Source organism: Nerophis ophidion, linkage group LG06, assembly GCF_033978795.1.
Source record: "Nerophis ophidion isolate RoL-2023_Sa linkage group LG06, RoL_Noph_v1.0, whole genome shotgun sequence".
Taxonomy (NCBI): Eukaryota; Metazoa; Chordata; class Actinopteri; order Syngnathiformes; family Syngnathidae; genus Nerophis; species Nerophis ophidion.
In genome coordinates, this window is record NC_084616.1 from 56,259,502 (window position 1) to 56,403,680 (window position 144,179).

Consider the following 144,179-nt stretch of genomic DNA (forward strand, 5'->3'; position numbering starts at 1 on the left):
TTAACCCGTAATAGGGCAGTCACTTTTACATTCTAAGAAAGATTATACAAAATAATGATACAATTATTGAAGCACATTTCTATTTTGAATGTTTTTTTATTAACAAAAATATGGTATTGTAAATTATATATCATTAGAACATAATTTGTTTTTTATTATATGTCATTGAATTGTTTTTGATGATTGCGTTTTTCTTTGATTGGATATAATGATATTATGCGGTTCATTTGCCTCACACTTAAATTCCCAATTATTCCATAAAAAGAGTTAAATACAATTCGGGGATGATTCAATCAATCAATCAATGTTTATTTATATAGCCCCAAATCACAAATGTCTCAAAGGACTGCACAAATCATTACGACTACAACATCCTCGGAAGAACCCACAAAAGGGCAAGGAAAACTCACACCCAGTGGGCAGGGAGAATTCACATTCAGTGGGACGCCAGCGACAATGCTGACTATGAGAAACCTTGGAGAGGACCTCAGATGTGGGCAACCCCCCCCCTCTAGGGGACCGAAAGCAATGGATGTCGAGCGGGTCCAACATGATACTGTGAAAGTTCAATCCATAGTGGCTCCAAGACAGCAGCGAGAATCCCGTCCACAGGAAACCATCTGAAGCGGATCAGCAGCGTAGAGATGTCCCCAACCGATACAGGCGAGCGGTCCATCCTGGGTCCCGACGAGCGGTCCATCCTGGGTCTCGACTCTGGACAGTCAGTACTTCATCCATGGTCATCGGACCGGACCCCCTCCACAAGGGAGGGGGGGACATAGGAGAAAGAAAAGAAGCGGCAGATCAACTGGTCTAAAAAGGAGGTCTATTTAAAGGCTAGAGTATACAAATGAGTTTTAAGATGAGACTTAAATGCTTCTACTGAGGTAGCATCTCGAACTGTTACGGGAGGGCATTCCAGAGTACTGGAGCCCGAACGGAAAACGCTCTATAGCCCGCAGACTTTTTTTGAGCTCTAGGAATCACTAATAAGCCGGAGTCTTTTGAACGCAGATTTCTTGCCGGGACATACGGTACAATACAATCGGCAAGATAGGCTGGAGCTAGACCGTGTAGTATTTTATACGTAAGTAGTAAAACCTTAAAGTCACATCTTAAGTGCACAGGAAGCCAGTGCAGGTGAGCCAGTACAGGCGTAATATGATCAAACTTTCTTGTTCTTGTCAAAAGTCTAGCAGCCGCATTTTGTACCAACTGTAATCTTTTAATGCTAGACATGGGGAGACCCGAAAATAATACGTTACAGTAATCGAGACGAGACGTAACAAACGCATGGATAATGATCTCGGTGTCTTTAGTGGACAAAATGGAGCGAATTTTAGCGATATTACGGAGATTAATGTGTATTTCCACAAGAACGGCTGCATTGGTGGTTAATATGTCTTGTTGCCTGACTGTATCTTTACTATGCACTCCCAAAATCCACTTATCTAATGCCTGTGTAACCAAACCAGATCCTGGTTAGGAGGTTGTCTAGGGCATGACTCAATGAGGTTTGTTCACATTCAGGATCTGAAGTCCTAAGCCTTCTGGAATCCGACTCATGGATTGCAGTAACCACTTAGAGTGGAACCACGATTAACATACTTAATTGGCTCTTGAACATGAACAGTTCTAGCCTCGACAAAAGTCCCTATTCTAGCAAAAAAAACCTGCACACTTTGAAGACACTATTTTATATATATATATATAACATTTGTTTTAAACAGATTATCACACTCTTTAACTGTTTTTGATCAATCATGTTTAATCACAGGTTATAATTTGTTTGCATTGATACAATTTGCTTCCAAAAAAAACCAACTCAATATTTGGATACAAATGCAGTTTTGAGGTCAGGATGTTGTACAGGAACGTTTTTCAAATGTCTTACTGAACGGCAAGTCATTGATTTGCTCAACATTTGGTGACAGTAAGTATTGCAATTTTTAACTGCACATTTTCAAAGTCTTTGTAATAATCTTGCAAACAAGGTACAGTCAGTAATCAATAATGTCGGAAACACGCTCAAAAACAACTTAATCTGGTGCATTATTTAAATCTATATTTACTCTTCTTTACCTAAACCATTTGTTCAAATACATAAGCTTATTTTTCAGATGAAACAAGGTATAAGCAAATCCAATGAAATGTTTTTTAGTGCTATTTTTAATGCAATTTAAAAAGAAAATGTAATCTCCTAACGCAGTGGTCCCCAACCTTTTTGTATCCGCGGACCGGTCAACGCTTAATAATTTGTCCTTTTTTTTATCTTTTCTTCTTTGTCATGAAAAAGGGAGTTTTTTGTGGTTGGTGCACTATTTGTAAGTGTATATATTGTGTTTTTTATGTTGATTTAATAAAAAAATTTAAAAATATATTTTTTATTTTTATTTTTTTTATAAAAAACATTTCTGCGGCCCGGTACCAATCGGGCCACGGCCCGGTGGTTGGGGACCACTGTCCTAACGCATACGGTTATTACAGTCAAGTTTACAATTGCCTGTACAAACACAATTGTAAACTTTGGACAATGAAAATCTTGAATAGTTGAACAATTAACTGTTACTGTATAGTGAGTTAGAATTGCCTCGCAAAGACTGTTTCATCTGCAAAATTATTTGTATTTATTAATTTTTCTGTAGCGGGAGCAGGAGCTGAAAGTTGTCTTGGCAACAACAGAAGTGGCTTTGTTGATCAGGCCCAAAAAATTGTGGCATTTGTGACTTGTGATTAGCTAATAGCATGGGTGAATTCATTGCATTGATGCCCATTGAGCAAAGTTTCGAAAGTGTTTTTGCACATGCTGCAGAATGCCTCTATGTTTACTACTGACGGGCTTTAATCAAGTTTTGAACATTTTGCCAGCCAGCCACTTTTGCTGAAATTTTCAGTTTCCCATTCTCTTTGCATGTGTTTATGTGCTCGCTCTCGCCACAGCATGAACATGTTTGCAAAAAGTAGCATTAAGAGGCATCCGGTGTTCTGACTTTATGCACCAACTGTAGACAATAACCAATTAACATGTTAATCATCACACTGTGATTTCAATCAAAATTATTAAAAAAGAACGTTGCACTTAAGCCCCTTAAAAAAACAACATCTGATTATGAATTAGTAAATCAATATAATGTACACCAAAGTCGTTTTTTCAAAAGTGTCACTTTAAAACATGCTGTAAAAATACATAACCTCTGAAAATATGCCTTAGTAGCCACAAACTGGAGGATACGTTTTTTTTAATCAGGATACAATATTAAAAAATAGTTGAAAGTTTTTATGGAATAATAAATGGATATCATACTCGGAATTTAACTGATGCATGTGTTTGAAAATGGATGATTGATTTATACATTTAAAAAAAAAAAAATGTAATGAAATGCTATTTGGAAAAACGCCAAAAAGAACTTTACACGCATTGAAAACAGGCTGTGTCAATTTAACATCTTGAATAGGTTGTATTTTACACCCTCTGACTTGTTTAACATGGATAGGTTCGATAGCAAGTTAAGTATAAAGTGTCAGCAAGCTGAAGTAACTATTTTTCATTTATTGTGGGAATGTCAGAAAACAAGAGTTGTGGTCTGTTGTGAGAGTTGCCTTGGTTGTCCATCCTAGGTGTCTGCCTCAAGGGAGTTGCCAATGTTAGCTCGTGTGATGTTGAAATGGAGACAACTGAAAAAAAAAAATAGTGAATGAAACATCATGATGTCAGAGTTAAGCATTACATGCTAACAGTGACAAAAGAATGGCAAAGTTTAGGCCGCCAGAGCTGTTCGATTTTGCCGTCCAGCAGAGTGGCTGCCATGGAGGCAACTCTTTCGAACACTTACCAGACCTCTTGTATCCAGTTTGAAAGCCAGAGACGAAAAAAAGAAACACACAGACAGACAGCAAATTTACTTAACGTGATTAGGTTTAGTCTAATTTGATCTTTTGATTGATTGACGTATTGACGGTCCAGTCCTACAATCCCTCTGTTCAGACCAGGTAACAATGCATGCATTTTCCAGGTTAATACTTAACCTGGATGAGATTAATCTTCATTCACATATGATAACGCGGTAATTAAAAAATAATAATTACATGCTTTAATGCGTTAATGTGCACAGCGCTAATATATGGACCCGACTCTTGAATTGTCAAACCACTTCCATAACGTAAATGACCGCCATAACCACAAAACCACAGGGAGCTCCACAAACCACGTTAAACCCAGATCCTGATCTAACAAATGTCTTAACTCAATCTCCTTCTATGCCACATCAATGTGGAATGCACTCCCAACAGTTGTAAAAGAAAGTGCATTTCTATCCTCCTTCAAAAGTGCACTAAAAGAACACCTCCAGGCAACTTCAACCCTTTACTAACACTCTCCTCCATTCACATCCAATCTACCCGGATTGTAAATAATCAAATGTATTTCTAATGTATATACTTGTTCTTATGCTATCTGAACTCACTATGTTCTCTGCTCGCTGTACATATCCTACTAAGTCAGACCTACACTGTTTCACTGTCCATTTCTCTGATGATGCAATTGGTGATGACTAAAGTACTGATTTCAACCAAACTTAACACCCCCCCCCACACACACACACACACACCTCATCCCACCCCCCGGATTGTAAATAATGTAAATAATTCAATGTGTATACTCTGATGATTAACTTGTGTAATGACTGTATTATGCTGATAGTAAATATTTATACCATGAATTGATTAACGTGAACTCCGACTTAAACAAGTTGAAAAACTTATTCAGGTGTTACCATTTAGTGGTCGATTGTACGGAATATGTACTGTATTGTGCAATCTACTAATAAAAGTTTTAATCAATCAAACATTTCTATCAAGCTACTGACTCTGCTGCTCATCATCAAGTACTGACTTCAAGCCTGCAGGAATCAATCATTTAAAAGGGTCATATTATGATTTTTTTTTCTATGTTTAAAACACTTCCTTGTAGTAATGAAATGGTGGTTAATTGGCTAAAATTGTGCATGGACCGTTTTCAGGTGGCTTTCTGACCGTCTCTTAAGGATGCACCGTTTTGTGGGCGGTCTTGTGTCCCCACTTTGACTTCGTTTTCTCTCCATCACCCATGGTTGTAGTTTTTAGCACTTCCATATGCAGTCTACTGACAGATATAAGTTAGATCTATATTGTCACAGTTATTTGGTGTCGAACCCCTATATGCAGAGAAGGAGGCAGGCATTTGGTAAGTAAACATGATTTAATTAAATACTAAGACAAAAACAAAATCAAAGGCTACAATCAAAAAGCATGCACGTGGGCGGATATACCAAACTAAGGGCTATGAACAAACAAATCGGAAGCAGGGAACAAAAAACAGTAAGCTACAAACATCTACCAAATATAGCTTACCGCTACGCTGCAATCACACGACCAGTAGGAATGACAAGTAGAAAATGACATTGACACGACAACAATCCAGCCCTGACTGGAGGAGAAAACAGGTCTAAATAGTGGCTGGCCGATTGATTCCAGGTGTGGCCAGGTGCCAATCAGCCACAGCTGAGGGTTACACAGCACTTCGGGAGACAAACAGGAAACAGAACCAAAATAAGAGTGCTGACAGGAACTAAAGACAAATGCAGAGGAAAAACTAAGACATAGACCAAAACTGTCAGGGACAAGCCTGACATATATGCTACTTTTTATTAGTTATGGCAACAGCGGTAGGATTCATGTGCATGTATAAGCCAGTCTGCTCCACAACATGAAAAAGGAGCTTATTGACTACAGCTTGAGACTACATTGGCAGACTTGCACAAAGCACTTTGGGTGAATGTTTACCCTCCTGACGTCACAATTGGGATTTATTAGTTTTGCCTGCTACAGGCTAAGTTTACCATTGCCAGCTTGTACAAAGTTTGTATGATCACTCTCAATTGCTGATCGCCGGCATCTTGTTTGTTTTCTTTGCCTTTGTTTTCACCCTGCGGCAGCTATCTTGTTACCCAGCATCCAGTAATCCATCTATAATTTCTAGTTTTCTAACTCCAAATGTGACTTTTTACTGCAGTAAATAATTTTGGATTTAAAAAAAAAAAGAATAAATTGGGTGGATTTGGAGCTTGTAATTGTCTGACGTGAAGCTACATGTGGCTAGTGTGCCCGTCTGTTAACAGCAGTACTCTGCTCTCCTGTTGTCATTATAATAATTATGTATTTTCAACAAAACCCCAGTTGTGTGTTGAAGTTCTTTAATTAACAGGAACATTTAGGGCCTGATCTACCAAAAGTTTGCGTGTATTGAAACATGAGCACATTTGATAGCGAGCACAGAGAATTGCGTCTCTTAAATGAGCAAAATTGAAAGTGCAATCCAATACCGATTTTGTCTTAATGTAAATGCAGGATATATGTTGATTATTGGAACGCCCAAAATACTGGGAGGATAAGATGCAAATATATTCATTTAGCACTCACAATGTGATTGATCAAAACTACAACTATTTGCAGCCGCTGTTTTTGCATCTCCATGTAGCACATTTGAAACACAGTATATGCGCAAACTGGTAAATTTACGCACAAAAGGATTGTGCTGCAAAGACAGATAATGTGTGTGTCAACATTATGGAGAGGGCGTGGCCCACGCATCTCCTGCGGGCAGGTCGTGTGCAGGAGCAGGCTATGTAGCAGCTGACAGGTGAGTTGATGTCCCAGCTGGAACGGGTTATCTAATCACCTTTCTCCTTTATTATCAGCACCCGAGACCACGAGGAGGAGAGCGAGCGAGAGAGAGACCAAGGAGAAACTCAGAGCGAGAGAACCCACAAAAACGACCACGAAAATAAAAATTCATGGACTCTGACCCTGAGGCGTGATCCTTCCCGTCCCCCAATGATACCCGACGCACAACAAGCGTTACAAACATATTTGGACTGTAAGAAATAAAAAAATATCACATTGTGGATGTGTTAGCCACTAAAGTAGAATAAAGTAAAAAAGTTACATTTAGAGTCAGAGTGCCAGAAAGGAGGCAGATAACTGTAGCGATTTTCCGCCAAACTGAGGCAGAGTCACCATATTTTCCAGACAACTAAAAGCCACACCGGTACATAAGTCGCACTAAGTTCACTTAAAAAAATAAAACTTTTTTTTATTTTCATTTAATAGCCGCACTGGACTATAAGCCACTGATGTATACAATTTGTTGTGAAGTGACATATTTACAAAATAATATTTCATAATTATTTATTTAAATATCTTAATTTTCTCCAAACAGTGCCTGTAACACGACAGTAAAACATTTGATCAAACCAAACAGAAAAGTAATTTATGTCTTTTTTCATCCTTAAAGTGATGAATACAACTTTCTCCTTTTTAATCAATGTAATATGTTTTTTCTTGATTCTTCTTCATTGTACTCTGTAAACACTTTGAACAGTTTCTTAAAGTGGATCACTTTCATACATTGTTTGATTTCTTTGCTTAATCCATTCCATAATTTAGCCATTACCTAAGTAAAAATCATAGATTAGCCACACTTTTGTCGCAGGGAGCAAAGCGTTGGAAAACCATATGGGCTAATAGTCTACAAAATACGGTGAATCTAATGCAAAGAGAATAAATAAAGATGCCAGAAAAGTCAATGAGTTTGATAAGTGAGCATTGATTGGCTTAAATTCTATTGAATTACAGGAAACTGTAATTAACCAACAGGTTTCGGTGAGAAAACTGTGGTAAAAAGTCGCTTCTTACCGGAGATCACCTGAGCTTGTGCCACCCATAAAGCTGCCGTCGACTTCCCTGAGACACTGCGCGTCAACACACCCGTGGACACACACCTCCGACTATCAGGTACTGCTAAACTCACTAAAACACTAGCAACACAATAGAAAGATAAGAGATTTCCCAGAATTATCCTAGTAAATGTGTCTAAAAACATATGAATCCGTCCCAATGCAATCGCGTTTTTTTTTTCTAGTCCGTCCCTGTCAATATCCTCAAACACAAATCTTTTGTCCTCACTCTAATTAATGGGGAAATTGTCGTTTTCTCTGTCCGAATAACACTTGTTGTTGGAGGTTCTCATTAAAAACAACGTGAATATGTGAGGAGCCATCAACATGTGATGTCATCGTCTGCGACTTCCGGTAGAGGCAGGACTTTTCTGTTAGCAAGCAAAAGTTGCGAACTTTATCGTGGATGTTCTCTACTAAATCCTTTCAGCAAAAATATGGCAATATCGCGAAATGATCAAGTATGACACATAGAATGGACCTGCTAACCCCGTTTAAATAAGAAAATCTCATTTCAGTAGGCCTTTAATATTCTTCTCAGTTGAGTCTGGTAAACACATTTAGTCTCTTTGCACTCATTAGGCTGCATGCCTCTTAAAAGAAAATGGATTAAAATGGACCCTAACGGTGCCCACCACAACCAGCGCCACCATTATCTACATAATCATTATCACCTCATAATTAGTGTTCTGGATTTCATGAGTGAAAAAACAGAAAGTGTAAAGTGTGTGCCAGGGCAAGAGTTTTCCAAGCAGTTAAACTTGCAGAAAACTACAGCAGAGATGGAATTTATTGTCGGTCTCATAAAGACGATGAAAAGCAGAACTCTAAAACAGCACAAATGGGCTTCAGTGAGGAAGAAAGACAGGAGACACTTTGAAGAAGCACTGTCCTCTCCCCTGAAAAATGAATAACGGATACCTTGTTGGCCAACACCGCTGTCTTTTATTTGCCTTTTTTATTTGTGCAGGATCAGGCTGCACATAATGACTATTTTAAGAGTTGACTAGTCAGCAATTATTTTTCGATAGTCGACAATTCAAACGATCATTGATTTGCTTTACATGTTTGAGTCCACAACCTGACTTTAATTAATTTTACTAATCTGGTTGACATTCAGTTGGGATCCATGTCCGCTGTGATCCATAGTAAAGTTTCACCTCTGGGAATTTTAAACAAGGAATCACCGTGTGTTTGTGTGGCTAAAGGCTAAAGCTTCCCAACTCCATCTTTCTACTCGGACTCCTTCAATATTAATTGAACAAATTGCAAAAGATTCAGCAACACAGATCTCCAAAATACTGTGTAATTATGCGGTTAAAGCAGACGACTTTTAGCTGTGTGTGTGTGCGCAGCGCTCATATTCCTAACAGTCCGTGACGTCAAGCGTACATGTTATCATTACGCGACGTTTTCAAGAAAAAACTCCCGGGAAATTTAAAATTGCAATTTAGTAAACTAAAAAGGCCGTATTGGCATGTGTTGCAATGTTAATATTTCATCATTGATATATAAACTATCAGTAGGCCTTTAATGTTTAAATTTCTGTATTGGATTATTGTTTATATTAAAAAAAACAAAACTATTATGGTTTTGTGATGTAGCCATACACAAGCAAAGCACCACATTAGAGTATTAATCACACAACAATGAGATGATTGTGGTGATGATGGCTTTGTGGAAGAAAATTAACGAGCCTAAGGCTATGTCTACACTAAGTCGTTTAACCCCTTAAACAAATAATTTTTGTGGCCTAAGCCACGCTAAACCAGCTTTTAAGGTTCCCCTCCTCGGACAAATTTTTACATGGCTAAGTGCGGCGTGTATTTCTTGAATTTCCGGCACTGAGCTTTGTATGGACTAAATGATCGTTTACAAACTGAGTTTGGTGAGGAAGTGACGCCAGAAAGACAGCGCCCCACACAGGAAGTGACGCCAGAGAGAACGCTCCACAGCCAGCTTCATAATAAAGAGGTTTCGTAACTCGGACCTAACCACTGGAAATATGACGGCAAGTCATCCAGATATGCCCGTGTTTCTCCTTCTTCTACATGTACAGACGCTTGTGGAAATCACACACGAATACCTTAAGAGAAAGCAATTGTAGCTCTTTTGGAGACAACACTTCTCAGACGGCAAAAGAACTTTCGAATGTCAGCTGTGGTTCTACTTACAGAAAAACTTTGTCCATTTGTCGAAGGAGAGACAAGGAGAATGCGAGTTCCCGTGGATGTGTTAATAAAAAAGGTAGCGTGTGCTTTGTATTACCTGGCCGTCAAGGGAAGACTGCGGAAAACAGCGAATGCATTTGGACGGGCAAAGCAGACTGTATCAGTTATTGTCCGCCATGTTTGTCACGGACTCAACCTCTAGGTCCAGAGTATATAAAGTCACCAAAAACAAATGGACAATGAAGGTGAAGGCAACAGAGTGAGGAGTGTCCTGAGCAGATATCTAGATCCATAGTATGATTGATGTAAAATGTTCTTCATCACATTGTTAAAAGATTTGATTAATTTATGATGGCTCAGGTGTGATTCAGTACAATAGGGCCCCACAGCACACTGGACACCAGTTAATTAAAATACCACAACACTGGATGTTGTTTAGATAAATAAAATTTAAGAACTTTCACACAAAGCAACACTGGAGATGACTATGACGTGTGCATTTTACGCACATGCTTACTAGGTCGAGTTGCGACGGCAGACAGAGGGGGAGGGGTTCTTAAACTGTGGCATTGTTGTGTGTGGACAAGGATTAGATTAGGTGGGATTTACCCTGGATAAGTGTAAATGGGGCCTCACGTTACACAGATGAGTATGTGTGAGGTCGTTCCTGCGCATATTGTTTTCTGCTTTGATAGTACTTGCATGTGTTAGTGGCCTGGCAGCATCAGCACGTGAGCGGCAAAAGAGGAATTGAGGAAATGCAAAGGAACGGAGTCCGACATGGTTGCTGTGAATTGAATAATATAGTGACACTGAGCTGCTTGTTGTGGTCTGTTGGCCGCTGGAGACTCGTAAGACATCTGCTAATGATTTTGCAGATGTGTGTTGGGAACAGAGAAGGTTATGTTCTATTGTAGCAACAGAAGCTGCTTTGTGCTTTCTCTAATTTATATCCATTTGTTTCCAAAGAAGTGTTCAGAGACCGAGAATGAATTCCCATGTATGCTAATACTGTATCAACACTTAGCCTTGTGCAATGCTGGAAAAGGGATTTTATGCATGGGTGGACATGCAAACACAAATTTAATCCTGCTAACAGTGTTAGCCATAATGCCTTTGTAATGTCCTGTGGAAATAGGAGCTTGCTGTCACATACTAATCTTGGAAAGAGTCAAAAGTCAGCGTTTGACTGAAACACTTATCCCTAAGTGAGAAAACTCAGAAATACAGTGTGCAATAGTGTTTTTTCAGTCCTCAACCCAAAATATACTGTGTATAATAATATCATATTTTTTAAATATTTTGAAGACATGGTTTAGTCTTGACAGGTTCCTAACTGTCAGTATTCATAAAGGAACATTTTTATAGAGTTTTAGGGTGTTTTCTTTTTTGTTGTTGTTGTTAACATTTGTCATGAACATAGTTGGCAAGATTAAATCTGGCAAATTAAGATCTGTCAGGATCTCATTCTGCAGCCATTTTGACTTTGAGAACATCCGTGGGTATGATTCCATTACAATGCACTCTGGAATGACCAGCGTCTAAAGTTGACAAGTCACCCACCCAATGCTTTTCCATCAAAAATATACGGACCGTTACAAATATGGGAGAAACTAAGATTTAAACTGAAGTTCGAGGACAAAGGACAATGTCTAGTTTAAGTTATTCAGACATGGAGAGACAGAGAACATGCGGAAAATAAACGTTTTTAATAAATGGTCACGCAGAGCGTCTAAATAATAATAATCAAATAAAAAAAACACAAACAAATATAGTAAGAGTGGAGCAGTGGCTCAAAAGGAAGCTCACCTTCCCTAAAGAGGTGGTCGTATATGTACTTTTGCGTTTTCATTGACTAAATATGCACTAGCATGCATTTGACTTTTGTTCAAAATCAGCTACTTTAGCAACAGCTGACACACATTTTTTTTCATTCATTGTGGTCATGTCACAGTGCATTAAAAAGTGTTGAATTGGAGCCTCCAATGACTTCAATGAGGGAGCATAAAGTGGGTTCTTCCATTGCAGCTTATCTAGACTTTGTACCGCCCATCAGATGCTGATCGGTCTCTGAAAGTGTATGGAAAGTGGACTTGGCCTTAGCTGGCTTGGACGCTGAGGTTCCGCGGGATGATTGGATGAACTGTCTGAGGCTAAACCCCTTTTAGATTGACAGCAAAAGGAGTAATATGGAATATAAACCAATATTTTTAAACTATCATTAAGTTGTTCCAATTTGATATGGAGAATTTTACAATCCTCAAAGAACACTTTTCCACTTTGCATCAGTCCATCTTAGATGATCTTGGGCCCAGAGAAGCCGGCGGCGTTTCTGAATGTTTTTGATAAATGGCTTTCGCTTTGCATAGTAGAGCTTTAATTTGTACTTACAGATGTAGCGACAAACTGCATTTAGTGACAGTGGTTTTCTGAAGTGTTCCTGACCCCATGTGGTGATATCCTTTAGAGATTGATGTCGGTTTTTGATACAGTGCCGTCTGAGGGATCAAAGGTCAAGGTAATTAAATGTTGGTTTCCGGCCATGCCGCTTACGTGGAGTGATTTCTCCAGATTCTCTGAACCTTTTGGTGATAATAGATGTTGAAATCCCTAAATTTCTAGCAATTGCACTTTGAGAAACGCTGTTCTCAAACTGTTTGACTATTTACTCACGCAGTTGTGGACAAAGGGGTGTACCTCGCCCCATCCTTTCTTGTGAAAGACTGAGCATTTTTTGGGAAGCTGTTTTTATACCCAATCATGGCACCCACCTGTTCCCAATTAGCCTGCACACCTGTGGGATGTTCCAAATAAGTGTTTGATGAGCATTTCTCAACTTTATCAGTATTTATTGCCACCTTTCCCAACTTCTTTGTCACGTGTTGCTGGCATCAAATCTAAAGTTAATGATTATTTGCAAAAAAAAAAGTTTATCAGGTTGAACATCAAATATGTTGTCTTTGTAGAATATTCAACTGAATATGGGTTGAAAATGATTTGCAAATCATTGTATTTCATTTATATTCACATCTAACACAATTTCCCAACTCATATGGAAACAGGGTTTGTAAATGTAGGTAAGGCAACACCAAGCGTGTGACGGACTTCCTGCCGTCCTCGTGTAGGTTGTGGTGCCATCCAACACATGACGCATCATAACAGGTTTGACTCTGATTTATTGTTTCCAACATCATATCATGCTCTTGCCTTTTTGTCATGGCACTTTGCAGTGCGCGGGCGTTTCCTGCTTCTGTTCTCGGTTCACCTTGCGGTGTCTGGGGTTTGCGTCTGTGGCGGGGGCGCATCGTCTCTCAGGTCTGATCGTTGTTCGTTGCTCGTGGTCGGTCTTCTCCAGTGGGTTCCTTCTCCTACTCTTCCCTGAAATGTTCCTCCTTCCCCCTTTTTATGCTGCAGCAGAAGGTAATGAGATTGAGCGCAGCTGTGTGGTGTACGCACCTTGCGCTGATTGCTGTTGTCGTGCCACCCTGCGGGCGTCACGCCTCTCCTCTCTGCTGCATGCCCCTCCTCCTGACCTCCATTTTTGTCAGGACGATCATGTTTCTTAGCCCGCTGTCGGCCCGTCGGCTGCGTCTCTCCACAAAGTGAAACTAGGATAACAGAAAAACTAAAACCAGAAAAAATATGGAAAAACTGAGGACTAACAAAATGTATACTCGCACCTGAAGAAAGGCGTTCACAATCGGGGGATAACCAGTTTGCAGTAGGCATACACATGAACGTTAACGTCACTCCCTGACCCCTCAGGAACCGCACAAGTAAGTTATCTTGGAAGCTGGAACTTTATCCTACTGGCTTAACTCTAAATCAGAGGGGTTGAGTGGTCAAGGGTCCAAGCCTGAGTGTGTACAGGCCTAGACCATGTGAAATCACACCTGTGTGGAAACATGACTAATCCAGATGGCAAAAATTGGGCCCAATACTTGTGGACTATAACAGCAAGGAGTGAAAACAGATTCCAAAATATGCACCACAGTATAACTCATTTTGTTTCACTCATGCTCCACCATCAACGATTTAGCAGTGTTTTTAAATTCAGCCTCAACCCTATTTGTCCGAGCAAGTTATTAAACGCTGTTTGCAAAATTTTTGTATTCTTTGCAAAATGTGTTGAATTGTTAAATGAGGGGCTTTTTTTCCACACAAAAGAAGCCAAGCCAAGCTGCATACATTATTTGTGGCCAGTAAAACCAAGTCAAACCCTAAACAGAGGAAGTATTTGTGAATGGCATTCCAATATCAGCGAAGTGAAAACTGACCCTGTCTTTCCTGCATGATCCAGAAAGAAAGCAAAAGCATGAATGGCAGAGGTATAGAAAGGGATGCAAGGAGAGTGGTGGAAATTGAAGGAATGTCACAGATGGTTGTGGAAGGAAACAACTTTAGTTAGCAATGGAGTGGTTTTAAACTGATAACTTAATATGCTTCAGTTGTTTTAGTCGTACTTTCTCCTTGCCTTTCAGAGACACTTTTCCACTAGGAAAGTTGAGGGTTCTATAATAGAGCATTTTTTTGCTATTTAATCAAATACCAGTGGGAAAAAAACACGTTAGAAAGAATGTACCACAGCATTTTATTCTTTTTACACACATTGAGAAATGTGTTCTGTTGTCATTAGAGCGGATTTATTATGCACAACCAACTGTTCTTACCTATTGGTACCATTTCTTTTGTTTATTTAGAATCTGCACAAATCTAATACATTTGAAATCAAACCATGGAGGTATTGATATTGGATATTTTTAAAACAATCTTGCCTTCCTTCATACTTCTTTAAAACGATTTGTTTGGAATTTGCCCGATTTATGACACTTTCCCAAGTTTCACATCGGCGGATCATCTACATATGGAAGAAATGTACCCGTAGTGCTTTACACGAGTCCGCCATTGTATTCAGACGCTCTGGTCAATAAGCTCCTTCTTGTACTCTATCCTCTTGTTGTGGGGCAGACTGGCTCGTACATGCACATGTATTTTCCGCCGTTGCCATTTAAAGTTAAAATGTTCAAGATCCAATGATTGTCATACACACACACTAGGTGTGGTGAAATTTGTCCTCTGCATTCGACCCATCCCCTTGTTCACCCCCTGGGAGGTGGGGGGAGCAGTGATCTGCAGCGGTGCCACGCCCGGTAATCTTTTTTAGTGATTTAACCCTTAATTCCAAACCCTTGATGCTGAGTGCCAAGCAGGGAGGCAATGGGTCTCATTTTTATAGTCTTTGGTATGACTCGGCCGGGGTCATTCTAACCACAAGGCCACTATGTAGTGGCCTAGTGGTTAGAATGCAGTGGCCTAATTCAAAGTAGCATATAGTTTTAAATTATAGCCGTCAGTTGACTCGCTGCGGAAGCGTTAAAAACTACAACATGGATGACAGGGAGAAGACAAGTAAATAAGATCGCTCATAAAATGGCACATCCTAAAGAGATGGTCAGAAAGCAGCGTGAAAACAGTCTGTAAAAAATAATCGATGCGAAAGTTTGACTAAGGAACCAACCACCATTACATGTTATGTAGACCACTAGCAAGGTTTTTAAATGTACAACATTTTTTTTATAATATGATCCTTTTCAACTCTGAAAAAATGTGATTTCGCACAAATTGTAGGTGTCAGCAAGACCGAGTTATATTCTGTCACATGTGTTAACGTTTGAAGAATAAGCATAATGACTTCCTTTAAAAAATGAGGAAGAATTTCTGTTTATAGCCATACGGACTGGTGCAATGCTTTTATGTTTATTGGCACAGGTGTGGGCTGCGGCAAACTGCGCGACTTTGAAGACGCCAGATCAGGAAGTCAAGAAAAGTGGGAAGAATTTTGATGAAAGAAAAGCAGTGGACCAGCGAAAAGGGAACGTTTTTTCTGCTCCAGATGGCGTCGACATGGTAATTTGAAATTTGTAGTTAAGCTTTGAATCCTACTTATTCTGACAGTAAACTTTCAGCCATTAAAGTGAGACTGAATGAACATTATTCTAAACCGTAAGCCTGACTTGTGTCCTGTTGTAACCGCAGTAATTGTTCAGTCAAATGACCAACTCCTGACTTGTGGTTAGATTGTAAGAGGAATCAAATACAGCAATTAAACTAAATTTTTGCTTTGTGTTGTAAACAAGTAGAGGGATTTAAGGCCAAAGCACGACTACATAGCAAATCAGAGATGCTAAAAATCCCAATTGAATAATTGTATTCCCCACAAAGCAAAAAGTCTGTGTAAGATTCCTAATGGATTGTCTTCCAAGGAACTGTATCAATTTTTGTTATATGACTCAAGACAATCAAAATCTATGAGGTCAAAAGAGCTCACCTTCCTTTCTATGTCCTCCTACAGACTTTGAGGGATACTAAACTAAAGAATCCCATCATAATATCAAAGTTGCTGTGTCAGATAACAGCAGTGGCTAAGTCTGTGAAGACTTTGGGAGCTGGTGTAAATCTCCCTGCAGATGAAAAGTACATTTCAAATAGTCTTTGAAGAGATGCCCGCCTGATTCCTGACCACTGTGGAGGCCCCCTCTTTACCTCTCCCCTAACCTTGCCTGCCTGGGTAGGGTCTGGGTATCTGTGTGGTGGAATACATGTAACACAATCCATCAACTAATCCATCCATTCATCATTTTATATACTGTGATGGACACTTGGAGCATTACTCAGCTCAAACCAAGATACAAATGTCTTCAATAGTCTGTTTCTATCTTAAAGACTTGTGGAGAATGAGGGCCTAAATCTATTTATCTTTGTGAGAAGGACTTTAAAAGTGCTTTAAATGTCATGTGTTTCAGTTGTAAACAATATGACATTGTTCTATATGTCATGTCAAAAGCAACACAAAGGCTTGCTGGTATAATTATTTGAAGATTAACAGTGACATGTTTATAGAACTGACCTAGGATAATTTATACAGTAAAATGAAAGTCTATTTTGAACAACAAACTGTATCAGATTGCAAATCATTGCATCAAATCAGAACACATCCTTCCAAATCAAATCTTGACATTTCCAAATACATTGTTTCTGAATCGTAATGATCTCCATGTCTCTAGATACCTACCAAATCGTCTCACATTGGAGAGATGCACACTTCGAGTAATGCTTCTTTCGGAGATTGTTGAATGACTTCCTCACCACGACTTAACCACACAAGGATTAACATTTTTGACCAGGGTTATATTCCTGTGTACACACAGGCAAATAGATATCCAGTTGACACAACTAAATTGTGTGGCACCATAAGAACCCATACAAGAACCAGTGGGCAGCATAGGACGGAGTCCTTTATCTTGGTTGCTTTGTTGGGTCTGTTCTGTGCGCAATATATATTATTTAGTGTTCATTTTTTGTTTTTTCGTTGTTTTACTTTTCTCGTTGTCTGTAGAAATGGCGCCGCTGAAGTGGCAGCTGCTTAAATTAGCTTGTTGCTTGCTAATTTGCCCAATCTGGGATAAAGTCTATCCTATCCTCATGTTCTCGAGATTCAGGTAACTGCGGTCACTTTGGTAGGTTTGTCATCCATCCATTTTCAACCGCTTGACCCAGATCGCGGGGGTGTACTGGAGCCTAACCCGACGGTTGTAAGCACTGGTTTTTGTATAAGGACTACACATTATTTGTTGTGTTAATCAAAGCAAACTGGGGATCAAAGGAATTTTGTTAAACCTTAAATGCTTGTTTGAACTAAGCCACATATTTTACATGAAAGCAATGATGTCATCACCCTGACTCCTAAACTTTGAGTTCAGTTGTTTTTCCCCTCTAGAATCTCTTAATCAAGGATCCCCACGCAACGACAGTTTATCATGGCTACAGTTGCTGGCACCATCTAGTGCAGCCTCTGATGGGTTTTCTGGTTTTCTTTGGGATCCAACTGCGTGTGACAAACCGTGCCAGTTGCCATAGCATGGAGAGAGAGAACGAGGCATCCTGCTTTCCAAAATTTATGTGGTGCTGAGAAACATTTGGCCTCACTTATAGAAAAGTCTTTTTACTAGACCTGGCCCACAGGCAACTGAGAGTGAGCGGACCAAGTGCCAATCCAGGCTGTGGCAACACGTGTGAGCCATTACGTTTGAGATATTGCAGTCAGGTGGGTGTAGTAGTAGCAGGTTGCTGGTTTTTGGGAGGAGTAATGTCTGTTTTTTGGAGCACTGCCACACACACTAAAAATAACTCTTAATTAAGTGAAAAGCCAAACAAATAGTATAGGATCGAGTAACCAAAACCAGTCACAATGTTTGGTTCGTGTACAGCTCATCAAAAATGAATTCAAAATATGGAATACACATTTTTATATAGTAGTATTTGTTCGGTATATTCCTTTTATATACACTAAATGGACAAATGTAAGTGTAATATATCCATCCATTTTTTACCGCTTATTCCCATCGGGGTTGCGGGGGGCGCTGGTGCCTATCTCAGCTACAATCAGGCGGAAGGCGGCGTACACCCTGGACAAGTTGCCACCTCATCGCAGGGCCAGTGTAATATATCTATTTTAATGTATTTCCTTGATAATGTGCTCTAAAATACACCATGCACAAATAAAGACAAGGCCTATTTGAAAAAAAATAATTTTTCTTGGTTTGGCCCACTTTAAAACAGAGGCGGCTGCTGGTCTTTCAATGAGGACAACCTCATTTTCGCCCTAAAACGCTCCACTAGACACTTTCAACATCTTTGCATTTCAGCTTAATGGAAAGTATCGGTGCCTTTTTAAATCTTAATTGAATTGAACTATTTTACATAATTGGTTGGTAGTGTGTGAATGTTGTCTATCTATCTGTGTTGGCCCTGTGATGAGGTGGCGACATGTCCTGGATGTACGCCGCCTTCTGCCCGAGTGCAGATAGGACAGGCTCCAGCACCCCCCGTGAACCTGAGAGGGACAAGCAGTAGAAAATGGATGGAAGGTAAATAATGTTGCAAACTAAAATATAGTCTATGATAACAAATGATGAGTACCTTTCACATTTAAACATTTAAAATCCGGGGCCATTTCACCTTGAAATCGATACCTGTACTCAACAGTACCCATTTTTAGTACTTTTGTGTATGTTCATGTGTTATTAAATGTTAATCGTTTGATGGAAAAATCTTTTTGTCAAATTTAACATTCGACAATGAGCTGTTTTGTTTTATCTTGATTTCTTACACTTCTGACTCTCATTTGCAAGTATTACATAGTCGACTTTGCATGCAGTTACCATTCCAACACGTTACGTGGCAGTTACGTGGCCAATAAGTAGTCTAGATAGTGTTTTGTTTTAGTTTGAGACTCCCTTAGTTCTGTCTCAGCACCCCTGGGTTTGTTTACTGGTTGCCATGGGTGCTGATTACGTTCGCTTGCCTCTCGTTAGTGGCCGGGGTGCTCACCTGCTCCCGGTCACTAATCAGAGAACTATTTATTCCTGCCTCTCGCCACACTCGGTCTAGCTGTTTTGTTTGCTTCTCGCAACAAGTTACGTTGGATAACTTTTGATTCTTGTTCCTGTGCTAAGCTTCACCAAAGCTTCCCATGCTATTCTCACACTTTTCCGTTTTTTTCTGTTACGGTTGCAGATGGACATCCGGAAGCAGTGTGCAGGTAGGAAAAATTAATTATTTTCATAGATCAGGCAAAAATACAAATAAACAGAAAAGCGTGACAAAAGCATGGACATCTTAATTTCCCCTCTGTGATTAATAACGTATTTGTTATTCTGATTCTGATTCTTAACATAATTATAACCCATGGCAACCAAGAACACAAACCCAGGGGTGCTGAAACAGAACTAAGAGAGTCTTAAACTAAAACAAAACATGATCCAGGCAACGGATCATCACACAGTGTTTTATACAGTAAGTTATTTATTTATTACACGCCACCTGTTAGTTGTAGTTTTCATTACCAAATTTAGAGGTGTTGAAATTGCCATGTAAAATGGCAACTATATAACATGTAATTTATTTTCTGGACTATAAGCTGCTGCTTTTCACCAACGCTTTGAACCCTGTGGCATATAAAAGAGTGCAGTTTATTTATGGATGTTTCTTTGCTAAACATCGTAATGTTTTGTATTCAACAAATAGTTTTCATTTTACACAGACATACACACAAAATGTGTGTTATCGTTTATGCTATGGCGCCATCTTTCAGACAATTTCGCTGCGCGTTGAAGATATACTTCCTGTTTGGTGCCTTGAACCGGCGGTATAACTGTCCAAAAGCATTATTGCTCCGAAGGAACTTTTTCATCACTCCACGTATGGTCTGCAAGTTTTACAATATAACTAAAGCAATTCATATTTACTATTGCATGTGTGATGACTGAGTGAGTATTTTCATGCATATTCGAACGTGCCATCGTAATGTGATCAAGCTAGTGTTGTTTGCATTAGTGAATATGCTAACACATTAATTATTAACTTACTATGGCATTAATTTTGTGTTGTTTCAGTTTCTTAAATTCACCAAAACGTCACTGTGGAGTATTGAGTCTACTTAGTTGAGGTAGAGCTAGCTACCACAGCTGTTGAGTCCATTTTACTGCTGGGTTACATATTTTGGTTTGTACCTTTTAAAACTACTGAATTCTGTAATTTTTTTTTACATTTATTAGAAAATAACACACACTGCCAATATCGGGGCCAAACAAGTTCAAATAGTTCAGTTTCTTTCAAATTTTACCACAAAATAGTTTGGATTTTTTTTTTATTGAAATAATTTCAGGATTTTTTAATCCTGGATGGTAATCTTATGTATGATTAGTTAAAGGTTGAATGCAAGCCCCACTTTGTGAAAGCGCAGACAACAATCTCCAAGCTGATTCCACTTAACTAGAAGTACATTATATAGGGGAATACTCACAGCCCACACAAATCCTCATTTTGTACGAGAAGTAGCAACAATCCAACTGCATTGAGCTAGTGGATTGTAAAATCACTACTGCTTGTCGCATTCTTAGTCAGGTTTTCGGTGCCTTACTCAAAAATATTATGACATTGCCATAGGAGGAAAAACGACTGGTTCTACCCTTCTTGCTCCATAAAACGTTTGTGGGGGACAACTCACCTGCACTAACCATTGATAAACTAACCATGGTTTTGCTAGGCATTAAATGGAATACTTTTTTTTTATATATGACCTTGAGATGCACATGAGGAAGCACCAGCACAACAAGGAGGTATCATAAAATAGTCCCTTAAGTTACAAAGCATATTATATCCAGCAGTGCATATTATAGCCAGCCTTGAATCGAGACTTTTTATTGCATTTGGCCTGCTTTCCTATTGTCTCCTGAGAAAGAATACTTGACACAGAAACCCAGCAACACCGAAAAGACACAATATTGTGTGCAAATGACACAAGAATCTGATGTTTGACTTGGACTTTTGTCATCTTATCGTCTTACTCCTCTCATGTTTGCGGCCCAGCCGGTTCACGCCCGGAGGGTTTTGACAATGCAGCCCAGATGAGCCTGGATTTGTGTCCCACCGAGTGCCGCTCACAGGAAATTGGGGAATAAAAATCTGGGTTTAAACTGAAAGTCAAAACTGAAGAGTCTAAATGGAAGGTCACTATAATGTATATGAACTGGGACTGTGTTTCCAGTTCAAGAAGGGAAAAAACAACAGGTGGCTCATTTTACATTGTAGTTTGATATGAAGATTTGTGGAATTCACAACAGTCATATTTTTCTCCCATGAATTTTTGGAAAGTCATAAATGTCACATGAACCTCACGCAGTCTTAAAAGCTATGAAATAACATGGTGAAAATCATTTTTATGTCCTTTTTTAGTGTCTGAGTTCCTGGCTTCTATGGCTACTTATCAGAATATGTGTGACTGCATAAGAATCAAGCAATTTAAGTTAGTATTTAGTGAGCGTATTTGGCCGTTCCACATGCAGCATGAAGAAAGATCTGTGCAGGACATTTTCTCTGTTGATGTGACTGAAGTTGGCAAGAGTTTGAATTCCATCACAGAGTGATTTACCACTGGCGCTCTTCACGACTGCCTTTTGGAACGCAAAAGTATTTTATTTTTTTACTTTGCTTCCTTTCAATGAATCACATGGGGAATTAAGGTGTTGTTTTTCGTATTTATTTAAAGCTCTCTGAGAATATAACTTTGATTTAGGTATTGTTCAAATAAATCAGCCTGACGTGGCTTAAATCATGTGGACTGGAGCGTCAGAAGACGGCCAAAGCAAAAAATTCCCACAGCAATCAATCATCCTTCTGACCAAATTTTTGTCAGAACTTTTGTTTCTTTTTTATGTTGAGTGCATATAAACTGCATGGGCCTGACCCACTAAGATGCATATACCTTGCGCTAAATAGCGGATGTAAACTATAAAATCGTCCATCCATCCATCCATTCATCTTCTTCCGCTTATCCGAGGTCGGGTCGCGGGGGCAGCAGCCTAAGCAGGGAAGCCCAGACTTCCCTCTCCCCAGCCACTTCGTCTAGCTCTTCCCGGGGGATCCCGAGGCGTTCCCAGGCCAGCCGGGTGACATAGTCTTCCCAACGTGTCCTGGGTCTTCCCCGTGGCCTCCTACCGGTTGGACGTGCCCTAAACACCTCCCTCGGGAGGCGTTCGGGTGGCATCCTGACCAGATGCCCGAACCACCTCATCTGGCTCTTCTCGATGTGGAGGAGCAGCGGCTTTACTTTGAGTTCCTCCCGGATGACAGTGCTTCTCACCCTATCTCTAAGGGAGAGCCCCGCCACACGGCGGAGGAAACTCATTTCGGCCGCTTGTACCCGTGATCTTATCCTTTCGGTCATGACCCAAAGCTCATGACCATAGGTTGTGTGTACTATTAATGGTTGTGTTGCATGTGGTATACTAAGACTGCATTTGTATTTGATAACAAGTGCAAAAGTGGTGCAGTCCGCCTTATTTAAATGAAGACACTCATTTACTGCACATTCATGTTATCCTACCTGTGGCATTTTGCTATGTTTTGAAACATGCAGCAGACAACTATTACAACACAGTATCTCCAGGGCGCGTCCTGGGAGATACTGGCATTAACTGTTGTGTTGCAGATGCAAGAACATGCTTATTTCAAGTAGTGTTGTACATGTTTATGGAAAAAAATTAACGTAATTGAAAAGAGCATTGGCAGACACACAGACATCAATCGCATTTGTTTTAATCAGCCCCTTAAAGGGGAACTGCACTTATTGGGAATATTTTGTCCGTCATTCACAATCCTTGTCAAGCACCTTTTTTTTTTTGCATTCTAGCTCGTAAATAAACACTAGCAAGAGTCAGCTAACAAAGGAGGTAATGGGATTCTCCCTATTCTCCCACTCTAAAACATCCAAAAACATTGATCAACAATTTATATACACGCTGTAAATATATATGTAACGTAATGTAGTAACAGATACATTCATAATTACATGTAATATTGACGTATGTTGCTCATTTTAAGCCCCTCCTGGTTCTGCTCACTAGAAAGACACAATCCTAACCCTGCACACACATTTAGTAGATCAGGTTTCCGTGTGCTATCAAGTTTGCACATGTTTTAGTACATGCAAACTTTCAGTAGTCTTTAGTCTTGATGAATTACACTGTGTGATAAATAATTCTATTTGCATTTACTCTTTCTAGATTGACAACCCCCAGCTAAAACTAACCGGAAGATTACAATTCCCCCTTCAATAAAAGAGTTGGGTAAAAAATGTCGATTTTTTTCAAACATGATCTCCTCTGAGGACGTTTGTCGTGTCGGCTTCAAATAACCACAGGAGAGAGATTGAACCCTTCTGATTAAAAGTTGATGAAATAGTTGATAACAAATCTAAAAGACTGATGTTTAATACATGTGTATACAACTTTTTCTCTGTGTAATAATGCATCCATCCATCTCCTACCGCTTATCCGGGCTTGGGTCGCGGGTGCAGCAGCCCAATCAGGGAAGCCCAGACTTCCCTCTCCTCAGCCACATCCACCAGCTCTTCCCGGGGGATACCGAGGCGCTCCCAGGCCTCGGTCCTGGGTCCTGGGTCTTCCTCGTGGTCTCCTACCGGTGGTACATGTCTTGAACACCTCAACAGCAAGGAGTCCTTATAAAATGCCGAAGCCACTTTACAACTGTAATTACTATGAGACTGATGTATAACACATGTGTATACAACATTTCTCTATGTAATAATCCTTCCATCCATTTTCAACCGCTTATCCGGGCTTGGGTCGCGGGGGCAGCAGCCCAATCGGTCCCGTCCATCGCTGCTTGCAGCTTTAATTATATTTGCATTTACTTATTCTAGTATTGTGTGTGTGCTCTAATATTCTACATATATATGAAGACAGACACGCTGAATGGACTGTGCTCTCTATTTTGATCATTTGAGAGATGCTAATCCTGTCATGGCCTTGGCGCATTCCAGTGCACATTCATCTGTGCGCTGCACTGAGCGCACCTCCAAGCGCGCTCCACTCCCGCTGCAGCCAGCGGCTGCTATCAATCAGTAATCTGCACACCTGTCGCTGATGAGCTCCCTGGGCTTCTTAAGCCAGTTCAAACCTGCACTCCAGGCCAAAACGTAGTTACCTGTTCAGTACAGTAAGCCGTAACATCTAAATCCTTGTGTATTCTCTCTCTCCGTGTTTCCCCACCTCTGTGCTTATTGTGTGTTGTCCTGTGTTGGGTTCCAGCAGCATTCCTCCATTTCCGCATCACAAGCTGTGAGTATCGTCTCCCTAATATTCCCTCTGGTTCCCTGGCTGCCTCTTTGGATCCCGACCTCCCGCCCAAAAGCTAATCGCTACACAGAGTTGCACACCACACACATTTGGAGTAGTTTCACACGCCATACTTGTGTATTATATATAAATAAATACAGCTAAGTGAAGTGAAGTGAATTATGTTTATATAGCGCTTTTTCTCTAGTGACTCAAAGCGCTTTACATAGTGAAACCCAATACCTAATTTTTACATATAAACCAGTGTGGGTGGCACTGGGAGCAGATGGGTAAAGTGTCTTGCCCAAGGACACAACAGCAGTGACTAGGATGGCGGAAGCGGGAATCGAACCTGCAACCCTCAAGTTCCTGGCACTCTACCGCCCCCAAAACTACGTACTGCATTTTGTGCTGTCTTATTCCCCCCTTACCGTAACAAATCCTTTGCATATACTAAAGCAGTGGTCCCCAACCACCGGGCCGTGGCCCTATTGGTACCGGGCGCAGAATAATTTTTTATTAATTTTTATTAAAAAAAAAAAATAAAATATATATATATTTTTAATTTATTTGTTTTTTTTATTAAATCAACATAAAAAACACAATATACACATACAATTAGTGCACTAACCACAAAATCCTCCCTTTTTCATGACAAAAACGTCCCTTTTTCATGACAAAGAAAAAAAATAAAAAACAAAAAAAAAACTTGACAATAAAGAGAATATATCAATCAATCAATCAATGTTTATTTATATAGCCCTAAATCACTAGTGTCTCAAAGGGCTGCACAAACCACGACACAAACCACAACGTCATCCTCGGTATAGGGCTAGGAAAACTCACCCCAGTGGGACGTCGGTGACAGTGACAATGATAACTATGAGAAACCTTGGAGAGGACCGCATATGTGGGCAACCCCCAGCACACACCCCCCTCCTCCCCCCCAAAGCCCCCTAGAAGGAGAAGAATGCAAGGAGCTTTTGTGGGGCATCTTTGTGCTGAAGAACACTGATCAGTGAAACTATTTTGGAGCGTTTTTACTCTTTAAACTATATGCAGTTTATTGTTTATTATTTTTACAAACTTCATTTCGATACGCGAAGCTACCAGAAGTGGACAGACTCTATTAAACATATTTACGGAGGAGTTTGAAGCCGTACTTGAAGCGGTGACCACAGCTGCTTAATTAATACTCTGACTTACTTGGATAAATGTGGGGGGAAAAGGAGGCAATACATGAGTGGAACAAAGTTAATAAAATATTACCTGTTTACTTTATTACATGTTGTAAAAGTAGTCAGTGACACTTCATTTGTGTAGTTATTAGCCTCAACTCGAGTAAACAGAATGCTAATGCTAACAGGTTAATGCTAAAGTCGATATGCTCGTGTTGTCGATGTAAGAAACACTAACATTTATTATTAATTTATTGTTATTTACAGCTGAAATGGACCAAAATGAATCACCGGACTTTCATGAATTCTTCAGTCAGACTTTCTGACTGTTGGACATTGCGGACAAATGCCAGACTTTTTAATGAATAATTCGGTTACACTTAATTTTATTTACCATATTGTTTTGTATATTATTGCGTTGTATTTCGATTACTTACATTTTAGCAAGAAAAAGTGTGACCTAATATTGTCTGTTTATTTACATGGTCTCTGTCAGAGTTAGTTTGTGACAAACCCCAAGGTGCAGAGAAGGCGGCAGGCATTTTGCAGGTAAACATGATTTAATTAAACACTAAAACAAGAACAAACCAAAAGGGTACCAACAAAAGGCGCGCACGAGGCGGATAACAAACTTGGCTAAGAACAAAAACACTTACTGTGACACGACAGAACTATGGCATGAACAGAGTGAACAGAAGTAGACAAAGCCACAAGCGACAAGACAGGTAGTGGTGACATCGACACGACACGGCACGACACGACAATAATCCTGCACTGACTGGAGGACAAAGCAGGTAAAAATAGGAACAGGCTGATTGACACCAGGTGTGGCCAGGTGCCAATCAGCCGCAGCTGAGGGAAAACATCGCTCAGGGAGAAAGACAGGAAACAGACAAAATAAGAGCGCTGACTGGAAACAAAGACAGGAAAAACTAAAACATGGCCACAATGTCAGGGACAAGCCTGACAGTCTCAGTGTAGAACTGTAGTAAACCACTCCTCCATACGTCGTCAGCTTGATTTGTATAAATTACCCTGAAATAAAGTGAAAACACAAAAGGACCCATTGAAGGAAAAAGAGAAAAACTTGGTTTGTTCTTTTTATGACACGTAAAATTCCAAGTGGAAGATTATCAATACGTCAGTCTTGACGAAGACAATGTGGTTCCCTAAATTGATATTGTATACATATGTTGTGGAGTTAAGCAAAACTGGAATCATTTTGGGATGAAGTACACTCATCTAAGTCTAAAGTGCTGTATCCCAATGACATGTGTTCCTATTTAAACAGGACATTGTACACATAGTGTCAGTTTTTCAGAGAGAATATTGTTATATGGCTAAGGTGCTTTTTACAGCTTCTAAAAAAGCCATCACAAGATGCTGTTATAAACGCAAACCTCCTCCTGTTTCTCGACATTAAGATGGAAATGTGGACAATGGAGAAAATGACTGATAAATTACATCTGAGGAAAGACGTGTAAAAAAAAAATGGATAGTTGAAGTGGTTAATTCTTTAAGAATTAACCACTACGTGTGGTATAAAGAACCTTTTTATGATAAGTAGCCTACTGGAAGGGTGACCAAGTGTATTTCTTTGTCTTTGTATGTTTGAACTGAAATGGTTTGGTACATGTAACACTACTGGTAGGTGGGTTCCATCTAACGTTACGCCAAAGAATCACTTGAGTACTGAGTTTTATTTTCCTATATTCAAACACAGTGTTACTGTTCAAACTTTCTGTAATGTTACAGAGGCCAAAAATATTAAATATACTTGTTAAATGAAACCTCTGCCTTGTTTTAATGAATACTTCGGCCTACTACGCTGCTGTATTTTAATATTTGTTATTTTGGCGATACTTGGAGAGCCAAGTATTTTCTGAGGTGGTACTAGGTAAAAAATGTTTGAGAAAGCATACCCCTGGGGGTACTTGGAGAGATTTTTTTAAAATATTCGAAAAATAGCAACAATTCAAAAATCCTTAAAAAATATATTTATTGAATAATACTTCAACAAAATATGAATGCAAGTACGTGAATTGTGAAAAAAAAATACAACAATGTAATATTCAGTGTTAACAACTAGAATTTTTGTGGACATGTTCCATAATTATTGATGTTAAAGATTTCTTTTTTTGTAAAGAAATGTTTAGAATTAAGTTCATGAATCCAGATGGATCTCTATTACAATCCCCAAAGAGGGCAATTTAAGTTGATGATTACTTCTATGTGTAGAGATCTTTGTTCATAATTGAATCACTTTTCACTTTTTCAATAAGTTTTTAGTTATTTTTAAATCTTTTTTTTCCCGAATAGTTCAAGAAAGACCACTGCAAATGAGCAATATTTTGCACTGTTATACAATTTAATAAATCAGAAACTGATGACATAGTGCTGTATTTTACTTCTTTATCTCTTTTTTGTAACGAAAAATGCATTGCTCTGATTAGGGGGTACTTGGATTAAAAAAATGTTCACAGGGGATACATCGCTGAAAAAAGGTTGAGAACCACTTGACTTAGAGCATATCCTCATCTGTGTGCTTGAAAGTGTTGAAAATTGTAAATAAACAGTTGGTCTTGTTGAATTGGTCATAACAAAGACATCAAGTTGAAATGAATGAGACTTGAAGTAATTGCCGGGCAGCGTTGAGTTGTTTTGTACGGACTTGCCAAAAAGTTTTACTGTTTGCGGATCAAAGGGAAGTTAGCGCCAGTCATTGATGCTGTGATACTGTGGACCTCCTATTGGAAGATAAAGAAGGGATTTGGCTCATACTCAAGTTTCTTCTTTTTCTTTGCAGAAAGTGGTGACTGTGGCCGTTAACACATGGTGGAATTAGCAAAGAAAGTGTGCCAAGTTGCTACCCAGGTCGACCTCTTCTATTACATTCTTTCATGATGGAAGAGTGATGAAAGAGGAAACGGAACGATTACTGTCATCATCAACAAAGCAATAAGAAATGAGGCTGCACCTCTTGGAAGATGAGTGACTTTTAAAGAGAGGCAATAACGTGGTTAGTATCATGACATTTTCTTTTTACCGTTGACCTCATGTGAACCATTAACGACCTCCCAGTGTGTGTGGGAAAAACATACGTTGACGATGGCACAAATAAGGACACAGTTGTAAGCGTGATGGAGCAGCTCCCTTTGTGTGCGGCACAGTGACAGGAAGGAAAACAAACACAAGCACACAAGGCTGCTATTGTGTGGTGCAACTTTAGCGACAGATAAGATAAAGACAACATGGGCAGCAATCTAGGAAGTCTCTGCATTTGATTGACTGATTTCCGTTTCTACTGAAATAAACAAAGGAGAGCGCATAAGAGACATCTCCGTAGGCAGGTGTGAACATTCAGAAAAAAAATCATGCAATTTCCAAGTGATCTCCCATCATTTCCATCAAGCCACGTGAACAATCTTTAAACCTGTTGACCCCTGAGCAGGCCAAATACTGTGGACCCCCACTTCATGTCAATCCAAATAACAATAATCCTTCATCATGTGTGTCTTTCTGCTGTTGCTGGATAGGTTCCATGGAGAAAAAAAAGGTCAGACCACTTATATCACATATGGAGCCACTTATGCTCGTTCACACAATCTGTGAATACTAATCGACTTCATTTATACAAGATCATACAAAGAATAGCAAATCGTAGATTTTTTGCTTTCATTAAATATTTTTAAATGGCAATGCTTGGAATGATCACACTGCTCAGTTTGTTATGATTTTTTTTGCCTCTGCCAAGGAAGGTAGTGTTTTTGGCCGTATAGTTAGGCAAAAATATAACTACTTAAAGCATTTCCACAAAACGTACAGATTTTCATCATTGCTAACAGTCTGTCCTTGGCTGTATACCTGTGTGATATACAATATACACAAAAGTAATTATACAACTCTCATTTGAGCAACCATACTTGTTACGGCAAATATTTTCAAAGGAAAAAAACAATAGAAATAAAACCTAAACACTTTAATAGTAGACTAGAGTAGTCAGTGTACATCTTTTATAGTATCCCTAAAATTGAACTTAAAGCACCCGATCGTCCAGATGAATTTGAAAATCAATCAATTATATTACACTCAAATTGATCAGCAACATTAATTTAGGAGCACAATATACAAAACAATTGATCCTACAAAACAAAAATGAATAAAACAAAACATTCAATTTTTTTCTTTTAAAACCCATCCCTTTTCCATCCATTTCCTACCGCTTGTTCCCTTTCGGGGTCGCGGGGGGTGCTGGCGCCTATCTCAGCTACAATCGGGCGGAAGGCGGGGTACACCCTGGACAAGTCGCCACCTCATTGCAGGGCCAACACAGATAGACAGACAACATTCACACTCACATTCACACACTAGGGCCAATTTAGTGTTGCCAATCAACCTATCCCCAGGTGCATGTCTTTGGAGGAGGGAGGAAGCCGGAGTACCCGGAGGGAACCCACGCATTCACGGGGAGAACATGCAAACTCCACACAGAAAGATCCCGAGCCTGGATTTGAACCCAGGACTGCAGGACCTTCGTATTGTGAGGCAGACGCACTAACCCCTCTGCCACCGTGAAGCCCAATCAAAATGCGGAAATCAGAAACATGATTAATGGCTACAATGACCTTGTATTCATATCCCGCTTCGAAAAGCGGGGTATGAAGCATGATACTCCATGACACTAATAAAACATGTGCCCCATTGGCACACCCGCTATTATTGACTAACAACACCCAAAGCTAACGCATGTGTTCTGTATGTACATAGTGATGTCATTACGTCCTAAAAAGCTTGAAAAGGGCGGGATATACTGTGTAAAATACATTGGAAAGTTAGCGGCCTTTCGACATCTGTGTAAATGTTGCAAGCAGCCTCTTAAAAGAATTGAAGTCTAAGTCATTATTAGATAGAAACATTTATTGAAGGAAAGTCAATCAGTCAATCAAAGCTTACTTATATAGCCCTAAATCACAAATGTCTCAAAGGGCTACACAAGCCACAACAACATCCTTGGCTCAGATATACATCAGGGCAAGAAAACCTCAACCCAATGGGAACAACGACAAACCTTGGAATGGACCGCAGATGTGGGTCCCCACCCCGGGGTGACCTGTGCAATGGATGCTGAGTGGATACGGTTAATGTGGGAGTCCAGTCCATGGTGGGGGTAGCAAGGGATCTTCTTGTATATTGAAACATCGGGGCGCAGAGACATCACCGACTGATGCATAATGAGTGGTCACCCCGGGTCCCGACTTCATGTGCAAGTCCAGTCCATTGGGAGACCAGCAGGGGATCATCTTGAATGGAGACAAGTCAGAAGCGCAGAGGCGTCACCAACTGATGCATAGAGGACTGGTGCTTTCTGGGTCCCAACTTGAGACAGCTAGATCGTCCTCCGTGGAGACTGATCCGGGGTCACCTGATAACTTATTCGTGCAATAGAGGGGGGCAGAGCAGAAAAGAGAGACAGCAAATCAACTGGTCCAAAAAGGGGCCTATTTAAGGCGAGAGTATGCAAAGGAGTTTTAAGATGCGTCTACTGAGGTAGACTCCTTGTTGCAGAGTACTGGAGCAAGAATAGAAAGAGCTCTATTGCCCGCAGACTTATTTTGGGCTCTGGGAATCACTAATAAGCCGGAGTTCTTTGAACGCAGATTTCTGACCGGGACATATGGTACAATTCAATCAGCAAGATAGGATAGAGGTAGACCGTTTAGTATTTTATACGTAAGTAGTAAAACCTTAAAGTCACATCTTAAGTGCACAGGAGGCCAGTGCAGGTGAGCCAGTATAGGCGTAATATGATCAAACTTTCTTGTTCTTGTCAAAAGTCTATTTTGTACCAACTGTAATCTTTTAATGCTAGACAAAGGGAGACCCGAAAATAATATGTTACAGTAGTCAAGACGAAGCATATCGAACGCATGAATAATGATCTCAGCGTCGGTTGTTTGGCAAAATGAGACAAATTTTAGAGATGAAAGAAGGCTGCTTTAGTTACAATCTTAATGTGTGACTCAAATAACGGTTGGGTCAAAGATAATTGCAAGTCAGTTTGTGTAATATTTTTGTTGTCTAATGTTAAAGTGGCATTATTGAATAGGTGCCGGTGTCTAGCAGGACCGATAATCAGCATTTCCGTTTTCTTAGCGTTAAGATGCAAAAAGTTGCTGGACATCCAATGTTTGATTTCATTTCGACACATCTAAAGGTTACTACAGTCTGGCGTGTTTTATTCAACATGTGTCGTGATATATTCAGATGCATCTAAAAGTAGTAATAAAATAGGAGTTTCAACACTCATTCCACAAATTCCATGATGATTGGTTGATGTTCGTATGATGAGTCACAATTGTCTCAAGTTAGGGTGAAACATTACGGACTGGCCAATCAAAGGCAAGATAAGGTGGGTTGTCGTAACCAGGAAGAAAAACATTATGTTTAGACTTAACATTTAGCGCTCACATTTTGATTATATTTAATATTTAGGTTAAAACCTAACTTTTAGTGCTCACATTGTGATTTCGATTTAAGATTTCGATTCAAGACTTTATTTTAAGATTTGGGTTTAGATTTAACATTTAACAATCACATTTGGATTTAGATTTAAGATTTAGGTTTAGATTTGACATTGAAAATTAGATTTAACAATGAGATTTAGATTTAGATTCAGCATTTAGATTTAACATGTATATCTAACATTTAGATTTAGAGTTGAAATTTCGATTTCGATTTTATAATTTCGTTTTAACATTTAGGTTTCGATTATACATTTAGATTTAGTTAAGTGAGTGTGAAGGACAGTGCTGAGAAGTAGGAGTGGATGATAATAAATCAATCAAAGAAATAAATTATCAAGACATGACAGAGCATGTCGTCAACACGGTGAAACAATTGCTTATCTTCACCATACTGAAACAGGCCGAGTCTAACGTCTGCCAAGAATGTATCCATGAAAATATGGAAACACTGTTGATGGTGTGCTTGACAGAGAAGCAGCGGAAAAGATATACCGTAGAAGTCCGCTCTACAAGATAAATCCTGCACATTATCATTACATTACTTCAGTGGTTCTCAACCTTTTTTCAATGACGTACCCCCTGTGAACATTTTTTTTAATTCAAGTACCCCCTAATCAGAGCAAAGCATTTTTGTTTGGAAAAAAGAGATAAAGAAGTAAAATACAGCACTATGTTATCAGTTTCTGATTTATTAAATTGTACGACAGTGCAAAATATTGCTCATTTGTACTGGTCTTTCTTGAACCATTCAGAAAAAAATATATAAAAATAACAAAAAACTTGTTGAAAAACAAACAAGTGATTCAATTATAAATAAAGATTTCTACACATAGAAGTAATCGTCACTTTCAAGTGCCCTCTTTGGGGATTGTAATAGAGATCCATCTGGATTCATGAACTTAATTCTAAACATTTCTTCACAAAAAAAGAAATCTTTAACATCAATATTTATGGAACATGTCCACAAAATATCTAGCTGTCAACACTGAATATTGCATTGTTGCATTTCTTTTTACAGTTTATGAACTTACATTTATATTGTGTTGAAAGTATTATTCATTAAATATATTTACAAAGGAATTTGGAATAGTTTCTATTTTTAGAATATTTTTTAAAAATCTCACGTACCCCTTTGCATACCTTCAAGTACCCCCAGGGGTATGCGTACCCCTATTTGAGAACCACTGCATTACTTCATAAAACTACTGCCGTTGTTCATAGTACATTCTATTGTGTTGTTTTTATACAATATTTCTGATTAAAAGTTTTTTTGTTTTGTTTTTAAAAGGCATGTCCCATATTATAATTTTGGTGTTTTGGGACTGCCAAGAACCAAGTAAATCAATTTCAAATATTTTCAAAGGGAAACGTAAGTTGATTGGCAACACTAAATTGGCCCTAGTGTGTGAATGTGAGAGTGAATGTTGTCTTGTCTATCTATGTTGGCCCTGTGATGAGGTATCGACTTGTCAAGGGTGTACCCCGCCTTCCGCGCGAATGCAGCTGAGATAGAGCCCAGCATCCCTCGCGACCCCGAAAGGGACAAGCGGTAGAAAAATGGATGGATGAATGGGAAATGTTGATTTGAGGTACAAACTTTGAGGGCAGACATATGTAACTGTGTTGTGCATCATGGTCTGGGGTTGATAGTTTTTTAGCAAAACATGAGTTCAAACAAGTACTGTGGCATTCTAAAAGTATGTTGGGTATCTTGGGAACATAGAAGCTGGTATGGCAGCTCCTGATGCATGAAGCATAAAGGAAAGACAAACCTAACCTCTTATTACATAGGGTCCCCTTCATCATTGCTGTCTGTAAACACTAAAATTTAATGAAGTTGCTTTGTTCAGCAACTAAATCAAATTTAGTGGCACAGGCGGGTCTACTAAATGAGGTGGATAAATCAACCATTAGGCTCAGAGAGAGAGAGAGTGGCACTGTGAAGGAAGCTGCTTTCCTCGCTGAGAGATTTCAGTATGTCGCCTGCAGCTCTTCATCTCCCTGTGGCTGTTTACTGGTCTTCCATTCCTCCCTGCAACATTTCCAACTGATTGGCTGTCAAAAGTGTTCTGCATGTCTCATGAACAATGGCCTTCTACTGTCTGTTACGCTTACTGACTGGCTGAATGTGGTGTTTCCTGCAATAATGTCAGAGTAGATGGCGGCTCTTATTTAGCTTGCATATATAGCTACAGTAATGGAGAAAGTTGATGTTTATGCTTGGGTGCTCACTTCATAAAGTAATGCCGTGTTACAAAACCTCCCACATTGGGTCATGGTTTATGAGGCACTGACTTTAATTTAGTTCAAAAAATAACTTGACATTCTTACGCACTAGTCAATGTTAAAGGCCTATTGAAACCCACTACTACCGACCACGCAGTCTGATAGTTTATATATCCATCCATCCATCATCTTCTGCTTATCCGAGGTCGGGTCGCGCGGGCAGCAGCCTAAGCAGGTGAGCCCAGACTTCCCTCTCCCCAGCCACTTCGTCTAGCTCTTCCCGGGGGATCAATGATGAAATATTAACATTGCAACACATGCCAATACGGCCTTTTTAGTTTACTGAATTGCAATTTAAAATTTCCCGCGAAGTGTCGTGTTGAAAATGTCGCTGTATGTTGACGCGTGCAATGACGCGTGCGTTTAAAGTTAAAGTTAAAGTACCAATGATTGTCACACACACACTAGGTGTGGTGAAATTTGTCCTCTGCATTTGACCCATCTCCTTGATCACCCCCTGGGAACTGAGGGGAGCAGAGGGCAGCAGTGGTGCCGCGCCCGGCAATTATTTATGGTGATTTAACCCCCAATTCAAACCCTTGATGTTGAGTGCCAAGCAGGGAGGCAATGGGTCCCATTTTTTATAGTCTTTGGTATGACTCGGCCGGGATTTGAACTCACAACCTACCGATCTCAGGGCGGACACTCTAACCACTAGGCCACTGAGTAGGTTCGACTTCACCGGTTGTAGTGGACATTATTTTCCAGCCCGATCCAAGCTATAAGTAGTCTGCTTTAACCGCATAATTAAACAGTATTATGGACATCTGTGTTGCTGAATCTTTTGCAACTTGTTCAATTAATAATGGAGAAGTCAAAGTAGAAAGATGGAGGTGGGAAGGTTTTAGCCTTTAGCCACACAAACACACGGTGTTTCCTTGTTTAAAATTCCCAGAGGTGAAGCTTTACTATGCATCAGAGCGGTCAAGCGAACATGGATTCCGACTACTTGTCAACCGGCAGTTTTTGGTGAGAAAATTGTGGTAATAAGTCGGCTCTGACCGGAGATCAGCGGAGCTTCAGTCCTGCTGCAGCTGCCGTGACTTCCCTCAGAGACTCTGGCATCAACACACCCGTGGCCACACCCCTCCGACCTTCAGGTACTATTTAACTCACTAAAACACTAGCAATACAATAGGCAGATAAGGGATTTCCCAGAATTATCCTTGTAAATGTGTCTAAAAACATCTGAATCGCTCCCACTGCAATTGCCTTTTTTGTCAATGTTTTTTTACTTTTTTTTTTTCTAGTCCTTCACTCTAAATTTCCTCATCCACAAATCTTTCATCCTCGCTCAAATTAATGGGGAAATTGTCGCTTTCTCGGTTCGAATAGCTCTAGCTGCTGCTGGCTATGATTGTAAACAATGTGAGGATGTCAGGAGCTCCACAACCCGTGACGTCACGCGCACATCGTCTGCTACTTCCGGTATAGGCAAAGCTTTTTTATTAGCGACCAAAAGTTGCGAACTTTGTTGTCGATGTTCTCTATTAAATCCTTTCAGCAAAAATATGGCAATATCGCGAAATGATCAAGTATGACAGATAGAATGGACCTGCTATCCCCGTTTAAATAAGAAAATCTAATTTCAGTAGGCCTTTAAAATACCAGTATAATGCAAAAACAAGTTGACTTTATATCAGAACTGGGCAAATTAAGGCCCGGGGGCCACATGCGGCCCGTTGAGCTTCTCAATCTGGCCCGCCGGACAATCCCAAATAATTTTTTTAGATCTTTAAGATGGAAACTGTAGCTGCCATTATGATGTACAGTGATGTTTTCTAATGACCGTAAGTCTTCAACGATACAAAGTATTTCAAAGCTTGGAATCTGCACTTATGGATGATATACCAGTTACTATGGTAATCTAATTAGTTACTATAGTAATCTAATTAGTTACTATGGTCATCTAATTAGTTACTATGGTAATTTAAGTCACAGCAGCTCAGACGAGGCACCAAGCAGTGTGAGTGGGGAGAGTTTCCACAGACGTGGAAGGAGATTTTCACAACAAAGTTCTAAAGCTTAGTGATGTATCAGATGTATCAGATTTTAGGTGGGTTTATTTTGTACCCTTCGCGTTCATATTTCACATTTTGTTGCGTTTCACATTATTGTAAAATGTGTCGATCGAAATGGGGTGTGACGTTCATATTTTGTCAATATTCAGAGTTTTTATCCTTCATAGAAAAATGTAAAATTACATTAGGTTTTTTTAAGGCGCTCTGTCATAATATTTTTAGCATTCAATCAGATATTATTGTGAGGTTTGTATTAGTGTTCACAAAAATAGATATACCGGCCCCCAGACTCATTTTTTTCTCTAAAAGTGACCCCCCGAGTCAAAATAATTGCCCAAGCCTGCTTTATATGCTGAATTGTGTTTCATTGTATCCGTTAAACCATAACTAATTGTACAGTAGTTCCAATCTGCAAAGTATGATCAAAATGAATCAATCAATCAATCACAGATTATTTATACAATATAGCCCTAAATCACGAGTGTCTCAAAGGGCTGCACAAGCCACGATCATCTCCTCAGCTCAGATCCCACATCATGGCAAGAAAAAAACTCAACCCAGTGGGATTACAATGACAAACCTTGGAGGGGACCACCCCACCCACACACACACACACACACACACACACACACACACACACACACACACACACACACACACACACACACACACACACACACACGCGCGCGCACACACACACCACACACCCTGGGCGACCGGTGAAATGGACGTCGAGTGGATCTAGTTAATAGTGTGAGAGTCCAGTCCATAGTGGGGCCAGCCGGAGAACGTCTTGGGTGGGGACAAGTCACCAGTGCAGGGTCTCGACTTTGAACAGCTAGCAATTCATCTGTGGTCACCTAATCTGTGCCCCAACCCCTTCCCCCTCTCCACAAAAAGGGGGAAAGGGGCATAAAAGAGACAGCAAATCAACTGGTTTTAAAGGGGGCCTATTTAAAGGCTGGAGTATACAAATTAGTTGGGATTTTAAATGTTTCCCTCGAGCTAGCCACCCAAAACCCACCAACAATACTCTACTTACATGTCCTGACTTAAGTAAATAAATAAATATGAATAAATGGGTTGTACTTGTATAGCGCTTTTCTACCTTCAAGGTACTCAAAGTACTTTGACACTACTTCCACATTTACCCATTCACACACACATTTACACACTGATGGAGGGAGCTGCCATGCAAGGCACTAACCAGCACCCATCAGGAGCAAGGGTGAAGTGTCTTGCTCAGGACACAACGGACGTGACGAGGTTGTTACTAGGTGGGGATTGAACCAGGGACCCTCGGGTTGCGCACGGCCACTCTCCCACTGCGCCACGCCGTCCCCCAAGTACTAACCAAATATTAATATTATTTTTATGATAAGTGCTATTGCAGGCAAACTATTCTTCAGCACCGCATTTATAACAAGCCCTAAAAAGCCCTCTAAAGTTGATGATTACTTGCACAAAAACATTTTTTAATCAGTTTGAACATCAAATATGTTGTCTTTGTCGCCTATTCAACTGAATATGGGTTGAAATTGATTTGCAAATCATTGTACAAGTAAGCAGCCATCCATTTTCTACCGCTTTTCCCTTTTGGGGTCACGGGGGGTGCTGGAGCTTATCTCAGCTGCATTCGGGCGGAAGGCGCCCTGGACAAGTTGCCACCTCATCGCAGGGCCAACACAGATAGACAGACAACATTCACACTCACATTCACACACTAGGGCCAATTTAGTGTTGCCAATCAACCTATCCCCAGGTGCAGGTTGTTGGCGGTGCGAGGAAGCCAGAGTACCCGGAGGGAACCCATGCAGTCACGGGGAGAACATGCAAACTTCATACAGAAAGATCCCGATCCAAGGATCGAACTCAGGACCTTCTTATTGTGAGGCACATGTTCAATGACCAAATATTAACAATTAAGTAGATCCAGCTTCGCCAGTAAGTCCACTCAAAAACTCACTAGTGAAATTTGAGCAGAACAATCTCATCTTGTGTCATACAGCATTCAAAAGGTATACTATTCTTGTGTAATGACAGTATAATACTTTTTTTTCTCATTTTAAATAAAATAAATCTGTCTGCACACGTCTCCACAAAAGTTGCCAAAAAAGTGTGTCTTTTTTCCTCTCTCGGCGATAGCACGCCTGTGTTTCTGCTTGCTGGTGTTGTAAGGCTGCAGATCACAGTGATGCGCAAACCTGCAGCATTGCGTCACTGGCAGAGAGCTGCTGGCCAGTAAACTTGCCTTTAATTGCTTCGCAACAGAAAACACATTGCAGACGAAACAAGGCCTCATTGTGAGCGTGTTTTCATCTCAGCACACCTCATATTTTCTACAGGCCGCTGCCTGCAGCAGATTTTCAGCATTACAATAAAACGTTAAACAAGCAATTAAACTAAGTGTTTTCATGCAATCTCCCTATACAGAGGAACTTGACCACACTTCAATAGGCCTTTAAATCCAAACACCAGGTTAAGATAACTGAGAAGTCAAACTGCTGCTGCTCAAAGTACAACACAGGGCTTCTGTGTTTCCCTCCGCAAGAGCGATACATGATGAGGTATCAAAAAAGAGTAAAAGTGTGTGTATCGTGACAGATCTACTTGGGGTGCTGCTGCTGAGATGTAAACCAGATGTGGAGTGGATGCAGTACCCACTTGAGGGAGAAGGATGCCTGTGCACGCGTGCTGAGAACTACCCTTGATTACGGCTCCAATGTAAATTTATGTCACAGCAACCCCACTTGGCAGAGCGTGGATACGTTGGAGTAAGCTCATGCTTCTTATGACCCATAAATCATACAGGCCACATAAAGACACTGCTGTTGGAATGTTCCAAGGTTGGAGAATAGCGCTGTTATGTTGTTATGTAGTTAGGTCAACTCTCCTAATACATGGTGACTCTGAATGTATGTATTGAATTTCCATAGATATAGAGATTAAGCTGCAGAAATGATGATGAGGTCGATTCCAAACCAAAGTCATACTGTTATAACGAGTCTAAAAAAAATGTATAAGTAATTTAATAACAAGACAGCCTGTCCCTATATTTGGCTGGACCTTTACTTTTGCAAATTTAATCAACCTCACCATGTGCCTTGTCCAGAGGACACTGAGTGTGTGTGCGCGTGCGTGTGCGAGTGCGTGTGTGTGTATGTGTATGTGCGTGCGTGTGCGCTTGTAGCAAGTAATCCGTCCATCTATTATGCTGCATATCACCCTGCCCTTGTATTTTTACACTGTAAAAAATGTTCTTAGTAAATTCACATCAAATCACAGACTAATAATGGTATTACTGTCAGGGTAACATTAACAGTTATACACAGGGAAATATCTCAACAATAATTTACTGTAACTGCAAAGCTGAAAATTTACAACAAAGTTACAACTAAATGCTGTAATGCCACAGTTGTAATATTAGTGTTAATTACTCCCGTTTTTACTTATGTACAAGAGTGTACAACATAGTCTACAGCAGTGGTTCTCAAATGGGGGTACTTGAAGGTATGCCAAGGGGTACGTGAGATTTTAAAAAAATATTCTAAAAATGGCAACATTTCAAAAATCCTTTATAAAAATATTAATTGAATAATACTTCAACAAAATATGAATGTAAGTTCATAAACTGTGAACAAGAATACAACAATGCAATATTTAGTGTTGACAGCTAGATTTTTGTGGACATGTTCCATAAATATTGATGTTAAAAATTTCTTTTTTTTGTGAAGAAATTTTTAGAATTAAGTTCATGAATCCAGATGGCTCTCTATTACAATCCCCAAAGAGGGCACTTTAAGTTGATGATTACTTCTATGTGTAGAAATCTTTATTCATAATGGAATGACTTTTTTATTTATCAATGAGTTTTTAGTTATTTTTATATCTTGAAAAATGCTTTGCTTTGATTAGGGGGTACTTGAATTAAAAAAATGTTCACAGGGGGTGCATCACTGAAAAAAGGTTGAGAACCACTGGTCTACAGAACTCCTTAAGAGACACATTAGTTTGAATTTACATTATTTGTTGTAATATTACACAGGACTTTGATTACTGTATTTTACTGTGAAACACCAGTTAAGTGCTGTGAAATCCTGGTACATTTTTACAGTGTAAGTTTTTCTATTGTGCCTGTTTGGTTTATTGGGTGTGCTCAGAAGATATCAGTAAAGTTAAAGTACCACTGATAGTCACACATACACACACACCAGGTATGGTGAAATTAACCTCTGCATTTTACTCATCCCCTTGTTCCACCCCCTGGGAGGTGAGGGGAGCAGTGAGCAGCAGCGGTGGCCGCGTTCGGGAATCAAGTATTGCTTGGTCATGAAACTAGCTAAGTTAGCTAAGAAATTAAAACAATTTATTTGTGTCCATGGAGAGTAATGACAAGCTATCTCATTTTGGATTTCTAAATGTTAAGAAGTTGATGGATTGTTTCCATCTCACGCAGCAGTTGTTCTGGAAGCCAAGATGTTGCGAAACACTGAGCGAGATATCTCTTTGTCGTTGTTGTCTGGTCACCTGCGTACGCTTGTTTTTGAAGAGCAGCAGACACAATAAACACTGGCATGTACCTGACAACAACATGGAGGTCTTGTGTGAACAAATACAGACGTAAAGTGGCTGTGTGTGTGTGTGTGTGTGTGTGTGTGTGTGTGTGTGTGTGTGTGTGTGTGTGTGTGTGTGTGTGTGTGTGTGTGTGTGCACTCAAATGCCATTCCATTTCCACATCTAAATCTTTATGAGTTCATATCCTCCTAGTCCCATTGTGGAAAAGAGAAGTAGTTTCCATGACAGAACGGCACATTTGACCTCTGAAAATCCTGTCTTTTTCTTTAATTTCAGACCGTCAAGCTTCTCAATCTGCAAAAATTTACTTTCATGGGATTTTTTTTTTATATGCCAACACAAATCCTCTCCCTCTTTTAAAGTTAGCACTGCCAGTCTTTAAAGGGGACTTATGATTATTTGTATCTATACTCCAAACACTTCCTTGTAGTCTTGTACTTCTTTGTAGTCTTGTGTGTATATTGGATATGTTTTGGTTTACATTTTTCTCCACAGCCACATTTTTGCCCCTATTCTCAGTCTGCAAATTGTTTGTTTGTGAAGGTGTTCCTAGATTGCAGATAAAACCATGCTCAAAAGTATCATAGTGTATATTTGTTGTACTGTTTGAATACATAATTTCTGTTCCAACATAAGTGCTATTTTTTTTCAGTCAAGAAAGTAATTTTAGCGGCTTGTACCCATGATCTTGTCCTTTCTGCCATAACCCAAAGCTCATGACCCTAAGTGAGAATGGGAACGTAGATCGACCGGTAAATTGAGAGCTTTGCCTTCCGGCTCAGCTATTTTTTAACACAACAGATCGATACAGTGTCCGCATTACCTCAGAAGCCACACCGATCTGCCTGTCGATCTCACGATCCACTCTTCCCTTACATGTGAACAAGCCTCCTTCACTTGGAGAAAGATCTCTTACCCAACCTGGAGATGGCACGCGACCATTTTCAATGCGAGAACCATTGACTCGGACTTGGAGATGTTGATTCCTCATCCCAGTCGTTTCACACTCAACTGTGAAGTGATCCAGTGAGAGCTAAAGATCCCAGCCAGATTAAGCCATCGGGACCAAATCATCTGCTAAAAGCAGAGAACTAATCCTGCAGCCACCAAACCGGATCCCCTCAATGCCATGACTTTGCCAATAATTTTTGTCCATAAAAGATATGTACAGAATCGGTGACAAAGGGCAGACCTGGCGGAGTCCGACCCTCACTGAAAACAGGTCCAACTTACTGTTGGCGATGCGGACCAAGCTCTGTCACTGATCATACAGGGAGCAGATCGCCACAATCAGACGCACCGATACCCCATACTCTCTGAGCACTCTCCACAGGACTTCCCGAGTGACACGGTTGAATGCCTTCTCCAAGTCGTAGACTGGTTGGGCCAACTCTCATGCACCCTCAAGGACCGTATCAAGAATACTGAGCTGGACCACAGTTCCACGACCAGGACAAAAAACACACTGCTCCTCTTGAATACAAGGTTCCACTATCCGGCATAGCCTCCTCTTCAGTACACCTGAATTGATCTTACTCGGAAGGCTGAGGAGTGTGATCCCATGACAGTTGGAACACAACCTCTGGTGCCCCTTCTTAAAGAGAGGAACCACAACCCCGGTCTTCCAATCCAGAAGCACCGCCCTTGTTGTCCACAAAATGTTGCAGAGTCATGTCAACCAAGACAGCCCCACAGCATTCAGAGCCTTAAGGAACTTCAGGTGGATCTCATCAAACCCTCGGGGCCTTAACACCAAGGAGCTTTTTAATTACCTCGGCAACCTCAGCCCCAGAAATAGGAGAGCCCACCACAGATTTCCCAGGCACTACTTCCTCATAGGAAGACGTGCCTGGCGATTAAGGAGGTCTTCGAAGTATTCCCTACACCGATCGACAACATCCTGGGTTGAGGTCAGCAGCACACCATCCCCACCATACACAGTGTTGACAGTGAACTGCTTCCCCCTCCTCGGATGGCGGATGTTGGTCCAGAATCGCTTCGAGGCGGTCTGGAAGTCATTTTCCATGGCTTCCCCACACTCCTCCCTTGTCCGAGTTTTTGCCTTTGCAACTCCCAGAGCTGCACACTGGTTGGCTGTTGGTACCTATCCGCTGCCTCCGGTTCCCATTAGCCAAAAGGACCTGATAGGAATCTTTTTTCAGCTTTACTTCAGCTTGATGGCATCCCTCACTGCTGGTGTCCACAGGCGAGTTCTGGAATTACCGCCACGACAGGCACCAACAACTTTACGGCCACAGCTCCGATCGACTGCCTCGACAATACAGGTACTGAACATTGTCCACTCGAACTCAATGTCCAATGCTTCCCTTGTGACATGATCAAAGTTCTTCCGGAGGTAGGAATTTAAACTCAGTACTTCCCAGTAGACCCTCACAATGCGTTCGGCCCTGCCAGGTCGGTCCAGTACCCACCCCCACCATTGGAGTAAACTCACCACCAGGTGGTGATCGGAAGAAAGCTTCACCCCTCTCTTCACCCAAGAATCTAAAACAGGAGACCGCAAATCCGATGACATAACCACAAAGTCGATCACATAACTGCGGCCTAAGGTGTACTGGTGCCAAGTGCACATATGAACACCCTTTTGTTTGAACATGGTGTTTGTTATGGACAATATGTGATGAAAAAGAAAAGTCCAAAACACCACTCTGGTTCAGTTCAGGGCAGCCTTTTCTCCCTATCACGCCTCTCCAGGTTTCACTGTCGTTGCCAATGTGAGCGTTGAAGTCACCCAGCAGAACAAGAAAATCAACTGAGGGAGCCCTCTCCAATATTCTGTCAAAAGAATCCAAAAAGGGTGGTTACTCTGAGCTGCTGTTGGTGCATGAGCATAAACAACAGTCAGGACCTGTGTTTCCACCCGAAGGCAAAGGGAAGCTACCTTCTGGTCTACTGGGTCAATCGCCAACGTGCAGGCTTTGAGTCGGGGGAAAAAGGAATTGCAACCCCAGCCCATCGCCTCTCCTTGTGTGTAATGCCACTGTGGAAGAGAGTCCAGCCCCTCTCAATAGGAATGGTTCCGGAGCCCTTGCTGTACATCGAAGTGAGTCCGACTATATGCAGCCGGAACTTCTCCACCTCGTGCACAAGCTCAGAAACCCCCCCCCCCCAGCAAGGTGACGTTCAACGTCCCAAAAGCGAGCTTCCTTAGCCGAGAATCGGACCACCATGGACCCTGCCTTCGACTGCCGCATAGCTCACACTGCACCCGGCCTTCTATGCCCCCTCCTATGAGTGGTAGCGCATTGCAGGGGCCCGCGTTGCGTCTTCGGGCTGTGCACGGCCGCCAGGCGTTCACCATCGAGCCCCATCTCTGGATCTGGCTCCAGAGGGGTGACCCGCATCCGGGCGAGGTAAATCTCATATAGCCCTAAATCACAAATGTCTCAAAGGACTGTACACACCATTACGACTACGACATCCTGGGAAGAACCCACATAAGGGCAAGGAAAACTCACACTCAGTGGGCAGGGAGAATTCACACCCAGTGGGACGCCAGTGACAATGATGACTATGAGAAACCTTGGAGAGGACCTCAAAAGTGGGCAACCCCCCCCCCCCCCCCCCCCCTCCCCTCTAGGGGACCGAAAGCAAAAAGCAATGGATGTCGAGCGGGTCTAACATGAAGGTTCTCATAGTCATCATTGTCACCGACGTCCCACTGGGTGTGAGTTTTCCTTGCCCTTATGTGGGCCTACTGAGGATGTCGTAGTGGTTTGTGCAGCCCTTTGAGACACTAGTGATTTAGGGCTATATAAGTAAACATTGATTGATTGATTGATTGATACTGTGAAAGTTCAATCCATAGTGGCTCCAACACAGCCGCCAGAGTTCAGTTCAAAGCGGATCCAAGACAGCAGCGAGAATCCCGTCCACAGGAAACCATCTCAAGCGGAGGCGGATCAGCAGCGTAGAGATGTCCCCAACCAATACACAGGCGAGCGGTCCATCCTGGGTCCCGACGAGCGGTCCATCCTGGGTCTCGACTCTGGACAGCCAGTACTTCATCCATGGTCATCGGACCGGACCCCCTCCACAGATTTGAGCTGCTCTTTGTTGGGTCCCTCACAAGAAGGGTCCCTAGAAGCCAACATAGCTCCTAGGATCAAACTCCTCTACCACGATAAGGTTGCAGCTTAGAAAGGAAGATTAAATTGAACAACATTAGGCACTAATATCTACTTTTTTGGGGGGGGGATTTGATTAAAATGTTTATGTTGGCACCGGTGCCATTGAGACACCGAGTTTTGGTACCCATCAATAGTCACATGACCTTGATATTTACACACCAGGTGGTTACTTGGAAGTGACTAAAAAACTTTGTCTAGAGCTTTGTATTAACCTGATAAAGCCACCTTCCACTGTAAGGTCAACATGTGTCTCACAATCACGGTTACATGTGTTGTCCTGCACCTAAATTCCAACAGTAGTGTCATGTCTAAAAATCCCACAGATGACTCCGAACACAATGAAGGGTCATGGAGGGGTTAGGTCAATAATTCATGTACTCTTCACACACTAGGTTGTAAGAAAAAAAAAGGGCCAACTTTGGCTCCTTTCATTCATTCATTTCAGATGATGGCAACATTTTAGGGTCTAGATAAAAGACACTTTCGACATACAAACAAACATTTGCAAAGACCAAGCTTTGAATTAAACCCAGGTGCACCTGGCTGTGAGGTCGACTGCTAACCACATGCTCCACATGTAAGGAATTCATCAAGAGGAAGTGATGAAGGTAGTTTTCTACAACATGCTCGTATTGGCAAAAAGATTAGATTGTAGGTCTTTAATAAACCATTCAAAATACAATCCTGTTCAATTGCTTGTTCACTGATAGAATCAATATGGCTATACAGTTGCTTCCCATCTGGACAGCATCTGGACAGCAGACTGTGAAATACATACTGTAAATTTCAAAGTTACATGCCGCTCATTTCCATAATAAAATGCTGAAACACATCTGCTTTCCACAATTGACACAACTTTAGAAATAGTGCATAGTGCTCTGCAAACTTGTGGTCTGCAACGTCAGAATGCATTCAAGACATAGATATCCATCTCGGCTGAACGCCAGGCATGCGAGCTTGAATTAATGCGGGGAAAATATGAAGAAATGAATGGCATCAGATTAAAGGTAATCCAGTAATTTTTGACATACGTGGATTTAGATGAAACGGATGTAGGGTTGCTAACTCCCTGAAAAAAGGGGACACCTTATAGGGCTGGTCAACCTGATTGTTTTGCCTTTTTTATTTGTGTGAGAGGAGTTCATATTATCCACAAAACCTGAATGTAGGCAGCTGTACTACAATTTAAAAGAGTCCTTTTGCATCAATTAAATTTTTTTGGGATTACTGGTAGATGACCATGTGGAGAGGCGGAGCCGACGGGCCAACAGCAGGGTAGGACAAACCGTGGTCCTACTCAAGATGGCGGCCAGGAGGCGGAGAGTGCGGCGGAGCGGAGAGGCGGGGCGCGCCTTGAGCGACGCTGCAGCAATCGGAGCCAGGTGCGTAAAACACATACCTGTTCTCAATCTGTGCATCTTCTCCTGCTGTATAAAAGGGGAGAAGGAGGAGCAATCGGGGCAGAGCTAGAAGGAGAGAGACGAACAACCAGACGAAAGACAAGACAAGCGATCAGACAAGCGAGAACCACGGAGAGCCACGGAGCGACAAAGACCAACACAGCAAGATGGGCGACTGAAAAGGAGACCGACGCGAGCAGAGAAGGAGGCACTGAAAGACCGACCGACTGACACTGCGAGCGACTTTGTTTGCAAAAATAAAGAGTCAAACCTTTGCAAAGCGATGTCCTCCATCAATGATCCATGCAACCCACACGATGGCGGCAGGAAGCCGTTCACAGACCAGATGACTGATAATCCATACACAAACGTGTTTGTAATCTTTTACTTCAACCAGATTTTGATAAGATATGCAGGTTTAGGTCTTTTTTTCCCTTCTTTTTAAATTTTTTTTAACAGGAACATCACATTTTTGATGTGGATGCCCATATCTTCTGTACATAATTGCTTTACAAATGAGAATTGTGGGATACTTTTATTGTGTTGTATTTGACTTTATGAAATGGATACATTTATGTTTGGCTCTGACGGACCGGAGTAGGAGGAGATATAAAAAAGATTAACAAAGAAGATTAAAAAAAAAAGTCAGAGGGCGAAATTGTGGACACAAGGGGGATAAGACGGAGTGAGACAACAATAAAAGAAACAACAACAGCAGAACAACAGCAGTAAATATGATATGTACAAATATGATACCAAAAATTATAACAAAGAACCAGTTAATGAAGTAGATAGTAATAACACATAAATGATAATGAGTGGCGCAACAAAAATACCAATAGAAATAAAACCGACTATAATGAAAATTGATAAGAAATACCTCTATTATCAACAATACAATCTCTTCAAATGCAACAATACCTAAATGTAATTAATACTTGAAGGAAAAGCAGTTAAAAAGGGGTGAGAAAGAGGAGCAGATTATATTATTGACCTTATAGATTGTTAAAATAAAAATGGTTAAGCTTTAGCCGTTTGCCGTGTTTCTACCCACTTCCCCCCAGAGGTGTGGAACGACGTTACTGTAATATGTTTGATAAATGTAAATATGAGATGATTCAGGCAAACTGTTGATCTTTATAAGTATACAGATTGTCTCGGTTGTGTTTTATATATAAATCATTTCTTGGTATGGTTCCCCCTCATTGGTGTTCTTTTATGTGTAGAGAGTCCAGTCGCTATAGCTTTAAGGTCAAAAGACATACTGTGCATGTTTTTTCCTAGAGCCAACAAAAATCTTGGAAAAAAAAGCTTTCAGGTATGTTGCTCTGTGGTCATGGAATAACTTACAAAATGATCTGATGTTACCTGAGCTGATCACTTTGGGGGAATTTCGGGCCATTTTAAAGGACTGAGGAACTGTTTCAATTGGGCATTGTACTTTAAAGGGGAACATTATCACCAGACCTATGTAAGCGTCAATGTATACCTTGATGTTGCAGAAAGAAGACCATATATTTTTTCAACCGATATCCGAACTCTAAATGGGTGAATTTTGGCCGATTGAACGCCTTTCTGTTTAGCTCTCTTGAAGCGATGACGTCAGAACGTGACGTTGCCTAGGTAAGAAAGCCGCCATTTTCATTTTTTCAAACACATTACAAACACAGGGTCTCAGCTCTGTTAGTTTCCATTTTTTTGACTATTTTTTTGGAACCTTGGAGACATCATGCCTCGTCGGTGTGTTGTCGGAGGGTGTAACAACACTAACAGGGAGGGATTCAAGTTGCACCACTGGCCCAAAGATGCGAAAGTGGCAAGAAATCTGCCGCCAGACCCAATCGAATGTGCTGGAGTGTCTGTACATTTTACCGGCGATGCTAAGACAGACATGGCACAGAGATGCATGGATAACCTGCAGATGCATTTGCAACGGTGAAGTCAACAAAATCACAAAGGTGAATTTTGTTAATGTTGTTGACTTATGTGCTAATCAGACATATTTGGTCGCGGCAAGACTCCCAGCTAATCGACGCTAACATGCTATTTAGGCTATAGCTGTATGTACATTTGAAACTATATTACGTTTCCTTCCACCCACATTTAATGCGAAAAAAACACTTACCAATCGACGGATTTAAGTTGCTCCAGTGTCACAAGATGCGAAAGTCCTGATCGTTTGGTCTGCACATTTTACCGGCGATGCTAACGCAGCTATTCGGCCATGCTATGGCTATGAATAGCGTCAATAGCTATTCGCTCAATAGCTTCAGTTTCTTCTTCAATACTTTCATAATCCAACCATCCGTTTCAATACATGCGTAATCTGTTGAATCGCTTAAACCGCTGAAATCCGAGTCTGAATCCAAGCTAATGTCGCTATATCTTGCTGTGCTATTCGCCATTGTTTGTTTACATTGGCAGCACTGTGTGACGTCACAGGAAAATGAACAGTGGCTTCGAGAGAGCGAAAATAGGGCACTTTAAAGCTTTTTTTAGGGATATTCCGGGACCGGTAAAATTAAAAAAAAACTTCAAAAAATACAACAAGCCACTTGGAACTGATTTTTATTGTTTTTAACCCTTTTGAAATTGTGATAATGTTCCCTTTAAGTTCCATCCATCCATCCATCCATTTTCCACCGCTTATTCCCTTTGGGGTTGCGGGGGGCACTGGTGCCTATCGCAGCTACAATCGGGCGGAAGGTGGAGTACACCCTGGACAAGTCGCCATCTCATCGCAAGGCCAACACAGATAGAGAGACAACATTCACGCTCACATTCACACACTAGGGCCAATTTAGTGTTGCCAATCAACCTATCCCCAGGTGCATGTCTTTGGAGGTGGGAGAAAGCTGGAGTACCCGGAGGGAACCCACGCATTCACGGGGAGAACATGCAAACTCCACACAGAAAGATCCCGAGCCCGGAATTGAACCCAGGACAACTCAGGACCTTCGTATTGTGAGGCAGGCACACTAACCCCTCTCCCACCATGCTGCCTGTACTTTAAGTTGTTTTACTGAAACATTGTTTTGACGTTTCATGTTTTTATGTTAAAACTGTATATGTAAGTCATTTATTTTTTAATTGTGGTGTGTGAGTGCTGCTGTTTTTGTTCTTTTTATATGTACTATATTTCTGTAACTTGGTCTTGCTGCGCTCTTGGCCAGGTCACGCTTGGAAAATATTTTAATCTCAGTGAGTTTTTACTTGGTCAAATAAACGTTATTGATTAATTGCGTTTTTCAAAGAATGATTGACAACCCTAATCAGATTTTTTTTTAATACTTGAAATATATATTTTCTTAGATCACTTCACAAGAGAGGATATTGTAAAGTTTTCAAGGGTATTTTGGATTTTCCAGAGCAAGGCAGCTTTTGAAAGCTTCCCCACTTACGTCCTTTGATGCTGTGTTTTTCTTTCCCACTGACCAGTAAATGGAGGGTAAATAGAGCAGGTTACACTGAGTGCAGTCCACACACAGGTGGGAAAGACCCAGCAAACCAACTGTTCAAACAAATAAGCCATTTCAGACACAAGGTTGTCACTCTTTCAGAGTTTTTTGTTTGTTTGTTTGTTTACTTCAAGCAAAGCTATTGAACAATGTATTCTTACTGTCTTCCTTTTGTTCTGCATAACTCTATACCATTTTTACAATATTCTATCCTTAAACACGTTTTAGAACGTGGACAGCCTCTTTTGCCACTGTGCACAAAAGACGCCAGATATCCTGGCAAAAGACTCAGGCCATAATGAGGCAGTGACGTCAATTGGAACCAGAGTCTTCTCAGTAGTGATTGAGGCACTCAGCCGTAGGATAAAGCTCCAGTACGGGCCAATGAAATGTGGGGAAGATACACTTATGGTCACAATTAACGAGGGACATATGCAGAAATACTGCATTTGAATTGAAACATCACAACTGCGGCTGGTAAAGACCTTACTTCATTGTAACTCATCCTTCATTTTCCAGTTAAAAATATTTCAGGAGACCTTCTGTCTGCATGAAAGCTGCCTTCCCCACAAGAAGATATGTTGCTTTTTAACAGTACGTGTGTATTTTAAAGGGGAACATTATCACCAGACCTATGTAAGCGTCAATATATACCTTGATGTTGCAGCAAAGTGAAGTGAAGTGAATTATATTTATATAGCGCTTTTCTCAAGTGACTCAAAGCGCTTTACACAGTGACACCCAATATCTAAATTACATTTAAACCAGTGTGGGTGGCACTGGGAGCAGGTGGGTAAAGTGTCTTGCCCAAGGACACAACGGCAATGACTAGGATGGCACAAGCGGGAATCGGACCTGCGACCCTCAAGTTGCTGGCACGGCCACTCTACCAACCGTGCAAATGTTTTTTACCCAGTCATTGTCATTGTTTTCTGTACCAATAGTACCCACAAAGGTGCCCCCTCTGGTGGCCACTTTTTAATCTGTATTTGTATCTGACCATATAATTTTTTAACCGATTTCCGAACTCTAAATGGATGAATTTTGGCGAATTAAACGCCTTTCTATTATTTGCTCTCGGAGCGATGACGTCAAAACGTGACGTCACCTAGGTAGTCAACGCCATTTTCTCAAACGCATTACACGCAGCAAGTCAAATCAGCTCTGTTATTTTCCGTTTTTTCGACTGTTTTCCGGTACCTTGGAGACATAATGCCTCGTCGGTGTATTGTCGGAGGGTGTAACAACATGATCAGGGACTGATTCAAGTTGATTTATGTAGAATGTGCATCGATTAGCACGACATGCTAATCGATGCTAACATGCTATTTAGGCTTGCCGTATGTACATATTGCATCGTTATGCCTCATTTGTAGCTATATTTGCATCCAGCCTTTCCCTCCATCCAAATTTAATGCCAAACAAACACTTACCAATCGACGGATTTAAGTTGCTTCAGTGTCAAGAGATGCGAAAGTCCTTTGTTTGGTCCGCACATTTTACCGGCGATGCTACGACAGACATGGCACAGAGATTAATGGATATCCTGAGACACTCAAGGCTGTCAACCACATGAAAATGTTTACTTCAAGGCATGATGGGACATACAAACGTATATATAAATAATGTAACTCCAAGCTACGAACTCTCAGCAATTATAGCCCTTATTTTAGGCCATCCATCCATCCATTTTCTACCGCTTGTCCCTTTTTGGGGTTACGGGGGGTGCTGGAGCCTATCTCAGCTGCATTCGGGCGGAGTCGCCACCTCATCACAGGGCCAACACAGATAGACGGACAACATTCACACTCACATTCACACACTAGGGCCAATTTAGTGTTGAGAATCAACCTATTCCCAGGTGCATGTCTTTGGAGGTGGGAGGAAGCCAGAGTACCCGAAGGGAACCCACGCAGTCACGGGGAGAACATGCAAACTCCACACAGAAAGACCCCGAGCCCGGAATTGAACTCCTTCGTTTTACACCAGCTACCAAATAATTACAACAGGCTTAAACCAATCTATAGCCATTGTTCGTTCAATATTTGAATATTTAATATTTTACCACTCCCCCGCTCCATATTAAATGTGTGTTAAAATCATTTTTATGTAATATAGTGGTTTAATATAGAAATACCGATTGAAAGGAGCTAAAAAAACGGATGAATAATTTTCAGTACAGACTAGGTCATACTAGTAAAGCTAATAGGCGTTAAATAATACCATTTCGACATGTTTTTATGTTTTTTTAATTAAAGATTGTCCTGTTTACACATAGAGAGCTATAAAATTAAATAATCAAAAGATTTCAGGCCATGCAGTCGTTTACCAGAGGCAGGGACTTGAATTCGGGACGGCGTGGCGCAGTGGGAGAGTGGCCGTGCGCAACCCGAGGGTCCCTGGTTCAAATCCCACCTAGTACCAACCTCGTCATGTCCGTTGTGTCCTGAGCAAGATACTTCACCCTTGCTCCTGATGGTTGCTGGTTGGCGCCTTGCATGGCAGCTCCCTCCATCAGTGTGTGAATGTGTGTGTGAATGGGTAAATGTGGAAGTAGTGTCAAAGCGCTTTGAGTACATTGAAGGTAGAAAAGTGCTATACAAGTACAACCCATTTATTTATTTATTTAATTGTCAAAACTGTGAGGCAAGCAGGAGGTCCATTGTGTTCTTCACTGTGTTCCTCTGCAGCCCTGCACATGGCGGTGTGCACTCGGACTTGGCAAAAGTGACAGCAGTAGATGGGCATAAGTCAAAGAGAAGGTAAACAAATATAATTTGTGAATTAAACTCACAGTGCAGGACAAACAGCATCATTTGTCCCCCTTTTGCTACAGGCTGGACTTGGGGGTTGGATATGTAAATCGAGTCTGTCTGCCTTCCCCCTTCAGACACTGCTTGCACCCCCTACACACACACACACACACACACACACACACACACACACACACACACACGCACACACACTGGCACACATTCTCATTCATGCAGTGCAGTGCAGAAGAGGGTTGAACCTAGACAGCTGGTCCCCCCCCCCCCCCCCCCCCCCCCCCCCCAAACACACACACACACACACACACGTGTGTGGAACTGATGTATTTTTTGGAGGCACCCTCACTATCTCTCTCCTTCAGCACACCTTTTGTGTTGTTCTTCTGCCCCCTCCCTCTCGAGCCGAGTCTCCCCTAAGTCCTACAGTATGTGTGCAGAGTGTGGTTAGTGTGCGAGCTGAAGGCGACCCGTGCGAGATGCTGCTGATGCTACAGCTGTTTGGACTCCATGTCTCCTTCAGGGCCCTCTGAAGAAGACAAGACTGCACTCGTTGTGAAGAACTTCAGCACGGCACCCTGAGGAGCCCACAGCTTCCACTCACCAGTCCTCATTTCCTCTGCAGCCAGCATCATTTTCCTCATCTGTGGGATTAATTTTAAAGCAAGAAAAACAATGACAGCCCAGCTGCACCGGGCGCTTGCGCCATTCTTTTTCTTGGGAGTGTTGCTGTCTGCAGTGGAAAGCAAAGGAACTTTCTATGGAGGCCATGTCAACCCTTTCTATGGACACAGATACAACATGTACAAAGCTGGAATCAACCCCCAGTATGCCCCAAACAAGCCTATGACTCGCCACAAGTAAGTGCTCTCCTTTGGATCTCCTTCATTTTCATCCACTATTCTACATATCTTGAGTTGCCAAATGGACCCCGGCTCCAACAGGTGACTTTGACATGCTTTTAGTTAGGGCATCAGCTTTGTAATAGACCCTTGTTTCTGACCCTTTTTTGAGGGTCATACCTTAAACCAGTGGTTCTCAAATGGGGGTACTTGAAGGTATGCAAAGGGGTACGTGAGATTTTTTTTAAATATTCTAAGAAATAGCAAAAATCCTTTATAAATGTATTTATTGAATAATACTTCAACAAAATATAAATTTGAGTTCATAAACTGTGAAAAGAAATACAACAATGCAATATTCAGTGTTGACAGCTAGATTTTTTGTGGACATGTTCCATAAATATTGATGTTAAAGATTTATTTTTGTGTGAAGAAATGTTTAGAATTAAGTTCATGAATCCAGATGGATCTCTATTACAATCCCCAAAGAGGGCACTTTGAGTTGATTATTACTTCTATGTGTAGAAATATTTATTCATAATTTAATCGCTTGTTTATTTTTGAAAAAGTTTTTAGTTATTTTTATATCTTTTTTCCCAAATAGTTTAAGAAAGATCACTACAAATGAGCAATATTTTGCACTGTTATACAATTTAATAAATCAGAAACTGATGACGTAGTGCTGTAATTTACTTCTTTATCTCTTTTTTTTAACCAAAAATGCTTTGCTCTGATTAGGAGGTACTTGAATTAAGACAATGTTCACAGGGGGGACATCACTGAAAAAAGGTTGAGAACCACTGAGTTAGGGTATCAGCTTTGTAATTGACCCTTGTTTCTGACCCTTTTTTTAGGGTCATACCTTAAACCAGTGGTTCCCAAATGGGGGTACGTGTACCCTTGGGGGTACTTGAAGGTATGCCAAGGGGTACGTGAGATTTTTTTAAATATTCTAAAAATAGCAACAATTCAAAAATCCTTTTAAATAACTTTATTGAATAATACTTCAACAAAATATGAATGTAAGTTCATAAACTGTGAATAGAAATGCAACAATGCAACATTCAGTGTTGACAGCTAGATTTTTTGTGGACATGTTCCATAAATATTCATGTTAAAGATTTCTTTTTTTGTGAAGAAATTTTTAGAATTAAGTTCATGAATCCAGATGGATCTCTATTACAATCCCCAAAGAGGGCACTTTAAGTTGATGTTTACTTATATGTGTAGAAATCATTTTTTTTATAATTGAATCACTTGTTTATTTTTCAACAAGTTTTTAGTTATTTGTATGTCTTTTTTTTCAAATAGTTCAAGAAAGACCACTACAAATGAGCGATATTTTTGCACTGTTACACAATTTAATAAATCAGAAACTGATGACATAGTGCCGTATTTTACTTCTTTATTTCTTGTTTTCAACCAAATATGCTTTGCTCTGATTAGGGGGTACTAGAATTTAAAAAAAAATCACAGGGGGTACATCACTGAAAAAAGGTTGAGAACCACTGCCTTAAACCATCTGTAGTTTAGGTTCGATATTTTTACAAAAGAAGAATGACATAATGGGCTCTGAAAAGAAAAGCTTGGTTTGCTCTTTTTGGTGCATGATGTGATGGCAAGAGTATTGATTGTTTGTGCAGTGGAAAAAGGAGCTCCATTAGAAGACTTAGCGGAACAGCTGGGCGCCCATTGCCAGAAGGGACTGGTGATCGCCAATCAATAACATCTTTTGACCTGCCTTACATCTCTTGCATCAATAAAATGAAGCAAAGGATGTTCTGTTTCTGATCAGAGATGTGTCATAAATGTAACATTCCGGCCTGATGTGTTGTTGGCGGTCACAGCACATGAGCAGAAAGGAATAACAAACCCTCGTTTTTGAAAGTCATGAAGCTGTGATCTGAAACAGAACCGTGATATATGTTATTTCTGGATAGAGATAGCTGATGTTTGGCCTGCAGGGCTTTCATTTTTTTTCCTCCCCTTTCCTGTCTCTTTTGCTTGACTTCCCCTGGGAGCTGTTATGGCTTTGGACAGCTCCCTAGCTACCTGCTGCTTCACTCAAACTGTCACAAAATACTGCCCGAGTCTGCCATTTCCACTCACCTCTTACAAAATAAGATTCCCCAACATCCCACACCCACAAGAGAGCACAGTTGATTTAGTCCCAACTTTCTTTAGTCTATTCTGCATTTATTTCTGGAATGGGCATATTACGTAAAAAAAAAATCAACAACAACAAGTAATCCAACAAACAAGGGTGAAGTGTCTTGCTCAGGACACAATGGACATGACAAGGTTGGTACTAGGTGGAGATTGAACCAGGGACCCTTGGGTTGCGCACGTAAAGTGGTGTTTACACATTGGATGATGGTAAATGGCGGTGAGACAATTTGCCGTGCTACGAAAACCAAACACAAACCCTGGTCATCTGTCACTTATCCAAAAAGAACCCCTTAAACCGTGTGGACCAGGTATAAATTAGACATGTTCAATTTTTAGTGCTTTCAGTAATGCGGACGCTGTATTGATCCGTTGAGGTGAAGAAGGAGCTGAGCCGGAAGGCAAAGCTCTCAATTTACCGGTCAATCTACGCTCCCATCCTCACCTTTGGTCAAAGCTTTGGGTTATGACTGAAAGGACAAGATCACGGGTACAAGCGGCCCAAATGAGTTTCCTCTGCCACGCTCTGCTATCCGGGGGTAGCTCAAAGTAAAGCTGCTGCTCCTCCACATAGAGAGGGGCCAGATGAGGTGGTTCGGGCATCTGGTCAGGATGCCACTCGAATGCCTCCCTAGGGAGGTGTTTAGGGCACGTCCGACTGGTAGGAGGCCACGGGGAAGACCCAGGACACGTTGGGAAGACTATGTCTCCCGGCTGACCTGGGAAGAGCTGGACGAAGTGGCTGGGGAGAGAGAAGTCTTGGCTTCCCTGCTTAGGCTGTTGCCCCCGTGACACGACCTCGGATAAGCAAAAGAAGATGGATGGATGGATGGATGGATGATTTAGGGTAAGCACTACATTTCTGTCGGCGTAGCTTGGCTTCAAGCCCCGTATTTACAGTCAAGTCAAGCCGACCTCACAATGTTTCACTCTCTCTTCGTGCTGGCTTCTATAAGCAGCCGTTCATCCTCAGGTTCAGGTTAAAAAGATAAGGTTGTGAATCCTTATTTGTCCATAAATAGTTGTCTTCATTTTCTGTTACCAAGTCTGCCGTGAAAATAAAAACATACGTGTTGTTCTCTTTCATAAAGATCGTAAATGATTGTCAGAATTCCCCAAAAAGTGCAGTTCTCCTTCAACACCGCTATAATCTGCCAATCACGTTTTTCCTCCCAGACCCACATGGTTTGAACACGGTAATGACATGGAGGGGGCAGACTTAAACACGGAAACATCACAATTTCCTCAAGGAACAATATCGAGGCATGGCTGATGCCAGTGGCGGGCCGTGCGTTTCCCACAGAGGCCTTCAGTGATATCCGACTTCAAAGATTATCTCTCAAAATACCATAATTGATGTCACCGCATGACCATTGCTGGAGAAATACTCTACAGGAACGCATTTACGGCCTACTGTGCATTGAAGCACATCAACAGTATACAAAACAGGTTATTTTCTGGCGCATTTATAATTAAATTCAAATGCATCAGCAATTTAAACATATCTTATGTGGTACTGTCAAAATTAAAATTGCAAAAACATATTAAAAATGAAACATTTTTATAATTGAACTCACAATAAGTAGGACCTGTTTGACGCCGTATAAGTCAGTGGTACCCCTTTAGTCGGCTTATACGAGTGGAAATGGCAAGCATTTCCCCATTTCATCGCCAGAACAGCTGGGCTAGCTTCCGGGGTTGCGGACATTGTCTCACAAGATGTAATTTCTCTTCAAATATCATTTTTGAAAATGGCCTTGCAAATATATATCTGCCACTTAATCAACGTTTTGTTCTCCTTCTGTGCTATCCCGGTCTGGTTACGGCGCAACACTTTTTGCTAAATTGAAACTTGTGAATAGATACTCACTTTGGAATGACAATCACAGTCTTGTTAACATCAGGCTACTTGGATAGGCTACTGTCAACAACTTGTGATCTGATTGGCTATCGCAACTGTCTTTCAACTATGTGTGTTCTCAAATTAATCCGCTAAGGATCCCGGTAAGTATCCAATCACAGGGCGCGTAAATGTCACGGTCAACGAGAGGCCATCTAGAAGGCCTTTCTGACAACAACTCGTGATCTGATTGGCTATCGCAACTGTCTATCAACTGTATGTGCCCGTTCACTTACAGTGCAATGTTTATTCTGAAGGCCTCGGGCAGATTTGGTACATCATGGCAACATAAGCTATCTGAATTCTGATTGGATAAGAACTCTAACCTAAAAACAACAGCGCTGGAAGGATCGTAATATGACATGAAGAGAAGATGAATACTTTTAGATATTTAGGAAACATAACCTAAAACATTAATTTCATCTTTAATTCTGATCATTATTTCTGGTTATGTTAGTCCAGCAGAGAAGGCCTCTTTGGCCCTGACGGTACACCACTGGTTGATACGGAGTAGAGGGTGGAGGACTCTGGAGATCTGTGGTACTACTCACCAATATGCGTTGGCGCCGTGTGCAAAACGTGTGGAGAAAAGCAAGAAAGTCATCAAATAAAACAATGTTTTTAAGTTCATGGTCATGTATGCAGCTTGTACAGTACATGTACATCAAATGGGAACTGCACTCTTTTAAATCGTTGTCTATCAATCAATCAATCAATGTTCATTTATATAGCCCTAAATCACTAGTGTCTCAAAGGGCTGCACAAACCACTACGACATCCTCGATAGGCCCACATAAGGGCAAGGAAAACTCACACCCAGTGGGACGTCGGTGACAATGAGGACTATGAGAACCTTGGAGAGGACCACATATGTGGGCAACTGCGACCCCCCTCTAGGGGACCGAAAGCAATGGATGTCCAACGTGTCTAACATGATACTGTTATGTTATGTATGTCTATCTTTTACAATCCTTATGTAAGACAAGAACACATGTGTTTTTCTTTTTTTAATGCATTATAAATATTGAATTAATATAGGGAGTTGCTCAATTCTGCCTGTGAAGCCCTTAAAAAAACATCCAAACACTTCCATTAGGGTTGTATATACATAATGTAAGTAAATATATAAATATGTATAATAACATTTGATATTTACATATTTTGATCATGGCAGCACGGTTGAAGAGGGGTTAGTGCATCTGCCTCACATTACGAAGGTCCTGAGTAGTCCTGGGTTCAATCCCGGGCTCGGGATATTTCTGTGTGGCGTTTGCATGTTCTCCCCGTGACTGCGTGGGTTCCCACCGGGTACTCCGGCTTCTTCTCACCCACCTCCAAAGACATGCACCTGGGGATAGGACGATTGGCAACACTAAATTGGCCCTAGTGTGTGAATGTTGTCTGTCTATCTGTGTTGGCCCTGCGATGAGATGGTGACTTGTCCAGGGTGTACACCGCCTTCTGCCCGAATGCAGCTGAGATAGGCTCCAGCACCCCCAGCGACTCCAAAAGGGACAAGCGGTAGGAAATGGATGGAGGGATGGATGGATGATCATTTTAAGCATACGCGGCCGCTTCAGAACAACACCGTCATAAACAGTCCGCCAAACCCCACCGCCGTTCTGTTGCGGCTCCGTCGTGCAGCGAAATAGCGCAGACTTGTCAGAGATCCTGCTAAACTGTGCGCAGTCACGTGGTAAGTGAAGTTGTAAGAAGGCGAACCACAAACAGTTTATTCTCGGTCCTGCCATTATTAACAGGTACTGAACGACAACAAAGACGACAGTTTTGCCTCGATTACAACTTTTTTTTTGTAGCAAGCAAGAATAAAACAGTCACATCAACATCAACAAGATGAAATTACATCTGAAAAACTTTTGACAATTTGACTTAGTGTCCCTTCCCGTCCGTCAAGATGTTTCAAAGTGAAAAAATACGATCGGGCTCGAACACTTGAGTATTCTATTTCAAAATTAAAACGGATAATTCATGTTGTGTTTGTGCATGACTTCCTGTCCAGCACAAGCAGATCTTAGCTAAATTAAACAGATTTTTTTGTGGCATCCATCAAATATAGAAGCTCCTCGTATTAGTGCTGCAATGCTGACCGTCAGTCAATAGAGTCATGGAGCTGGCTTGCAAAAAAAGCTCCAGATTTGTCTTGTTGCTTTTCAATATTCATTTTGAAACAATCCAGTATTTGCTATTTAAGTATTAGGTTGTTTCTTTTTTAGTTATTTCAGTGACCATTGTGCTCTTTTTATTTGTTCCACAAAAGGCTACCAAGAATGTTATCCATCCACCATCCATCCACTTTCTACCGCTTATTCCCTTTTGGGGTCGCGGGGGGCGCTGGCGCCTATCTCAGCTACAATCGGGCGGAACACATGTGTAAATATAGTCTTGTTGCTATATATTAGTCAGTAGGTGATAGTGACGCGTCTAATTATAGCCTTTATTAAAGAACTACTGACCTACCTTGGCCATAGTTAGACCGCAAGGACACAGTAGAACAACTCCAAAAATATATGAACTCTGTCGCTGTCAAGCTGAAGAGTCACTGGGTTGAGACATTTAGAAAACTCATCTATTTGTATATAGGGGAATAACTCAAATGTGAATGAATACATTTCTTGCATATGTGTATTCTGGTAAATAGCTGTAGCTTGTTACTTTTAATGTAAAAACCCTGCAAAATGTATTCCAAAAACGTGTTGCAGGACAACAGCATTAATAGTGAATTTAAAGGCCTACTGAAACCCACTACTACCCAGTTGATAGTTTGATAGTTTATATATCAATGATGAAATATTTACATTGCAACACATGCCAATACAGCCTTTTTAGTTTACTAAATTGCAATTTTAAATTTCCCGGGAGTTTCTTGTTGAAAACGTTGCGGAATGATGACGTATTAGCGCTGCGCACACACACAGCTAAAATTCGTCTGCATTAACCGCATAATTACACAGTATTCTGGACATCTGTGTTGCTGAATCTTTTGCAATTTGTTCAATTAATATTGGAGGAGTCAAAGTAGAAAGATGGAGTTGGGAAGCTTTAGCCTTTAGCCACACAGGCGGTATAGCTCGTTTGGTAGAGCGGCCGTGCTAGCAACTTGTGGATTGCAGGTTCGATCCCCGTTTCCGCCATCCGAGTCACTGCTGTTGTGTCCTTGGGCAAGACACTTTACCCACCTGCTCCCAGTGCCACCCACACTGATTTAAATGTAACTTAGATATTGGGTTTCCCTATGTAAAGCGCTTTGAGTCACTTGAGGGAAAAAGCGCTATATAAATATAATTCACTTCACTTCACAAACACACGGTGATTCCTTGTTTAAAATTCCCAGAGGTGAAGCTTTACTATGGATCAGAGCGGTCAAGCGAACATGGATCCGACTAAATGTCAACCAACAGTTTTCGGTGAGAAAATTGTGGTAAAAATGTTCCACTTACCGGAGATCAGCTGAGCTTGTGCCGTCCATAATGCTGCCGTCGACTTCCATCAGACACTGGCCTCAAGACACTGGATACACCCTTCCGACTATCAGGTACTGTTAAACTCACTAAAACACTAGCAACACATTAGAAAGATAAGGGATTTCCCAGAATTATCCTAGTAAATGTGTCTAAAAACATCTGAATCAGTCCCAATGCCGTCGCGTTTTTTTTTTTTACTTGATTTTTATTTTTTTTTTCTAGTCCGTCGCTATAAATATCCTCAAACACGAATCTTTCATCCTCGCTCAAATTAATGGGGAAATTGTCGTTTTCTCAGTCCGAATAGCTCTATTTGTTGGAGGCTCCCATTAAAAACAATGTGAGGATCTAAGGAGCCCTCAACGGGTGACATCATCATCTGTGACTTCCGGTAAAGGAAGGGCCTTTCTTTTAGCAACCAAAAGTTGCGAACTTTATCGTCGATGTTCTCTACTAAATCCTTTCAGCAAAAATATGGCAATATCGCGAAATGATCAAGTATGACACATAGAATGGACCTGCTATCCCTGTTTAAATAAGAAAATCTAATTTCAGTAGGCCTTTGATGTACATCTGCAAAGCTTCATGTCACAAAGGACTAGCGCAGGATTATACATGTTTGTCACAAGCACAAGACTAGCTATGACATGATAGTGTACCAAAGTACACAACAGGTGGAACATGGTCCCCTGGTTGTGTTGTGTGTGGATGTTGTGCATCAATTAGGATCCCAGAAAATGCCGCATGCCATCCCTGATTAGGTCAGAGATACATCCAAGGGCTTTTCAATGACAGATGGGAAATAGGTCAAGGGGTTAAAGGCCATTGAGTTGGTAAAGGTCAAAGGTCATGGTCTGTTGTTGTAAGTTTGTGCTGGGTGTCCGGCGCAGAGCAAGAATGGAAACGGTCTCCGGCATGGGGTGGAAGCGCTTGGTTGGTAAACTCTCTGGCTAGCCTCACACAACATGTCCATACATTTTTCTACTTTCACTGACCTTTGAGTGGGTAAAACATGTCTTGGATTTGCATGGGAGTACATAAGGAATAATGTTTGCTGGTTATTCATAGTGATAAGTTGTGCTTATTTGCCAGCATAATGTGGGGCCCTGATTCATCCCATTCTGATGGTTTCTATAAGTGTTGGAAAAGTACCATCTTATTACTGAAGGCTTCACATATGCTTCCTTCACATATCAATATATGGCTCACAGCTCATCTTTACATCAACAAACAAGCAGCTAAAGTGTAGATCCATGCACTGCAGCAAGGTGGCCAGGAAGGTTTTTGTTCACTTTGATCGGGGCCCCGCTAATATATCCCATCCTGCAGTTGTTGTAATTAAACTCCTCACTTGTTCACAGTATGTTTATATTTTGCTTGCAACCGACATGAAGGAGGTCGCCTTCTCCTCTGACAGTCAACACTAAGGGCCTGATCTACTAAAGGTGTGTGTGTGTATTGAAACACGTGCAAACTTCATAGCACACGCAAAGCTGCTCTACTAAGGTCGTGTGCAGAGGACTGCATCTCTTAAATGAGTAAAATACAGGAAAAAAAATTATTTAGCATGTCTGTATTCATTTAAATGTAGAATATATGCTGATTATTAAAATGCCTTTCAGACTGGGAAGTGATGCAAGTATATGAACAAGTGATTTATCAAGACTATAACTGTCATGCGACCTTTGTTTTGCATCGTATTTAACATGTCTGGAATCTGCATGCAAACTGGCACAGTTAGACAGAAATGGCTGTGAGAAAGGAGACGATCGTCGTGCAAAGACGGACGACGGAGAGATAATCCTCCATCCATGAGGGTCATACATGCCAACCTTGAGACCTCCGATTTCGGGAGGTGGGGCGGGGGCGTGGTGGGGGTGGGGGTGGGGAGGCGTCGTGGTTGGGGGCGTGGTTAAGAGGGAAGGAGTATATAACTAGAATTCACCAAGTAGCATATATATATATATATATATATATGAAATACCTGACTTTCAGTGAATTCTAGCTACATATATATATATATACATATATATATATATATATATATATATGCATATATATGAGAGAAATACTTGAATTTCAGTGTTTATTTATTTACACATATACACACACATAACACTCATCTACAAATTTTTGAGTTAAGGGTTGAATTGTCCATCCTTGCTCTATTCTCTGTCACTATTTTTCTAACCATGGTGAACACCCTCTCTGATGATGCATTGCTGTGTGGCACGCACAAAAGTGCTTTCATCGAATGCACTAGAGTCTGGAATCGTCCATCTCTCCCTAGTACGGCCCAAAACAGGTCAATCTTTGCTTCCTGAGGAAGATCTTTACTGTCAAGCAATTGGTAGTCCACTACTTCTTCCCGGAGGCTATCCAGGTCCAATCGCAGCTGCGGCTTGGAACTTACAAGCGTATTTCTTCCTCTTACTCGTCATCGCAGTGACTGTATCATCCTCGTTCTTCTGCACTCTCTATAAGCCGTAGATGCTATTGTCACATTTGCATGTACAGTAGATGGCAGTATTGTCCTGTTTAAGAGTGTCACAACATGGCTGTTTACGGCAGACGAACTGCTTTACGGTAGACGAAAATGTGACTGCTGTTGTTGTGTGTTGTTACCGCACTGGGAGGACGTTAATGAAACTCCCTAACAATAAACTCACATAAAAAACGAAGAACTCGCCCTCGATCATTCTACAGTTAGAACGTCATTGGGCAGGCTCGCTGTTTATATAGTGGGAAAGCGGACGTGAAAACAGGCTTTCGACACGTCACTCAGGTCCGCATGGAGCTGGAGGGGGCGTGGCATCCATCTCCGCCTGAATTTCTGGAGATTTTCGGGAGAAAATTTGTCCTGGGAGGTTTCGGGAGAGGCGCTGAATTTCGGGAGTCTCCCGGAAAATCCGGGAGGGTTGGCAAGTATGATGAGGGTGACAAAATATTTAGACTGTGAGAAATGAATATGTTAGACATATTGTCAATTTGGCAATATTGTTTTATAATTTTATAGTTGCTGTATACCTTATGTGGTTGATTAAAACAAACTCAATTGATTTGTTTTGGTGTCTGCTGGCACTGTTTTTAATATGTTGCAATATGCATTCTTTGTATCTGGATCATTCCAGAAGCAAAATCACAACACCAGCACCCTGCCCCAGAGCGCACCCTAGGCGTGCTAAAAAGAGAAGATATTTTAACCTTTAACCTGCTTTAAAAAGGTTTTATTACAGTTTTTATACGAAATGCTACTGTATATTGTGAAAATTGTTGTGAATTAAGAATCGGGTAGAATTGAAAATTGATTCTGAACAAAATCGGACGTAGTTTTAATTTTAGGTTTTAATATTAGGTCATGCTACATGACTAACTTATTAATTGACTTTGCTGAATTACCTGCAGATGATGCCTGATGTCATTTTATGCTATATTAAAGATTTTCACGGTGGCAGAGGGGTTAGTGCGTCTGCCTCACAATACGAAGGTCCTGCAGTCTTGGGTTCAATTCCAGGCTCGGGATCTTTCTGTGTGGGGTTTGCATGTTCTCCCCGTGAATGCGTGGGTTCCCCCCGGGTACTCCGGCTTCCTCCCACCTCCAAAGACATGCACCTGGGGATAGGTTGATTGGCAACACTAAATTGGCCCTAGTGTGTGAATGTGAGTGTGAATGTTGTCTGTCTATCTGTGTTGGCCCTGCGATGAAGTGGCGACTTGTCCAGGGTGTACCCCGCCTTCCGCCCGATTGTAGCTGAGATAGGCGCCAGCGCCCCCCGCGACCCCAAAAGGGAATAAGCGGTAGAAAATGGATGGATGGATAAAGATTTTCATTTACCGTGTGCATAAAAAAAGTTAAACCCGTACAACATTTTTCTAAACAATGTCTTGAAATTTGGTGGGATTGGCAAGTGCTGTGTTGTTTTATTTAGTTCCTCACCAAGAATCCCAAGCATTATACCGATTTGAGTTTCACTCCCACAGCAAACGCAAAGCATTAAGCCTAATAAGCAAGTCCAATTTGAATTATGTGTTGTAGAAACGCTTCGAATTGTTCTTACACTAAGAAGATTATGTGCTTTGCCAAATGCCTGAGGATAGAAAAAAATGTCAACGGTGTGGTAGAGCATTATACTGTACAGCTGCAGAGTGTACAAATAGGTACTTTTTAGAGCTAATATCAAATTTGATCATGCAAATGTGTCCAGAGTGGCATTATAGATACACAAGATATCATTGTTACAAGAATTACAGGCATTAAATCATATGGGCACCTATTTTCCCATTTGCACCTAGGCATTTTTTTACAAACTTGAAATTATGCATGTTTCAATTATTCGTGTTTTTCTATCCAGCCTGCGGAAACGCCCACCCCGCCTAAGTGAGGCAAAAGTGAGGCGGACTTTGCCATAATTACTACATGTAAATTTTTTTGGGAACAATTCAACAAACACTTCAAAGTGATCACTGTCGCAGAGACATGAATTGATGATCCGGAAGGATATGAGCTAAATTATATCAACAGAACTAACAAAAACAGAGGAGGACTAGCGGTATATGTGATGAAGAACCTGAATTACAAAGTGGTAAAACATGTAATTTGCTATAGATAATGTCTTAGAATGTATAACCATGTTACACCTATGGATCATGTTTTGTTTTGGTCATGTTTGGTTTGGTTTTTTGGACATTTGGTTCTGTCTTTTCACTTCCTGGTTTGTTTAGCTACTCATTAGTTTCCCCTAGTCACGCCCCGATCATCAGCCTCTCACACCTGTTTCTCATTACCACTGCTACTATTTAAGGATTTTACTTTCTGTCCATCAGTCTGGGATTTTTGCATTCTGCTTCATGCCTTCACGATTACCTGCTACGCACCCTGCTATCCATGCCCCTTGTTTCGGTCTCAGTAAGTGTTTTTGTTTTGTTGTTCATAGTTCTGCCACAGTGCAAGTTTAAGTTTATAGTTTATCGTCTTTCATGCCATCGAGCAGGTGTTTTGTTTTCCTGTTTGTATTTTTGTAGCCAAGTTTTGTACCTCTTTGTAAGCGCCCTTAGTTCGATTATTTTTGTTTTTAGTATTCAAAAAATCCATGTACTTACACTCTCGTTTGGCTCGTCCCGTATCCTCTCTGCATCGAAGAAGCAAAAATAACCACAGTCCAGGCTTGACAAACCATTGAAATATGTCAGGAAAACAAGAAAAAAACATATTATCAGTTGTACATATAGATCATCCTAAGTTAAGTATTGACACATTTGAAGACTGGGTCAAGGCCAATTAGATTGACATTGGTCAAAAAATTATTTTCTTATGTGTTGACTTCAATATTGACTTATTGAACTCTAACAAGCAAAAGTCCATTGACTTCATTGATACAATGTACAGCATCAGTATATATCATATATTCACAAAGCCACGCCGAATCACAGGACACTGTGCCACATTTATTGATAATATTTTTACTAATTAATTTGATAATAACACTTCAAGTCATACACCATCACCAGCATCACCTTCTCCGGCCACGACATTCACCTCTCATCCTCAGTCACTAATCTGGATGTTAGAATGGACCCTCACTTGACCTTTGAGGCTCAAATAAAACAACTGTGCAAGTCCTCCTTCTACCATCTCAGTAATATTGCTAAACTCCGCCCCTCACTCACTCTGAAGTCGAGAGGCTCGTCCACGCATTTGTCTCCTCCAGGCTAGACTACTGCAACTCACTTCTTGTCGGGATCCCCAACAAGAACATCCAGAAACTGCAATACATACAGAATAGAACTGCTCGGATCTTGATGAGAGTGCGGAAATATGACCATGTCACACCAATTCTCACATCCCTTCACTGGCTTCCTGTTCCACCCAGGATTGAATACAAAGTTTCCCTAATAACCCACCAGTTCCTTCATGGAAATATCCCCCCTCTACCTCAAAGAACTACTCACCCCCAAATCCTCCACACGACGCCTCCGCTCCAGACAGGAAAACCTCCTCTAACCTCCGAGGACAAAGCTACAAACAATGGGAGACCGGGCTTTCTGCTCCGCTACTCCCAGTCTGTGGAACACTCTCCCTAACCACGTGAGGGCACCACAGACTGTGTATGCTTTTAAAAAAGGCTTAAAAACCCTTCTTTTTTAAAAAGCCTTTTTTGGATATATGCATACTAGTTCCAGCTATTTGACTGTTCTATTTTTTTTTTTTTTTATAATCTTTTTATATATTTTTTTTAATACACTGTAGCACTTTGAGGTTGTTTACTCAATGTAAAGTGATTTTTTACAAATAAAATCTATTATTATTATCATTAAGTGGTCTCCTTATAACCGACGTGAATGATCATCTGCCAGTTTTCACAATCAAAGATGTAAAATACAAGAGGTGAAAAATGGCTAAAATAATGTATGTTATAAAGACTATGCACAGAGAAGAGGTTGATTGCTTTAAAAATATTAGCTAGAAAAGCAGAATTGGGACAATGGGTACAATGAAAATGATGTTGATGAAGCATATGGTAAATTTTCAAACATTTTCTTAGTGCTTTATGACAAACATTATCCATGGAAACAACTCCGTAGTTGGAAAGAGAAGAACAATCAACTATGGATGACAAAATTATTAAAAAATGCTTGTAATAAGAAGAATACATTATATGGATAATTTATAACACAAAAAACTACAGAGGCAGAAAATAAGTACACAAAGTATAAAAACAAGCTGACTGACATACTACGTACATGTAGAATAAAATATTGCAGTCAATTATTGGACAGGAAAAAAACCAATTTGAGAGCAACATGGGGCAACCTTAATAATGTCATTAAAGATGGCACTAAGAGGAATTAACCCCAATAATTCTCAAATGGAAATATAAATAATGACAACATGAAGGAAGTAGTTGAAAGTTTCAATAACTATTTAGTAAATATTAGACCAAAATTGGAAGAAATGATTCCAGACCCAGTTTCAACTGAGGACTTCAATGACACCATAGATAGAAATCCCAAATCCATGTTCCTCATGAAAGTGACACATACGCAAGAGTTGAAGTCGTGAAAGAATGTAAATCCAAGATTTCAATTGATTGTAATGGATTTATATTGAAACAATAAAAAAGGTTATTAAAGAAATCTCAGGACCAATAATGTATATTAATAACCTGTCATTTCAAAAAGGCAAATTCGAAAACAAAATGAAAATTGTCAAAGTTGCACCAATTTACAAATTATAGACCTGTTTCTTTATTTCCACAATTTTCTAAAAATAATTGAAAAATTGTTCAATAACGGATTGGACAATTTCATACACAAAAATAGAATACTTGCTGAGAATCACTACAGATACAGAGCTAATATTTCAATTTCGGTGGCTTTAATCGAAGTTACAGAAAACATTACCAATGCAATAGATAGTAAAACATGTCCAGCAGCAGTGTTGATGGTTCTAACTAAAGCATTTGACACAATAACTCACAATATTTTAATCTAAAATTTGGAACGGTATGGCATCAGAGGGTTTGTCTTAAACTGGATAAGAAGTTACTTAACCAACAGGAAACAATACATGAAGCTAGGTGAACACACATCTACAACGTTAAATATATGCTGTGGTGTACCCCAGTAGCCATCAATACTAGGACCAAAATATTTATATAAACGACATTTGTGAAGTTAGAAAAGAATTAAAGTTAGTATTATTCGCAGAACATACAACAGTGTTTTTTTTTTTTTGGAGAGAACACACAGAAGCTAATACAAATAATAACAGAAGCAATGAACAAATTAAAAAGACGGTTTGTCAAAAACAGACTATTTGACTTTCAGAAAAAAAGTAAAAAATGCTATATGGTAACAGTAGAAGAGAAAGTCAAACATGAATACTAATAGACTTTGAAAGAGTAAATTCAATCAAATTTCTAGGTGTAATGATTGATAATAAAACTAACTGGAAATCTCATGGCAAGAAAAAAAATAATTATATGTAAAGCTAAACATGTATTGGACCAACAATCTTTCCATATTCTCTCCTGCTCGCTAGTGTTACTATAACTGAGTTATTGTGCAGAAATATGGGGAAATAACTAAAAAAGTATGCTTAAGTCAGTCACCGTGTTATGAAAAAAGTTTAGTTAAAATAGTACATAATGTTGGATACAAAAAACATACAAACCCTTTATTTATCAAATTGAAAATACTGAAATTCAAGGATACAGTGAACTTGCAAACAGCTAAAATTATTCACAAAGCAAACTATAACCTGCGATCCAAGAATGAACTACTATTATTCTCAAAAAAAGAGGAGAAATACAACCTCCAAGAAAAATATAATTTAAAACATTTTATGCATACACAACTCTTAAAACCTTCAGAAGAAGGAATTGGGAGATTAGAGGGAAATATGAATGCAGAACTGTACAAAGACAAACTGGATGGAACTTGAGAGGTGCTGCAAAGAGGAATGGGCGAAACTACCCAGGGATAGGTGTGCCAAGGTTGTGGCATCATATTCACAAAGACTTGAGACTGTAATTGCTGCCAATGTCGCATTAACAAAGTACTGAGCAAAAGCTGTGCATACTTATGTACATGTGATTTTATTTTTATTTTTTTTATGAATTTGCAAAATTAAAAAACGTTTTTTGGGGCAAACTTAATGTGTTCCAATTTGGAATAAGGTTGGAACATAACAACATGAGGAAAAAGTGCTGAGAATACTTCCCGAATGCACTGTATGTCATCTATGGTGGCTACCTCCAATGTATTAGCATACGTGCATACAAATGTTTTAAGTTAAATTTTTTTCCCTCTGGTTATTTTTCTCCTTTTTTGGTGTAAAGAATTGTTGTACAATCTTGGGTAGCAGGTTATAGTTTGTTTTGTACATAATTTTAGCTGTTTGCATATGCACTAAATCGTTGAACTGTCATATTTTTGATTCCATAAATAAAAGGTTTGAATGTTCTTGATAGCCAAAGTTTTGGATGTCTGTTGTTGCACCACAAAATTGTGTTTCTTTTACCCTTTTTGTATTTGTGTTTGACTTTCTCTTCTACTGTTACCGAATAGCATTATATTAGTTTTACTGAGATTCTAAGATGTGTAGATGTGTGTTTGCTTTTTCTATTGCTTCTTTTTGGTTATGCAGCTTCTCATCCAGTTCAAGACCAACCCTCTGATTCCATACCGTTCTAATTTATTGATTAAGATATGATTAATGGTGTCAAATGTTCTTGTTGGATCCATATGCACTGCGGCTGTTTACAATCTATTACACTGATAATCTCTTCAATTATTTCCAGTAATGCCATTGATGTTGAGATGGTGGCTCTGTAGCCGTGTGGTTGTCCGCAAGTGTTCCGCTTTTATTCATGAAGTTTTTGCAAATCGGTTAAATCGTTTTCAATAATAAAAAATAAAAAAAATGTTTTTAAACTGGTGTTTTTCTGTAATCTAATAAATCTGCGCAACTTTTGTTATTTTCATTTGTTGTGGGAATTTGCCTGTTTGAAACAATAGTTTGCTGACATACGTATAATTTTCTGAGATCACTTCAATAACCTTTTCTATCATTTCCATATCAATGTTACAATCAGTTGAGATCTTGGATTTACATATATTCCCTATTTTGATTAGTTCCCCTTCTTGTCACATCGGTGATGAACATTATGTAGGGATTTCTGTTGATGTGCTATCAACTACTTTGTTCATGTTGTCATGTTTTTTCTCTGAAAAGTACTGAGGGTAATCCTTCATTGCGCAATTTGTAATGATGCTATTCAGGATGCCCAATGTTGCTCTAGTTTTATTTTTGTTAGTCTAATAAATGACTAATATTTTTTAAAACATGTTTGTAGTATGCTAATGAGCTTACGTTTTATATGTTTTTAGTTATTGCCTGCCTCAATTGATCTTTGTTTTGTAAATTTTCTATATACTGTACTCTTCCTGTTACACATATTTATCAGTCCCCTTGTCATCCATGGATTATTGTTCTTCGTTTGCGTTTAAGTTGTGTCCATTGACAATGTTTGTCATAAAGAATCATAGAAGCAAAAAAAACAAAAAAAAAACAGGGCTGTCAAATGATGAGTTTTAAAAATCAGATAAATCCCATTTTGGAATAGGAATTTCTCAAGAAGTGGGGGTGGCGAACCCCAAGATGCAGATGGCAGGCTTGATACAGGAAGACATGATTTTTAATGTCCAAAAAATGCAGGAAAAACACAAACCAGAAGACAGGAAACAGGATAACCAGGAAAACAGGTGATCTGGATTCAGCGAACAGGAACCAGTAAACAAGAAAACTAGAGACAGCAACCAGCAAACAGTCCACAGCATACAGGTAACAGCTTACAACACTCCAGCGCTGACTGGAGGGCTAGGCAAGAATAAATAGCGGCCGGCTGATTGACACCAGGTGTGGCCAGTTGCCAATCAGCCACAGCTGAGGGGAAACAGTGCTCAGGGAGACAAGCAGGAAACTGAACAAAAATATGAGTGCTGACAGGAGATAAAACACACAGAGGAAAACCCAAAACATAACCAAACTGTCAGTGACAAGCCTGACAGTATTAATCCTCATTCATCAGAGATTAATCAATTACTTGCTTGCATAATTAAAATTGTGCCTAAGAAAAAACTCGGATATTTGTATACACAAAAGCAATTTTATCGTCATAATGTAATCCATAAATATTTTTTAATGTTTTACTTGAATTCATGTTATTTATTTGCACAAAACTTTGGTCACTGTTTTATCTACAGTTCTTCCAGGCTGTATTTTGGAATGAAATTAGCCAGCGAACAGAACCAGTCAGTCTCCTGACTCATTTTTGTACTGACTGTACAAAAGTGGGTACATGATTAATGCGATCATTTTTGGTGATTAATCACAGGAGTTAACTTGTTAATTTTGACAGCCTTTATCTTTACCGTATGCTTCACTGACATAATTTTCACTGTGCACAATGTCTCAGTTTTGCTTTTCCAGATCATTCTTAAAATCATTCATACTTTTTTCTGTGCATAAACTTTGAAATGTCTTATCATCCATTCTTATAGTTTTTGTCATAGATTGTGAACATTTAGATGATCACTGATTTCGGTTATTAAAGTTCAAGTATTAAAGTTAACACGTTTACCGCTTGTTGCTCTGCTGAGGCAACATCAATTTCATTTGGTTCGCCTTTGTTGGCAACTGCTCTAGCATAGAATCTTGGAATGATGTGCAACCCTGCCACGATTATTTCGTTCATTCCTTTTTCCTGATGCATATTATCTATGAAATTTTTCAGAGCAATGTTATCCTGCTGTAGAACCTTTATTTCTTGATGCATTGCTATATTTTCTTCTCAAAGAATCTTTATCAACTCTCACATTTCTGTTTGCTCCTCTAGGAGATTCATCACATTATCTTTGAGATCACAAAGCAAACTTTTCTATCTGTTATTCTGGGTTTGCAGGCTTTCTACTTTTGCTTGAAGGCATGCCACACTGCTTTTTGATCTAATCTTAAACTTGCCATCTCTGATTTTAGACTCCCCACATTTGATCTTTGACTTGTCACATCCGTTTCAGGGTTGATTTCAGGTTGTCTATTTTTTTGTAAGATCAATGTGATGTCCTACTTCCATTTGTATCCTGTTTGCAGAAACTAATTTGTTGAGCTCGACGGTTCCGAACTTTGAGATAGGTTATGTAGCTTAGGTTTATGCATTCTTGCTATAGACGCCCGCTGACAGCTACTGCACTTGGTGACACTTTTAAAACTGTCCCAAACTCCTGCAGCCTGACGTCCATATGGCTTTGGGTTGCTAAGCAACTGCTTATCAGTGGGCCGCTATAATAAGGTCTTACAGCGCTTCCAATTCACATGTTTCAGCAAATCTGTTCCTTCTACCAGACCAAGAGTCATTTGAAGATGCCAACATACTCTCCTGTAATCATTGTTCAGGAAAACTTCAATCTTCAATATCAAATAAAAAAAACAAAAGCAAAAGCTTTTTTTTTTGCGTCCTTTACTGTTGACAGTTTCGTACAAATGTTTGTGAAGCTGTCACAATTCAGAATGGACTTAGACCAGGGGTGTTTAAACTACGACCCGCAGGCCAAGTGCAGCCCACTGACGTCAGTAATTTAGCTCGTGAGATGACGTGAGTTTAAAAAGGAATTTTTTGTGTGGTATTACAAGCAATTAGCCAAGACCTGTCAGCTAGCGTTGTTACGCTAGCTGGTGGTCAATGAGAGTCACTAAAATCAGTGACCATTCATTATACTTTAATTTAGATACAGCACAGCTGTCAATTAGATGTCACAATCCAAACATTTGGCCCCCGAACACATTTTTTAAACCCAATGGCGGGTCAAAACGTTTGGACACTTCTGACTTGGACAGCTGTTTGTGTTTGACATAAACTGTCCAAAAAATATATATATACATTGGTTATTATACATGCTACATTCTAGTTAATTCTGTGCGAGCCATAAAGTGATTATTGATGATTACTTCCTCCTTGATCATGGTTCAACCGAGAATAATTTATTCATTTACCATCCCAGGAAGTACAAACCTGGCTGATATGTGCGATCGACTTGTGTTTTAAGTCATGTCAGGCCCTTCTTCAGCTCTTCCACTCACACAGAGACACGGCAGGTTAAAAATGTCCATTTGGATTTTTCATAATTAATTTAGAGTGGCATTACAGTCCTTTTTATTATAGGCCACCACAGTGTATATGTTTCTTTTAGTTTTTATTCATAGCTGTATGTAGAAGTGGCTGGTTGTATCCGCTGCTTTAATGTCTTTAATGTCTTTTGTCTTCTTTGATGTGTGATGTTTCCTTCTTACACACATGTGAGAGGGATGTGTACTATGGCTATGAGTTGTTGTTTTTTTGTTTTTTTTCCCTTTTCCTCAGTCTGGACCCCCTCCCCAGGGGCCCAGGCTTAGACCGATTTTTTTATTTTATTTTATTTTATTTTAATCTTCTATTTTTTTCTCCCATTCCCCCCACTTGTTTACCTGTATCTCACCTTTTTTGTAAGGGGCGCTGGAAGCCGGCAGACCCGTCAGCGATACTGTTCTGTCTCCCTGTAACATTTGTCTGGAATGGGATTGTGCTGAAAATTTTCCTGAAGGAACTCTCCTGAAAGAATAAATAAAGTACTAATGAATCTAATAAATTCTAATCAAATCTTTTATCCTCATCTCAATGAACATTTCCGGGTGTCTCAATTAGAACATTGAGAATACATTCGTTAGCTTTCTGTAGGTCTATTTTATTAGTTTATTCAGTGTGGTGTAGACTGCATTTAAACTTCAAGTGCAATATAATGTTTCATCTCCCAGAGGCATTGGATGTATTGCAGCCTCAGAGGCGTGTAGGAACAACAGTACTTTAGTTGATAGGAGAACACGCGTAAGGCCAGATTTGACAGTGAACGCCAACATTTAAGTGACGCTCCACCCAAAGTGTGCATCTGGGATGACGGCGTACAGTATCAGACTTAAGTCGAGGGTGAAAAAGGCTGTGCAGCCAGAATCTGCATAATTGCGCAGCTTTTTTCACTTATGCACTTGGGAGAATAGGGCCTATGGAGAATTGTCGGCCAAAAAAACTGCACAATAAGCAGAACTGTCTTTGAGTTGAATTATTCAGTGACTGAATAGTCTTAACTTGATCCTTATGGACGGATACAATGTTTAACCCTAATTGATGGCTGCAAGAGCAGTCAGTTTTAGATGAGAATTAAGAAAATTGTTTTGAGTCTGAATGTTGTCTGTCTATCTGTGTTGGCCCTGTGATGAGGTGGCGACTTGTCCAGGGTGTACCCCTCCTTTTGCCCGATAGTAGCTGAGATAGGCTCCAGCGCCCCCCGTGACCCCGGAGGGAATAAGCGGTAGAAAATGGATGAATGGATGGTTTCTTAAAAGTTCACATACATCTAAAGATAGATATGTTTTTTTTTTTGTTTTTTTTAATCTGACTAACTTCTCTCACAAATCTGTGAGGGTCATCAGGGCTCATTAACTGCAGTGATACTTCCCTGACCAAGATGCTGACCTACAACCTCATCTATTTCCAGCTGCCAACAATGGGTTGAATCAGACCTTCCCAAACAGTGAGGTGTCATTCTTGAACGAGACACAAGCCTTCACCTAGGTGGGCACACTGCTCGAATTGTTCAACAGGCTCAACCAGGAAATATGACTAAGTATATTGGTTGACCCATAATGGCAGTGCTAAAACATTCTTGCATCCATCCATCCATCCATCCATCCATTTTTATACCGCTTGTCCCTTTCGGGGTCGCGGGAGCCTATCTCAGCTGCATTCGGGCGGAAAGCAGGGTATACCCTGGACAAGTCGCCACCTCATCGCAGGGCCAACACAGATAGACAGACAACATTCACACTCACATTCACACACTAGGGCCAATTTAGTGTTGCCAATCAACCTATCCCCAGGTGCATGTCTTTGGAGCTGGGACATGAAATACAGATATCCTTTGAAGTTTTACAATCATTACACTAGTATTTCTTAATACAGCTTTTGGCGTGGTTTGTACGAATAATTAAATAGATACAAACTATTAGGTTCTCAATTGTATTTCAATTTGGGGTGGAACGTAAAACAAAAAACAATGTTTCCAAGAAGGGGTATGACAAAAAATACCAAAACCAGTGAAGTTGGCACGTTGTGTAAATAGTAAATAAAATAGAACACAATGATTTGCAAATCCTTTTCAACTTATATTCAATTGAATACACTGCAAAGACAAGATACCTAAAGTCCAGACCTGTCTCCCATTGAAAATGTGTGGCGCAATATTTCCCGTCCAAAGGCAAAACCCAGTAACTCAATTTTGGTCAAAACTGAGCTGATAATAATTTTGGAGTTCCTAGGTGATATGCTTTACATTAGTGTATGCGATATTGTAACGTAAGTAAGCTGTTACGCGCATGGCAGGACCTAGCAACTACCACATAACCGTGTAGATACAACAGAAAAACCTAGTATCTCAAGGGACCAATCGGAGCTTCTTTGTCAGTCGCCTTATTGTCTTTAATGAGACATTTGCACGAATGGGGGCCGACGGTCAACCTGATTATGTGATATTATGGCACGAGGGGATATTTGTAAGTTTGGCCCAGGACGTTGCAAGCACCTTCATTAAATGTATTGTTCTTGATTCTTCCCCTTCCATACTCTTCTGGGCAGATAACTGTGGAGGTCAAAATAAAAACTGGACGCTGTACACGGCTCTTGCCCAATGTGCAAACGCAGAATGGGGCCCACCCGAGATTGTGATAAAATATCTGGTGAAAGGGCACACGTTCATGAGAGCAGATTCAATCCATGGCTCAATCGGCAAGAAAATGAAAGCTCAAGAAAACATCTATACGTTTGATGACTTTGTAGATCTTTGTAAGACAGCATCAAGATAGATTGGTTTTCCTTTGTTTTCTCAAAATCAGCTAGAAGTGAGTTACTAGGTTTTGCCTTTGGACGGGAGCTATGAAGCCTAAAATACCACAACAGAGACAACGGACTGTTGAACAATTTAAGCTGTACATAAAGCAAGAATGAGAAATAATTCCACCTTAAAAGCTTCAAAAATAGGTTTCCTCAGTTCCAAAACGTTTACTGAGTGTTGTTAAAAGGAAAGGCCATGTAACACAGTGGTAAAAATGCCCCCGTGCCAACTTTTTTGCAATGTGCTGCTGCCATTAAAGTCGAAGTTAATGATTATTTGCACAAAAAAAAAAGTTTCTCATTTTGAACATCAAATATTTTGTCCTTGCAGTGCATTCAATTGAATATAGGTTGAAAAGGATTTGCAAATCATTGTATTCTGTTTTTATTTATGAATTACATTACCTGCCAACTTCACTGGTCTTGGGTTTTGTAAATGCAGAAGACACATTTTTCTGTCAATTCTACATTCAACATAAAGATGATCTTTTCTCAAGGGGTCAGGAACTCTGCAAGTGAGATGAGGAAATAATGAGCAAGGTGGGCACGTTTTTGACATTTTGTCCAAAGATGCGAAGACAAAGAAGCAGGTCATACAAAATCAGAGAAGACAATACAACAACAGAAATTCCCTTAGAGTAATCAGAGGAGCAAAACAGAACACATGTGTGCGTGCGGGTGGTTGGTTAAAAAAGATTCACTACAGAGATTTAAGAGGGACTAAAAGTGGAAAAAAGTTGGGTTTAATAGGTGAGTTGTTTTGGCCACAGCATGTAGAGAAGGTCTTATGGCAATAACATTTGCCAAAAACGCAGCAGGTGAACATTTTGAGACTGGAATAATCTTTTCCCCCTTGCAAGCTAGTTTACAACTGTAATTTAATACTGGAAATATTTACGCTGCTCGTGATGAAAGAATGGCACGCTCCAGTGAATGGTGACAAAAGATAATATTTTTGTGTTTGAGGGCAAATCTGTTCAAAGGGCAAAATAAATAGAAAGTGTGGCTCTTCCTGGCAAGGTGGAGAGAGCTGAGGAGTGTTTTACTGTTTATTGGCGTTGGACTGGGTAAGAAAGTGTGGTTGGGAGGAGAGTTCATCTCACCAGAGGATTGGGTTTGAGCATGAGGTCAGATGGGTGGTTCTTTAACAACAAGGACCAGCACTGCTTTTGATATGCTGCCATGTTTTAAAAAGAATTATCTTTATTTGTCACAGAATACAGTGAAATTTGTTTCTGCATTTAAACCTTCCTCTCGAGGAGCAGTGGGCTGCTATCTTGCAGAGCCCGGGACCAGATCTGGGTTGTGGATCAGGGTTTCGGTCAGTGTAGAATCCATGTGTGGGTGACACTGGGGGCAATGTGGGTGAAGAGTCTTGCCCAAGGAAACAACAACAGTGACTGGGATAGAAGAAGCAGGACTTGAACCAAAACCTTTGCGCCTCTACAATGCAAATTATTTGCCACTTGACAAGATTTAAAATGTTATTTTGAGAAATGTCCCTAGTTTTAAGAGCTATTTCTATTTTTGAGTCATTGACTTTACATCGTATTCTTAATGTCAGCCTGAATGATTCAATTGTGTCTATTCTAGCTTTAAAAAAATTAAATTGAGAAAATAACTATTCAAATACGATACTACTCAGTGGCCTAGTGGTTAGAGTGTCCGCCCTGAGATTGGTAGGTCGTGAGTTCAAACCCCGGCCGAGTCATACCAAAGACTATAAAAATGGGACACCTTACCTCCCTGCTTGGCACACGGCATAAAGGGTAGGAATTGGGGGTTTAATCACCAAAAATTATACCCGGGCGTGGCCACCGCTGATGCTCACTGCTCTCCTCCCCTCCCAGGGGGTGAACAAGGGGATGAGTCAAATGTAGTGGACTTAATATGGTCTTTTCCAGACTATAAGCCGCAGCCACTGAATTTTAAGAAGAAAAAAAAATGTCCCCATATAAATTAGTTATTTACACAAAGTTTTTGTAAATATTTATTTACAAACCTTAATTGTTTCCAAACAGACGTCGACGTCATCGTCATGGACCCACTAGCTGCGGAAGCAAGCTCTCCAATCAGCCACACAGACTCAATAACATAACGGCAACGTTTCGGTAAATTTACTGAGGAATTTGTGAAACTGAAACAATACAAAAATAATGCCATTGTGAGTTGATAATACTAACGCAGACGCTTGTAAATGTGTTAGCATATCAGCTGATGCTAACGACGCTAGCTTGATTACATTACGATACCACATACAAGTATGCATGAAACCACAACTATCAAACGTGTGACGGTTTAGAATCGGTAAGTAAAAATTGTTTTAGTTATATTGTAAAACCTACAATTTTTGCTTGGAGTGATGAATGAAGCAACCATAGTAATAAAAAAGTAAAAAAATAATATGGCCTTCAGCTAAGAAAAATCCATCAATTAGCCTCACCATTTTATAAGCTGCAGGATTCAAAGCGTAGGAAGAAAGGTGGTGGCTTATAATTCATCCATTCATCCATTTCCTACCGCTTATTCCCTTTTTTGGTGTTGCGGGGGGGGCTGGCGCCTATCTCAGCTACAATCGGGCGGAAGGCGGGGTACACCCTGGACAAGTCGCCACCTTATCGCAGGGCCAACACAGATAGACAGACAGCATTCACACTCACATTCACACACTAGGGCCAATTTAGTGTTGCCAATCAACCTATCCCCAGGTGCATGTCTTTGGAGGTGGGAGGAAGCCGTAGTACCCGGAGGGAACACACGCATTCACGGGGAGAACATGCAAACTCCACACAGAAAGATCCTGAGCCTGGATTTTAACCCAGGACTGCAGGAACTTCATATTGTGAGGCGGACGCACTAACCCCTCTGCCACCGTGAAGCCCGCTTAAAATTCATAAAATACAGTATTTGTTTACCCCACATATAAAATCTTGTTAAGAGATTCTGTAACATCCCACAAATGCTTAATTTAAGAATTGCAAAATTAATAATGTTTGTTGTCAGAATAAAATACTTGTATTTTAAAAGTCTTGTTAACTTCTAGATATACACATCTTAATTTAGGTTGTCTTATTAATTAAAATTATCTAGTTGCATTGACAGATAATCAACAATTTTTTCCCCCCTCCTAAAATCCAGTCTTTTCATCACATATTTTTTCAGTTCTTTTTTGTGGTACAGCTCCTGATCCTACTATTATATTTTGTTTTTTTACTCAGGAGAAAGAGTTGATGAATCCATGGGACCGTGACTGGCTGTGTTTGTCGCTGTGATCTTAACATGTAAACAAAACTGTGGCTTCTTCCAAAATTTGGATTGATCAAGTTCACTGAAAAACATTAAAAAATCAAAACAATATATTTTAATGGCTGAAGAAAACAATTACAAAGTCAGTCCTGTGTAACATTTAGACCACCTGCTCTACTCTTTTGGAAAATAATGTTTGGCCAAATAATGTAATATTTTCAATTCAAGAACAAAACAATTGCATGTAATGATTAACATGCACATTCAGTGAGTGACATCACTTCCAATCAGTGGTGCTGCTGACTGACACACATGGTAGATTGCAACAGCCATGCACACAATGAAGGAAGAACAGAAAACATGACAGTAGTGGTACAAAAAGGAGAACAATCATTTTTGGTCCCTAAAAGTGGACATGTCTTGGTAAAAGAGAAGGTCTGGGAGACATTAGCAGTTTTATCAGAACTGAAAAAAAGGCATTTGCACACAGAGCCCCCTAGTGGTGCCCTATTATTCTGCAGGAGAAAAGGTGTCATTTCTGCTGAATACTTTTTTCTCTCTCATTTAAAGATTAACATCTTATCTGTCATCAATTACTCCCAAATAAGTTTTAATATCTGAAAGGCCATGCATTTAAGTTCTTGTGAGAATTCTTCCCTAAACTGTTCATCTGCGCTCACATCCCTCCTCCTTGTGCCGCGGCGACGCAGTATCAGACAGACAATTAACAACCGTGTTGGTGAAATCCTCCAACGTTGTTCGCTGTTAAATCAACTTTGACATTAGCGCTACTGAAAACACGACGTCCCTAATAGTCCGATGTTTCCGAAACAAACTACAAAAACAAGTCAAAGTCCAGCTGTTTCTTGACGTTTGCCATGTTTAAAGGAGAACATTATCACCAGACCTATGTAAGCGTCAATATATACCTTGATGTTGCAGAAAAAAGACCATATATTTTTTTAACCGATTTCCGAACTCTAAATGGGTGAATTTTAGCAAATTAAAAACCTTTCTGTTTATCCCTCTCTGAGCGACGACGTCAGAACGTGACGTCACATCGGTACTCAACGCTATTTTTCCCTACCACATCACACCTATCGAGTCAAATCAGCTGTGTTATTTTCCGTTTTTTCGACTGTTTTCCGGTACCTTGGAGACATCATGCCACGTCGGTGTGTTGTCGGAGGGTGTAACAACCCGATCAGGGACGGATTCAAGTTGATTTACGTAGAATGTGCATCGATTAGCACGGCATGCTAATCGATGCTAACATGCTATTTAGGCTAGCTGTGTACATATTGCAGTATTATGCCTCATATGTAGCTATATTTACATCTAGCCTTTCCCTCCATCCACATTTAATGCCAAACAAACACTTAGCAATTGACGGATTTAAGTCGCTCCAGTGTCAAGAGATGCGAAAGTCCCTCGTTTGGTTTTTACTGGCGATGCTACGACAGAGATGGCACAGAGATGACAAGAATGTCTGGATATCCCGCGACACTCAAAGCAGATGCATTCCCAACGATAAAGTCAAAGAAATCACAAAGGTGAGTGTTGTTGATGTTATTGACTTATGTGCTAATCAGACATATTTGGTCGCGGCATGACTGCCAGCTAATCGATGCTAACATGCTATTTAGGCTACCTGTATGTACATATGAAACTATATTTACATCCAGCGTTTCCTTCCACCCACATTTAATGCGAAACAAACACTTACCAATCGACGGATTTAAGTTGATCCAGTGTCAATGCGAAAGTCCTGATCGGTTGGTCTGCACATTTTAACGGCGATGCTACCGCAGACATGTATCAATAGCTTCAGTTTCTTCTTCAATTTCGTTTTCGCTATCTGCCTCCATACTCCAACCATCTGTTTCAATACATGCGTAAACTGTTGAATTGCTTAAGCCGCTGAAATCCGAGTCTGAATCCGAGCTAATGTCGCTATATCTTGCTGTGCTATTCGCCATTGTTTGTATTGGAATCGCTATGTGACGTCACAGGAAAATGGACAGTGGCTTAAGCAAATAGCGAAAATCAAACACTTTAAAGCTTTTTTTAGGGATATTCTGGGACGGGTAAAATTTTGAAAAAAACTTCAAAAAATAAAATAAGGCACTGGGAACTGATTTTTATTGTTTTTAACCCTTCTGAAATTGTGATAATTTTCCCCTTAAATGAAGAGAGAGGAGCACACGTGTCAACAATTCCATTTCAATTTGTGACAACAGTTCTTGGAAAAGGGAACAAAATAAGGCGTTTTCATTATCATCACCAATCTTTTTAAGTTCGTAAGTGTCATGACGTGGACTTTGATAAGGTTTGTTTTCTCGTGGTGCAAAGCGATCGGTGCGGGCACGGGGTGAAGGTAAAGATATCTTTTATTTATACTATTAAATGGAACAAACAAAAGGCGCGCACAAGGCAGAGAACAAACTTGGCTATAAAACTAAAAGTTGCACTAAGGGAAAACTATGGACATAAACTAAAACTTGCACAATAGCAGAACTATGAACAACTAAAACGAAAACACTTACTGTGACCGAGAAAAGAGCATGAAAAAAGCAGCATGGTTCATCAGCATGGATATCATGGGTTTGTAGAGAATGCTCGAGGGTGATGTCGCCAGGCTGACTACCTGGCAACTGTGGCTTAAATAATACTGTGGTGATTGAACAGGTGCGTGACTCTAAACAAATCAGGTGCGTGACAAGACAGGTGAAACTAATGGGTAACCATGGAAACAAGACAAGGGAGTGAAAAAGCAGGAACTAAAAAGAGTCCAAAAACCAGGACATAACTTAAACAAAACATGATCCCAGACAAGACATCAAGGGTCTTAAAGGCCTACTGAAATGAGATTTTCTTATTTAACTTGGGATAGCAGGTCCATTCTATGTGTCATACTTGATCATTTCGCAATATTGCCATATTTTTGTTGAAAGGATTTAGTAGAGAACATCCACGATAAAGTTTGCAACTGGAGAAAAGCCCTGCCTCTACCAGAAGTCGCAGACGATGACGTCACATGTTTGATGGCTCCTCATATATTCACATTGATTTTAATGGGAGCCTCCAACAAAAACAGCTATTCCGACCGAGAAAACGACAATTTCCCCATTAATTTGAGCGAGGATGAAAGATTTGTGTTTGGGGATATTGATAGCGACGGACTAGAAAAAAAAAACGCGATTGCAATCGCGTTGCATTGAGACGGATTCATATGTTTTTAGAGACATTTACTAGGATATTCTGGGAAATCCCTTATCTTTCTATTGTGTTGCTAGTGTTTTAGTGAGTTTAACAGTACCTGATAGTCGGAAGTGTACGTCCACGGCCGGGTGTTGACACGCAGTGTCTCGGGGAAGTCGACGGCAGCTGTACGGGAGGCACAAGCTCAGCTGATATCCGGTAAGTGGCGACTTTTAACCACAATTTTCTCACCAAAAACTGCTGGTTGACATGTAGTCGGGATCCATGTCCGCTGTGATCCATACTAAAGTTTCACCTCCGGGGAATTTTAAACAAGGAATCACCGTGTGTTTGTGTGGCTAAAGGCTAAAGCTTCCCAACTCCGTATTTCTTATTTGACTTCTCCAATATTAATTGAACAAATTGCAAATGATTTAGCAACACAGATGTCCAAAATACTGTGTAATTATGTGGTTAAAGCAGACGACTTTTAGCTGTGTGTGTGTGCAGCGCTCATATTTCCTAACAACCTGTGACGTCACGCCTACACGTCAATGTTACGCGACGTTTTCAACAAGAAACTCCCGGGAAATTTAAAATTGCAATTTAGTAAACTAAAAAGGCCGTATTGGCATGTGTTGCAATGTTAATATTTCATCATTTATATATAAACTATCAGACTGCGTGGTGGGTAGTAGTGGGTTTCAGTAGGCCTTCAAGTAATGCTATGTCAGTTCGGTGAGGTATTAGTGTGATGCTTCAATACATGTGTGTACCGTAAACATTGTTTTTGTATTTAATTTGATCATATGAGTTTGTGTTAATGACTGTATACCAGTCTTCAACTGGTGGGCCGGGGGCCCAGTTCGGCACGCGAATGACACCATAACGGCCCCCACTTCAGTTCAAAACTTGGGAGACCAATATTTTTGCAGCAAATTCCTAAAAATCTCGAGAGTGCTCCTGTTGTAAAGAGGAACTTGGACCACTGTGAACACAATGGCAGATCCTTTCGGTTACATTTAAGGCGTTCATCAGAAATGAGGCCTTCCTCAAAACTCCTCTTTAAGTCCTCTCCTTTTTGACTGTTGCAAGGTGATTCATGTAACTAAAGTGTTGCTGTCGCTTGTTTACTTCAGATGCAGTCAGAACTCATTTGTTCATCTTATTTATTTATAGTAATGGTGTTCCTCGAGGTTCCATTTTAGGTCCTCTCTTTTTCCTCATTTGTGCTATTCAACTGGTGGCTTGCAAGTTCGGTCGGGGACATCTCTGCGCTGCTGACCCATCTCCGTTCTGGATGGTCTCCTGCTGGCCCCACTATTGACTGGACTCTCACTATCATGTTCGATCCACTATGTACTGGACTTTCACAATATTATGCTAGATCCACTCAACGTCTATTGCATCCAGTGTTCCCTGGGGGTTCCACATCTGCTGTCCTCTCCAAGGTTTCTCAAAGTCATTCATATTGACATTTCACTTGGTTGTCAGTTTTTCCTTGCCCTTTTGTGGGCTCTGAACCGAGAATGGCGTTGTGGCTTGTGCAGCCCTTTGAGACACTTGTGATTTAGGGTTATATAAATAAACATTGATTGATTTATTGAAGTTAAATTGAAAAAAACTTATTGAAAACCGCAGAGAGCTGTCGTAGAGAAAACCATTGATTAGCGGTTTTGCAGAAGCTCCTTAAAAACAGCAAAATGGTTCTGTAACGCTGACAAAATAAATAGACCAATATCAAATGTCTACTGTCTACAAAAAAAGACACTGTCCCCAATCATTGGCTTTCTGGAAATCTGGCTCCTAAAGCAATTTAGTTGAGTAGCCCTCCTATATACATTGAAAATATCCTGTTGTAAATTTAATAATAATAATAATAATAATAATAATAATAATAATAATAATAATAATAATAATAATAATAATAATAATAATAATAATAATAGGGCTTCACGGTGGCAGAGGGGTTAGTGCGTCTGCCTCACAATACGAAGGTCCTGCAGTCCTGGGTTCAAATCCAGGCTCGGGATCTTTCTGTGTGGAGTTTGCATGTTCTCCCCGTGAATGCGTGGGTTCCCTCCGGGTACTCCGGCTTCCTCCCACCTCCAAAGACATGCACCTGGGGATAGGTTGATTGGCAACACTAAATTGGCCCTAGTGTGTGAATGTTGTCTGTCTATCTGTGTTGGCCCTGCGATGAGGTGGCGACTTGTCCAGGATGTACCCCGCCTTCTGCCCGATTGTAGCTGAGATAGGCGCCAGCGCCTCCCGCGACCCCAAAAGGGAATAAGCGGTAGAAAATGGATGGATGGATAATAATAATTTTATGAAATGTTTTCACAATGGGTGCACTTTTTTTCTAGCTTGAGCTCCTGAGCCCCCGCAACCTACTCAGTGGCCTAGTGGTTAGAGTGTTCGCCCTGAGATCGGTAGGTTGTGAGTTCAAATCCCGTATGTGAGTCATACCGAAGACTATATGAAAATGGGACCCATTACCTCCCTGCTTGGCACTCAGCATTAAGGGTTGGAATTGGGGGTTAAATCACCATAAATCATTCCCGGGCGTGGCACCGCTGCTGCCCACTGCTCCCCTCACCTCCCAGGGGGTGATCAAGGGTGATGGGTCAAATGCAGAGAATAATTTCTCCACATCTAGCATGTGTGTGACAATCATTGGTACTTTAACTTTAACTTTAACCCTAAAAAGGATAAGTGGTAGAAAAAAGATGGATTTTTCTAGAATGTGACATCAAGGGTTAGTAAAGCCAACTAGTGGTTTCAGTCCCTTTTGCCTAAATGCATATGAGGAAAATATACCCGGCAATCTGAGGGTTACTGGTTCAATCCCCACCTTCTACCATCCTAGTCACGTCCGTTGTGTCCTTGGGCAAGACACTTCACCCTTGCTCCTGATGGGTGCTGGTGAGCGCCTCGCATGGCAGCTCCCACCATCAGTGTGTGAATGTGTGTGTGAATGGGCGAATGTGGAAATACTGTCAAAGCGCTTTGGGCTCCTTAAAATGGGGTAGAAACTTGCTAAACAAGTACAACCCATTTACCATTTCCATACAACAGCAGTTATTTTCAGGATTCATCGAGCGAATAGGCAGCTTCTTTTTCCACTGACATTATTTCCCCCTCCCACTCTGATAAATGTAAGGTCCGTTGTGCCTTTGCTTTGACACCTACTGTTTAATCGTGTGTGACCACCAGTTCCCATCTGTCAGCCGTGAGCACAAAAGCAAACATCACATACACTCTTTAACAGCGGTCTTCTTGAGCTATATTGGTTTTGAGCTCGAGTGTGAAAATAACTCACAGAGGATAATAGCTCTTATCTCTCCTGGTGTACTGTATGTCTAATCTTAGATCACTCCCGATTAGAAAGTCATCTTTTCTCCCAGCACCATCAGTCAAGCAGACAGAACAGAGTTGCAGCAAACACACTTTATGAATTACTTGCTACTTCCTGCAATAAAGTGTGCGTTGGGATATGAGGTGAAAAGCTCCTGTTCAAAATGTGAAAGTAAAAACTCAATACATAATAAATGACCACCCACAGAGCCAAAAGCCAGTGATGGATGGATGAAAACACACAGATAAGGACTCCCACATAGGGCCGCCCCTCCCTAAATGAAGATTATGTGCCGTGCGCTAGAGATGCGCGGATAGGCAATTATATCATCCGCAACCGCATCACTAAAGCCGTCATCCACCCGCATTCCACCCAAACGAACATTTCATCAAAGCCACACCCGCCTGCCACCCGCCTGTTGTTATATATCTAATATAGACGATGCAAGGCATTAGTGAGGTTAAAAAGTGTAACTCCCTCCAAATAGCACAAACACAATGGCTTTCTGTATGGGCGTGGTCGGGGGGGCGAGTGGCGTGGTTGTGGCGGGGGGGCGTGGTTAAGAGGGGAGCAGTAGAATTCACCAACGAGAGTATTTTATATATATATATATATATATATATATATATATATATATATATTACAACGCGTGTTACACCGTGTTCAATGGAGAAGTCTGTTCTACAAAATTTACAGGCAACACACCCCTTCCCCTTCAAACTCTCCTGGATAAACTGAAATTCTTGTTTCCATTCGTTTTGGAACTTGCAAGGGTATTTGTTCATTTTGCTTGTCGACAGTGTAATATATTGGGTTGGAGTCAATAACGAAGTGATGAAGTTACGTCTCTTTACTGTGGGCTTCAGAACAGACTCCCAAATGCACATGTTCCTTGTCTGCACTTAAATGTAGAATATATGTAGAATATATTTATATTATTCATATATTATATATTGTATATATAATATATTATATATATTATATTATTTATTATTATCATTGTTTATTGTGAGCAAACTGTGGTGCTGAACATCCTCCAGGGATTAATAAAGTGCATTCTATTCTATTCTATGTACAGTAGATGGCAGTATTGTCCTGTTTAAGAGGGTCACAACATTGCTGAGTCTGTTCCCGTGGAGCTTGAGGGGGCGTGGCCTCCAGCTCCGCCTGATTTTCGGGGGATTTTCGGGACAAAATTTGTCCCGGGAGGTTTTTGGGAGAGGCGCTGAATTTCCGGAGTCTCCCGGAAAATCCAGGAGGGTTGGCAAGTATGGGTGTGGCATCAAAATAAAATTCTGCTTTGGGCCCCAATTTAGCCCCTGGGGGAGCCCTGCTCCCACATTTTGCAACAAATAGAGGTTCCCCTGACTCATACAGTACGTGTAACGCCTTGGTGTGGTAACTGTAACACATATTCACTCAATAAATGGGTTATACTTGTAAAGCGCTTTTCTACTTTCAAGGTACTCAAAGCGCTTTGACACCATTTCCACATTCACCCATTCACACACTGATGGCGGGAGCTGCCATGCAAGGCGCTAACCACGACCCAACAGGAGCAAGGGTGAAGGGTCTTGCTCAAGGACACAACGGACGTGACAAGGTTGGTTGAAGGTGGGGATTGAACCAGGAACCCTCAGGTTGCTGGCACGGCCACTCCCCCAGTAAACATTATTTCACGCTTTTTATTAACAAAACTTTAATTAAATTTGATACATGTTCTGTATGAAAACGATGTCAAGGGAAAGAAATTGTTGAATATTTGTCTGAAAACCTTCCAGACGCAACTACGACCTTCGATCAAAGGCAGCACGACTACCTTATAAGAACAGGACTAAGACTCTGCACCATAAGAGACACTGACAACTGTTACATGTTTATCAGTGATGAAGAAGGTGCTAGGTACATTTGCAGAGTGATCGTGGGGGCCTACGCACAGTGCCTGTTAAGTTTTTTTTTTTTGGGGGGGGGGGGGGGGGTGCACAAAGCTTATTATTACTGTGGGTCCATTCACATAGAAATCCGAGACATTTGTTTACAATTCATACAGATTATCTTCCATGTATTGTACGGCTTACATTCAACGACGCACTGCAATAAATGCGACTTTGCACAAGATTATTGACGGCAGACATTTCAGGTGTTGAAATATAAAGGTTATAAGAGGGTTTTATTAATTTAGGGAGAAAAAGCTCCAAATGTTGTCTCATTAAATCATGTTTAGCAGAGGAATTGATTGGAGTTCATCTCTTCGGGAATTGTAAATGTATAAATGTACACATGTAAATGTATAGATGGATACATATAAATGTATACATGTCAGTCATAGGTGCCGATCTACATTTCTGCCAGTGGGTGCTAGGACCAAACTCGCCACAAAATAAACTACAACAAGATTGATTTTTCAAAATTATTTTAAAGATAGAAAGTTGCCATCAATCCCACGTGGGTGCTCGGACCCCGAAGCACCCACGGAATAGGGGCCTATGTGTGACGTCTTGGTGGCATTGTGGTGATGAGTTGTTCTCTCGTGGGTGCAGCGAAGATGGACACAGCGTGAGGTAGGAACAATCATTTATTTATACTAACTAAAACAGACTAAGAACCAAAAACACTTGCTCGAAGGCACTAACAAACAAAACAGAAAACGCTAGCATGAGCTAGGGTCAAACAACTGAAATAGCATGGAAGCTAATGTACATGAAGGTAGTTACCACAATGCTGGAAAGAGCGACGTCAACTGTAGCATGAGGCAAAAAAGAGTCCAAAAAAGAATGTCAAACAAAGGCGGTTTTAAATAGGGAGATAACTAATCAAGGGCAGGTGCGTGTGATAAAAGGAGAGACAGGTGACACTAAATGGGTAACTATGACAACGGAACAAAACCAGGAAGTGCCAAAAAGAACTGAGGAAGACGAATACTAGACAGAATGTGATAACAAACAGAACCAAAACCAGAATATGCCATGATCCAAGATGTGGATCATGACACTATGTATACAGTATACATTTCAACAGTCCCAAAAACATCATAAAAATGTACGTCTTTGTTTCGATATTGCACCTCTTAGAGGTCAGTGGAAGTTTGCATTTTTTATATAAATTCTAAATTCAAAATAACTTTGCATCGTTTCAAGAATTCCCACGAGGTACATAAGCACGGACCGTAACCACAGCTTGGCAAACAATGCATGACTTGGCAGCAAGTTGCTGCTCTTTTCCCTTGTTTATGAGGCATGAGGGCACACAGAAACCTTGTCAGCACAGTCAGTGATCAGCTGACAACACATTCTCACAGTTTCTTAAAGGCTGTCTGATCTGTTCAACCCTCTTAACCCGTTAACTTGGCACTCGCCGTCTTCCTCCCTGCTCTTCCAAACACTTGGATTTGTCTGGAACAGCTGCGGAGCAACAATAATGGCTGCATGTGTTGTTAAATAGTCCCCTCTGAATGAGAGCAACGGTTCACGTGTGAGTCCAAAAGAGTGCAAATCATAATTTCCTGTCTTTGCAGTTGGCCTATTGGCAATGATGCAGGAGAAGGTTCAACTCTAGCATGACACGAAAACAATTTAAATACTTCAAATTGTGATTACACACTCAAGTGAATATGTGTCTGTTTCTGGTCTTGCATAGACAGCATTTATATCCTCTACCATTAGTGTACCATTTGCAACAGTAGATTGCTATAGCTAAAAGCAATTCAAATGTCAAACAATCTAGAACTGCATTATTTAGGCGGATGAAAAGGCGGTTAGCAAATGTGCTTACATATTGAAAAGTACGCTAGATATCGTTTCTTACGACCACTAATCTACAAAATGACAACCAATGTTGAGTTTTCATTGTGAATGTTCAACCAATTTCAAGTGAACAAATGCATTACTTTCACAGTAAATTGCATAGTAATCAAATGTGAAAAATCCATCCATCCATCCATTTTCTACCGCTTATTCCCTTTGGGGTCGCGGTGCCTATCTCAGCTACAATTGGGCGGAAGGCGGCCTACACCCTGGAGAAGTCGGTATCTCATCGCAGAGCCAACACAGATAGACAGACAACATTCACACTCACATTCACACACTAGGGCCAATTTAGTGTTGCCAATCAACCTATCCCGAGGTGCATGTCTTTGGAAGTGGGAGGAAGCCGGAGTACCCGGAGGGAACCCACGCAGTCACAGGGAGGACATGCAAACTCCACACAGAAAGATCCCGAGCCCGGGACCGGACCCTGACTACTCAGGACCTTCGTATTGTGAGGCAGACATACTAACCCCTCTACCACCGTGAAGCCCAATGTGAAAAATCTTTACAGTAATTTATCGTAACAGCAGACTTGTGGTTTTACAGTTAAGAAATAAAAAGACAGAATTATGAGATAAAAAGTCATAGTTATGAGATTATTTGAAATGTGAGATTATTACAAGATAGTTACAGGATTAAAAATGTGAAATTATGACATAAATATATATAGTTACGGGATAAGTTTAAATATGAGATAAAAAAACATATTTATGAGATAAAAAGTGAAACATTATGGATAAAGATTTGAAACTATGCGATTAAGAAACTTAATCATGAGATAAAAACTAAAATTTTCTCATAATTTTGACTTTGTATTTCATGATTAGGTCTTTTTACATGCACCTGGGGATAGGTTGATTGGCAACAGTTAAGTGTCTCTGGTGTGTGAATGTGAGTGTGAATTTTGTTTGTCTATCTGTGTTGGCCCTGCGATGAAATGTCTGTGTCCAGGTGTGTGTGTGTGTGTGTGTGTGTGCGCGTGTGTGTGTTTGCGCGCATGTGTGTGTTTGCGCGCGTGTGTGTGTCTGTGTGGAAAAATGGATGGATGCATCTCATAAGCTGCAGCATGACTTTTATTTCATAATTTTGACTTTTTTATCTCATATCTTCAACTTTGTTTCTCATAATTATGATTTACCATTGGGTTATTTTTTGTGTGTGGTGGAAACAAGCTCCCAAAAGTAACAACTAAATTTTGTAACTTCATCCATCCATCCATTTACTACCGCGTATTCCCTTCGGAGTCGTGGGGGGCGCTGGAGCCTATCTCAACTTTAAATTGTAATTGTATTGTTTTCATTTTTTGCTCTCATTTGAACAGCATACTGCCACCTACTGTACAAGAGTGGGCAACATAGTCCACGGAACTCCTTAAGGCAGTGGTCCCCAACCTTTTTGTACCTGCGGACCAGTCAACGCTTTTTTTTTTTTCTTTGTCATAAAAAAGGGAGGTTTTTGTCATGAAAAAGGGAGGTTTTTTGTGTTGGTGCACTAATTGTAAATGTATCTTGTGTTTTTTATATTGATTTAATTAAAAAAAATGTAAACATTTTATTTTTATTTTTATTTTTTTTAATAAAAAAAAAAATTAAAAATACAAAAAAATATTCTGTGGCCCAGTACCAATCGAGCCCGGTACTGGGCCGCGGCCCGGTGGTTGGGGACCACTGCCTTAAGGGACAAATCAGTGTGAATTTACAGTAATGCCGCCCGAATGCAGCTGAGTTAGGCTCCAGCACCCCCCATCCCCGCGATCCCGAAAGGGACAAGCAGTAGAAAATGGCTGGAGATACGACAGAGGACTATGTTTACAGTAGTTTACAGTAAAATAACATTTAGTTGCTGTAAAATATAAGGGTGTCTTAATTTTTATTGTCATCAGTTGTTTCAGTAAATTTACTGTGAATAAATATTGTTAAATACTGTGAAATCAGAGTGTTTTTTTAAAGTTCAAGTATCCATATATTGGTTAGTGTATCCCTCATCATACTCTCCACTTGTCCTGTCACTGAGCAACACCAACATCAAGTCCAGGTGGAAGAGACAATACTGAAAAATTTACAAAGGTTTCATTTTAACATTATGACTATGACAGCAAGAAATATTGTCATGACATGCAGCTAGACACGCAGAGGCCTTTGGATGACTCTGTGCTGCAAAATATTAACTTCTAATTTCCCTTTCTTTTCCCTGCAGAAACCACTGTGCTTATGTGGTCCAGAGAAATATCACATGCACCATGCAGGATGGAGTTTCAACATATGTGAAGGCGGAATACACAACTAAATGCATCTGGGGACAGAAATGTCCTGTTGTCATGTAAGTTCATACACTATTAAACACAAATATACTGTAAAGTACACCGGCATTATCTTAATGTAAAAGTTTTTATAGCATCAATGCTGCCCTCTAGTGTTAAAATGTACTTATCCAGAGAAGTGCAGTGGAAACGTAATAAATTTCAATTTCAAAAGAACTAATGTCACGAGCACTTCGGTTTATTTGTACAATATGACGGATGAGAGACATGTTTGCCTGTGTATTAATACAATATATGATTAGCTGAGTCACTGTCTTGAAGTATATTCATATTGGCACAGATGTCTGCTAGATTTCATACTGTGTGACTCTTTGATTTGAATTTCAAAGGCCCATTTGTAATAACATTCTGTGTCTCACAAGGGAAATTAAAGGAGCAGATTTTCTCCCACCCAAAAGATGAATCAATTCAGTGTGTGTGTGAGATGAGATGATCCTAAACAGTAAAAAGGACATCTGAATTTAAAAAAGATAACACTAACATCCAATAATGACCCAGGTTCAATCCCTCAATCCTAATGCCTCGTCATTTACATTACACTTTAGACTAAACCCTAATCTCCCTCTAATCCGTGTTTAATCCCACAGAGAACAAATACATCCTGTTATCTCTGCCCTGCCCTTCGCATCTCTCTGTCAGATCTACTGACTTGTTGGTATTAATTATTTCAAACAAAGACCAAATTAGTGGTGTGAAACAACATGATTTAAAAAAAACTAACTCCGAACATGTTTTCTATTTAGGTACAGAACGTTCTACAAACCAACATACAAAGTGGGTTTTAAAACAGTGACTGAGCTGGAATGGAGATGTTGCCCCGGCTTCTCTGGGGAGAACTGCTACGATGGGCCTGACATGGGAGCTGCTTTGCCACATCGCCCTGAGATAAAGGGTGTCCCCCACGGCCCAAGAATCCCAATTGACCACCGGCCTGGAGGAGCGCAGCTGGAGCCAGGAAAACCTTACCCCAGCCTGCCTGATCACAGACCAGTACCCAGTGGACAGCTGCCTGTGGGGAAACCATACAATGGTGAGATATCCAGCTGTGTGTTGTAATTATGCGGTGATATGATTATGCATCAGAACTTTGCTCTAAACAGGGAACAAATTTGGGATTTCCGGTGTGACTGGTGAACGTTTGGATCGTATGGAGGACGACCTACGGCGCCTCACTCAGGGTCTTGATACTCTCAATGGGATGGTGGCGGGTCTGGAGGAACGACTGCGTACATCTCTTCGGGAAGACACCAACAAGATCCTGGTGTCCCTTCTTCCTTACACTCCACGAGGTCCTGACTCAGCGGTGGGACACGGGTTGATCCCCGATGGCCATCCTGCTGTACTGGAAGGGGAAGAAAGCTTCAATAGATTTGGGGACCTAGCAGGGAGGGTGACAGAAGTGAAGGATGAGCTACAGGCCAAGACACATATATTAGAGGAGATTCAGGTGTGTTGCATGCCGTTGTGCTAAATGATTAAATGTCTCAATCTGATATTGTCCTCACCTATTTCTTAAAGGGAATGGTTCTAGGCCATGATGGGCAGCTAAAAAGACTACTGGAAGGAACAAGAGGAAGGCCCATTCCCAGCCCTGGCTCAGCGCTTCTGGATGACCTCCTTGATGCCAGGCTGGCCGGCATTCAGGCAGAGATCTTGGATGGATTTGAGCGCCGGCTCACTCGTCTGGAGAACCACTGTGAAGAAAAGATTGGGGCAGTGCAGAGACAATGCCACAGGGAGAACATAGATGGCCAAGAACAGATGCAACAGTCCCTTGATGGAAGAGAGACTGGATTGAGAGCTGAATTGGGCTCTTTGCAGGCTCAGATACAAGGCCTAACACTCACAGAGAGCTGCTGTGGACAGGTATTCTCACAAACACATTTGATTGCGTTTGTAAAGAAAAAATAGAATGTAATAGTATATTTTCAGTAAAACATCAAATACCTTAAAACAGGGCTAGTCAAATAAACTCTTTCGGAGGGCACATTTCCAGAAAGCTAATGGCTGGGGGGATGGACTTCTTCTTTCATTTTTATTTTGTATATTCCTGAGAACCAGCCTTCTTGATTTGGTTTTGTCAGCGTTACCAAATAATTTAAAAAAAAGCCCTGTTTTTCAAAGAGCTTCGGCCAAAACGCTAGTCAAAGATCGTCTACATGACATTGTTTTTAGGAATCTGCTGCAAAGTTGATAGTCTCTTCCAAGTTGTTTAACTGAAATTTCCAGTTAAATAGTCCTGCCCTAAAACAATGAAAGCTATAAAAAAACAATGTCAATGATGGATAGTTCTTTACCAATGTCAAAAGGCAATAGAACCATGCTAAGACACCATCCAAACACTAAGAAAGATGATTATATTGATACATTTTTCCAGCAAAATTATTACATTATTATGTTTGTGTGAATCATTGCAGGTAAACAGCCTCTCTCAGCGTGTTCATCTCCTGGAGGAGTCGGTGAAAGGTCTGACAGAATCACAGAGACAGCTGCAGTCATCCCTCAATGAGCAGCATATCTACGTGGAGACACTGATTGAGACCCGCTTGGTGGACATAGAGGGTCGTCTCAATTCTACCGAAGGAGGAACAGATGGATTCCATGGTGGTCTTGATGGCTTCAGGAGCATGCTGGATGACAAGTTGAAAACCCTAGAGGATAGGGTTTTTGTGGCTGTTGAAGAGCTGAGCAACGCCACTGTACCGGCACTCTTAGAGGGCCAGGTGGTCCCGGCCCTTGAGACTGACATCGAGTCTGTGAGGAGGAGGTTTGATGAAAATCTGGATGGTATTGAAAAACGCCTCATAGACCTGGAGCTTCTCTGCACCTCCTCCTGCTCTTCTTCTACTCCCCCAGCAGGCGGTGTCAGAGGGAGCGTGGTGGGGGAGGAGTGTGAGGAGATGGAGAAAAAGATGACTAATCGCTTGGACTCTCATTCCAAGCAATTGGAGCTTCTCAACAACACACTGCAGAACCTGCTCTTCCGCATCGCCCAGGAGGCGGCTGGTGACTCGGTCTATGGCGAGATAACCCTGCTGAAAGTCAACATCAACTCCGTCAACCGCACCCTTAAAGGCCTCAAGGATTCTATTAGTTTTATTGCAAGTGAGGTTGGCCATGCCAATTCCACTTGGGAACAGCGGGAACACCAGCTGGTCAATCAGGTACAAGGAATCACCAAAATAGTGGGCCACCAAGCCTCTCTGCTGGGGTCTGGGGAACGGCATCTAGCCCAGCTAAAGGGGGAACTTTTGGCCTTAAAGAGACAGCTCAGTGGGGAGCTTCAGGGCTGCCGGAGCACAGCTAGAGAAGTTCAGAGGGAGGTTATGAACGTGGATAGCAGGGTGAGCCACGTTGAGGGTCAGTGTAGCAATTTGGGGCAGCTGGCGGAGCAACTGGAGAGGATCAGGGCAGAGCTTGAGAGACACTCAGACACTTACCTGGCTCAGGTGAACGGCACCCTGGCCGACCATTCAGAGCAGCTTGCTGAACTGAAAGGCGAAATCAAAGACTGCGAGCCAAAGCAGGCGGCAAACCGGAAAGGAGACCAGTAGTAGCTTGAAAAAAGAGGCTTGTGTGTCTTTTTCAATTGGCTCAAGAGATGTCTTCTGCTTGCTTCCCCTCCTTTCAATTTCCATCTGCACAAATGCAAATTAATTGGAGCGGTGAAAGCCATTTCCCATAAGCCCTCCACCGCAGTGCCTCCAGATGTCCTGTTTGTGTAGTTCAGCCAAATGAGGAGGGCACACGCACTCACGCTCAAACACACACAAACACACACACACACACACAAACACACACACACACACACAAACATTTCAAAGACACACCTATGGCTGTGTATCACTCCCAACATTTGTCATCTTTTTAACTTATATGAAGCGACTGTATTGTTATGAATTAGACATGTTTGTGCTAGAATGAATGACCTGGGACTAACACGACATTGCTACGGGTTTTTGCTGACAAGCACAATAAACACTTTCTGTGTGGACAATTCTTCATAAAGAAACCGTATGTTATTTCAATGTGGTGCTATTTACATGCTTGTAAACATCTGCCTGTACACATGTTAAAATATGTATTCCTCCAATCGTTGGTGTGTTTGTTTTTGTCTACTTCAGGTTATAGAGAAGTTCTGGCTCCATCCTTTAAAAATCATTGGTTTAAATTAAGACTGTAGTGGTTACTCAATTAAATAAATGTAATTAGATTTAAAAAAGAAAATATAACTTTGACTCATATTCTGTTGCTGCGGATAATCGTTCAATGAGTATAACTAATGGAAATTGATCAAATCAGGACCGCATGGAGTACCTGGAAATTTGAATGAGCGGACATAGTTCTCATATGACCACTGCAAGAGCGCACATGAGGCAGAAGACACAGATTCGATTTCTTATTAGTACACACATGTTAAAAGTTCAATTAAAATGTTGATCATTTGCATTTATTAGAAGACAGGCTCAATGGTATTAAAAATACAAGCTATTATCCCAAAAATAGACGTTAAGGCTATAAAGTGTGTTTAATTTGATTACTCACGTAATTTATATATTACGTGATTAGTTAAATAATCGATAGTTGCAGCCCTAATTGAATTTAACCCAAAGTCCCCAGCGTTGTGGGTTTAAGGAACATTTGGAATAAAATTGACATATAGTGATTGAGCAGCACAGAGTGGACTGTAGTTACTCTATTCAGTCCATTACAAATGTATTTATAACCCCCAGGCCTAAAATTATGCAACAGAGCAGATATTGAGTTTATAATTGAGTTCATTATAGATTCGATTTTGCTTTGAGGTTTCAATATTTGGCGATTTTCTAGGTCTTGTATTTTCATTACTGGTCAATACTAACACTAAACACTATAGCATATGCATGATGTATTATTATTAGAGTAAACAGAGTATATATTTATAAATATGTTTGTAGAACAAAATAATTCATATATTGTATATGAATGTTTCAATACAATTTTCTGGCTTGAAATCTGATACGGTTTTGCGTTTGCTACTTTGACAGTTATTATAGATTAGAGAACGGAAAATTATATATATTTTTTCCAAGTAACTAACATAAACACAATCCTTTTTAAGGTTCATGGTACGGACCCTGCTGGAATTCATGTGCCTCCGGCATGTGCTTGTTCTTATAACAAGGAATTCAGAGATGAGCGTGCATACATTTTGAAGGAATCTTTCAAGTGAGTAAAACCTTGCCCCCATGAGTACACCGAGACACAGCTGTTGTATAAATCCATTCAGTTAAAAAAAGGCTCCTATTGGTCTGGTCGGATCCCACGATTCGGAACAGAAGGTCTCCAATAGTAAAGTAATCAGTATTCCTGTAAATATGGCTCATTTTTAGAACAGTATACAGTTTGGTCCAGAATTATTTGAAGAGGTTTTTCTAATTATTTTGAAATTAAAATTGATTTCACAAGGGATCTAATAGAAAACATGTCAGTGTAAACTCTCAGCTTTAAGTGGTATTACAGAAACAGTGCATCTACTATTTAGGCGTTGCAACCATTTTTAGAGATCATTTCCATGCTAATAGACATGCAAACCAGGGGTCTCAAACTCAATATAACTGGGGAGTGCTGAAGGTAGAGTTAGGGTGAGGCTGGGCCAAAGGAAATATTTACTTCAGAATCCCGTTCTAACCATGTGACTCAATTTGTTAACTGCAGTACTTCTACCAGCAGTTAGTGAAGTGAAGTGAATTATATTTATATAGCGCTTTTCCCAATATGTGTTTTTTTGTGCTGTAAATGTTGTGTCTGCTCCATTATTGTAGTTATAATTTTGAGTGGGATTCAAGACGGCCATAATATGTTTAACTATTTCAGGGTGCGCAGGCCCTAATTACAAAAATAAATGGCCTGCGGGCCATAAGTTTGAGGCCCTTGTTCTAAATAAAAGCAATTTTTAAAACGTAGTGCAATCAGTAATGACCTGAAAACTGGAATTGGACATCCCAAATTTAAAGGTACAGAAATTGAACATTCTAAATAAATGGCCTGACATCAGTGCATACCTTTCACTTAGTGAAGACAAACTAATGGAAGCAAGACCCATAAACAAGCAGCGAGTAAGGGTGCATTAATTATATAACATCATTGCTTGTCTTCCTTTACTCTAAATTACAAGTGTGGCGGCTCCAATGCTTTGGAAGACATGGCATCATGTAATACAGATGTCATCAAATAATCATCAGACAGGTAGTCAAGGATTTATATGTTCCTGTTTCACTGCAACATTGTTTTGCTTGATGGTCGCCATGTTCTGTAACCAATCTTGCTCAAATGTGCTTTTCAGTCCTATATATATATATATATATATATATATATATATATATATATATATATATATATATATATATATATATATATATATCAGGAGATGTTTTATTTTTTTTTTGCGACCTATATATATAGGTTGCAGAGAAAGTGTGGACTGGATTTTGAGTGATGTGGGCATTTTCTATATGAACAGGTGGAATGGATTGGCACTAAAGGGGCTCTCTACCTTATGCTATGAAGTGAGGAGAAAACTGAGTGAATAATGACAGGTTATATGATTATTTATTTAAACTCATATTCGGGCAACTTTATGATGAATATGTCGGCATGTATTTGTAAAAAAAATTAGAAAAAAATTAAATAAAATATAACACCAAATTATTTAGGGGGGCTTAAGAATATTTTAGGGGGGCTAGATCCCCCCTAAATAAGGCCTAACAATGCCAACAGCGTCTCTGTCTGTAATATTCAAACTGCATGTTTTGCATACTGAAATTCTTTTTTTTTGTTGACCAAGTCGTAGTTTTTATACCCGAACGAAACCAACTTTGGTATATTTTTTCTCACTGGCGCGTTGTTTGACATTTCTTCTTCGTTGGTTATCCTGCAATTTGATTGGATGAATGCTGTGGGATGAAAACAACGTAAATCTAATTTGATTGGCTGCCAGCGACCCCCGCGACCCCGAAAGGGAATAAGCGGTAGAAATGGATGGATGGATGGATGTTGTACTGAGAGCACACACGCTGACAGACAAACACACATGTACAAAATGAAAGATACGGAGCACTCCTGAATCACTTTTTAATCTTTGAGTTGGGGAAAGTAGCAAGTCTTGTCAAGTCATTGATGTTAAAGTCTAAGTCGAGTTGCATGTCTCTTTACATTTTGTCAAGTCGAGGCTAAAGTCATCAAATTCATGACTCCAGTCCGACTCGAGTCCAAGTCATGATGGCAGGTGAGGCAGTGCTTCACCTGCCATCATGGAAAGAAAAAAATGTAAAAAGAAAAAAAATAATTAAATTGTTGTATGTAGTCAGTGATTATACTTTATAAAGTTGTTTTCCATTTAACTTCACCAGTTTTAGAATTTTTTTATTAAAAATCACAGAATTTTCACATTTGCCGTTCAAATACAGAGAAGAGACTTGCGGTGAGTCAGCAGCCAGTTGAGCCTCACCATGGATTGCACAATGACTCGGCTAACTGCTGGCTGCTGTGCAGTGAGACAGTATTGCTATATGATTTATATTATACATTTCCATAGTTTAGTTAGCTGAGGTATATAATGTACATTGTATTTTGTCAACAACTGTATGTGTGTAGCGTATTTATTGTGCTGGGCAATCATAAAACGGCTGCGAAGACGCACTGTGTGAGGCACCTGTTCTCCCGCCTCATGGTGATAGAGGGCGCTCCTGATCCCAGAGATCATTCTTGCGATTACTTGGCTGCAGAATAAATGACAACAAGCTACAGTTAGCAAGTCAAGTGCAGCGGCAGCAATCGTTTATTTTTTCCTCTCCCCTGGACTTTTAACATGGATGATTACATATCTAAAATAAAACAGTTTTCTAAACTGGACTTTCAATCAAAGTAGGAGGTAATAATTAAAGGAAGACCAACGCCGGAGCTAAAAGGTTTGCTTTAGACAGTGATCTCCATCGAGAAAGAGAGACTTTGAAAACTGAAGAAGGATAAGGAAGACTTCTATAAACAAGTTATCGATACTTTTGTTCAGAAGGAGCGGCGCATGGACTTCATTTATAAGTAAAGGTAAGACCATAACAACGTTTTTTTTTATTAGTAGGCTTTTTTGTGTGCTACAGTTTGTATGTGTAAAGAATGCTGGTATGAGCTTTTAAACATAACCCGTTAACTACTGCCAATCAAATGGTGAATAAGATACTCTTTAGGGTACATATGTCTGTAAATCTGACTGTGATGAAGTCAGTGCCTCACCAGCCATGAACCTCACCGCACGTCACTGATACACACATATATACACACACACACATATATATATATATATATATATATATATATATATATATATATATATATATATATATATATATATATATATATATATATATATATATATATATATATATATATATATGTATGTATGTATGTATATATATATATATATATATATATATATATATTTATATATATATATATTTGTATATATACATATGTATATATGTATATGTATGTATGTACATATATATATATATATATTTTTATATATACATATGTATATATATGTATATGTATGTATGTGTATATATATGTATATATATGTAAGTGTGTATATATGTATGTATATATATATATATATATATATATATATATATATACATATATATATACACATACATACATATACATATATATATATACATATATATACACATACATACATATACATACATATATATGTACATACATATATACACATACATACATATACATATATATATATATATATATATATATATATATATATATATATATATATATATATATATATATATATATTAACATACTACTAATATGGCCGTTCATGTCACATGCGACACACTGCTTCCCGTTTTAAGCGTCTCTCTTTCAAGAATGACTCGTGTGCCTCTTGAGAGATTCTGCAGCTAATGTTGATTGCTGTACGCCAGTTGGATCGTTCACTTGCAAGAGCCTCCCTGTTGCAGTTGTCAATGTTGATGAAGAAATATTTCAGGTCCCCCTTGATTACATTTTTAAAACGTAGGCAGTGACGTCCTTGTTTGCGTGGAGCATTGGGTAGTTTGCCATGCAATAAGAGTTTGGGGAGGCGAGCATCATCCATACGATGAATGTGCTCGGCCCATTTGAGATGGCGTTGGTGAAAAATTGTGTACAGGTCACTGGAGCCTGTTTTGTCTAGTATGAGGGAGTTGGTTTCATGGTCCTTTCAACAAACGCCCAGTATGAAACGAAGGCAGCGGAAGTGAAATGCATTGAGGCGATGTTCGTTCCTGCGGTATGTTGTCCATGACTCAGATGCGTATAGTAGGGTATGAAGTACATGTGTGTGGTATACATGTACCTTGAGGAGCAAAGAAATGTTCTTGTTGTGCCAGAACACGCTTTCTCAAATTGCTAAAAATTGACGATGCCCTTCCAATGCATATGTTAAGTTCTGCATTAAGGTTGTTGGTGTTGGAAACTGTGGATCTCAGGTAGGTGAACTTGTCCACCACAGATAGAGGTGTGTTGTAAATGGAGATAGCAGGGTTTAAGGTTGCAGGTTGGGCAAGGACAACTGTCTTTTTTAAGCTAATCTGCAGGCCGAACTCTTTAAATGCAGAGTCAAAAGATGTGCAGAGCAGTTGTAGTTCAGCCTCTGAGTGGGGGGCAAAGGCAGCATCATCAGCTTATGCACCATGGCATGACGTACCTTAGTCTTAGCCCGCAGTCTGGATTGATTGAAAAGTTTTCCTGAGCTGCAGGTATGTAAGAGGATGCCAGAGTCTTCAGAGAAAGTGCGACATAGTAGGGCAGAGAAAAATATTCCAAAGAAGGTTTGAGCAAAAACACAACTCTGCTTCACCCTACATCTCATCTGGAATTCGTCAGAGCGAGTGCCTTCAAACTGTACCGTTGCCTTCATGCCATCATGAAATTCAGTAATCATCTTCAGCAGAATTTAGGGCGGCAGCCAAGTCGTTACATAACAAAGAAAAGTCCAGATCGGCTGACATAGTCAAAGGCCTTAATCAAGTCTATAAACACCAGAAACAGTGGTTTTTGTTGTTCTGCAGTTGTCAAACACAGAACACCATGTCTACTCTATAGCGACCGGTTCGAAACCCACATTAGTTTCAGGGAGGATACGGTCTGCAATAACTTGTAGTCGTGTTAGAACAGTTCGAGCAAATATCTTTCCGGCAACACCGAGCAGAGAAATTCCTCTCTAGTTGTTACAGTCTACACCAGGGGTGTCAAACTCAAACACAGAGTGGGCCAACATTTAAAACTGAACGAAGCCGCGGGCCGAGGTTGAACAAATTAATCCTTTAATAGGGACCCAAACAAGTTTTGCATTGAATATTGAACAAGCAAGGCTTATATAACTTTATAGTGACATGCAAAATCGAGTTTTAAATAATAATAATAAAAAAATATCAATGGCATATTGAAAAAAAAATAAAAAATACAAATTGAATGCCTCTTTTTGGCGGCGGGTTTGAGTTGGGACGGGGTTTGGTGGTAGCGGGGGTGTATATTGTAGCGTCCCGGAAAAGTTAGTGATGCAAGGGGTTCTGGGTATTTGTTCGGTTGTGTTTATGTTGTGTTTATGTTGTGTTACGGTGCGGAGGTTCTCCCGAAATGTGTTTGTCATTCTTGTTTGCTGTGGGTTCACAGTGTGGCGTATATTTGTAACAGTGTTAAAGTTGTTTATACGGCCACCCTCAGTGTGACCTGTATGGCTGTTGACCAAGTATGCCTTGCATACACTTGTGTGTGTGAATGAGCCGCATATATTATGTGAGTGGGCCGGCACGCTGTTTGTATGGAGGAAAAGCCGACGTGGCGACATGTAGAGAACGTCAAAGGCAGTGCTTTTAGGGCACGCCCCAGATATTATTGTCCGGGTGGAAATCGGGAGAAATTCGGGAGGGGCACTGAACTTTGGGAGTCTCCCGGGAAAACCGGGAGGGTTGACGAGTATGAGTATTAGTGGTGAATGCGGTGTTACAGCGGCGGGCAAGCTCTAATGTTAATTTGATATTGCCTAAAGGGCCAAATGAAATTACACGGCGGGTCAAATTTGGCCCGCGAGCCAGAGTTTGACACCCATGGTCTACACGGTCCTCTTTGTTTTTATCTAGAAAAAAATCTGGGAGATATCCATTGTTCCAGCAAGACACAAACCGTTGGTGTAAAACAGAGACGAGCTTTCAAAACCTCAGAAGGGAGGCCATCAACTCCAAAAGACTTGTAGTTTTTTAAAGGTGTGTATGGCAGATTTGAAGTCCTCAATGGTGATGTCAGCATCCAGGTCAGTCAGAAGGGGGAACTCAGGAACAGCAGCAGTTATTCCCAGGGTGTTGGCTGTGACAGGCTGGCCATAGAAAATGCTAAAATGCTTGGCCCAACGTGTCAGAAGAGATTCCAGATCAGTCAGGGATTCACCAGCTAGGGAACGGAGGGGAGAGGAATTTTTGGGGACTGGGCCTAAAGCTTCTTTCAGGCCTACAAAAACACCTCTAATGTTACTAGTCGATGCACGTCACATAGTGTGTTCCAATATTCTTGCATGACAGTACGAGTGGCCTTTTGGACATTGCGACATACCTGCCTCCATGATGCCTTATTTGAGCGAGTGTTAGGCTGCAAGCAGGACAGGCTGGGCGGTTTGAGACAATTGCTGGCAGTAGCAGTAGTAGCCTTGAACCAGTCTGGCTGTGACCGGAATAGCTTTCCAAAGGTGGAGAATGCAGCTTTTGTGATGATAGAGTGGAAGCTCTGCCAGGCAGAGGTGATGTCCGCAGGTGAGAGGGATGGGTCAGTGTTATCTGCTTGCAGTGATGAGGCGGCATAGCCAGACACAAGCACTTCTTGGAATGCATGCTGCAGTGCAGGAGTATAGGTGGCAGAAACATACAGGCGAGGAATGGGCTTGGACCTGACGTGATGAAGCTTTATTGGGGTCAACCTTAGTTTGCAGCGTACAAGGGCATGATCAGTGTCACAGTCTGCTGAATGCAGTTATCGGCAAAGTGTTACATCCTTTAAGTGCTCATGCTTCACCAGCACCAGCACACACACACACACACACACACACACACACACACATACATATATATGTCCTCCCCGTGAATGCGTGGGTTACCTCCGGGTACTCCGGCTTCCTCCCGCTTCCAAAGACATGCACCTGGGGATAGAGGTTGATTGGCAACACTAAATTGTGTGAATGTGAGTGTGAATGTTGTCTGTCTATCTGTGTTGGCACTGCGATGAGGTGGTGACTTGTCCAGGGTGTACACCGGCTTCCGCCCAATTGTAGCTGAGATAGATACCAGCGCCCTCCGCAACCCCAAAGGGAGTAAGCGGTAGAAATGGATGGATGGATGGATATACAAACCCCGTTTCCATATGAGTTGGGAAATTGTGTTAAATGTAAATATAAACGCAATACAATAATTTGCAAATCCTTTTCAACCCATATTCAATTGAATGCACTACAAAGACAAGATATTTGATGTTCAAAAAGTTCTATTTTGGTTTCATCTGACCACATGACGTAGTCCCAATCCTCTGCTGTATCATCCTTGTATCCATTATGGAATAAACTCAATTCGTGGTGTTTGGAGGAAGAAGAATACTGAGTTGCATCCCAAGAACACCACACCTACTGTGAAGCATGTGGGTGGAAACATCATGCTTTGGGGCTGTTTTTCTGCTAAGGGGACAGGACAATTGATCCGTGTTAAGGAAAGAATGAATGGGGCCATGTATTGTGAGATTTTGAGCCAAAACCTCCTTCCATCAGTGAGCGCTTTCAATGCTTGACCAAATACTTATTTTCCACTATAGTTTACAAATAAATTATTTAAAATTCCTACCATGTGAAATCCTGGATTTTTTTTTCATATTCTGTCTCTCACAGTTGAAGTGTACCTATGATGAAAATTACAGACCTCTGTCATCATTTTGAGTGGAAGAACTTGCACAATCGGTGGCTGACTAAATACTTTTTTACACATACATACATATATAATATGTATATATATATATATATATATATATATATATATATATATATATATGCATATGTAAATATACATATATAAATACACATATAGATATACATCTACAAACACACACACACATATATATATATACACACACGCGCACACACACACACACACACACACGCACACGCACACGCACACGCACACACACACACACACACACACACACACACACACACACACACACACACACACACATATATATAAAGTAAAAAAGTTTGGACACACCTTCTCATTCAATACGTTTTATTTATTTTCACAACTATTTACATTGTAAATTGTCACTGATGGCATCACAACCATGAAAGAAAACATGTGGAGTTATGTACTTTACATATAAAGTTGAAATAACTGAAAACATGTTTTGTATTCTAGTTTCTTCAAAATAGCCACCCTTTGCGCTGATTACTGCTTTGCACACTCTTGGCATTCTGTCGCACCAATGCTAGATTTAAACATGCACTATGCTATATTAAAAGAAATGAAAACACTATGAGGTCAGATTCGCTGGCAAGAAAGCTGCAAGAAAATAATTGCAAAAACTTCTGGAAAGAAATAAGAACAATTAGTAACTGCAAAACATCTCTACCATTGAATACATACATGTTGGGGTTGTACAGTATACCCGTACAAAAAAAATTACTGTGATACTAATCAATTGGTAACAGTACTATACTACCTTCGAAAAATACCGGTAACGTAAAGGCTGCTGTGCGGCGGTGACTACAGAGCGGAGGCCCATGATGTTGAGTGAGTCAAAACGCACACACAAAGTGCATACAAGCAATAACATGGTAGAGCGAAAGAATGGCAAAAAAAACCCTTAATTTCTACAGGTTAATAAAGAGGATGCGTGAAGTGCAAGATGAAGGTATTTGGGCTTTAATACTAACAATAAAGGTGACACTTTAAACAGGGAGGTGCCGCGCTGCAAGTGTTGCTTTAAAACACGTCTCGCCAAATGTATTTGCTTTAAACAAAAGTAAACATTTAAATAGTAGGCATTCAGATTTGCACAAGGAGGTATGAAGAGTGACAGGTTCAAAGTGTGTTTTATCTTTAACTATGTGTGTTTTGCCTGCTACATGGCTAACTTTTCTCCATAGTTTTGTTTTTAGTATTTGCTAATTATTGTATTTTACTTAAAGGCCTACTGAAACCCACTACTACCCACCACGCAGTCTGATAGTTTATATATCAATGATGAAATATTAACATTGCAACACATGCCAATACGGCCGGTTTAGTTTACTAAAATGCAATTTTAAATATCCCGCGAAGTATGCTGTTGAAAATGATGACACGTATGATGACGACACGTGAGCGTGACGTCACCGGTTGTAGCGGACATGTTCTCCCAGCACCGATCACGGGTAAAAGTGGTCTGTTTTTATTGCATAATTACACAGGATTCTGGACAACTGTGTTGCTGAATCTTTTGCAATTTTTTCAATTAATAATGGAGACTACAAAGAACAAAGATGTTGGTGGAAAGCGGTGTATTGCAGCCGGCTGTAGCAACACAAACACAGCCGGTGTTTCTTTGTTTGTTGTGAAGCTTTAATATGGAACGGAGCGGTCAAGCAAACATTCCCTACCACATGTCAACCGGCAGGTTTCGGTGAGTAAATTGTGGTAATAAGTCAGCTCTTACCGTAAACATGAGCGGAGCTTGTGTCGTTCCTCCTGCCGCTGTCAAAGAGCCAGCTGCGACTTTCTTGGCCCCTCCGTGGTTTCCATCAGAGACACTGGCGGTCACCAAACCCCTCCGACTTTCAGGTATGACTATATAATCTCACTAAAACACTAGTAACACAATAAGCAGATAAGGGATTTTCCGGAATTATCCTAGTAAATGTGTCTAACAAAATCTGAATTGCTTCCACTGCCCTCCTATATATTTTTTTCTTTTAGTTCTTCACTCTTACTATCCTCATCCACAAATCTTTCATCCTCGCTCCAATTAATGGGGAAATTGTCGCTTTCTTGGTCCGAATCGCTCTAGTTGCTGGTGGCCATGATTGTAAACAATGTGAGGATGCGAGGAGCTCTACAACCAGACATCACGCGTACAGGCAAGGCTTTTTTGTAGCGACCAAAAGTTGCGAACTTTATCGTGGATGTTCTCTACTAAATCCTTTCAGCAAACATATGGCAATATTGCGAAATGATCAAGTATGACACATAGAATGGACCTGCTATACCCGTTTAAATAAGAACATCTCATTTCAGTAGGCCTTTAAAGCACAAACCAGAGTTGGCAACCACAAATCATAAAGCATTTAATATAATGGCAATAAAGTTGTGTATTATATCCTAACCAAATTATTTTTATGATTATGATTATGTCGAACTATATGTAATATGGAAAATTGTAAATTGTTTTCTGAGTGCAACAAGACAAGCCCAATGTGCTTAATGCATTTTTATTTCCATTTTAACCTTCTAAAAATGTCATTTTAGTTTTTTAATTTTAAACATATGTTTAATGTACTGTAAATTTCCTGTAAAATAAAGCCAATATTGAACATTTTTGTAGATCCCTTTATTTGGAATATTAGAGAAAAGTATCGTTATACATTTTGGTACTGGTACCACAGTATTGGTCTGGAGATAACCCTAATACATATATATATATATATATGTATATATGTATATATATATATATATATATATATATATATATATATATATATATATATTGTATATATATATATATATATATATATGTATATATATATATATATATATATATATACATATATATGTAGGGTGATCAAGGGGATGGGTTAAATGCAGAGGACAAATTTCACCACACCGAGTTTGTGTGTGACAATCATTGCTACTTTACTTGCCAACGCTCCTAATTTTCCGGGAGACCCCTGAATTTCAAGGTATCCATTCTCTAGAATTCCTGTTGATTTTCTCCCAACCAACAATATTCAGGGGGTGCCAAGATGGCACTGTCTTTAGCGCCACCTACATCCTGTACAAACAGCGTGCAAGCCCAGTTTTATGTTGTATCTGGCTATCCAAGGCGCATGTGTTAATGCAAGACATATTTGATCAACAGCTACACAGGTCACACTGAGAGTGGCCGTAAAAATAAAAACTTTAACACTGTTACAAATATGTGCCACACTGTAAACCCACACCAAACAAGAATGACAAACAAATTTTGGGAGAACATCTGCACTGTAACACAACATAAACACAACAGAACAAGTACTCAGAATCCCATACAGCTCTAACTCTTCCGGGCTACAATATACACCCCCGCTAACACCAAACCCCCCACCCCCACCCCCACCCCCACCTCTCCTACTTGCGTCGCTCAGAGGTGGGTAGTAACGCGCTACATTTACTCCGTTACATCTACTTGAGAAACTTTTGGGATAGATTGTACTTCTAAGAGTAGTTTCAATGCAACATACTTTTACTTTTACTTTAGTATATTTATAGAGAAGAAACGCTACTTTTACTCCGCTTCATTTATCTACATTCAGCTCGCTACTCCCTAATGATTTTTATCGATCTGTTAATGTACGTTTTTTTTTTTTTCCAGACAGACCTCCAAAGTAAGATTCATCACATGCCTGCGTTTCACCAATCAAATGCAGTCACTGGTGACGTTTGACTCCGTTTCACCAATCAAACAGAGTCAGGAGGTCACATGATTAACCGCACACTTTAAAAAAAAAAAAAATTATAAACCCTTATTTATAAATTTCAACATTTAAAAACAGTTGAAAATAATAGTCAAAGTAAGTACAAAAACAGTACAAAACAGTATAAAAACAGCGCCAGGGGGTTGTAAATTCAAAGTAACTAAAATAGAATGCAATATATATATATATATATATATATATATATATATATATATATATATATATATATATATATATATATATATAAAATAAAGTGCAAAGCCATAGGCTCACTCAATCTCAGTAAATAACTTAAATTTGGAACACAGCATCATCGTTTTCAGAGCTTTTTGGTTGTTAGAGGTAGAGTGTTTTAATGTAGAGTTCTAAATCTTTTTTAAAGGCACAAAAAACAGGCGGGGTATTGAGAAACTTAAATTTTTTAATATAAAACTTAGCCAATAATATAATGAGGTTGCAAAGGTAAAATTAATTTTCAATTTTTTTTTTCAATACAGTGTAAAACCAAATATATATTATTGAATATAATTTATTGTTTTAGTTGCTTAAGAGATAGTCCTGGCTCTGAATTTGCTCTTTGCTATTTTTATGTTTTTGAGCATAACTTGTTGCCGTCATCATTAAACGAACAGGTTATTCATCAGTTACTCAGTACTTGAGTAGTTTTTTCACAACATACTTTTTACTTTTACTCAAGTAAATACTCGGGTGACTACTCCTTACTTTTACTTGAGTAATACATCTCTAAAGTAACAGTACTCTTACTTGAGTACAATTTCTGGCTACTCTACCCACTCCTGACGTCGGTTGTGGTGGTGTATATTGTAGCCCGGGAGAGTTAGGGCTGCAAGGTGTTATGGGTATTTGTTCTGTTGTGTTTAAGTTGTGTTACAGTGCGGATGTTATCCAAAAATGTGTTTGTCATTTTTGTTTGGTGTGGGTTCACAGTGTGGCGCATATTTGTAACAGTGTTAAAGTTGTTTACATGGCCACCCTCAGTGTGACCTGTATGGCTGTTGATCAAGTATGTCTTACATTCACTTACAAGGGTCTGCATAACACTCATACAACAGGTTACTGAGCTGGCACGCTGGTTGTGTGATGTAAAAGCGGATGCGATGACATGTTGGAGAGCAGTGGTTCGCAAATGGGGGTAATGGAAGGTATGCCAAAGAGTACGTGAGATTTTTTTAAATATTCTAATAAATGTCAGCCATTCAAAAATCCTTTATGATTATATTTATTGAATAATACTTCAACAAAATATAAATGCAAGTTCATAAACTGTGAAAAAAATATACAAAACCTGTTTCCATATGAGTTGGGAAATTGTGTTAGATGTAAATATAAACGGAATACAATGATTTGCAAATCCTTTTCAACCCATATTCAATTGCATGCACTACAAAGACAAGATATTTGATGTTGAAACTCATAAACTGTATTTTTTTTGGACAATAATAATTAACTTAGAATTTCATGGCTGCAACACGTGCCAAAGTAGTTGGGGAAGGACATGTTCACCACTGTGTTACATCACCTTTTCTTTTAACAAAACTCAATAAACATTTGGGAACTGAGGAAACTAATTGTTGAAGCTTTGAAAGTGGAATTCTTTCTCATTCTTGTTTTATGTACAGCTTCAGTCGTTCAACAGTCCGGGGTCTCCGCTGTCGTATTTTACGCTTCATTATGTGCCACACATTTTCGATGGGGGACATGTTTGGACTGCAGGCGGGCCAGGAAAGTACCCACACTCTTTTACTATGAAACCACGCTGTTGTAACACGTGGCTTGGGATTTTCTTGCTGAAATAAGCAGGGACGTCCATGATAACGTTGCTTGGATGACAACATATGTTGCTCCAAAACCAATATGGACCATTCAGCATTAATGGTGCCTTCACAGATGTGTAATGTGTAAGTTACCAATGCCTTGGGCACTAATACACCTCCATACCATCACATATGCTGGCTTTTGAACTTTGTGCCTATAACAGTCCGGATGGTTATTTTCCTCTTTGTTCCGGAGGACACCACGTCCACAGTTTCCAAATATAATTTGAAATGTGGAGTTGTCATACCACAGAACACTTTTCTACTTTGCATCAGTCCATCTTAGATGAGCTCAGGCCCAGCGAAAGCCAGCGGCGTTCTTTGGTGTTGTTGATAAATGGCTTTGGCTTTGCATAGCAGAGTTTTAACTTGCACTTACAAATGTAGCAACCAACTGTAGTTACTGACAGTGGTTTTATGAAGTGTTGATATCCTTTACACACTGATGTCGGTTTTTGATGCAGTACCGCCTGAGGGAACAAAGTTCCGTAATATCATCGCTTACGTGCAGTGATTTCTCCAGATTCTCTGAACCTCTTGATGTTATTACGGACCGTAGATGGTAAAATCCCTAAATTCCTTTCAATAGCTCGTTGAGAAATGTTCTAAAACTGTTCGACAATTTGCTTACAAATTGGTGACCCTCGCCCCATCCTTGTTTGTGAATTACTTAGCATTTCATGGAAGCTGCTTTTATACCCAATCATGGCACCCACCTGTTCCCAATTAGCCTGCACACCTGTGGGATATTCCAAATTAGTATTTGATGAGCATTTCTCAACTTTATCAGTGTTTATTGCCACCTTTCCCAACTTCTTTGTCACATGATCCTGGCATCAAATTCTAAAGTGAATGATTGTTTGCGAAAAAAATTTTTTTTTATCAGTTTGAACATCAAATATGTTGTCTTTTTAGCATATTCAACTGAATATGGGTTGAACATTATTTGCAAATCATAGTATTCGATTTATATTTACATCCAACACATTTTCCCATTTCATATGGAAACGGGGTTTGCACTTGTTTATCTCTTTTTTTCCAACCAAAAATGCTTTGCTCTGATTAGGGGGTAGTTAAATTAAAAAAATGTTTACAGGGGGTACATCACTGAAAAAAAGTTGAGAACCACTGTTGTAGAGGACGTTAAAGGCAGTGCAGTCACGACACGCCCTTAAATAGAGACAAATTCTGGAGAATGGTTGCACCAGTAGATTGTCGGGAGGTGCACTGAAATTCGTGAGTCTCCCGGAAAAATCTTGAGGGTTGGCAAGTATGTTGCCAGGGCGGGAAATCCATTCATAGAAGGTGAAATCATTAAAAAGTGCATGTTAGATTTTTTTTAAGAAATATTTCATTGCGGCCCAGCCTCACCCATTTTCTGCATCCAGTGACCCCCAGGTAAATTCAGTTTTAGACCCCTGCTTTAAAATAACCAATGCTTCAGCAGCCGCAACAATGCTACCGTCACAACTACTACTCTTGCTGGCCTACTGCCTCCGGTAATGCCCCCATCCACACATTATGTGGGTTCTATTGATAACCTTACTAACGACTTTAACAATGCCCTGTGCAACGCCATTGATAGTATAGCAGCGCAAAGTCTAAAAAAGGCCCTAAAAGACGTACCTACTGGTTTACAGAAGAAACTAGAGCTCTTAAATTATCATGTAGAAAGCCGAAACGCAAATGGCGTGCGACCGAACTTGAGGTTAGAGTGAAAGTTTAATAACTTATAAACACGCGCTTACCTGGGCTAAAACTAATTACTACTCCAATCTCATCCGCTTCAATAAAAACAATTCTAAATATTTGTTCAGTACAGTAGCATTGCTAACCCATCAAGGGACTCCCCCCAGTTGCTCCACCCACTCAGCTGCTTACTTTATAAAATTATTCATTGTGAATTGTGAAGTGAATTATATTTATATAGCGCTTTTCTCTAATGACTCAAAGCGCTTTACATAGTGAAACCCAATATCTAAGTTACATTTAAACCAGTGTGGGTGGCACTGGGAGCACGTGGGTAAAGTGTCTTGCCCAAGGACACAACGGCAGTGACTAGGATGGCGGAAGCGGGAATCGAACCTGCAACCCTCAAGTTGCTGGCACGGCCACTCTACCAACCGAGCTATACCGCCAATTAAGAAAATTGAACTCATTAGGAAGGAGATTAAAGATAACGCTTCCCAGCTCCAACTGGGTTTTATTAACAAAGATGCAAGTGTATGTACGACAGGTATTGCCCTCCAAAATAATCTCTCTCTTTGAGGAAATAACATTAGAGGAACTCCTGCGACTTGTAAATGGGACAAAACAAAAAAACATGTTTACTCGACCCACTTCCTGGGAAACTTTATCAAGGATCTGTTTGTAATATTAGGACAATCGGTGCCAAATATTATTAACTTATCACTCTCCTTTGGTACTGTTTCCCTAGCATTCAAACAAGCGGTTATTCATCCTCTACTTAAAAGACCTAACCTCGATCCTGACCGGTGTCCCACCTTCCCTTTATCTCAAAAATCCTCACAATATTTGTTGCACAACAGCTAAATGAACATTTGGTGTCCAACAATCTTTGTCAATCCTTTCAGTCCTGTTTCAGGCCAAATATCTCTACGGAGACAAAAAAATTACGAATGATCTATTGCTAACTAGGGATGCTGATGCATCATCCACGTTGCTGCTTCTTGATCTTAACGCTACTTTCGATACGCTGATCATAACATTTTATTAAAACATATCAAAACACGTATTGGTATGTCACACTTAGCCTTTTCTTGGTTTAACTCCTAACTTACTGACAGGATGCAGTGTATCTCCAAAAACAATTTGACCTCGGAGTATGTTAAGGTAACGTGTGGAGTTCCACAGGGTTCGGTTCTTGGCCCTGCACTCTTCAGCATCTACATGCTGCCGCTTAGTGACATCATACGCAAATACGGTGTTAGCTTTCACTGTTATGCTGATGACACCCAACTCTACATGCCCCTAAAGCTGACCAACACACCAGATTGTAGTCCAGCAACGTTTTGCATCTAAACGCTGAGAAAATGCAAATGCACTGGCACCTATTTAATAATACCTCCTTAACATTTGAACACACAAAACAATCACACAAAGCGACTCAGCGAAGATTCTCGGTATTATCTTCGACCCAACTCTCTCATTTGAGTCACACACTTCTTTCATCTCCATAATATTGCTAAAAATAATTTTGGCCACCACCAACGCTGTGATCATTATCCATGCGTTGGTTACGTCACGTCGTTATTACTGGAACGTATTATTTTTGGGTCTCCCTATGTTTAGCATTAAAAAATAACAGTTGGAACACAATGCAGCTGCTGGACTTTTGACAAGAAAAAGAAAGTTTGATCATATTATGCCTTTACTGGCTCACCTGTACTGGTACTTCCCTGTGTACTTAAGATGTGACTTTAAGGTTTACTACTTAGGATCTGGGGTGGATCACTTCTTATGCATTAGTCAGTGATATCTCTGCGCCGCGACTTGTCCACATGCAAGAGGATTCCCTGCTGGTCCCACAATAGACTGAGGATAAGGGAGGACAAGGCGGTGTGTCGCCTAGCCCAGTGTCCTCGCAGCCAGTGGGGAAGAGTCAGATGGCAGCGGCGAGTAGACCGCCGGTGCAGTTGGCAAGGTCGGCGACAATGGTATAGCCACATTCATGGACAATGAGGAGGCGGATGTGAGCGACCGCAGCACACCAGCAGCCGTAACAGTGCATGCACAGGTCCTGGGCATTGCTGCTGAAAGTGCGGAGGACGTCCATGAAATGGCTACACTCTTGGCCGACGAGGGAGCTACGTGCAGGCGCCTGACGGCCGATTGTGCCCCAGACGACCTGGAGGTTACGGAGGCAACTGCAGGACAGGAGGTTGCGGAAACAACGCAGGAGCTGACCGCTGGAACTGACTGTGGAACTGACCGCTGGACAGGATACAGAGGCGGCACTGGAGCTGACTGCAGGACATGATGCGGAAGCGAGGCTGGAGCTGATTGCAGGACAGGATGCGGCGTCTGCTGAGCTGGAGCAGCAGTAGGCTGGACTGTCGGTGTCTGCAAACCCACTGGAGATTTTGGTGGCGTTTTCAAATCCACTGGAGTTGCTGGTTGGGTCTGCAAAACCACTGGAGTAGCTGGTGGTGGCGGCCAGGTTAGGCGAAGCCCTGGAGCCAGCTTCTGGGCTGAGTGGAGCGCTGGAGGCGGGGACTGGGCTGGACGAGTAGTGTACAGTGGAGGTTTCAATGGGCGAAGGACAGGAAGCGGCAGTCTTGGTGGTTGTAGCTGTACCGCCACAGTCACAAAGCTACCAGCCCTAGCCCCTCCTCAGGAAGCGGATACCAGACGCTGTTACTGGTTTGAGGGAGGAGCATTTCACCCTTAACCTTAGTGGGTGAAGAAGCCAAGGGTGGGTGGGCTGTGGAAAGCCAGAGGGAGAAAAAGTCTAAACAAACCACGTCACCTTGTGGGGGTGTGTCCCAGCGTCTCCGCCACTGACGTGTTCTCCTGCGCACTCAAGGTGCTTTTGACTCAGGTTCGACTGGCCTTGATATGCCTGGACTGCACTGGCTTGCAGCCCAGGACAGGAAAAAGTCTGCCACATGGCCGTTTGATTTGCCATATTGGACTACCGACCTTGAGAAAGGCTGCGCACCGTGACGACGTCACTACACCAGCTTCCGCCTTCGTCGGCGACATGCAGGCTCGGCACTCGGCCAAAACTGGTCTATCAGGACCAGACGGTCATCTGGTCCCCCACATAATAGTCTGTAGTACCTCTGGGTACTGCAAAGCCTATGCCTCCGAAACCGCCCAAAAAATATTTTCAAATTCCTCGTTGGTATAATCGTCTGCAAAATTACGTGGTAGGGACATTCTATCAAGGGTGCCTCATGTGAGACCACGACGGTTGTTTGATTTTAAGTGCATACAAACAAGGAGACAGCGTGCAGTAAAAAAAGAGTATTTAATGATTAAACAAATAAACAAAAAGCGAGAGCAACAGGGAAGTGCTCTGACTGGACGGACTAAAAATAAAACAAAGTGGAATGCTGGAACACAGCAAAAACACTTACGAAGAATGTGAAGCAGACAACGTCCACAGAGTACGTGCCTACTTAAGCTCAGCTCAGAAAGACTAATCCACAGTGGGCAAAAGTTTGGACCTATTATCTTATCAGTTTCACATTTGATAAAAGTAACTGGAAGGAGGGCTGCTTACAGAAATTTACCAAGTATTATTTTTATTCAGAAGTACTCACATGGTGTGGTCAGATGATGATTTGGGTCAAGAGGTGACATCATAGAGGATATGAAAGTGTTGGCACAGTCAGAGGTGAATTCATGAAATGAACAGTAGACAAAAAAAGACCTCGGACAGCTGCACCGTCAGCCAGGCTTCTGTTTGGAAAAAAGAGAAGCTTCCCCAACATGATGAAAACCAGAGGCCGGATACGACAATACAAATAAAGATGAAGGAGGAGCAATCGAGAGTGGATGCACTAAACTAAAGAGACGACGCACAAGACTACAGAGGATGCTGATAAAACGATCATGAGGCAGGGCATCAATCCATCCCTCCATTTTCTACCGCTTGTTCCACTTGAGGTCACAGGGAGTGTAAGCGCATATCCCAGCTGCACTGGGGCGGAAGGCGGGGTACACCCTGGACAAGTCGCCACCTCATCGCAGGGCCAACACAGACAAATAAAGCCTTTTAAAAAAGAATAAGATGGCCTTAAGGAAATCAAATGAACAAAGTTGAGTCAATGGATGTGAGGCTTTGACAGTGAGTGTAGGGAGGAAGTGCCACTGATAGGCAGTTATGTGACAAGCAGGCCAACCAGAAAGTAGTGTCAAGGAAGACAAGAATCAATATACTTGTCAACCTTGAGACCTCCGATTTCGGGAGGTGGGTGGTGGGGTGGGTTTGGGGGCATGGTTAAGGGGGAGGAGTACATTTACAGCTAGAATTCACCAAGTCAAGTATTTCATTTATATATATATATATATATATATATATATATATATATATAAATGAAATACTTGACTTTCAGTGAAATCTAACTACACACACATGATATATATATATATATATATATATACATATATATACATACACATATTGCTCCAAAAAATTTAAGGAACACTTTGAAAACACATCAGATTTCAATGGTGAGAGAAAAATATATCAGAGTTCTATACTGATATGGACAGTTTAATGTCTCAGGAACAAAATCATGCCACATCTTTTGATTGAAATAAAAGTTTTCAGCCTACAGAGGGTTCAGTATATAGACACCCCAAAAATCAAAGTGAAAAAATTATTATGTGCCAGGCTCGTCCATTTTGCCTAAATTCAATTTCTGCAACACAAATTTATTTTCAATATCTTGTGTGGCCCCCACGTGCTTGTATGCATGCTTGACAACGTCGCGGCATGCTCCTAATGAGACGACGGATGGTGTCTTGTGGGATCCCCTCCCAGATCTGTCTAAGGGAATCAGTGAGCTCCTGTAAAGTCTGAGAAGCAACCTGGCGGTGTCTGATGGACCGAAACATTAGGTCCCAGAGGTGTTCTATCGGGTTTAGATCAGGTGTTCGTGAGGGCCATTCAATTGTGTCAATTCCTTCATCCTCCAGATACTGTCTGCATACTCTTGCCACATGAGGCCAGGCATTGTCATGGACCAGGAGGAACCCAGGACCTACTGCACCAGCGTAGGGTCTGACCACGGGTGCAAGGATTTCATCCCGATACCTAATGGCAGTCAGTTCGTCCCTCCATGGAAATGCCTCCCCAGACCATCACTGACCCACCACCGAACGGGTCATGCTGAATCATGTTGCAGGCAACATAGCGGTCTCCTTGGCTTCTCCAGACCCTTTCACGTCTATCACAGGTGCTCAGGGTAAACCTGCTCTCATCTGTGAAAAGCACAGGGCGCCACTGGCGGACTTGCCAATTCTGGTATTCTATGGCAAATGCCAATCGAGCTCCACGGTTCTGAGCAGTGAGTACAGGGCACACTACAGGGCGTCGTGCCCTGAGGCCACCCTCGTGAAGTCTGTTTCTGACTGTTTGGGCAGAGACATTCACACCAGTAGCCTGCTGGAGGTCATTCTGTAGGGCTCGTGCAGTGCTCAACCTGTTCCTCCTTGCACAAAGCAGCAGATATCGGTCCTGCTGATGGGATGAGGACCGTCTACGGCCCTGTCCAGCTCTCCTAGACGTAGAGTAACTGCCTGTCTCCTGGAATCTCCTCCATGCTCTGGAGATTGTACTGGGAGACACATCAAATCTTCTTGCAACAGCACGCATGGATGTGCCATCCTGGAGGAGTTGGACAATCTGCGCAACTTCAGGAGGGTTAAGAAATTGCTTCATGCTCCCAGTCGTAATAATGACTCTAGCTGAAGCCAACACTTGTGGAAAAACAGTTGAAAAAGATCATGAGGGAGGAACTTGAAATGGCCTCCACCTGCAAAAACCAGTACTGTTTTGGGGGCCATCTTGTTGTTGCCCCTATAGTGCACCTGTTGTTAATTCCATCAACACCAATGCAGCTGAAACTGATTAACAACCCCCTCTGCCACGTACCTGACCAAAACCTTGTCAGAAAAGTACAATTGAATTCATGCCATACCCTGATAAAAAACTGTTCCTTTTTATATATAAGAAAAATAATTGAATTTCAGTGTTCATTTATTTACACATATACACACACATTATTGAGTTAAGGGTTGAATTGTCCATCCATTCTATTCTGCGTCACTATTTTGCTAACCATGGTGAACACCCTCTCTGATGATGCATTGCTGTGTGGCACGCACAAAAGTGCTTTCATCAAATGCACTAGAGTCTGGAATCATCCATCTCTCCCGAGCGTGGCCCGAAACCGGTCAATGTTTGCTTCCTGAGGAAGATCTTCACTGCCAAGCACTTGGTAGTCCACTACCTCTTCCCGGAGGCTATCCAGGTCCAATCACAGCTGCGGCTTGGAACTTACAAGCGTATTTCTTCATCTTACTCGTTGTCGCCATGGCTGTATCTTCCTCGTTCTTCTGCTTCATCTCCTTGTTGTGTGCGCAGTTGTGCACTGCACTCTCTAAAAGCCGTAGATGTTATTGTCAAATATGCATGTACAGTAGATGGCAGTTTTGTCCTGTTTAAGAGTGTCACAACATTGCTGTTTACGGCAAACAAACTGCTTTACGGTAGACGAAAACGTGACTGCTGTTTTTATGTGTTGTTACCGCGCTGGGAGGACGTTAATGAAACTGCCTGACAATAAACTCACCTAAGAAACCAAGAACTCTTCCCCGATCATTCTACAGTTATAACGTCATTGGGCAGGCATGCTGTTTATATTGTGGGAAAGCGGACATGAAAACAGGCTGTCGACACGTCACTCAGGTACCCATGGAGCTGGAGGGGGCGTGGCCTTCAGCTTCGCCTGAATTTCGGGAGATTTTCGGGAGAAAATTTGTCCCGGGAAGGTTTTCGGGAGAGGCGCTGAATTTTGGGAGTCAGGTTTGGCAAGTATGAGAACCAAGCACATGTTTACAGAGGAAAAAAGGTTGCAGTAACAACAAGTATGCAGATCTGTACTTTTCCTGGTGTGCTAACACAGAAGGCAGTGTTAAAATTACTAGAAGCGCTCGGCATCCCTGGGGGTTGGGGGGAGGGGGGGGCACAAAAGAACCCTGTCCGATTTGTGACCCTGAGAAAGAAAGCCCTGATGAGAAAATAGCCTCCGCATGCTGGGAAATGCTTACCTGAACAAGTCTCATGTTACAACAAGCTTTGTTATCTTGAAAACCATACAGAAGGTGCACTTTGGAGGACTATGCAAAAAAACAACAACAAACAACGTAACATTTTTACTTTTGGTGGGGACAAAAATCAGTGACTCAATACGGCAGTAATGCTTCCACCCCTTACAATCATCATAGCACCACCAATCTGTTGGTCATCCTGCATGAACCAGGATATTAATAAAACCCGGGCTTCTACAATGTGTGTTGTTGTTAATAATTCAACATAGTGTTGTAACGATACCAATATTTTGGTACCGGTACTAAAATTATTTTGGTGCTTTTCGGTACTTTTCTCAATAAAGGGTACCACAAAAATGTTGCCTTATTGGCTTTATTTTAACAAAAAATCTTAGGGTACATTAAACATACAGTGGGGCAAAAAAGTATTTAGTCAGCCACCGATTGTGCAAGTTCCATCCATCCATCCATTTTCTACCGCTTATTCCCTTTTGGGGTCGCGGGGGGCGCTGGCGCCTATCTCAGCTACAATCGGGCGGAAGGCGGGGTACACCCTGGACAAGTCGCCACCTCATCGCAGGGCCAACACAGATAGACAACATTCACACTCACATCAATCAACCAATCAACCTATCCCCAGGTGCATGTCTTTGGAAGTGGGAGGAAGCCGGAGTACCCGGAGGGAACCCACGCATTCACGGGGAGAACATGCAAACTCCACACAGAAAGATCCCGAGCCTGGATTTGAACCCAGGACTGCAGGAACTTCGTATTGTGAGGCAGACGCACTAACCCCTCTGCCACCGTGAAGCGATTGTGCAAGTTCTCCCACTTAAAATGATGACAGAGGTCTGTAATTTTCATCATAGGTACACTTTAACTGTGAGAGACAGAATGTTGAAAAAAAATCCAGGAATTCACATTGTAGGAATTTTAAAGAATTTATTTGTACATTATGGTGGAAAATAAGTATTTGGTCAACCATTCAAAGCTCTCACTCATGGAAGGAGGTTTTGGCCCAAATTTTCACAATACAATGGCCCCATTCATTCTTTCCTTAACAAGGATCAATCGTCCTGTCCCCTTAGCAGAAAAACAGCCCCAAAGCATGATGTTTTCACTCCCATGCTTCACAGTAGGTGTGGTGTTCTTGGGATGCAACTCAGTATTCTTCTTCCTCCAAACACGACAAGTTGAGTTTATACCAAAAAGTTCTATTTTGGTTTCATCTGACCACATGACATTCTCCCAATCCTCTGCTGTATCATCCATGTATCCATTTTGGTATAAACTCAACTCGTCGTGTTTGGAGGAAGAAAAATACTGAGTTGCATCCCAAGAACACCATACCTTCTGTGAAGCATGGGGGTGGAAACATCATGCTTTGGGGCTGTTTTTCTGCTAAGGGGACAGGACGATTGATCCGTGTTAAGGAAAGAATGCATGGGGACGTGTATCGTGAGATTTTGAGCCAAAACCTTCCATCAGGGAGAGCTTTGAATTTTTGAAAAAATACTTATTTTCCACCATAATTTACAAATAAATTCTTTAAAATTCATACAATGTGAATTCCTGGATTTTTTTTCACATTCTGTGTCTCACAGTTAAAGTGTACCTATGATGAAAATGACAGATTTCCGTCATTATTTTAAGTGGGAGAACTTGCACAAACGGTGGCTGACTGAATACTTTTTTGCCCCACTTATTGCAGGTAAGTCCTTAAATAAAATAGTGAACATACCAGACAATTTGTCTTTTAGTAGTAAGTAAAAAAAAAAGGCTCCCAATTAGTCTGCTGACATATGCAGTAACACATTGTGTCATTAATCATTCTATTATTTTGTCAACATTATTAATTACAAGTGGTAGAAAATGAATTATCAATCTACTTGTTCATTGCTTGTTAATATCTGCTGACTTTCTCTTTTAAAACTTCTGTTAAAATGTAATAATCACTTATTCTTCTGTTGTTCGATACTTTACATTAGTTTTTGATGATATCACAAATTTAGGTATCAATTTGATACCAAGTAGTTACATGATCATACACAGAAAAGCGCTTTATCAAAAAAAATGTATTATTATTATTATTATTATTGGTCATATTCAAAGTCCTCATGTGTCCAGGGTCATATTTCCTGAGGTTTTAAACATGATATACATTTTTTTAAAAACTGAAGAAGATGTGATGCCAAAAAATGATGACGTACTCATAGTAGTAACGACTAGATATGTGCCTGTACTTGATATCATTGCAGTGGATGTCAGGTGTAGATCCACCAATGGCGTTTGTTTACATTTTGATACCGATGAGCTGCGGTGTGTAGTGAAGCATGTTTAGCTATTCCTCGTCCTGCAGGGAGGATACTTGTAAGAAACTTACTTTATTTGTTGTCATGGAGACCAGGATTAGTGATTTAGACGTAGCTAAAACACTGCCGTTTCAGTGTTATGACTTCACCTTTATCGTTTAGTTTTCAAGCCAAAATGCGTCCGTTCTCCCTTTTCTGTCTACACACTGTGTCTGCTTGTAAGTACTCTGTGATTGTGTGCCGTCGAACAGGCTCCTCTGTTCGTAAACCAGCAATGTCATGACGACGCGGGCGCCGGGGGCAGACTGGGGAGTACGATATAGTACCGAAAATGATTCATTATTACCGCGGTACTATACGAATACCGGTATACCGTACAACCCTAGTTCAACCTTACCAATAGCGGCTTTTGCATCAATGTTGCGCCAACCACATTATGTGTCATCATGACATGGGCGGATCTTGTGGTATTTGCTTCCTGCACCACTCTCTTGCTGCGTACAGACACGCACGCACGCACGCACGCACGCACGCACGCACGCACGCACGCACGCACGCACGCACGCACGCACGCACGCACGCACGCACGCACGCACGCACGCACGCACGCACGCACACACGCACACACACACACACACACACACACACACACACACACACACACACACACACACACACACACACACGCAGGTTCCTGTAAGGCAATGTTGTTCTGTATTACTCAAACATCTGATTTAAGCAGATATGAGCGAATAGACCCTTCAGTGCGGGCTTCACGGTGGCAGAGGGGTTAGTGCGTCTGCCTCACAATACGAAGGTCCTGCAGTCCTGGGTTCAAATCCAGGCTCGGGATCTTTCTGTGTGGAGTTTGCATGTTCTCCCCGTGAATGCGTGGGTTCCCTCCGGGTACTCCGGCTCCCTCCCACTTCCAAAGACATGCACCTGGGGATAGGTTGATTGGCAACACTAAATTGGCCCTAGTGTGTGAATGTGAGTGTGAATGTTGTCTGTCTATCTGTGTTGGCCCTGCGATGAGGTGGCGACTTGTCCGGGGTGTACCCCGCCTTCCGCCCGATTGTAGCTGAGATAAGCGCCAGCGCCCCCCGTGAGCCCGAAAGGGAGTAAGCGGTAGAAAATGGTTGGATGGACCCTTCAGTGCATGATGTCTGTGCTTTATGTATGGACGGCACACACACACACACACACACACACACACACACACACACACACACACACACACACACACACACACATACACACAGCTACAACTGAAGGGCATGTGTCCTCACAAGCAAACATGAAGAGGAAGTGCAATGGCTACTTTGCGTCATGATGTGGATTCAAGTTTAAGGCACTCTGTAGGGAGCTGAGCACGAGATCAGGCACACGAGCGGCGTACTGTAAAAAAGCGGAAGCGCCTTTTAATGACATCAAAGTGAGTGAGTAGCACGCCACTTGAAGGGCTGCGTGTGGATGCATTAATAAGGGATGTATGTGTGTGTGTGTGTGTGTGTGTGTGTGAGAAAGAAAGAGCAGGTTAGTGTTGTATACAAACCCCATTTCCATATGAGTTGGGAAATTGTGTAAATATAAACGGAATACAATGATTTGCAAATCATTTTCAACCCATATTCAATTGAATGCACTACAAAGACAAGATATTTGATGTTCAAACTCATACATTTTTTTTATTTTTTTGCAAATAATAATTAACTTGGAATTTCCTGGCTGCAACACGTGCCAAAGTAGTTGGGAAAGGGCATGTTCACCACTGTGTTACATCACCTTTTCTTTTAAAAACACTCAATAAACGTCAGGGAAATGAGGAAACTAGTTGTTGAAGCTTTGAAAATGGAATTATTTCCCATTCTTGTTTTATGTAGAGTTTTAGTCGTTAAATAGTACGGGGTCTCCGCTGTCTTATTTTACGCTTCATAATGCACCACACATTTTCGATGGGAGACAGTTCTGGACTGCAGGCGGGCCAGGAAAGTACCTGCACTCTTTATTTTATGAAGCCACGCTGTTGTAACACGTGGCTTGGCATTGTATTGCTGAAATAAGCAGGGGCGTCCATTAAAAAGACGGCGCTTAGATGACAACAAATGTTGTTCCAAAACCTGGATGTACCTTTCAGCATTAATGGTGCCTTCACAGATGTGTAAGTTACCCATGCCTTTGGCACTAATGTACCCCCATACCATCACAGATACTGGCTTTTGAACTTTGCGTCGATAACAGTCTGGATGGTTCGCTTCCCCTTTGGTCTGGATGACACGATGTCGAATGTTTCCAAAAACAATTTTGTGAAATGTGGTCTCGCCAGACCACAGAACCCTTTTTCACTTTGCATCAGTCCATCTCAAATAATCTCAGGCTCAGAGAAGCCGGCGGCGTTTCTGGATGTTGTTGATAAATGGCTTTCGCTTTGCATAGTAGAGCTTTAACTTGCACTTACAGGTGTAGCGACAAACTCTATTTAGTGACAGTGGTTTTCTGAAGTGTTCCTGAGCCCATGGGGTGATATCTTTTAGAGATTGATGTTGGTTTTTGATACAGTGCCGTCTGAGGGATCGAAGGTCACGGTCATTCAAAGTTGGTTTCTGGCCATGCTGCTTACGTGGAGTGATTTCTCCAGGTTCTCTGATCCTTTTTGATGATATTATGAACCGTAGATGTTGAAATCCCTAAATTTCTTGCAATTGCACTTTGAGAAACGTTGTTCTTAAACTGTTTGACTATTTGCTCACACAGTTGTGGACAAAGGGGTTTACCTCGCCCCATCCTTTCTTGTGAAAGACTGAGAATTTTTTGGGAAGTTGTTTTTATACCCAATCATGGCACCCACCTTTTCACAATTAGCCTGCACACCTGTGGGATGTTCAATATAAGTGTTTGATGAGCATTCCTCAACTTTATCAGTATGTATTGCCACCTTTCCCAACTTCTTTGTCACAGGTTGCTGGCATCAAATTCTGAAGTTAATGATTATTTGCAAAAAAAAAAAAAAGTTTATCAGTTTGAACATCAAATATGTTGTCTTTGTAGCATATTCAACTGAATATGGGTTGAAAATTATTTGCAAATCATTGTATTCCGTTTATATTTACATCTAACACAATTTCCCAACTCATATACAAATGGAGTTTGTACATATACAGTGGGGCAAAAAAGTATTTAGTCAGCCACCGATTATGCAAGTTCTCCCACTTAAAATGATGACAGAGGTCTGTCATTTTCATCATAGGTACACTTCAACTGTGAGAGACAGAATGTGGAAAAAAATCCAGGAATTCACATTGTAGGAATTTTAAAGACTTTATTTGTAAATTATGGTTGAAAATAAATATTTGGTCAACCATTCAAAGCTCTCACTGATGGAAGGAGGTTTTGGCTTAAAATCACCCGATACATGGCCTCATTCATTCTTTCCTTAACACGGATCAATCGTCCTGTCCCCTTAGCAGAAAAACAGCCCCAAAGCATGATGTTTCCACCCCCATGCTTCACAGTAGGTATTGTGTTCTTGGGATGCAACTCAGTATTCTTCTTCCTCCAAACACGCCGAGTTGAGTTTATACCAAAAAGTTCCATTTTGGTTTCATCTGACCACATGACATTCTCCCATGTGCTCTCTGGCAAACTTCAGGCGGGCCTGGACATGCACTGGTTTAAGCAGGGGGACACGTCCGGCACTGCAGGATTTGATTCCCTGTAGGCGTAGTGTGTTACTGATGGTAACCTTTGTTACTTTGGTCCCAGCTCTCTGCGGGTCATTCACCAGGTCCCCCTTGTGGTTCTGGGATTTTTACTCACTGTTCTCATGATCATTTTGATTCTACGGGATGAGATCTTGCGTGGAGCCCCAGATCGAGGGAGATTATCAGTGTTCTTGTATGTCTTCCATTTTCTGATAATTGCTCCCACAGTTGATTTTTTCACACCAAGCTGCTTGCCTATTGTAGATTCACTCTTCCTAGTCTGCTGCAGGTCTACAATTCTTTTCCTGGTGTCCTTCGACAGCTCTTTGGTCTTGGCCGTAGTGGAGTTTGAGTCTGACTGTTTGAGGCTGTGGACAGGTGTCTTTTATACAGATAACAAGTTCAAACAGGTTCCATTAATACAGGTAACGAGTGGAGGACAGAAGAGCTTCTTAAAGAAGAAGTTACAGGTCTGTGAGACCCAGAGATCTTCCTTGTTTGAAGTGACCAAATACTTATTTTCCACCATGATATACAAATAAAGTCTTTAAAATTCTTACAATGTGAATTCCTGGATTTTTTTCCCCACATTCTGTCCCTCACAGTTGAAGTGTACCTATGATGAAAATTACAGACCTCTGTCATCATTTTAAGTGGGAGAACTTGCACAATCGGTGGCTGACTAAATACTTTTTTTGCCCCACTGTACACTTGCCAAGTCCACTCTTGAGATGTGAAGAGCTACTCTGTGTGTGTGTGTGTCTGACAGCCAAGTGTCACCGGTGTTAACTTGCCAAAGCCTTGTGTTTCTCAGACCCCATTAGCATGTCCTGCCAAGTGCCCACCTGTTACTCACACACACACACACACACACACACACACACACACACACACACACACACACTCTGCAGGTGGACAAATGTTACTCATGTTTAATTTGGTGTCTTTCAAACATTCACATTGAGCCTAAAAGGGACACACTTTATTGAGTGTTACCACACGAAAGCAGAAGCAGTTTGTAAAACTTCAGTGGAATTCATGAATGACATATGCAATGTTGCTTTATTTATTACTCAACTCTTTCCTGCTCTGTCATAGCAGAATACACCGCATGGCTATTGGTACATGCTTCTTTCGGCTTTTTACAGCAGAACACACAGGTTTGATTCTGCCCACGCTTGCATCTTGTGTAACCACCCTTTCTAGATATACAAACATTTGTATTTACTACGTTAATATATACATACTGTGCAAATATAAAAAAAGCTCATTGTGAAAACATTGTTGGAATTTCACAAGAAAAAGGTCACAGTTTCACAAGAAGAACTTGGAATTTTGGCTGTATTGTAATAAAAGTTGTAATTTTACTCAACGCAAGTCAAAATTGTACTAGAAAAACTGAACATTTGTGCAATATTTTGATAAAAGTTGGAAGTTGGAATGGAACGGTCGCTATTTTACAAGAAAAGCTTAAAATTTTGACAATTTTATGAAAATACTCGTAATTTAACTCAACAAGTCACAATTTTATGAGAAAACTAAAACATTTTGGCAGTATTATAATAATAATCAGAATTGTACACTGCAAAATTATGACAAAAGTAATCATTGTATTAAAAAAAAAATCCCTTTACAAAACATTGGCAATATTGTGATAAAACTCTGAATTTTATAAGACAAATGTCACCATTTTGTATTAAAAAATAATAATTTTACATGAAAAAGTAATATTGCAATATTACAGAAACAGAAGGAAAATGAGAAATTGTTTCCAATTTTATGAGAAAAAAGTCAACATATTGTGAGAAAAAGAATGCTTTTAATTTTTTTTTGTAATTGTTTTTTAATCTTCATTATTTACTTCAAGTTATTACAATATGTCAGTATATACATGGATGGATGGATGGATGGTCTTTATATACATTTATTTTCTTTTTTTTAATTAATGTTGGTCAAAGGGGGCACATTTCAATTTCTTACACACACTTGTTACTTTATATGTTGGCCAGAGAGGGAGCACTTTTAAAATCGACACACAGTCAATTTGAAAAATTCCTCCTTTTTGGGACCACCCTAATTATGATAGATTTCACCACCAGGGGTGCAAATGAGGCATTCTTTATTAGATGCAATGGTTTTCCGTATTGGGAACTTGAATTTGGTCCTAACTTGTTCACCGGTCCTCATATGGAAGGTACTTTTCATTCTTGATGTTTCAATAAGCGTAGAAATACAAGCACACACACCCACACACACCTATACATCCACACACACATTCTTGTATTTAATACCTTCTTGAGACCTTCAAAAAAGGCCTACTATTTAGGACCACCCTTTTGTGGATGTAGAAAGATTTGTATTTACAACATTAACAATATATACATACTCTGCTAATATAAAAAGGTAAGCTTTTAATTAATTTTGTATTTTTTTTTTGTAATTGGTTTTTAATCTACAATATGTACGTCAAGTTATTACAGTGCATCTCTATATACATATGTATTTATTGTTTTAATTAATTTTGGCCAAAGAAGACGCATTTCAATTTCTTTCACGCACTTGTTATTACATATCCTGGCTGGAAGGGGAGTACTTACAATGTTTGCACACAGTTATCATTTAATATGTTGACCAGAGAGGGAGCACTTTTAAAACCGACACAGTCAATTTGAAAAATCCCTCCTTTTTGGGACCACCCTAATTATGATAGATTTCACCACCAGGGGTGCAAATGAGAAATTCTCTATTAGATGCAAAGGTTTTCCGTATTGAGAACATGATTTTGCTCCAAATTTGTTTACCGGTCCTCATATAGAAGGTACTTTACCTTGTTGATGTCTCAAGAAGGGTAGAAATACAAGAACAAACACACACACACACACACACACACACACACACACACACACACATAAAATTGATTTTGCTGATTTTTTGCAGGATATTTAAAATATTTTTGAGGCATATTCTAAGTTTTTTGGTCCTAAATTAGGCATTTTCAAGCATAAACTTAGCTAAATGAACAAACATCAATACCAAAGCAGTATTAGCCACTATGGGAGACCAAAACCAATCAGTGGGCTGTCCACAGCCACTAATTGGCTAAGCCTCAGTCAGCGTTACTAAATTGGATTAAAAGTGTAGAGGTGACTAATGGGTGTTATTTCCTGTCTAAAGGGCTGTCATATGTTGAAAAAAAATATTTAGAAGATGAAAAACAATTATTGTATGCTCTTATTGTGAACATATTTGATTTATAATTAATGATTCCTACTTTGCTGAAATGTATGTATTGAGTTCATGTTCAATTAGGAGCGATTGTATTGAGTGCATGTAGTGCTTGTTTGCTGCACACCAAGAAGTTGTTCATCATTTTTAGGATTTGACTATTCAGCTTTCTTCCGCTTGGAGTTACAACGTATGTTGGGATGAAGACATTTCATTGCAATTTTATGAAATTGTGTTGGATGTAAATATAAACGGAATACAATGATTTGCAAATCCTTTTCAACCCGTTTCCAAATGAATGCACTACAAAGACAAGATAGTTGATGTTCAAACTCATAAACTTTATTTTTCTTTTGCAAATAATAATTAACTTAGAATTTCATGGCTGCAACACGTGCCAAAGTAGTTGGGAAAGGGCATGTTCACCACTGTGTTACATCACCATTTCTTTTAAGAACACTCAATAAACGTTTGGGAACTGAGGAGACTCATTTTTTAAGCTTTTCAGGTGGAATTCTTTACCATTCTTGCTTGATGTACAGCTTAAGTTGTTCAACAGTCGGGGGTCTCTGTTGTCGTATTTTAGGCTTCAAAATTTTCAGAGGGAGACAGGTCTGGACTGCAGACAGGCCAGTGTAGTACCCGGACTCTTTAACTAAGACGCCACGCTGTTGTAACACGTGGTGTGGCATTGTCTTGCTGAAATATGCAGGGGTGTCCATGATAACGTTGCTTGGATGACAACATCTGTTGTTCCGAAACCTGTATGGACCTTTCAGCATTAATGGTGCCTTCGCACTAATACACCCCCATACCATCACAGATGCTGGCTTTTGAATTTGCGCCTATAACAACCCGAATGGTTATTTTCCTCTTTGTTCTGGAGGACACCACGTCCTCTGTGTCCAAATATAACTTAAAATGTGGACTCGTCAGACCACAGAACACTTTTCCACTTTGCATCAGTCCATCTTAGGTGAGCTCGGGCCCAGCCAAGCCGGCGGCGTTTCAGGATATTGTTTATAAATGGGTGTTGCTTTGCATAGCAGCGTTTTAACTTGCACCAACAGATGTGGCGACCAACTGTAGTTACTGACAGTGGTTATATGAAGTGGTCCTGAGCCCATGTGGTGATATCCTTTACACACTGATGTCGGTTTTTGATGCTGTACCGCCTGAGGGATCAAAAGTCCGTAATATCATCGCTTACGTGCAGTGATTTCTCCAGATTCTCTGAACATTTTGATGATTTTACGGACCGTAAATGGTAAAATCCCTAAATTCCTTGCAATAGCTCATTGAGAAATGTTGTTCTAAAACTGTTCGAGACCACAAAGTGGTGACCCTCACCCCATCCTTGTTTGTGAATTACTGGAAGCTGCTTTTATACCCAATCATGGCACCCACCTGTTCCCAATTAGCCTGCACACCGGTGGGATGTTCCATATAAGTGTTTAATAAGCATTTTTCAACTTAGTCAGTATTTATTGGCACCATTCCCAACTTCTTTGTCACGTGTTGCTGGCATCAAATTTTAAAGTTAATGATTATTTCCACAAAAAAAAATGTTTATCAGTTTGTAGCATATTCAACTGAATAAGGGTTGAAAATGATTTGCAAATCATTGTATTCCGTTTATATTTACATCCAACACAATTTCCCAACTCATATGGAAACGGGGTTTGTATATTCCAAATTGCAAATAATTGTAACCATTTTTTTCTGTCTCTGAATGTCAAGCATCCAATAAACGTCCTCCTGTTTTTAGTATCGATGCGGTTATTACTGCCGAGAAAGAGTATAGTATGTCATTTTTTAAACTAATATTTTCTTAAAGCACAATAAATTATTTGTCAATTCGGGAAAAGAACAATTTATGGGACGAACGCCACAGGGCTGGAGCAGCTCTGATTCAATCAATCCATGTCAAAGACTCTCATTTTCCTCTTATTTCACTCTACATTTCATGTAGAGTGAAATTAGAATGAAAAGACGGAGTGAAATATTTGTGGAAATATTCTGTGTACTGTTTTGGCAACGTTGGCTCAGGGGAGGCCGAGTCGCAGACGTGGAGACAATAAACCTTTTGTTTGGGGGGCTTCAGCAGGGACACACTATCTTTCTGTCTGCTAAAGAGGACACAGATTAGTGTTGTTTACAGCAGGGATGTTCAACTAACTACCTTTTTTTGGAGGCCACACTTACAGAAAATGAAGGACCTGTGGGCCAGAACTCTCCCTTCACTATTTTCATTTCAGATATTCCTGAGGACCAGCGTCCTCTACATTCGACATTTGATTTTGGTCTGTTTGTTTTGTCGGAGTTATAGGAGTACTCTGTTGCTTTAAAGGACCTGCTGCACTAAAGTGAGTCAAACATCATCTCAATGACAGCACTACAGTGTTTTTAATAATCTGCTGCAAAAATGAGAGTCCGACAAGTTTATTTTTAAACTAAACTCGAGCCCACCAGTTAAACAGCCTAAGTGATGAAAAGAGAGGACCTAAAATGGCCCCTTGAGGAACATTACTAGTATAATAACTAAAGAAGTTGAACAGACTGACTGCATCTGAAGTTAAAGGCCTACTGAAAGAACATTTTCTTATTTTAACGGGGATAGCAGGTCTATTCTATGTGTCATACTTGATCATTTCGCGATATTGCCATATTTTTGCTGAAAGGATTTAGTAGAGAACATCGACGATAAAGTTCGCAACTTTTGGTGCTGATAAAAAAGCCTTGCCTTTACCTGAAGTCGCAGACGATGACGTCACAAGAGTGAGGGCTCCTCACGTCCTCACTTTGTTTATAATTGGAGCCTCCAGCAGCAAGAGCTATCTGGACCGAAAAAAACGACAATTTCCCCATTGATTTGAGCAAGGGAGAAAGATTTGTGGATGATGATATTGATAGCAAAGGACTAGAAAAAAAAAAATAATAAATACATTTAAAAAAAAAAGGCAATTGCATTGGGACGGATTTAGATGTTTTTAGACACATTTACTAGGATAATTCTGGAAAATCTCTTATCTTTCTATTGTGTTGTTAGTGTTTTAGTGAGATTAAATAGTACCTGATAGTCGGATGGGTGTGTCCACCGGTGTTTTGAGGCCAGTCTCTGAGGGAAGTCACGGCAGATACAAGGACGGCGCAAACTCCACAGATCTCCAGTAAGAGGCGACTTTTTAACACAATTTTCTCACGGAAACCTGCCGGATGAAAAGTGGTCGGGATCGATGTTCACTTGACCGCTCTGATCCATAGTAAAGCTTCACCTCTGGGAATTTTAAACAAGGAATCACCGTGTGTTTGTGTGGTTAAAGGCTAAAGCTTCCCAACTCCATCTTTCTACTTTGACTTCTCCATTATTAATTGAACAGATTGCAAAAGATTCAGCAACACAGATGTCCAGAATACTGTTTATTTGCGCGATGAAAAGAGAGGACTTTTAGCCGCAAATGGTGCTGCGCTAATATTTCCTGACAGTCCGGGACGTCACGCGCACGCGTCATCATTCCGCGACGTTTTCAACAAGAAACTCCGCGGGAAAATTTAAATTGCAATTTAGTAAACTAAACCGGCCGTATTGGCATGTGTTGCAATGTTAATATTTCATCATTGATATATAAACTATCAGACTGCGTGGTCGGTAGTAGTGGGTTTCAGTTGGCCTTTAAAGGTGCCATATGTAGTAATGTGGCCAGAAATGGTACTGCCATCACGGTCCAAATTTTGTAGTCTCCTCCCTCTCTCCATGACTGAGGTTGCCAGATACGCAACATAAATCCGAATCCTACTCCAAGGAACTTAAAATGGCAATCGACGAGTCCTACTCTGTAGTTTTCTCTTGTTTATGATTCTTGCAAATGGTTTACTAAGTAATTATGCCACATTTTACTGATGTTGATTAGCCAAATGTAAAGATATGCAGAAATATTTTAGTCGGCAGTCTGTACAGATTGTTGGCATTACCCTGCTAAAATGTCTAGTTTGACCACACGGACCACAATCAAAATATATTATGGATATTAATATATCATATATTATATATCGCATAGGCCTACTTTGATGGCAAGCCAAGGCCAACAGTAAAATTACTGCCACATTTAGTTCAGCATAACTCCATGTTGCATCCAACCTGACACACAGCATTCGCTTCCATGTAAGCACATCAAAAGAGAAATATACACACATATAATTAGATGGAGTAGACATTGAAAGGGTTAAATAAACTACATTTTACAAAAAAAAGGTTTATCAGTTTGAAAATCAAATATGTCGTCTCTGTAGCATATTCAATTGAATATGGGTTGAAAATGATTTGCAAATCATTGTATTCCGTTTATATTTACATCTAACACAATTTCCCAACTCATATGGAAACAGGGTTTGTAGATCATCTAAGGACTGGACGTTCACTATTATATATATTACGAATTGGTATGTCAGACTTAGCCCTGTCTTGGTTTAACTCCTATCTTACTGATAGGATGCAGTGTGTCTCCCATAACAATGTGACCTCGGACTACGTTAAGGTAACGTGTGGAGTTCCCCAGAGTTCGGTCCTTGGCCCTGCACTCTTCAGCATCTACATGCTGCCGCTGGGTGACATCATACGCAAATACGGTATTAGCTTTCACTGTTATGCTGATGACACCCAACTCTACATGCCCCTAAAGCTGACCAACACGCTGGATTGTAGTCAGCTGGAGGCGTGTCTTAATGAAATTAAACAATGGATGTCCGCTAACTTATCGCAACTCAACGCCAAAAAAACGGAAATGCTGATTATCGGTCCTGCTAGACACCGAACTCTATTCAATAATACAACTCTAACATTTGACAACCAAACAATTAAACAAGGCGACACGGTAAAGAATCTGGGTGTTATCTTCGACCCAACTCTCTCCTTTGAGGCACACATTAAAAGCGTTACTAAAACGGCCTTCTTTCATCTCCGTAATATCGCTAAAATTTGCTCCATTCTGTCCACTAAAGACGCTGAGATCATTATCCATGCGTTTGTTACGTCTCGCCTCGACTACTGTAACGTATTATTTTCGGGTCTCCCCATGTCTAGCATTAAAAGATTACAGTTGGTACAAAATGCGGCTGCTAGACTTTTGACAAGAACAAGAAAGTTTGATCACATTACGCCTGTACTGGCTCACCTGCACTGGCTTCCTGTGCACTTAAGATATGACTTTAAGGGTTTACTACTTACGTATAAAATACTACACGGTCTAGCTCCATCCTATCTTGCCGATTGTATTGTACCATATGTCCCGGCAAGAAATCTGCGTTCAAAGGACTCCGGCTTGTTAGTGATTCCCAAAGCTTAAAAAAAGTCTGCGGGCTATAGAGCGTTTTCCGTTCGAGCTCCAGTACTCTGGAATGCCCTCCCGGTAACAGTTCGAGATGCCACCTCAGTAGAAGCATTTAAGTCTCACCTTAAAACTCATTTGTATACTCTAGCCTTTAAATAGACTCCCTTTTTAGACCAGTTGATCTGCCGTTTCTTTTCTTTTTCTTCTATGTCCCACTCTCCCTTGTGGAGGGGGTCCGGTCCGATCCGGTGGCCATGTACTGCTTGCCTGTGTATCGGCTGGGGACATCTCTGCGATGCTGATCCGCCTCCGCTTGGGATGGTTTCCTGCTGGCTCCGCTGTGAACGGGACTCTCGCTGCTGTGTTGGATCCGCTTTGGACTGGACTCTCGCGACTGTGTTGGATCCATTGTGGATTGAACTTTCACAGTATCATGTTAGACCCGCTCGACATCCATTGCTTTCCTCCTCTCTAAGGTTCTCATAGTCATCATTGTCACCGACGTCCCACTGGGTGTGAGTTTTCCTTGCCCTTATGTGGGCCTACCGAGGATGTCGTGGTGGTTTGTGCAGCCCTTTGAGACACTAGTGATTTAGGGCTATATAAGTAAACATTGATTGATTGATTGATTGATGTTGGATCCACCATGGACTTGACTCTCACTATTATGTTGGATCCACTATGGCAGTGGTCGGGAACCTTTTTGGCTTAGAGAGCCATGAAAGAAAAATATTAAGAAGTATTTCCATGAGAGCCATATAATTTTTATTTAACACTGAATACAACTAAATACGTACATTTATAAGTAAGACCAACATAAGTAAGAGCCAGATGAGGTGGTTCGGGCATCCGGTCAGGATGCCACCCGAATGCCTCCCTTGGGAGGTGTTTAGGGCACGTCCAACCGGTAGGAGGCCACGGGGAAGACCCAGGACACGTTGGGAAGACTATGTCTCCCGGCTGGCCTGGGAACGCCTCGGGATCCCCCGGGAAGAGCTAGACAAAGTGGCTGGGGAGGGGGAAGCCTGGGATTCCCTGCTTAGGCTGTTGCCCCCGCGACCCGACTTTGGATAAGCGGAAGAAGATGGATGGACCAACATTTTTAGAGTATATTAAGTCTCGCATCTTTTAATAACTGTTATTTTTAAGCAAACCAATAATTAATAAAATACTTGTTGAAGAGGTGCGGTAGAAAACCGATGGATGGATTAAAATGCATGAGAATGTTTTGTATTTTAAATGTTATTTTTAACACTGTGATTACCAGCGGAATTATTCATTACTTATCGTGTTAAGTAATGTCAGCTAAGATTTATCTGAGAGCCAGATGCAGTCATCAAAAGAGCCACATCTGGCTCTAGAGCCATAGGTTCCTTACCCCTGCACTATGGACTAGACTCTCACAATATTATGCTACATCTACTCGACGTTTATTGGACCGTTCGCCCAGGGGGTCAGGGGGTCCTCACATCTGCGGTCCCCCCACGGTTTCTCATTGTCTTCCCATTGGGTTGAGTTTTTACTGGCTTGTGAGACACTGGTGATTTAGGTCTATATACATAAGTCAACTTTGATTGACTGATATTGTGATTGTCCTTTAATCCTAAGCATTTGTTGCATGAACATACTAGCTTTGTTAGACAAGATCAAAGACTGTATTGGACAATATAGTTTACATTCCAAATAGCCATTTCCATTGATTACAAGTAATAAGAAAAGTCAAATTCCTTACTTACCTATCAAGGAGGAAATAAGCAAGTTTGGCGTCTCCATCTTTCAAAGGCATCCCCGATACACATCTTTGTTTTGTTCCTGGCTTTGCCATGAATAAGCTGGTGTAATTCCCGGGCCTCAGTTGAAAAAAAAAACTGCTATACAGGCTTTTAGTTTTCATACATATTTCACATTGATGTTTCTTTTAGAGCGGGCAAACTGTTAAGATGACCCATCCTCGCTCTTGTCTACATTGTGACCTGAACTCCTCTGCGACTCTCCTGCCTGCAAGCTTCCATTTGCAGCGCAATGCAACCACAATATTATTTGAGATAATTAAAAATTGAGCCGCTAAACCACACCGAAACGCTCGGCGCTGGTGTGGACCTCAACCCAAACACACACAGAGAGAGGCTGCATCTTTACAAGTTTCTTTTTATTGGTGTACTTTGACAATAACAATGATGGTATAAAAGAAAACCCCCATCATACAAATTTCAATAATCAAAAGAGAAATATGTCAATACACAAACAGATCCACGTAAGGCTGACATCAAGTTTTGACATGTGTTTTTTTTAGTGACCAATTCATAGAGCATGCCCCTCTATACAATGCGGGACAATATATTCCATATTTAGTGGTCTGTTCCTAATTTTTCATTGGTTCAAATTCCTCAAAAAGAAAATCAGTGTAGACTTTGGAGCAGATTGTGTTAGTTTAGGTGCCAGTATTTATCATCGCATTAAAAGCACATGGTGGTAATGGCAAACACCCCGCTACCTTTTAGTGCAGCTCACTCATCTACACTCCGACTGTAAAACACAACTTAGGAGGACACCGGCCTTGATCAGGGCGGGTGCCCACCTCTGCCATGATAAGTCTATAAGTTTTCGACTCCAGCATTTCAAGAGCAGGGAGGCCACTTACATGCAGAATCAGCAGCAAATGTGAGAGGAATCCCAATTTTGGGGGGAATAATTCCATTTCTTGTGTTTGAAACAAGGGTGTGCTGTAAAGCAGTGATGTAAAAACATTGATGTCGCTGTGTAAGCTTCACTTTAGCACTTAAATGGCACCTGGTACCAGCCAACCCACTCCAAATCCTTGTTCTTTATGCTACCATCTGTAGTAAATTCAAGACCTTGTAGATTTTCTAAAACACTACACACGACAATATTTACAATGATTTTTTTCTTGATATGCACTTATTTCAATTTAAATAACCGCTTGTAAAAAAAAAAAAAAAAAAAGAAATTAAAAAGTTGTGTGAAAACCACTGCAATAAATTAAGAAGCTTTTAAGGCTGCCAGTTTTGTCAGACACCCACGAATTGGTTCCTTCATTCAAACTGGCATTGAATGGATTAGAACAGGTGAGGTTATGATACTGTGAGCAGCACGGTATATATATATATGTGTGTGTGTATATGTGTATATATATATAAATATACACACATATAGACATACATAAATACATACATATACACATACACACACATATATATACACATATACATACAGTATAGATATATACACACATATATACGTATATATATATATATATACACACATATATATGAATATACATACATACATATATACACATTTACATATAAATACATATACATATGTACACATATATACACATATATACTTATATATACATATACATTCATACACATATGCATTTACATGTATATATATATATACATACACATTCATGTGTGTGTGTGTGTATATATATATTTATATATTTTACCCAAAAACAGTCAATTTCCTGTTTTAGATTATAGCATGAGAGTGCGACTGATTTAAAGTTCTCGTCTTCATGGCAGAACAAAATATTTTGTTGAATATGCGGCTGCTTGTTCTTCATCGACAAAGCTCACTGGTGACTTAAAACAACCAATCATATCACTTCAATGTCAACTCTTCATGTGACGCTCGTTACCTTAACCACTGTTTCTATATGTCTATTGAGCTTTTAATTTAAAGCAATGATAAAGTAAAACATATACAGTGTATCACAAGAACATCAATAAAGGAACCTGCTCAGTTGCTCACTACTCGGCTCCATTAAATCATCAGTGCAGAAAACGAAAACTCTCCAAAAACTTTTCTTTATCTAGAGTGTGGTTGCGCCTCTGGAGGTTTTTAGCCATTTCACTCAAACACGCATGAAAAAACTGTTGATGCTTTATGTAAATGTCGCAAATGTCTCGGAGCATCATTGGGCACCTCCTTAGCATTTGGTTAAGAGGTAAAAACGTGCTTCAGCTTTGCCACACTGCACCAGAACCAAGACTACTGATGGTTTAGCAGGTGGTATTATGTCTCCAATTGCACAGATCAAACACATCATAGTCGAGCATGTACCTCCGACTTTGTGATGGGTTTTAAAGCCCAAAACAAAAATGTGTTTTTGCGTTCCAGTTGGAAGGGATGACTGTGGTCACATGTTCTTCAAATTGTTTCCAGAAAGCGCACAAGAGACTCTCCCTCTCTCTAAAGGTCAGCACCATTGATTATCACTTTGTTTGAAAGGAGGAGCTCAATGAAACACGTGGACAGACAACATTTATTACGCTCTCTTGCTCCTTCTGCGGTTGTCACACAAAATGGCGTCCTCAGATGCGTCTGCTGTGCAGATTAACGCACACCCATCCTAAACTGGTCCCAGTCCATTTCATCAGACATCCCATCTGCATGAAATGAAACAGTTGCCGGGTTTGAACACAGATCGGAACCAAACAACCTCTATATAACTACATGTGACTACATGATTCAGTGCATCTAACACAGCCCATCATACCGCAACTTCTATGTTGTCGTACAAACTGCAAACAATTTGAAAAAATAAACCAAAAATCAGCAACAATTACTGAAAATAATTCTTAAAAGATCAAATAAATAAAAGAGGTCCAGCCTCAGTGGGAACACAACAGTAATTCATCCACGCCACACCCCTCCGCACACTCACGTGCACGCACACGCACACACACACACACACAAGATATATCTTAAGAAATGCTTACAAGGCGATTTGTGTGAAATGGAATATTTGCGTGATGAGGACATTGGGGAATGTCTACATTTGTTTTCTCGATTTTCCTCATCATGTTCAGGGTGGGATGGTCCATTTAAAGCACACAGATATAAAAAAAAAGAAAAAAAAAAAAAAAACGGCAATTATTCGACTGTACCATGAGAGTGTCAGGCAGTGTCAGTGCACAATGTCCGACTGCACGCCAACCAACAAACAACAAAGACCCAAATGAGAGGTAAAAGCAAAGCTCCATCAGATGCGTGTATGTAAAAATGTAAGTAATCGGAAGAGGTTTCAGTTTACAAATAATAATAAAGGCAGCCATCAATACATTAAGAGATACAGTAATCACAGAACCACATAGTGCAGGCGGGCCGGCTAACGGAGGCATTAACATTACGCAATCTAACAAATAACAAATCAAAAGCTTCTGTAAACACCATCTGGACAGTGACAGCAATCAAGTCCGATACCTCCGGTTCACACGTATGATAATGGAGGTGACAGAACAATTTCTCATTCCCAGGTCTGTGATTACACGCCGCAAACAAAATGAGGTCTTAAGTCAATCCCGTCACGCTGATTCTGATTACATGACAACAACTATCTATTTGCATCAGCTCTCACCATCCCACTTACAGACAGGTTCCCAAAAGACATTGTTCTTTACTGGGTGGCATGTTGACTTAGGGAAAAGGTGCCAGGAATGCAACGTATGCATATGCAGTCTTTCCCGCTCTGTCAAATGCAAGGATATTGTAGCACCTGTGCTATTGCATCTGTATCATGAGGCAGTCTAAATGAACCTGTGTGATATTACAGCTTATTGCTATCAGGAGGAGCCATGCTCTCCCACACACAGTCACTCGCTGGCAGCCAGGTACATCCAAAGCAACAACACAAATATCACAGTCTTCGAATGGTATGTTCACAGGGTAAAATATAGTTGTAAAAATGAGCAAGATATTAATATATTCTAAATTTAGCATAAACTATCTCATATATAGATGATTGAAAACACTCACTCAATCTTCATAGAATTTTCTCTCGTTCTCGTCACTTGTAAATTTTGGCATACCTTTTGCAGAACCAGCTGCAAGCTTCCACGCAGTAAAAGGTGTGTGTGCATGTGAGTGGGTACATGCAATTTTTTAAAATCTTTTTTTACCGGACTACTGCATTTGTGTAAGATGTGCAAAAGCAAAAAATAAAAAATAAGAGACCACGGCATCATCATCACCTCGCGAGTCAGAACTGCTGCGTGCGTACATAAGTGGCAAGTGAGTTTCACGGCCTGTTTTATGAAACATATGTAAATGATATCGCAGGGATGAGATATCTTCGTATCAATTAGTGAATCAATGGATGCTGAAGGCCAAAATGGTGAAAAAAGGCATGTGGACGTTGAAGACAAGATAAGCCCAGATGAGTGGAGTGATGGACTGTGGCACAAACAAGTGCAGCATTAACCCTATCGTCTTATATGTTTTATCCAACACATTTTTGGAGCATTTTGAGTCTTCGTAAATTTTTTTTTTTTTTTTTTTGCATACCCACAAAAGAAATACAGCAAGAATCAAATAAAACGCGTTTCAGCAGTGCGCAACTGGTGAGATATGGCTGACGTCCAGAGAACTTTTTGATTCCCAGGTGGTTCTCAGTCCAGCTGTGTCTACATCAGTAGTCGGCTACAGGTGCAAGGTTTCTGCTCAAGCTGACGGTGATGTTGGTGTAGAGAGGTCTCCTGGACACCAGGGGGGAGTAGTTTAAGTTGTTCAGACCATCCACTCTTTGCCTCTCCTTTGAGTGGCGGAGAAGACTATACCTGTGAGAGCAATCAAACAGATTTTTTTTATTTTTATAACAGATTTTATTTTACACTTTATACAAACCCTGTTTCCATATGAGTTGGGAAATTGTGTTAGAAGTAAATATAAATGGAATACAACTATTTGCAAATAATTTTCAACCCATATTCAGTTAAATATGCTACAAAGACAACTAATTTGATATTAAAACTGATAAACATTTGATTTTTTTGCAATTAATCATTACTTTAGAATTTGATACCAGCAACACTTGACAAAGAAGTTGGTAAAGGTGGCAATAAATACTAATTAAGTGGAGGAATGCTCATCAAACACTTATTTGGAACATCCCACAGGTGTGCAGGCTAATTGGGAACAGGTGGGTGCCATGATTGGGTATAAAGCAGGTTCCATGAAATGCTAAGTAATTCACAAACAAGGATGGGGCGAGGGTCACCAATTTGTAATCAAATTGTTGAATAGTTTTAGAACAACATTTCTCAACGAGCTATTGGAAGGAATTTAGGGATTTTACCATCTACGTTCCGTAAAATCCTCAAAAGGTTCAGAGAATCAGGAGAAATCACTGCATGTAAGCAATGATATTACGGACCTTTGATCCCTCAGGCGGTACTGCATCAAAAACCGACATCAGTGTGTAAAGGATATCGCCACATGAGCTCAGGAACACTTCATAAAAGCACTGTCAATAACTACAGTTGGTCGCTACATTTGTAAGTGCAAGTTAAAATTCTACGATGCAAAGCGAAAGCCATTTATCAACAACACCCAGGAACGCCGCCGGCTTCGCTGGCCCCAAGCTGATCTAAGATGGACAGAGGCAAAGTGGAAAAGTGTTTTGTGGTCTGACGAGTCCACATTTCAAATTATATTTGGAAACTGTGGACGTGGTGTCCTCCGGATCAAAGAGGAAAATCTGTATGGGTATGGGGGTGTATTAGTGCGTCATCCATGCAACGTTATCATGGACGCCCCAGTTTATTTCAGCAAAACAATGCCAAGCCACGTGTTACAACAGTGTGGCTTCATAGTAAAAGAGTGTGGGTACTTTCTGGCCCGCCTGCAGTCCAGACATGTCTCCCATCGAAAATGTGTGGCGCATTATGAAGGGTAAAATAGGACAACAAGACCCCAGACTGTTGAACAACTTAAGCCGTACAGCAAGCAAGAATGGTAAAGAATTCCAGTTTCAAAGCTTCAACAATTAGTTTCCTCAGTTCCCAAACGTTTACTGAGTGTTGTTAAAAGAAAATGTGATGTAACACAGTGGTGAACATGCCCTTTCCCAACTACTTTGGCACGTGTTGCAGCCATGAAATTGTAAGTTATTTATCATATGCAAAAAAAAAATAAAGTTTATGAGTTTGAACATCAAATATATTGTCTTTGTAGTGCATGCAATTGAATATGGGTTGAAAAGGATTTGCAAATCATTGTATTCCTTTTTTATTTCCATCGAACACAATTTCCCAACTCATATGGAAACGGGGTTTGTACTTTAAAGGGGATCAATGATGATTTTGTATTTTTGGTGTAAATTTTGCTCCTTATTCGATTTCACAACCTATTTTTTTGAGTCCGTCTGCAAGATGTTTGTTTGTGGAGAAGTTCCCAAATTGCGAATGAAACCAAGCCCTAACCTTTTCAAAAGTATAATTAATCTTCTTAAAATTTACACTGGTAAATATGTACTTTATCTTGAGAACTATCTTCACTATGATTTCTTTCCAGACATTGTCAAACATGAACTGTATAAACATATATATTCACCAGATCACAACATTAAGTACACAGCTGGACACTGGCCGATCAATACAGAGCACCATAAACAAGTTGCTTTGAGCAGCAATTATGTCACTGCATGTGGTACATCTGCGTTATGCGCATGCCTCAAATAGATGAAAATAATACTTTAGCCTACCTTTTATTGTGTTTCCTCAAACTCAGCTGGCCTCGTACAGAGCTCCCCGCCCCCATAGCTTAACTGAATATCCAATAAAGTACATCCATCTCGCTGTGACATCACAATGTAACCATACTGTAAAACTCTATGTGCAGGGCACCCAAAACTGCCACATTTGAACAATATTTATAAGTCAGAAAAAAAGAAAATTGTCGTAGGTCCACTTCAAAAGTATTGATTTTAACCAGTTTATGCTATTGTTGAGAAGGTATTGCTGGGAATGCAACAATTATTTCCCAGTGAGGTCCTCGAGCTGTATGTCACATGCAAAGTCTTTAAACAAGTTAGAATTCTCTTAAAGTCATTGCTCGGGTGCTTTTCATGTGACTGGCTCACATGTCTCAAAGCTTCATTCCAATTATTGTGCGTGTGTGTGTGTGTGTGTGTTTGTGTGCAAAGAAGGTTTGTATTCAATGGCACCGACCTTCCCAGGAACTGGACCTCTCCGCGATGGTGGTGTTGAATGGACTTGTAGCGCCCCTGCTCTCCATGTGGTCTGCTTACGGTGTAATTGGCATACAGCACCCTACAAACAGATTTTGTGCTTACTTATGCATGAAGTACAATCTGTTGCATTGGTGACCCTAATTAGCGTATGTTCATAGATTGCCTACTAGCTCATCTACAAACATGATATTTTCATAATATTAAGGATGGTTACCTTTCACATTTAGATCAATACGGTGCCTTTTCCTGGTACCTGGGAATCGATACCAGTACTCAACAATACTAATTTTTGATACTTTTCTGTGTGCCCGAATGTTTGTAAATGTCAATTGTTTAATCGTGAGACCCCTTTTTGATTTAACATTTAACACTGAGTTGATAATTATAAATGTGCTT

The 144,179-nt window shown here is 40.5% G+C and overlaps 2 protein-coding genes across 5 annotated transcripts in view; one reads left to right on the forward strand and one right to left on the reverse strand.

Annotated features, from left to right (window-relative positions):
* The first annotated feature begins 53,305 nt into the window (after nucleotides 1-53,305).
* On the forward strand, nucleotides 53,306-96,896 carry LOC133554997 (EMILIN-3). 2 transcript variants are annotated; one of them, XM_061904377.1, is made up of 7 exons: nucleotides 53,749-53,863; nucleotides 54,700-54,773; nucleotides 92,680-92,802; nucleotides 93,547-93,833; nucleotides 93,904-94,250; nucleotides 94,322-94,669; nucleotides 95,221-96,896. In XM_061904377.1, exons 3-7 carry the CDS (start codon nucleotides 92,723-92,725, stop codon nucleotides 96,355-96,357), a joined length of 2,199 nt encoding a protein of 732 aa, XP_061760361.1. In that variant the 5' UTR covers nucleotides 53,749-53,863; nucleotides 54,700-54,773; nucleotides 92,680-92,722; the 3' UTR covers nucleotides 96,358-96,896. The 2 variants fall into 2 exon arrangements, with proteins under 2 accessions (XP_061760360.1, XP_061760361.1); XM_061904376.1 differs by lacking the exon at nucleotides 54,700-54,773 and having other exon boundaries at nucleotides 53,306-53,863.
* Nucleotides 96,897-136,917: 40,021 nt separating this feature from the next.
* Nucleotides 136,918-144,179, reverse strand: part of b4galt5 (UDP-Gal:betaGlcNAc beta 1,4- galactosyltransferase, polypeptide 5) — a 95,722-nt gene continuing 88,460 nt past the window's right edge. For all 3 annotated transcript variants that reach the window (XM_061904379.1, XM_061904380.1, XM_061904381.1), the window contains exons 8-9: nucleotides 143,761-143,862; nucleotides 136,918-141,369 (exon numbers count right to left, since the gene is read on the reverse strand). In XM_061904379.1, coding sequence (XP_061760363.1) covers nucleotides 141,222-141,369; nucleotides 143,761-143,862 — 250 coding nt within the window. In that variant the 3' untranslated portion in view covers nucleotides 136,918-141,221. The remainder of the gene's footprint in view (nucleotides 141,370-143,760; nucleotides 143,863-144,179) is intronic.

Excerpts from the sequence above, each read along its gene's own strand:
- LOC133554997 (XM_061904376.1), top strand. The coding sequence starts at position 53,679 with ATGACAGCCCAGCTGCACCGGGCGCTTGCGCCATTCTTTTTCTTGGGA. Across the intron at positions 93,834-93,903 it reads TGTGGGGAAACCATACAATG|GGAACAAATTTGGGATTTCC; the intron begins GTGAGATATCCA and ends TGCTCTAAACAG. Across the intron at positions 94,251-94,321 it reads ATATATTAGAGGAGATTCAG|GGAATGGTTCTAGGCCATGA; the intron begins GTGTGTTGCATG and ends TATTTCTTAAAG.